Source organism: Vombatus ursinus, unplaced genomic scaffold (genome assembly GCF_900497805.2).
Source record: "Vombatus ursinus unplaced genomic scaffold, bare-nosed wombat genome assembly UNPS02001419.1, whole genome shotgun sequence".
Classification (NCBI taxonomy): Eukaryota; Metazoa; Chordata; class Mammalia; order Diprotodontia; family Vombatidae; genus Vombatus; species Vombatus ursinus.
Window position 1 is genome coordinate 16,957,506 of NW_020941197.1, and position 144,179 is coordinate 17,101,684.

Below are 144,179 nucleotides of genomic sequence, written 5' to 3' on the forward strand. Positions count from 1 at the left end.
TGTACAGACTTTGCATTTCTAAACACCAAACACAAATAGCAATGCTTCTTTTAATGAACTCTGACATATGGATTTGCCATACATCTCTGACCAAGCACGGAGACTCAACACCTGTGATGCTAAGGATAGGAGAATGTTTCCATTTCACCTTTTATGGAAAAGCATATCAGATGCTAGGCATTAAAGGCATCTGGTCAAACTATGCCTTAGAAAAAATAGGGTATTCTTACTCCATCACCTTTCAAAATGGATTCATTATAAAATCAAATTTCCACACCCAGTTCAAGGGCTTTCTGCCAGTTAGTTCCTCTCTTCTTGCTAAACTAGACAGGACTTTACTTTATGTCAGAGATATCATACTCTCCTGGTTCTCCTATTTCTCTAACAACACTTTCTTTGAGTCCTCTTCTTTCTGATTTCATTATGTGAGTGCTCCTGAAATGACTTCTCTCTAAGCCCTTTCTCCTGTTCATCTCCTTTACTCTCACAGTTTCAACTACAATCTCTACATAAATAATTTAAAAATCTATAACTTCAGTCCTGACTGTCCTCCTGAGCTCCAGATCTGCATCTACAACTGCCCAACACATGTCTCTACCTGGGTGACCTGCAGGCATCTCAAACTCAATCTAATCAAAACTGGAGGGAACTTTGGTGCCTCGAGAAGAGTGCTACATTTGGAGTCAGAGGAACTGGGTTCAAATCCTGGTTCTACCACTAACTACCTATATGACCTTGGCCAATCACTTAACCTCTCCAGGCCTCAGAGGTCCATGGCAACCTCAAAGATCCCTCCCATTTCTAAGTCTATGATCCTATGTATTCATCTCTACTAAAAATTCATTTCTCCTGACTTCACTATTTTTGGTGGTTGTAACTCCCATTCTTAAATGCTTGAACTCTTGATGTTACCTGTCCTCTAGAAAGTGTACCCAACAGATAAGCTTTCTAGTGCAGCTGTCTTGCCTGGAGACCGCAAAAGCCCCTCAGCCATTGAGCAGGTAGCAATAGCAGCACATATGGGGGCAGAGCCTGCCCAGACATTATCCAAAACACCAGTGTTCCAAGTTCTCCTCTGACTTCTAGGGCAGATTAAATCTACACATCCTCTGTTGGTTAAATTCTGCCAGGAAAATATGTCCCAGCAAACTAACTTCTGTTGTTCTGATTCCCATATTCGAATCATGCAGTTTTATTGTGTTGGCTACTAGTGGCATGCCTGTGCTACTGCATTCCAACCTCACACCCCTCTTCCAATCAGTCCTCTTCTCCAAACCCACTTCTACCCAATTACTTTGTTTCCCAGACTATTGCTCAGTGTCATATAGCTCTAGTCTCTGTTAAAGCAGAGAATCACTTTTTCTAGGAGGCTTTTTCTGATCCCACCCCCTCTCTAGCTGCTAGTACCTTTCTCTCAAGTTTATCTTGTGTTTACTTATTTTTAAATATATTTCATATGAGCAGTGTGGTGTAGTGGATAGAGAACTGGCCTCAGAGTCAGGAAGACCTGGGTTTAAATCCCACCTCTGAGACATATGGCTGTTTGACCTTGGGTAAGTCAGTTAACCACTGAGTATTCTAGGCAACTCTTTAAGAAAGAAAGTAGCCACCTATATTGGTAGAGTTGCTGCTTCTGGAATTTCACTGTATTGATAAAATCACTGGTCTACCCTATTGTTTATCAATATTTTGTAGGGGGCCATCTCTAGTCACCCTGATCTATATCTTACCACTGGTCCCAGATGGCTCTGGAGGACAGAGTAAGGCTAGTGCTTTGCCCAGCCCTCTCTCACTTAAATTGAATTCACTTGTAAGTCATGACACCATCTTCCTGATATCATGGTCCTCTTATTTAAATTAAAAAAAAATTTTTTTTTTTAGGCAATTGGGGTTAAGTGATTTGCCCAGGGTCACACAGCTAGTAAATGTCAAGTGTTTGGTTTGAGGTCGGATTTGAACTCAGGTCCTCCTGACTCCAAGGCTGGTGCTCTATCCACTGTGCCACCTAGCTGCTCCCTATCATGGTCCTCTTTGAGAACAAAGGACAAACAACAACAACAATATTTTGTGTATATTTGTGTATGTACATGCTGCCCTCCTGATAGAATGTAATCCCCCTGAGGATAGGGATTTTCTTCTTCTTTTTTTGTCTTTGTATCCAAGTGCTTCACTCAGAGGCTCATACTTAATGAAAATTGTCAATTGAGTCTCAGAAAATTTTCCTGCATCCTCAAATATTCCTAATAGCATTCCTTCTACCTCCTTATTAACCTAAACTTGTCTCTCCCTTGAGGATCTCTTATCTCTTCCAAATTTCTCCACTAAAGGTTCTTAGTTCTCCTACTCCCCTTGAATCATGGGATCAGAGAACAATTAGGCATTCTTATCGTTACCCACTGCTTCTTTTGGACTATTTTGGACTATTCCTCTGCCACTCTCCCTTAATTATCTTTTCCACTTTGGATGAATCTGTTTTTACCACCTCTCCTTATCTTTGCTGATATCAGCTGATGACTTCCAGGTAATTCTCTTAAATGTTTAATTTACTTTAGTATCCACTGCTCTTTCTTTCTCTCTATCTTGTCCTCAGAGATAAATGTTGTCCTCAATACCCTAGCTGACACCTCTAACAACTTGAATACCCTGTAAGAAATATTTCTCTCTTGTATTAATAACTAATTATTGAATTAAGAACAAGGTTTGTCCCCTTTTCTACTTTCTCATGAAAAAAGCAAGCAGTATGAGAAATCTTTTTAAAACACTTGCCCAGCCACGATGGCTGAGATCTAATCAAAGACAGTAAAAGAAATTCTAAGTTTGGGCTAATAAGTGTATTCTTGCTCATTGTGTTTGCTCAGACAGGTCTGGGAAAATGTCAATCCTCCATTTCATCAGACAGGTGATATGGAAATTGATAAGTCTCTTGGATCAAGATCTGGATGATCCAAGTTACATACCCCAAGACCCTCATAGTAATATAGGCCACCCTCTCATTGTAATATTCTTTCTCTCATTAATTGTTAACCAATCAGAGTCGATTGTCACCCTCAGGGAAAACCCACTCTTCCAAAGGTATATAAACTGTGAGCCGATGTTCTAAAAGAGATGGCCAAATGACCATCCCTGTATTAATAAACATGCTAGTCTTATTAATAAAATGATTAAATTGCCTAGAAACCACATCTCTCAGATATTTAAATGCCACACCCATTTCCTTAACATCCTCTCTCTTGGGTTAGTACCACTTACAAGATTCAGAACTTTGAAACTTCATTCTCTGACCATAACCTCCTATCTTTTCACTTTTTCCCGTGTCTCATTTACAGTAAATATATCCTACTCTGTCGTTTACTTGTGTGATCTTGGACAAGTCATTTAACCTCTTGGGGCCTCAGTTTTCTCATCTATAAAATGACAGGATTCGATTAAATGGCTTCTCAGGTCTCTTCATTTCTAAATCTATGGTCCTCTCATCATCCCACTCTTTGCCCTTATTATGATCTCAGGTTACCTTGAATCACTTCAATTTTTCCAGCACATATCCCCAGTTTTGACCTCATGTCCATAACCAGACTTGAGTTAGTACTTTAATGGTTAAATAGCTACCATTTAAGAATCCTTTTCCCCTCTGACAATCCATTCCATTCCTGAATTGCCAGTCCTCAACCCTGGGCAATCTCTACCATTTGGTTTCTCTGTTCTGCTCCACAGCTACTGAACAGCCCTGAAGAAAATAATGAAATCAAATTGATTTTCACCCACTGCAAATTGACAATTGTCTTCAACTGAGCCCTTGCTGCTGCTTGATAATCCTTCTGTTCTTCCTTTATTGACTCCCTGTCTCATTCCCTACAACAAACAGTTCCAAACCTTTTATTCTCACCTTAATGACAGCGCCCCCACCCCCACCCTCCTATTCCATGTGCCTAACTCTGGATGGCCTAGCCTCCTACCTTACTGAAAAGACTGAGCCCAATCAATGTGAGCTCCTTCAATTCCTCTCCTCCATCCTTTTTCTCTCTCCTATTCAACAAACATTTATTGATCTGGATGCTATGTACCAGACACAGTGCCACATGAGTGTACAAAAATTGAGAAAGACACAATTCGGCCTTTAAGGAGCTTCCAATCAAGTAAGGAGAATAAAACCAACCCAAAGATGACTAGAACACAAGCCTGGGTGTGGTAAGTACCAAAAGAGAGACAGAAGGACGTTGTTCTGCAGAGAAGGTAGCAATCACAGCAGGCCTGGGGAGCAGGAAGGGAGAATCAATAAGTTTTCATGAAGAAGGTGGCAGTTGATCTGAAGCCGATGGTGGCAGCAAAGGGAGCTCTCTAGTTGGAGAGAATTTGGGCTGGACCAGAGGGCAAGGCCCAGCCACCCATATCTGAGTTTCCTGACCTTCTCTGTTCTTCAAAACTTCTCAGCATCATTACCCATTTCTACCTCCTTTCTTCTAGTTACTCAAGCAAAGGTATTCTTCACCTCATTAAAGCTAGTCCCTCTACTTATGCCCTTGACTCTCTTTCCACTCCAGAAGATGCTCTTTTGGCTCCAGAATTTTCAGTCTCTCCCTCTGCAGCAGATCTATCCCTTCTCCTTCTAGTAGTAACCAAGTCCCCTCTATCCTAAAAAAAAGTCTTCATTTATCCTTCTGCTCCCATCCAAGTACCATCCCATCTCTTTCCTCCTGGTATAAACTAAGCTTCTTAAGAATGTATCTATAACTGGAATCTTCTTTAGGGCAGCTAGGTGTCACAGTGCCCTGGAGTCAGAAGGACCTGAGTTATAAATCAACCCCAGCCACTTAAGGAGCAGTGTGATAGGGCATCTCAAAGAGTCTATCTACTGGGGAAGTCATTTAACCTTGTTTGCCTCAGTTTCCTCATCTGTAAAAAGAGCTGGAGAAGGAAATGACAAACCCTTCCAGTATCTTTGCCAAGAGAACCCCAGATGGGGTCATGAAGAGTTGGACGTGACTGAGACAACTCAGTAACAACAAACTGAAATCTTCACTTCCTCAACACCTGCTCTCTCCTCAACTCCTCGCAACTGGCAGAAGTATAGCCCCACCACTCTAGTTAAATTTTTCTCAAAGGTTATCTGTCACCCTAAAAAAAGGGGGGAAAAAAGGTTATCTGTCACCTTTTAGTCACCAAGTTCTTAGTCCTTATCTTCTCTGACTTTTCTGTAGCTTGTGCCATTGTTAATCACCCTTTCCTACTGGAGGCTCTCTCTTCATGTGGCTTTAGAGATGCTGCATTCTTACTTCCCTTGATATCTCCACAACTTCTCCTTCACTGACTCTTCCAATCCTTGAATGTTCATGTTCTCCAGAGTCTATCTATAGTCCTTCCCCTTCTCTCAGCATTCTCTCCTTTACCTATCTCATTCAAACCCATAGCTAATACTGCCACCTTTATTATGAGGATTTCCAAATTTCTATCAACAGCCCTGAACTCTTGAACTCTAGACCAGCCCTTTCAACTGCCTATAGGATATCACCAACTGAGTGCCTCCAACTCAACATGTCCAAAACTGAGCTTATTGTTATCTTTTCCCCCTAACCTGACTTTCCCTTTGACTTCACTATTTTTGTCCAGCATAACCGTCATTCACCATGCTCAAAACCTCAGGGTTCTGTTTGGTTCTTTGATCTTGGTGTTTTTATTACCTAATCAGGTATCAACCCCCATCAACTCTTACCTCCATGATGCCACCCTAGTATAAGCCCTCCCTACCACTTAACTAGACTGTTATAATAGCCTCCAAACCAGCCACAACCTGTGAGCACCTCAAAATCAATTCTCTCTTCTCTTTCTCAAATACATCCTGTATAAAACTATCAAAATAATCTTTTTTCTAATGCATGAATCTGATCACCTCACTCCTTTGCTAAAAAATCTTCAGTGACTCTCTATTGTTTACTGAGGAAAGTAAAAGAAAAGTCAGCTATATTTAGAGTCAGAAACCTGGCCTGGAATCCCAGCTTTGTTGATTCTTAGCTGTGTGGAAAACTCATTCTCTCTCTCTTATCCTCAGTTTCCCATCTATTAAGTGGGGTAAAGGATACTCACAATACTTACTTCACCAGTTGGTTATGAGGAAAGCACTCTGTAAACCTTTAAGCACTGAAATCTATGTACATATATGTATATGTATACATATATGTATCTATAGATACATAGATACATATATGTAGATATATAGATATATAGATATATACACACACACATATATTTGCTGTCTGTGTTCCAATCAAACTGGTCTATTGTCTCTGCCCCACACATTTTCTGCTCTCTCCTGTCTCCATGCTTTGCTAGTGCTATTCCCTCTTCTAGAGATTCTCTTTCCCCTTCAACTCAAAGGGCATTTCCTCTATGGAGTCAGAATCCTAACTAAGAATCCCATTGCCCTGGGGCACATTCAGTATTTTTTTTTTTGAGGGGGATAGTCAGGGGGTGGAGAGAGTGGTGCAGAAGTACCAGGAGAATGAGAGGCTCATCGCTCAGAAAGATGGCCAAGGACACTTTATCCCCAGGCCTCCTCCAAAAAAAAAAATGGTTCCAAGAGGAGATAGAAGGGGAGGAAGCAGCAAATGAGAATGCATCAGTCTGGGAAGTCAAGACCTTGGAGAGGTGAGAAGGTAGGACCCTTGGGAGGCAGAGGCCTAGGATCAGAGATGAAAGCTCAAGGGTGGTAGTGCTACATGGTACAAAGCTGGCAGATGGGAGGGAAGGTTGGGGACAGCAGGTCAGAGGACTCCCATGTGGAAGCAGTATGCCTATGAATATCAGAGCACTTTGTCAAAACCCTGGTTGCATCAACCTAATGATAGCTTGTATGAAGACTTTCTTCATTTTCCACATAGATAATGACTTTTCTATGGGGTAGCAATAGAACATATTGTTTTGGAACTCTCTGATGTGTTCATTGTATAAGGTTGTGTATTACAGTTATTTCTGTCTGTATATTCACTAGACTGTAATTTCTGTGAGGTCAAAAACCATGTATTTTTTAAATTTGTAACTCAAATTCAACATGTACTAAACATAATTCCAATTAACACTCAACCCTTCACTCTATTACCTTATGGACTGCCAAGAATTACAGATTCAATATCCAATATCTCTTGCATCTTTTGCAATTATACCCTTTTTTCTATTAATGTAGCTACCTTTCTAGTTCAGAACCTAAGAGCGTCTCTCCTGAGGGATTACAACACCCTCCTGAAATTCTCTCCTTCTAGTTTCTCTCCTCTCCAATCTCTCCTCCACCTAGTTGCCAAAAGCAATCTTCCTAAAGAATATCTCTGAATATATTCCTCTGCTGCTCAAGAAGCATCAGTAACTCTACTGCCACTAGGATAAATCATAAATTACAAACTCCTCAGCCAGGTGGTTAACTCCCTTAGAAATCTGTGCTTAGCTTTCCTTTCCAGATGTACCAGGGAGGACCAGCCCAGGATCGAGCCCTGGTTTCTCTCACCTCTCCCTGTCATGTAGACATTTCATACTATTTCATGTCTTCTCTCTTCTAGATCATCTAGTCTATTTGTAGGCCCCAATTCAGCATTCCTGTCTCCTAGGCCTTGCACAGGCCACACTCTGCATGTCTGGAATATGCTCCCTCCTTCTCACCTTCACTTCTTAGAATCCTCTGCTTCCTTCAGACATCAGTTCAAGGGGCATCTCCTTCAGGATGTCTTCCCTGATTCCTTATGGTCTCCACCCCCATCCCCAGTTGTTAGTATTCTCTTTCTCTTAAAATTATTTTGTATTTACTTATTACGGTTTTCATGTTATATAATCTAGTAGACTGCAAAAACTTTGAGGTAGAAGGCATCCTATTCTTCAGTTTTGTGCTGTGTATTCCCAACATTTGATAGGTAGCCTTCCATTGTGGTTAGAGCACTAGCCTTGAAGTTAGAATGACCTGGTTCAAGGCCCACCTCTGACACATACTGTGTGACCTTGGGTAAGCAGTTTAACTCCTCAGTGCTCCTAGTCAGTTCTTAAGTAGGGTTTCTTAACCTGCAGTCCAATAAATTTTTTTAATTGATAACTGTGTTTCAATAAAAGGGCAGGTAGGTGGTGCAGTAAATACAGTCCCGGGCCTGGAGTCAAGAAGACCTGAGTTCAAATTCCGACCTCAGACATTTACTAGCTATGTGACCCTGAGCAAGTCACTTAACCATGTTTACCTCAGCTTCCTCATGAGCTGGAGAAGGAAATGGCAAACACTCCAGCAACTTCACCAAGAAAACCCCAATTGGGTTCATGAAGAGTTGGGCATTACTGAAAAGACTGAACAACAATTTCGATAAAATCAGTTTCCTTTATAATCCTATCGATTTTCTTTTCTGCACTTAAAAACTTTATTTAGAGGAGTCCATGGGCTTCACCAGATTGCCTAAGGGGTCCATGACACCAAAAAAGCTCTACAGAACCAGGAGAGCATTGTATACAGGAACAGCAATATTATGTGGTGATCAACTTGGCTATTCTCAGCAATGCAATGATCCAAGACAATTCTGAAGGACTTACAATGAAAACTGCCATCCTTCTCTAGAGAAAGAACTGGTGGAGTCTGAATGCTGATCAAAGTATATTTTTTCCTTTATTTTTCTTGTGTTTTTTTTTTGTCTGTGTTTTCTTTCACAACATAGCTAACATGGAAATATGTTTTGCATGACTGCACATGTATAACCTATATCAAATCGCTTGTCTTCTCAATGAGGGGGGAAGGAAAGGAGGGAGGAAATCTGGAACTTTAATTTTTTAAAAAATGAATGTTAATTGTTTTTACATGTAATGGGGGGAAAATAAAATATTAAATTAAAAAAAAGAATCCTTGATCTAAGACAATAAATTTCAGAGAAGATGCAGATCTACTTAGGTTGAGGGAGTTTACCACTGGGATTTCTCTATTTCAATGAAATCACAGGTTGGATAAAATTCCCACTACCTAGTACTGAACCTTGCATTGTCCCTAGCTGATTGTTGATTGTTACTTGCTGATTTGACTTGAATGTTCGTGAACTCGACATGTTTTCCCTTTAGAGCTGAAGCTGAAGGAAGCAAGTGTTTTAGCTAAATTTTCCACCTCTCCCAGGGCTTGGTATAGTTCTCCGTGCACAAGAGACTCTTAATAACTCTTTGTTAAACAGTGCTGAGGCTGCCTGGTATGGTGGCAAGAGCACTGAATTTCAAATTCTGGCTGTGATGTCAGCTGTGTGACCTTGGGTAAATCACTTCACCCTTGTAAAATGAGTGAATTCAAGTAGATAGACCCCAAGATTCCTTTTGTATCTACACGTGTATGGCTTTGTTGTCTCCCCCAGTAGAACTTAATCTTCTTGTGAGTAGGGATTGTTTCATTCATCATATTTTTATCCCCAGGACCTAGTCCAGTGCCTGGCTCGTAGTAGATGCTAATAAACGTTTGTTCGTCATTCAATTCCTTCCAGTTCTAAATCCTATGAAGAGAACTTTCTTTACAATTCATAGCTTGTGTTTCTCCTGATTTTTTCAGTTTGTCCACCCAAAAGGATGTACAGAACAGGGCTTAATAAACTTTTTCCACTTGCAGCCCCTTTTCGTGGTATGATTCAGCTGGCATGGCATGGCATGGCCTGAGGGTATTTGCGCTGTGCAAAGCGTGCATGCTTTGTGTTCAGAACCAAGGCTTCAGTGAAGTTGTGTGATGCCACATGGGCAAGAAATACCTCTAATTGCATTTGATTTTAAATTAATTTTTGGTTGTTGTACTTTCAGAAACCTTTCACTGTTGCCAAATTTTTCATGACCCCACATAGGGTAGCAAGCCACAGTTTAAGAAGTGCTGATATAGAGCAAGGTCTCAGTATTTTGGAGTTGCCTCAGATGACTTCAGAAATAAATGTATGCCTCATTAATAACTTTGAGATTTTGCAAAGCTCTCACATGATCTTCACAACAGCCCTATGAGGCAAGTGATATTATTATTATCCCTCTTTTACAGATGAGGAAACTGAGGCTGAGAGGTTAAGCGACTTGCCCAGAGTCACACTGCTTGAGTGGGTCTGAGGCAGGATTTACACTCAAACGTTTAATCTCAAGTCTAGCACCTCTCATTCTGCCTAACACCCTTGAATATATAACTGAGAGGTGACAATATGCGAGTTCATATTGCTTGAGCTTCAGCATTTTTGCAGTATCTTGGCTCCTATATAGTTGGATCTAACAACGATGGTTTATCTAGATAATTAGTTTCCAACAGCCTAAGGAACTCATTTTTATCTTCCCTAGTGTGACTGGAGGGTTTGTTCTTTATGGGTCTTCAGACAGTCAAGGGATTATCAGTCACTGGGATAAATGAATGATTTGTCTCAGTCATATTGGCAGGGGGGAATTCCAAAGGCTCTCCAGTTTGGGGAAAGTGTTGTCATGTTTTCATTCTAGGGAAGGGTAAATGGGATTACTAACATTGCCTTTCTTTGATGCCATTTTATTCATGCCTATGGCTTTTTTTCCCCCCTGGCTTCTCTTCCTAATAAAGTGTTTGAGAAGGCCTTGGGAGAACAGACACTTAACAAAAATATTGTGAATGGAGAGGGTGTGATGAAATTTGACAGATTCCATTCCATGCTAATGTACTTTTTCTGGCTTTACCAACATTTTTCTGACAAGGGCCCAACAAAACTGCATTTCAAGTTGTTCCTGTGTACTTTTATACCTATCTCAGTCTGCATGCTCTTTTTCTTCCTTATCATCGACCACTGGTTCTTAAGTATATTGGCACTGCCCATAAATGCCAGTCTGGGACTCCAGGAGATATGGTCCTCATGTGATTTTGTGAAATAATCACTCACATTCACATTTTCAGGTTAAAAAATGCTTTATTTCTAATAACCTTGTAAAGTGGGCAGTACAAATATTATGCCCATTTTACAGATGAGGATGGAGGTATAGGTATTAAGTGACTTGCTTAGGGTGGGGATAAGGGGAAGGAGTAGCTAGTAAGATAATTCCATGACAGTATGGTTGAAAAAATGCAAGATTTGAAGCCAGACCAGGATTCCAATCCCAGCCATACTATTTAAGGCCTGTTCTGGGTTAGGCCTTCCTCAGGCCTGTCTACTGGTAGTTTAGGTTTGATATTAGGAAAAAAAATTAGACATTTATACACTGCTCTACAGTTAACAAAAGGAGCCATACTTAGCCACAGCAAGATGAGGATATTCAGCAAGGGTAGACACCTCAAATTGTCAGAGAAATTCAACCTTGAGTTAACCCATTGTGACCACTAAGCATCAAAAAGGATGCCAGGAGCTCCTCCAAGCTGTTTTATACTCAGTCGACTGGGAAGTGATGTCAACAGCCTGAGTCTTTAGTCCCCCTGAGTCAACCAACACTCAGTGATGGTCTTCCCTACATGTTGAGGAAAAGTTAACCTAACTCACACGGGAGCAAGGGTTAGGCTATTTACTGCTCTGTGATGCTACCTCTGTTCAAAGGATCATAGATTTAAGTAGGAAGAGACCATAGAAGTTATCTATGGAGTCCAATCTCATTTTACAGGAGAGGAAACTGAGACTCAGAGAAGTCAAGTGATTTACTCAGGGTCACACAGTAAGTGTGAGAGGTGGGGCTTGAATTCAAGTCTTCCTGACTTCATCTTTTTATCCATCATTATCCATTACAACAAGTTATAATCTTGGGTGAATCAATTAACCTGTGCGGGCTTCACTTTAGTCATCTGTGAAAGAAGTCTTTGGACGGAATGGTTCCTAAGGTTTCTCCCTGCTCTAAATCTGTGAACTATAAATGTAAGAAATAGTATTTGAGCCTAGGTGTTTAGATTCTAAATTCAAACCCAGAGTTGCTTTCTGGTAACAGGCCAAGTCTCTGTGCTATGGTGACGAGGTTAGAGGAGAAAACATTTGGAAGAAACCTGGGACTCGTTTAAAGACTCCTCTAAAACACCAACTATTATCAGAAAATGTTGTAACCTCTCTGGCCATCTTTCAAGGGCGAGAATAAATGCGCTGAACTATCCATTAAAGCCTAATGACTAGGCTGCTGGGCTTGGCTTGGGCTGTTATTGTTTTCCAGGGTGACACTTGCTTAGTTCTTTCTCTTCTTTACTCTCAGGCTAATAATTAGATTTAAATCCCTGACAGGACTTTAACCAGCACCCCAGGGCGTTCTTGATATCTTTATCATTGCTTGTAAAGATTTTTATTAAAAAAAAAAAGAAACCTTTTGAAAGCCTGAGTAAGTTATAGTTGGGAGATAGTTTTTTTTTTCTCTATGATATTGTTAATGCTTTTGAAGAATACAGACTCATGTTTTTCTTCCTCTTCACCTTTTGATATCAACCCTTATTCATCCCCATTAAAGAGTAAAGTACCTAGGAGGGAACTAGGAAAGGGAGTTATCATCAGCACTTGCATCCCTGGCAGATTAGGTTGGATGGGATCCAGGAATACTGACTGCCTTGTTACCCAGGTCCCCTTATGATACACAGTATAAGCACCGTTGCTGTTCAGTCATGTCTAACTCTCCGTGACCCAATTTTGGGGTTTTCTTGGCAGAGATACTGAAGTGGCTTGCCATTTCCTTCTCCAGCTCATTTTACAGATGAGGAAATTGAGATAAATGGGATTAAGTGACTTGCCCAGGGTCACACAGCTAATTAAGTGTCTGAAACCAGATTTGAACTCAGGAAGATGAATCTTCCTGACTCCAGGTCAATGCTCTATCCACTATTCCAGTGAGCTGCCCTAGCACCAAGCATGCTGGCCTGAATACAGTAATTGGTTCTGTTAAAATACCTGAGGCAAAACTGTGGAAAAGGGGGGCAATCTGTTTTGTAGGAATTACAATGGAGAGAAAACAGAAAGAAAAAACAAAAACAAAAACAAAAAACCTGGCTTTGCCTTTTGCTACCTGTGTGACCTTGTGTAAGGATCTCTTTCAGCCTCAGTTTCCATATCCCTTAAATGGGGGGGGGGAAGGTTCTTTCCCAGTTTTAAATCTGTTTTCACATAGTTTGGTATAGTAAGCTCCTTGAGGGCAGGGACTATCTTTTGACCTGTTTTGTATCCCCAGAGCTTAGCCCAGTGCCTAGCACATAATAGGTGATTAATAAACATTTATTGACTACTACTGACTACTGTAGAAAGCACTGGATTTGGAGTCAGAAGACCTGAGTTCAAATCCCAGCTCTGCCATTAATTACCTGTGTGACCTTGGGCAAGTCTCTTGACCATTCTAGTCCTCAGTTTCCTACATCTGTAAAATGAGGGAAAGTTGTTCTAGATAGTCCCTAAGGTCCCTTCCAGCTCCAAATTTATGATCAAACAAAAAGGAAAATTTCCAGTTCAACAGAATCACTTTTCTTCCCTTCTCTTCTGAATACTGCTTTCAGAGAGTGTCTAAACCACATCACCCGCAGGGTTTGATTATCATATATTTGCTGCATAACTGCTAAAGGAAGGTAGTGGTAGGATATGGGGTACGTGTATATCACTCTGTGTGGCAGTTGGCTGTACTGAAACTGTTGAAAAGAGGAATTGTATGTGAGAGAGAGTGTGTGTGTCTCTTCCCTGGAAGCAAAGATAACTATCCCAGGTGGGGAGTGAACCAGCAAGGCTGGCCTCATTAGCACATGCTACAACCAACTGAGTAATATCCCTCTGGGCCTAGCTGTTCAGGAAAAAATCTGTTCTGAGACTATTCAGTCACTTCTATATTATCAGCTGTTTTGGAGTGTCCCTGTTGTTTTGAAGTAGGAAGCAGAATGCCTGTGGTAGCTGTATTAAGTCTAGTCTGAATTTAGGCTAAGCAGAGAAATGTTTCCACAGAAAGGCAGATTCCAGGCCTAAAGATGCTCCTAGAAAGCACCCTGTATGAAATATGGGGGAGTGGCTTTTAGATTAGAGTACGGATTTTGTGTTGCTCATACCGTTCAACTGACTGCATTAGGATTTATAACCACGATAAAGTCAGAACTGAAAATTGAGTCAGTTTTTTCCTCAGATCTGTTTAAGTACAGGTCTCTTTAACATGTGTGTGTGTGTGTGTGTGTGTGTGTGTGTGTGTAATGGACCTCTTTCTGGTGAAGCCTATGGACTTCTTGTCAGAATAATGTTGTTATTTAAGACTGGGTCTCCCTATTTCTTCCAAACCAGAACTGAAGGGACTTCCTGGGGCCTGATCTCACTCTGAAATGTACAGGGGCTTTGATCTGGGTTAGCTCTTCCCCTCTCTAGGCAACCAAGTAGCCCTCCACTTGTGGGGGGTTGTGATATTAATGTCAAACTTAGTGCAGATAGCACATGTGCTTATTTCTATTGGCTTAGTCAGCTCAGAACTCCCAAGCTCAAGACTCAGACTCCCCAGAAGCAGGTATTACGGTTGTGTGCCCCCACAGAATAATGTTTGCTTTTTAGTACATAAAATAAAATATACAGGATTACAAAGAAAACCAATTACACTGAAACAGTTATCAAAATAGTAGAAGTTCCAAGAGCATAAACCCCCTTGAAATCTATTCATGAACTCTTGGGGTCCTGGGATGCCACGTTAAGCACTATTTAAGTGGAGCTTAAAAGAAAAATGTGGCATTTTAGCAGAACTTCCCCAGATAATTAAGGGATTATCCAACTTTTCCTAAAATTCATTTTATAGTTCATTAATGGGTTGGGTTTGTTACCATTAATTTGAGAATCCAACCTATTTTTTTTTTTTTTTGTGAGGCAATGGGGTGCAGTGACTTGCCCAGGATCCCATGGCTAGTAAGTGTCAAACTTCTGAGGCCAAATTTGAACTCAGGTCTTCCTGAATCCAGAGCTGGTGCTCTATCCACTGCGCCATCTAGCTGCTCCCAACCTAATTTTTTAAAAGATCATTTTATGCTGCCTATCTATGCTGCAACTTGAGTAATAGGTACAATCCACCTAAAAATATCATTAAAGAGACCTGGGCATCTCCTGACCCAAAGTTTTTCTTCAATTCAAACATCAAAAATATACATCACATAATTTGAACTAATCATAAAAAGAATCAAACACACGGCAAGATTGAATTGAAAAAAGAGTTAATACCTCTTCAGGAAACCAAATATAGGCACTCCCCAATCAAACACTCAACTTGTGAATATTCCATACTAAATGGCTAGCCTGGGTTTGGTTGTTTAGACAATGTGGTATAAAGGAAAGACAGGTTGACTAGGCATCAGGAGAACAAATCACAACCTCTCTTAGTTCCATCTATAAAACAAAAAGATTGGGAGAGTACATCTTTAAGACTCCCTTCAGTTTCAAAATTCTTTTTTTTTTCCTTGCTATTGTGAGATGGGGATGAGATAAGATATAGTCTCTCACACCTTCCTTCCTTCCTTCCTTGATGAGAGAGGGACAACTCCTTGCACAGTGAAAAGTTAGGAGTAGTTGCTAGTAACATTGTTCCATGATCAACTGTGATACACTTAGCTAAGTAATACAATGATCTAAGACAACTCCAAAAGACTTACAATGGAAAATGCTATCCACATCCAGAAATAGAACTATGGAGTCTGAATGCAGATTGAAGCATACTATTTTCACTTTTTTTGGTTTCTTTTTTTTGCTTTTGTTGTGTTTCTTCTTTCACAACACAACTAATGTGGAAATATGTTTAACATGATTGCACATGTACAACCTATATCAAATTGCTTGCTGTTTTAAGGAGGGGCAAAAGGGAGAAAGATTTGGAACTCAAAAATCTTTTAAAAATGCATGGTGAAAACTATCTTTACAAGTAATTGGAAAAAATAAAATACTATTTACAAAAAAAAAGTAGTTGCTAGTGACATTTTTATATTAATCTTGCTTGAGGGCCCTTATTCATCATTCATACAATCATCATTTATTAGGATCACAATTTTAGAGTTAGATGGTAGGTCCTCAGGTGTTATCTAATCCCACACTCCTTTATTTTACAGATGAGGAACGTGAAGCTCAGAGGTGAAGTGACTACCCTGGGTCACAAAGGTACAAAGAAACAGCTGGGCATGGTGCAATGGTACACATCTGCTATGACAGATGTTGAAGCTGGTGTATCTGTAAGAGATTGGGAGTTCTGAGCTGCATCAATTTAAGCTTATGGTCTCTAACTTCATCACTAACATGGTGAGCTACTAGGAGGGTGAACCATCAGGTTGCTGAATGAGAGTGAATCTCAAAGCAGTCCAAGTTGGACACAGAACAGGTCAAAGTTCTGAATGGAGTGGGACTGGGCCTATGAGTAGCCCTTGTAGTGGAAGAAAAAGGAAAAAAGGGAAAGGGAACAGGAAAGGGGAAGGAAAAGGGAAAGGACAGGAAAATGTGGGTTTGAATTTAGGTCTTCTTACTCAGTTCTACTGTTCTTTCTTCTATACTTCACCCATTGTAGGTGTTGCTAGAAGATGTAGTTTTCATAAAACAAGATCTCTACCCACATGGAACTTGCTTTAACAGGGGAGTAAGACACACATAGATTACTCTAATGCAATACTATTTAGTGATAAGCACACCAGAAAGTTGCAAAACAAAGAGCTCTGTGAGGTCCAAAAGGAAAAATTGTTACTGGTGTGGGTGATCAGGGAAAAGCTCTGTGGCAGAAAGTGACATCTGAATTGGGCTTTAAACAGTAGGAAGTAATACAACAGGCAGACAGATGCATGGAAGATTTCTCATACATAAAGGACAGGGTAAGCAAAGGCCTAAAGGTGGAAGAGCAGGAAGGATATTGATAAATTGAAGGTAGTTCATCTTTAATGCATAAGTATGCTGAGGCAGGGAAAAAATAAGGTTGGAAAGGTAGAGTGGTACTTGACTGAGGACCTGGAAAGTTGGATAAATTGGACTGTGAGCTCCAGGATAGCAGGGACTGTCTTTTCTATATTTTTAATACCCTTGGCTCTTAGGGATGTGCCTAGAATGCAGTAATTGTGCTTAATAGATCAACTGAATGACAAATGAGCCTGAACTTTAGATGGACACAAAAAGGAGCCATTTTTGAACAGGACTAATACCATAAAACTCAAATTGCTTCAACTATACCACTTCTACGTGGAAACAAACTCTTTCCAATCAACCCACTTTCAAATGTACTTTTCAAACACAACTACTTGTTACAATGAAGTTTGCTTTTTCCTGAAATTTTAGCAGCTTTGTTTAATAACCCAGCATCAGGTTACACCTTGAGAGGGTAGGCCAGGCTTTCCCAATTCTGAGATGAACTTCCATCTACTCTCTATCTTGCATGGTCCTAGTTATTTTTACATTGTCTCTCCCATTAGAATGTAAGCTTCTTGAGGGCAGGGACTCTGTTTTTTGCCTTTCCTTGAATCTGTGCTCAGCAAAGCGTCCCGTCCGGCAGAGTAAAGACTCGCTAAATGCTTGTTGACTAACAAAAGTGGGAGAACCTACCGTTTTTAATGACAAACAAGCCTTTTGATCATCACAAAGAAAACTTTCAACAGAAGACCCTGGGAAGTTTTTGTATTATCCCACAATGTCTGTCCAGAATGCCTAACTCTATTACAGTGTAACAGCACTTCAAAAAAAAAAACAGGCTACAATAAGGGCCAATTTGCAGGGTTTGGGATAAAAAGAGAGCCATCAGACTTCATTCAGGCCACCAATCATTTCTGGACAAATACTAAGGCAAAAAAGAGTTTTTTGTTTTATTACCTAACAAGGAGATCTAGGCAGCTCCAGAACTAAGACTAACTCAACTGAGTTAAGTTGCATCATTTTCAATGAGGCAATTGTTGACTGCCTTTTGATGTTGCTGAAAGTGAGTATTCAAAAGCTGTTGCCTTTAAGCCAAACAGCAGTAAAATGAGAGTTTCAATTATTAAGCAACGTGTTCTAATCATTAAGATGCCTTTCACTTCCATTCACTAGGTATAGTTTGGAATTAGTCTTGAAAAGTAATCCCAAGAGTTGCAGCTTGGTGTAGTGGAGAGAAAGCCAACCTTGGAGTCAGGAACACACGGAAGGCCTTTGCCTAATTAACAAAGTTCCTTAATCTCAGTACTCCCACCCCCAACACTCCCCTAAAACTACAGTTAGCAGAAGTTGCTAATCTGTATGAGTGGAAGGAGTTGACTCACCTGTGAGCTGACAAGACCAATGAAATTATAGGTCTGTCCCACTCCCCGCCCGCCCCCGCAAAATTAGAAACGATCAAAATAAACTTCTAAGTTGGAAATAATTTTTTTTTCTGGCAGTGAAAATGACAGGCTCTAAATGTTTTGCTGAGCAATGGGCTGATCAGCATGAGCCTTACTTAAAACAAAACCTAGAAGCCAGAGTCCTAAACCACCTTCTTCTGACACTCAATCCATTTCCAATTTTGCTTAAATCTGTGGTTGAGTAATTGGTGAAATCATGTCCTATGTGATCAGTATTATCACAATCTATTATTTTCTGAAGCTGTCATACTTGATACCTTGAGTCTGAAAGGTGCTGCCCAAAAATCCAATTCAGCTGCATTCAAAGAGACCTACAACCCAGTAGGTGTTCTAATCATGTTGAGTACAGTTCTGTGCTACACATAGCAACTTTCAGGGCAGGAGGTAGACTATTAAATTGCTTTCTGAGCTCCATTAGAGCCACCCCTGCTGATAGTGAAAAAGTCCTCAGACACATAAAAATTAAATCGCCTACTAGGTAAGGAATAAGACAGTAGTTTCTCTCCAAATATTTTTCTGTTGAAATAATCTAAAAAATGTACATATAGGACCAGGAATATAGTAAGTACATGATTTAGCAAGCTAAAATCAAGATTAAGAAATCACTGCCTTACACCTTCATGATGTCTCTGCTAATGGCCTATGGTCATTAGCAATTTACCTCACTTCTCCTTTAAGATGGAGACAATAATTGTTAGAACTGAACAGAATCTTAGAGGTCAGTTAGTCCAACCTCTGCCTCTTATAGAGGGGGGAATCTGAAGCCCATAGAATTTAAAAGACTTAGACAAGGACCGGAGCCCACACCTTCTGACTCCTCTCTGACTCCCAGTTTAAGGTGTTCCAAAGTTTAAAAAGCCAGCTTGGCTTTAATAGCTTAAAATGGCCCTAAGACTTCTGGGACACCCTGGAGAGTATTCCTTCCAATTCACCATAGAACAGAAAGAGTAATGAAACTAGTCTCAAAGAACACTTTTGGTAATTGGTTACTTGCTCCACCCCATGCCCATCTATTTTCCAGCTTATTTATGAGGGTGAGTCAATAACTAAGATGAATTTGATCTTCAAAATATTTTATTTTAGGAACATGATCAAAAACATTGCCATTTTTATAATGCAGCAAATATAAGCATCACACATTCAACTATAATGAGGTAATGTAGTAATACATATATTATGTTTATGAAAAATGGAGATTCACTTTTGCTATTAACTCTCCCTCATACATTTTGAAATGATATCTAGAAATCAATAATCACTCCTCCCCCCTCCAATCACTGTCTAGTTCTCAGCATTTAAACCTCTGAAAATTCACATCCCTTCAAATTACACGATTGTATTTTTGTAGTCTACTATAGCGGCAATATAGGCAGCTCACCAAAACAGCGTAAAATGTTTTATTAAGTATATATAATATTACAGGGTAATATTTACAAAGTTATGTTTTTTTTTAAATAAAAAAATACCTTGGCAAAGATTGCAGATTTTCAAAGCTTCAAACAGTGATAAATCAATTTAATACATTAAAAAAAAAAACCTCTGACAGTAACAACACAGCTGTAAAACAACTTTGGTTTTTAAATCACTGTAAGAATGGCTACTAACAAATAGCACACCTTTAATTGCTATCCAGAAAAGCCCCCAGAAGGGCCTTTGTACATAGCAAAACTGAAGTTTTCTTCGTTGAGAATGGTTAATGGATATTTACAACATGTAGGATCCAATTTTTGACAATGGCTTTTTGTAAATGATGCTCCATTTAATTAAAAATAAAAATCTGCTTCTCATCCTCATCAACCACTATCACAAGACTTTAAGGTTCCATTGCTGTTGCCTTACAAGGGAAGTCCACTAAAGGTGATTTTCTTTTGAAAAGTCTTAATTTGTGAGGAAAAAAAAACATTTTAAATGAAGTCAGAGTATGTAACCACTACAATCAAGAGCTCAGGCACATGCTCCCCCAAATAAGGTGGGTACTAACATTTTAGCATCAGGGAAACTTCCTGTTCACTGGTGTCCCCTTCCATAGATTAACTGGATTATACTCATTGGCATATGAGAACAGCCAAACTCAGGATCCATATAGGCTTGGGAGCAGTAGATGATTGCTATTTGTGATTTTTCCCCACAATATGCACATAAATACACAGCAGACATTTCAAAAACAACAACAACAAAAAAGCCCAAACACTGAACAAAACACAAATAAAAATCACACAGAGCTGCCTTACAAATATTTTATTTTTTTCTGTTTTTCACAAACAGATAAATGAATGGGTATATTATGTAGTATTTTTTTTTCCATAGAGACCACAAAAACTACCACTGCCTAACTCTTTTTTTAGTTAGAAATATGAAGAGATTTGGAAAGAATGACAGGGGACTCTACCACCACTCTCTCAGACCTCAAAGGGACTATTTAAGTGCTTTGAAATTGGCCACTTACTAACTGAAGAGTCATTTATTTTCTTCATACTGACAAGAAAGCTCCTACATTTTTTAAAGTTCTAACATTTTGAAATTTTTTTTTTGATTTGACCTAGACTTTCATGTTAAAAAAAAAAAAATCATCTTTTAAGTTTTCCTTAACACAAAATCTGTCAAAAGAGAAAACACTTATTCATCTTAATAAGAGTACTAGGGGGAAAAAAAACTAATTATAGGCAACTCTTGATTATCAACCCAAATTACCATGTACTGTGTGCAAAGCATTGAACTAGGCACTCTGTGGAGAAAGGGAGAAAAAGAGTGTTTATTCTCCTGAAATATCTAGTGGGAGATATAGGACAAATAACTAAACGTGTGTGTGTGTGTGTGTGTGTGTGTGTGTGTGTGTGATTTGACATGCAGCAGCTCTGCCTGTACCTAAAAGGTATGTCCACTGAATTATTCTCATTTCACCAAAAGGAACTTTTTATTTAAAGGAAACTTCTTTGAAGAGAGGAATAATTTCCATATTTACTTTATGAATTTTCATATACTGGATTTACTTAAAACAAGGTACACCTATAAAAAGTTGTATAGACATATACACGTAAGTACTAAGTAAATGGGGATTTTGTTAGTAAGGTAAAGAAAAGGGATGATCAGAGTAAATAATCTGATTGAAACTTGAATAGATCCGTCAATCTGAAGAAGAAAGGTGGTGTGCTGTGTGGGAGGGGAAGGATAGCAAAGCAGGAGGGTGCTTCATAGGTAAAGGCTTAAATGCTAGAGAGGTCAGAAAAGGCAGTGAAGGGATAGTACCCAGGGATATAGTAAATGGCTGTTCGAGGACAGGCTGGATACAGAATAAAAAAGAAAATGACTGACAGGTAAAGAGGGTGGGGGAAACCATTAGGTGCTCTGAAGCATTATGGTAATTGGGAATGGATTTCTATTAACAACAATTTGATCAAAATGATGACTGAGGAAGATGATTCCTGTTGAGGTATATAGATCAAATAAATGGAAAAAACTAAAAATAGCCAAGAAGACTGCCTGGGAAGGTGAGTAAAACTTAGCTGGAGCCAGTTAGACTATAAGAGCTGAAAGAAACCTAGAAATCATTTCATCTACACCCCACCCCCATTTTAGAGATGAGCAAATTGAGGCCCAGGGAAGTCACTTTCTTATAGTCACACAGTGGCAGGCTAAAACTGAGGTCTCTTCATTCCCAGGTTCAGTATTCTTTCCACTATATGACTCCTCTATGGGGTAATGAGCTTAATAAAAACAACAGATACATGGTAGGTGCTTAGGATATTTTAGTAGTTGAGATGTCATGTAGTTAAGAAATTAACCACATGGGAATGGAGAGACAGGAGAGGGAATCTGGAAAATATTATGGCAGCAGGAATAAAAAAGACTAAGTGATGAATGCAACATGGGAACTAAGGAAGACAATAGAAGTTAGTGTTTCTGTTTTTGTTTTTTTAATTAAATACAAGAATATAAAAAAAAAAAAAACCCTACTCTGGCTGGTGGTTTCAATACCCTACCCCCAGTCAATCCTTTTACAGAGCTGCTAGCAAATCAGTTAGCAAGCATTTATTAAGCACCAGTGTGCTAAACACTTTACCACGTGCTTGTGAAAATGACTGATTCATTGAGTTTCCTCTTCATAATCTTCCCCCGCCACTTTCTGATGGAGTTGCTTTGGTGGCAGTGAAAAGCCCCAAAGGCAGGCAGAAATAGGAAGAATATAAAAGTAAGGATACTTCCTGCATAACTGTTCCTGAATTATTGAGAGTTCACTATATATCTAAAAAAAGGGGGGGGGGGGGGACAATGGCAGTTCAGTGAGGAATTCATTGGAAAAATCCTCATACCTGGCTAATTTCCTAAAAAATAGAGATTTGGACTTTTGCAATTTCATCTGCTTTAACTTTTCCAATTTCATCGGTATGGGGGCAGAAGGGGATGGCAGGGGGAGAAGAGCAGCAGGAACTGATGGACTTGCTGTAATCCAGCTCCTCTATTTATGCCAATACTTTGAATAACACCACAAACGGTGGGAAGGAAAAAAGACAAAGCATAAAAGAAAAATAGAGCTGGCTTTGTAAAAAGTGTCTTGATTTTTTGTGAGGCATCAAAAGGTCATTAAATTGTGGTTTGCCAAGGACAAACCACTTGGTCCCAACATGAAATATGAAAATTAAGTTGAGTAGTACTGAACTAGCATACAAAAGAGGCACATGGGAACATTCGGTGGACTAAGAAATAACTATCACCAATGCAACCACAAATATACAAACAGGAAAAATGGCTGGTACTTAAGGGTACTGATGAGCACAAAGCTGGACAACTGACTTTTTTTTAATAACCAAATTACTTTAATGACCAATTCTACCTAAGAAACACGTTCGTTTTAAATAATTCTACTAAAAGTAGAAAAATCAGTATTTGCTCTGTTCACCCCAATTGTCCACATGAAACAAGCATGTGCCTATCACACACACGGACATACAGATACACACACTCACACGGACATACATACATATACACACACACTCACTCACAGACACATGAACAAGGTAAAAACGAGTGCTAATAATCTAAAAGTACAGGCAATCACAGCTGCCATAACGCTAAACTTCAAACCAGGGTAGGAAAGGTTTTGTGGTTTTTTTTTTAAAGTTTTTAGTTTTAGAGAAAGGAGAGGCTGAGGTGAGAATACAAGAAGATGGTGGCAATGAGTTCTTTTTCCATGCAACATAGATACAACAGTAGTTAAAAAAAAGGCCCTCTGGAGGAGCTGGCCCAATGGTGATGCACTATACTGTACTGCCATGCAGGGGATCAAAGCTCAAATCTCAATCTTGGTTTTTCATGCCCCAGACCAAAAATATGTGAAATAACACTGGATGATACCCTCAGTTTAGGGGAAGGGAATGCTGATGTTATTTTTGCCAAAAAATTAAGACTGGAAAGCAGTGCTCTGGGAACAAGACCCATCCCTTTCAGGAACTAGACTACAGTATGTCCCAGGACCTGGTTCAAGGAAGAGCAAAGACTCAACATCTTGTAAGACAGAAGCAATTAACAGGAGGACAAGACAGGATTTAAAAGGTTGTGGGGATAAAAAAAAAACAAAAACCTAACATCAAGAAAATCACAAGGTTAAGCTGCAAAGCCTCAGTTAACAACCAGAATCTAGAAGTTTCTGACTATTACATTTCAAGTTTGGCAAAGATGCAAGAGTGGTAACCCCTCCAGAATGAAGGCCTCTATCCACATAGGTAAGCATATGACAAGACACTAGGTGGCAACGCAAGATGCAAGGTACTTCGACCTGACTCTAAAAGATCTCTCTCTCTTGACCCAGAAGTAGCGGAGATATTCCGTGGCCCAATAAACACTGCCTGCCAAATGTGCTCCCTGGAATGCTATCCTTCAAAGTTAGATGGAAACCATTGATTTTTATGTCTCATAGACTTCTTGGAGCAGCCACCAAATGGTACAGGGTCAATTTCGCCTTTAATCAGTTTTTTAAAACCCAGAAAATTACAGGAAATAAAGACATGGGGTTTGATAAAGGTATCATTCTGGAAAGGTACAAACTCTACCTCTGTCTCTACTGAACAATAAACCAAAATGATTTCCCCCAAAACTGGTTCTCAATTGGGCAATACAATATACATCTTCATAAATTTTTAATTAACTAAATTACAGCTGTTTTGAATATAAACTTAACTGTAGCAATCATTTAAGGGTGGTGGTAGGTTCTCCCCCCACAAGATGCAAATCAGTGAATTTCCTCCTTTTCTTCTCTTCAGATAGTCAATCCAGGCCATGGTATCTGAGCACAAGTATATTCCATTCGCATCTACTATCCTCCAAATCAGAGTCCATCATTTCTTTTCAATTACTCTGCAGAATTAAAGAGCAAATATTCAAGTACCTTTTCATTCAGCAAGCTGATGTATCTATTTCACACTACTTAAATAGCAATTCAAGAGTCTTTACAATCAGGCACTACACGGTACATGAGGACCAGCACTCTGCTTACTCAGCAGCAACCTGCAGCCCCATTAGTTTCAACAGCAGAAGATTTAATGATATATACAATTTAAGAACCACTGAGCCATCAATCAAGATTTGTGGAAGATTCGTGCTGAAATTTTCTGAAGTATCAAAAATTCTAATCAGTTTTAAACTTAATTAAGAGGAATTATGTCCAGAAGAAATACCTAATTGTCATTGATTCCATTCATTACATTTCTCTAAAATTATTGGTTAAAAAGACAGTAAATCATTAAACAAAAGATGAAATACAGTATTGAGGACTCAAAGTTCTCATATACGTCTTAGTGTCTTTCCAAAACTGTAAGAAAATAAGATATAACAGGAAAAAAGATACAGATCACCAGAATGTAGGTACAGGTAAACAAGGGACTACCCATTACCACATTCCATAGAAATCAATTCTCTTTTAAATAGCTTTCTATTTATTCTTAAATTACAACTAAATAAAAATTAATGGAACCTTCTCCATTCTTCTCCAAACAAAAGTGAAGCATGTTTGCAAAAAGTCTGTGACACAAACCAATACTAGTAAAGAATTTTTTGTGATCTCTACTGCACTCAATCGTTATTTTCAAAAGGCTTCACCAACACATAAGAGATTTTAGAAAAGCTGCAAGTTGACAATACCAGTGAGAAATTAACTGAACAAGAATCCAGGCCCTCCTAGCTCAGTGTTGCTTTTTGTTTCTGGGACGATACAAAGAAAAAAAAAGTGATATTTACATAGCACTTAAAACTTTGCAAAGCACTTGGCATGCACGATCTATGTGAACCTCTTAACCCTATGAGACAGGTCCCAGACTTACTATCTCCATTTTATCGATGAGGAAAATGAGGCAAAGAGGGTAGTAAATGTCAAAAGCAGGATTCCAAAAACCAGATTCCCCTGAATCCAAGCCCACCACCCCTTCTTTTAAGTCACAGCCTTTAAGGCAACACAGGAAAGATCAATGATCTACAACATTAACAGAAGCTATCCACTCTATAATCTCATACTCTTTCATGCAGGACCAAGGAAACACTGTAAATATTTATCATGCAAATCTTTTTAAAAATATGGAAAATCATGAACACATAGGGAAAAAGTGAATTCATAGGACATTAATATTTCAGAATTTGTATTTTCAGAAAGGAAAAACCAATAACATGCTTATGAAAATTTAAATAACGAAAAGGTATACTTGTAAACAATCAGAAAGTATTAGGGCTTATTTTGTGCCAAGTACTGTGTTAACTGGCTGGGGATATAAAGGAATGTAAAAATAGTCTCTGCCCTTAAACAGCTCATGTTTTAACATGGGAGACATCAAACAAGATATGTACAGAACAGATGAGTGGTAATCACAGAGGAGAAGGCAGCCAGGAGGAACTTGGAAAAGCCTCCTGTAGAAGGAGGCATTTTAACTCAGATCTGAAGGAAGCCAGAAAAGCTAAGAGAGGTGGAGATGAGAAAGAAGGGAGAGTATTTCAGGTATCGGGACAGCCAGTACCCATGACCTTAAAAAAAAAAGGGGTGGGAGGGTGGGACAAGAAGATCATAATGGTAGGAAGGAGCCAAGTTAGGAAGGACTTTACCGGTCAAAGAGAGGACTTTATAGCTGAACCTGGAAGTAATAAGGCGTCACTAGAGTTTATTGAGTAAGGAAGTGACATAGGCAGACCTATACTTTACGAAAAGGTGTGGGAGGGAATTAAACATCATTATGTTGGGGATCTTTTTAAAAAATTCTCCTTCAAAAATTTCGAACAAAGTCTGCATGAAAGCATAGAGATATTAAGTCCTCGAAGCAGACACAAGGATAAAAGAGATTCTGTCAAGATAAAGATAGACTCTAGATCAGAGGTATCAAACCACCCAGATTGCATATGTAGCCCATAATACTTCTGAGTACAGCCTGAACCAAATTAAACTATAATTGGAAGAGATTTAATAAAATAAATACAAATACAACAAAACATGGATAATATCAGTTATATGGTTTTTAAAGACAATATGGGCTACAGGGATCCTTATGCATGGTTTGGTGGCCCCCATTTCTTTGTGAGTCTGACACTACTTGTCCAGATCATTTGTGTCTTACAAAAACAAGCAATATTTTTGACAAGTTGAAGGATTTTTTTTTTTTTTTTTGCAGGGGGTAAGATATGATCTGAAACCATGACTCCACAGAAAGGACGGTTTATAGCTTAAAAGATTTTGGCATGTTCATGACATGACAGCATCCCTTTCATCACAGCAGGGTTACTAACATCAATGCAAAAATATTAGTTTTTTTAATTCCTAGATTGACATAAGTCTAAAGTTGCAATTGAATTCAGTACTCACCATCATTCATCATTCCTTTTGACTCTTTAAATGCTAAGAATTAGTAACAAGCCAAGCAAGCAGTTAGAAATTTTACACAATTAGCAATTAGGGCCAAGTAAAAAATTAGAAATATCATGCCAACTATCTAAATTCTATAGAACCTAATTAATTTCTAGGGCTACTTTCAAAATACTGAAAAACTTCAACCAGGTATGGTTGGGTTCTTTGAATCCCATACTTACTCCCTCTTCCCTCTCCATCCCCCATCCCAGCAGGGTCAATCTAAAGAAGTTACAGTTTAGAACATAAGCCCAGGCCTGGTCTAAGTTTTAAGAAAGCCAAGCTCTGGCCTTGCCCCATGATGTAATAATCTTAAGGTTTTGCCACTAAAATCCAGAACCTGCAAAGTTCACTGTGAACCACTGTGGCAACAAGGAAGTGGGAAGGTTTTCTCTTGCCTCTTATAGAGGCAAGTATGGTAGTGACAGAAGACATTACATTATCTCAGAGTTGAGAGCATCACAATAGCAACACTCTGAACTCTTAATGACTTAAGAAAAGAAAGGTCAAGAAGAACCTCAGTTTTCCACAAAGTAAGGTGGAAGCACTCTCTATACTACTGAGCCAGTCCAAGTTTAGGAACTGGTTTTGGGAAAAATAAAAAATTAAAAAAGAACAAGCTGTTGTAAACACCTACCATTAAGGGGTTCCTCTACAGCTTTCTGGAAAATATTTAAAATAAATTTATATAAAATTTTATTTATTTCATGCCCTTTCATACTCAGGCTACTTTAAGCTAATATTTCATAATACAATGGATTCTAATATCTAAACAATGCAAGAAAATAAAGGTTATAAGCTAGTAATACTCAGTTCATTAACTTGAATAGTAAGTGCACTCTTATTACTTATTTCCTATCAAGAGTTATTCTTTCTGTGAAGGAAGTGATTTCTTATTTAAAAAAATTAAAGCCACAAATAATAATCAACAGACCACCAACAACAAAAAAAGCAGTTAAAATGTTATTTCTGCAAAGAATGGGGATGAATAGAATCACCTTAAAAATCAGTCAAACTGAACCATGAAATGTGGAAGGAAAGTTTTATGGGTCAACAGGTAACAGTCATCCCTAAATTACACGCTTTAAAAAAATGATTATTATAGATCACAGAATTAGAGGACTGTCAAAGTCATCTGGTCCAACCCATTCGTCTTATAGAAGAGTCCCCAAGAGGCTGAGTAACATTAGCTTAGCTGCTGATTCCAATACCTTGTGGGAATAAGGAAGTACACAAAAATGGATTTTTGTAGCTTTTCAGGCATATACATTTTAAATAGTTTGTCTTAGACAAAACATTTAAGAATGTGTCTTTAACCTACTGTCACCAGCAGGTCTTGACTTGGATCATTTCTGGTGACGTGAAAATGGTCAAGCACTGACTAAATCTCTATAATGAGCCGAATGAAATAGCTTTTTTTTCCACGCAATGTTTCTTGGGCTGAGCACTACTTTTGGAATACTTGACTCAAAGTTCTCCCTTTTCTTTTCTCTCCCCAGATCATCTCTGTGCTCTTGACCAGTATTCTTAGAATATCTAAGATGAGGTAAAATTTGATGCAGTGAGGTCAGGAAGAAAAAATTATTGAAATGGAAAAAGAGTAGAAACTAAATAATTCACAAGATATAGTTTAAAAATTAGTTTTATAACATCTTTTTAATTTTATTTTTAAACAAATTTTATATTTAAATTTTATTTTAACACCAAAAGAAGAAATGTTGCAAATAGTTTACGTAATAATGAAACATTGTTTTTTGAATGTTTGATAGACCTTCTGGCTAGCCCTAGTTGTTCTTTCCCTTTGCGAGTTTATTTACAACTTGATTAATCTATTTTTTTTTGTTCTGGTAACTTAGATTGTTTCATATTTATGTAAATATTTATCCATTTACACTGTCAGTTCTTTTGGCATATAATTAGGCAAAATATTTTCTAATAATTTCCTTCATCTTTATTAGCTGTGAATTTTTTTGATTTTGATGCTAGTGATTTGTTTTTTCTTTTTTAATCAAACTAGCTAATAGTTTATTTTATTTTTGTTGAAAAAACTAATTTTATTAATCAACTCAATTAAGATATTTTTGCTTTCTATTTTATTAGTTTCTTTGATTTTCAGAATTTCTATATTGATGGTTAGTTGGAATTTTTTGATTTGTTGCTTTTTTAGTTTTTTTTTTTTTCCTCATTGCATATCTAACCCTTTTTCTGTTCTTTCTCACTTCCACAATTAAAATGTTCAGAGATAGGAATTTTTCCCTAAGGACTGTTTTGATCACCTCCCAATTTTTTTTTTTTAACACAGTCTCGTTGTTATTTTCTCGAATGAAATTAGCTATTGTTTCTATAATGTGTTCCTTGACCTATCAATTATTTAGGATTAATTTAGTCCTCAATTAAATTTTTTTGGGGGGGTGGGGGGTGGACCTAGGCAATGCGGTTAAGTGACTTGCCCAGGGTCACACAGCTAGTATGTGTCAAGTGTCTGAGGCTGGATTTGAACTCAGGTCCTCCTGATTCCAGGGTTGGTGCTCTATTGTGCCACCCAGCTACCCCTCTTCAACTAATTTTTAATCCTTTCTTCAGACTCTTTATTGAGTATAATTATTATTGCACTGTGGTCAGTAAAGGATATATTTAATATTTCTGCTTTTCCATACTTGTTTATGAAATTTTTATATACAAAAAAGGGTCAATTTTCATAAAACTGCCGTAAGACAGTTGAAAAATATTCCTTTCTATTCTCATTATGTCATGGCCCAATATCTACCATATGTAACTTTTTCAAAATTCTTTAACTTCTTCCTTATTTATCTTTTTGTTAGGTTTGTCTGAAGCAAGTCCCACGATTATCACTGCCCTCAAGGTTTGAGCTTTTGCAGGCTTCCTGTATTTCTCTCACTCCTTAGCTGCTCTGTCACTTTTCTGCTCCAAAGCCTACAGATGAAGGTTATTGGTGTCCCTGGCTTGTTCTTGCCCTAGTGTCCACAGAAAAAGGCTCCTAGTTTTCCTGGAACATTCTTGTCCTGGGACCTATCGCCATAAGCTCACAAAGTCCCTGACTAGCCCCCGGTTTGCTCTCTTTCCTACCTTATCAAGATCTAAGAAAAAACTGAAATTATATTTCTGTTTCTACAATTGGTCATGGTAGGAATTGTATACTGGTCTTAGCTGCTGTCACGAGTATACAGTTAATAAGCAATATTTGTAAAAGTAGACTTCCTAGTCTGGGTAAGAAATATCAATATGATTTTTAACATCCATTCAATCCTTTGCTACTAAAACTACTAATACTAGGTTCATGTATAGAATTGTACCTAATCATTAAGAAATACAAAACTAGAAAAAACTCTTGGTAGAAAATAAAAGGCTCAATATACACCGTTAGCAATTCCTTCATTCATCAGAGGTTTGGAACTCATTATCTAAATAGAAACTTACCCTAGATGGTGGTATAGTCTTCTGATTGGAAGCTGAAATCATTAAAATATCAAAAAAGAGAGGATCAGAATTTCACAAAAGATACTTAAGACAAATGGTATTTAATTTTATTAAGTTCAAAGTAGTTCAGTTCCAAAACTAAAGACGTCAGATACTACCCAAAAAAGCATTCTAGCCTTGGTCATCTATTAAAAACTGAATGCATCATTCAGCATTTGTATTGATGGGAGAAAGAAGTGACAAAATAATCTACCAAAATAGGGAATATGTACACATATGTATATACCTAAATACATGTAGTCTGTCACTTATACCAGCTGAGCCATCAAATGCACGCACGCACACACGCGCGCACACACCCCCACACACGCCCTCTCTAATTTGGACAGTGTATGGTGGGAAGGCAGAGTACAGTCTGTTCTTCTTCATCCTATATGATTGAGTTTATTCCTTTACTTCTCTCGATCTACTTACAACCTCCCTAATCTTCCTGGTTTAGAGTGTTCCAGAATCCTAACAAACAAAAGAAAATACAGTGAACTGGAAAATGATTTTTAAAAGACTAACTATGCTAGGAGGCCCTGGAAATCCCCCAAAGGTGATGATTCAAAGAATTATTAGCCATTCCCAGCAGGTCCCATCCATAAATTTCTTTAGAGATCGCTCTTTTTAGTCTTCTGCTAAACTTTTCACTAGTTTAGTATCAGCTAGGTCTAATTGGTTACAGGAAGAGGAAAGACGGGTGTGAGCAGGACAGTGAAGTGCAGAAAGGAAGGGGAGTTGAATGGAAAGAGAAAGAACAACTTTGACCTAAAACACCAAGAGAGGAGGAAGACACCAGAGTGGTTGAAGCCATTTCTAGAGCAAGCAATCAGAAATGAAATCTTGAGAATAACCTGGCAGCAAACAGAATATTTAATATTATTACTACACTTTAGGTAATTCACAGTCAAATCAATTGGAAGTTAATTGAGAATAAACTATTGTAATTTTTGGACTGGAGTTGTTTCATTTCCGTAGAAATTTTGCTTCTGAACATATTCAAAGAAAAAATTCATCCTGAGCATGGTGGTCTGGTTTTTCTGGTTTGTTCTCCTTACACTAAGTAGCCTTTTGTCCTCCTCCTATACTTTGTACAATTGACTTCTGTGCAACAGCCATATGACAGCTCAGGAATGGAATCTACAGATACAGTTATGTCTCCTGGGGAAGCTACCACGTGCAGGGCCCTTTCTTGACAGCTAACACAGTTAAGACTATCTCAAGGGTATAGAGTCACTCATGTTGGGGAAATGTGACTTACTTGGAAAGCTGAACAAGGTAAGAACTCTGTCTAAAAAGGGGAGGAGAGTATTAGTGAGGTGGTAAGCTCAAATACTGTTTCCTTTCTTCTCGACAAGTGAGAACTACAGAAATTTATGAAACATTTACACTTCTATAAAAGTTTATGTTGACAGACAGCATGTACTTCAGTCAAATCCTCCTCTTGCAGGGCCCATTCTCAACATATGCATAATGTAATTTAGAAATGAAACGAGGATTCTATCTGAAATTTTTGATAGGGGTACAAAATTTATTCTTAAACCACTGAATTGCATTTCTTAGCAGGATTGTGTTTTTGTGTAGGCACAACACCTACTTTTTCCTCCAAAATAACATTTAAAGAGAGTATTTTCATTTGTGTTCCCATCTCCTAGGTATCTGATTCCTAATTATTTTTAGGGAGTTATTTGTAAGGCAATCTTGCTTGGGCACATTGAAGAAACACATCTACAAAGAATAGTAACCACAAAAAAAAAGAAATTTATGTGACACAACCATATCTGTTGACCAAATCAGATCCCTGACCAAACAAATGTAAGTACATAAAAGCCAGATGTTACTAGACATTGTTTCTACTTTAATCCCACTTAAAAAGGTTGTTGTAAGAAACACGTTTTGCAAACCTCAGTGCTCTATGTAAATGAAAATAATTATTAATTCTTCCTAATAGGATGTATCAGAATTAAAAAGCCAAGGCCATAATATCGAGTGGCAAGTTCTTCTTAACTATAAATTAAATCCTTATCCATATAGACAAAGCCATATTTCCAATGCATCTCTGTACAGTGACCCTAGAACTTCTCTTCTGCCCTTCAACACACCTTAACAATTTACTTTTTAGTTTCAAAATAATCAGTAAAACCTTTGCTTGGCTCAGCCAGTGTCCTCTCTTTCCTTCACAGTCCAGAAGTAAATCTGATGATAAAGTGGCTTATATCAACCTAGATTTCCTTATATAAGAATCTGATTATATTAGACAGTAGAAGTGGCTTTTTTTTAAAGTAGGGAGACTTTCCAAGTGATATATGGAAACCCTAAGAAAGAAGCAAGTCTTACCTCAGTGATTCTAATTATCTCCCTTTAATCTTCTTTCTTATTCTATCCCATTAAGTTTTTATTCTCATCTCTTTGTCTCCTTTTGTCAATATCAAAACACCTCCCATTTAAAAAAAAATGCATTCAGTAAAAAAAAAAGCAAAAAACAAAAAACAACCAAAACTCCAGGAAGTGAATGCCAAAATTCTATGATAATGTTACAATTAAGGCTACAAATATAAATACTTAATGAAGAAAAATGCACAATTTTAAATTCTCATAAGAACAATGACTCACCACACAGGAGACAGTACAGAGTTTGAGAATTAAGTAGTTTAATGCTTAGTATATGAACAAGGCTATTCTAAAGCAGAACATGGGTAACAGTGAAAAACGATGGAAACATTTAATTTTTAATTTCAGATGAGTACATTCAAATTTGCAACCTTAATGTTACATTATGTATATGAACAAGGAAGATACGTAAATGCTCAATTCTACAGCACCACCACCTAAATAAAACTCCTCTGTACCTTTTCTCTTCTTGCTCATCAATTGATCGAGGGTGTGCCTCTCAACTCTGGCATCAAACAAGTTTGTTTGAAAAGTTAATTTAATATATTCTCAATAAGATGTAAGACTATATTCTTAATACATTATAATAAGTCCAAAACTGTGTAAAGTTAAAAAAAATCACTGTAGGTGCTTGTCAGAAATTTGTTATCAGGAGAATGCAAGTTCCTTGAGGGAAGGGGTGTTTTGTTATAGTGCTTTCACACATGGTAATATATGTTAAATTGATAATATAAAAACTATGGCTTTTTTCCAAAGTTGAAATTTATAATTGCCCAGATCGTACTTTCTAGGTCACCTTATTCTCAGTGTGGGCAAACAAAGAAACATAGGGAAAAAGTTACTAAATTCATAATTACTGTAAGTGTCAGGTTCATACTATAGCATACAAAACTATAGTAATGGAGGCTAAAGAAATGCTCTCCTCACTAACGGAAGTATTTCTGAGCCCAGTGGCAATTATCTTATAAACCAGAGATATCAAACTCATTGGCAGCTTGCAAAACTCCCCAGTGCTACCCAGAACAAGATTAAAATATAATTGGGAAATATTTAACAAAATAAACAAAAATAAAACACAACAAAGATAATGTTAATCTGAGGTTTTCTAATATGCTGCTACAGGGATCTGTTTATAAACCAATGGCTATGACAGACAGAGGCTAGAAGCACAACGCCATCACCTTCTAGGGAGGAAAAAAAGGAGGAAGAGAAATCTAACTGGTAACACACCACACGGTAGGTTAGATAGGCTATCAGGGAAGAAAAGAAAAACGGCTCTTCCAGATAGAGACAGCTCATACTATTTGATCACAGCAGTATAGACATTCTAGGTTATGAAACTGATCTCAAGTACATTTGCTAAATCATCAGTGACACCTTTAAGTTTCATGATGATTATTCTCAATCCACATAAGATGGATTCATAAAAATAGAATCTGCATCAACCCTTTGTATATGTCTAAAGCTACCAAAAAAGTTGATATTGCTTTGAGATTATTAGTCATACTTTTCAGATATAAGAAAGAAAAGTTTAGAAAAACTTGACTGTGAAAATGCTTACTGAAATTACAAATCAGATGAATCAGAGTAAAATTAGTTATATAAGGGTTTCCTTTAAATAGTGAGCTAGCTGTGTGTGTGTGTGTGTGTGATTTGTACATCATTAATTACATGGGTGAAAACCCAGAATGGACAACATAGAAACTTGGTGGGATTCACTGACAGCTGCCAGTTCAGAAAGGAAGGTAACATTTTGAAATGATATCTCACTTAAAAACTGATCTGGCTTACAAAAAGATTCATCTATACAACTTTAAATGAAATAACAGCTACTGAATAAAGTGAATCTCAGTGTACTAAAACCTCATCAATTTTAACTCCACTAACTTGAAATCTAAAATAATCTAGAGAGAAGTTGGTTTTGGGTTGTTATTACTGGATTTTTCTCAATCTGCTTTCAACTATGAAAAAGATGCTGATTAAGCAAATAAGTAGTGTAAACCAGATGAGGGGCAGAGGGGATGTTATATTCATTTAAAAGGACAAATTCTTTCCAAACCCTTTTGAAAAGCTGTTACATGGGAAAGTAAATTTTTCTCCTTAGTTTGTGAGGGTATAACCAGGAGCAATTAATAAAGTGAAGGCAATTTTTAGTTTAATATAAGGAAAAGCCTCTTAACAATTAGAACAATGCAAAAATGAATTTAGATTGTGATACCAGACATCTTCAAGCAGAGACTACACGATCAATTGTTGACAATCTTATAAAGGAAAAGTTTATTTTGGGAAAAGGCTGGTATGCCTGGCACATAGCAGGTACTTAATAATTGTTTACTGACTAGCTGACTAACTAGATGCCTCTGAGGTGCTGTTCTTAAGGCTCTATCATTTTATCACTCGGAAGTACCCATATACAAGCTAAAAGTCATTTGCAGAAATCAGGTTTTCTACAAATTGGTAAATAAGATATGGCTCAAGTGCCAAGTTTAAAAGCAATAATTTAAAGACAAAAAAATTTTAAAACCCTACAAAGTTTGAATTCTAAAACATTTAAAATGAAAAAAAAAATAAGTATTTTAGAGCAGAATGTAATTTCATATTTAAATTAATTTTAAAAGTTTTTGAAACATGCTTTAGAATTCTTTTTAGAATTCACTTTTTAAAATGAATGAAAATAGATTTTGTTGTTAGTATTTTTAAAGAGTTTTAAAGTTCTGCATTATTTAAGTTATGTATTATTCTCTGCACATGAGAAGCCACCACATCTACTAGTTCATGGGTAGGCTGATTTGCAAATGGCTAGGATTCTGCAAGTTAACATACACAAATTAATATTCTGATTCAAAATTATTCTTTTCTGTTCATTAAAACAGGTATTGACCCATCTCTAACATGAATTTAACTAAGTGGACATTTCTTTAAAGGTAGACTATGATACCAGCCTCCTATTAATTCCAACTGTCTCCTCTCTCTAAATGGTCTGAAATAACTGAAATTAGTTGTTGTGAAAAGCACTCCAACCCCAAAGAATTATTATTCTCTTTAAAATCTTATTTTTAAACTCAAAGCTTCTCATAATCTTTTCTACCCTTCAAATGAATAGGCAAAATTTTTAAATTCTGTAATTCAAGTTTTCAGAATAAAGTGACAGAAAGTAAATTCTACTTACCTACAAATTTCATGTAAACTAGACCAAGCAATTCTGCAAGGGCAATGATACCCAAGCCTGAAATCATGAGAGGGCCCTGCGTAGGGGAACATTCTGCCAAAAAATAAATATTATTTTGCGTTAGAAACTTACATGTAACAATTTCACCTATTCCATATAGATACATAATAAAAGTAATAGCAAGGTACTACAGTGGATAGAGTGCTGGATTTGGAGTCAGGAAGATCTGAATTTAAAATCTTATGTGACCCTGAATAAATCATTTACCCTCTCTCAGCCTCAGGTTCCTAAAAATGGAGGTGATAGCACCTACCTTGAAAAATTTTGAGTATCAAATGAAATGATATAGATAAAGTGCTTTGCAAACCATAAAGCAGTATACAAATGCTAGCTGTTGTTACTATTACTGTTATTATTACTGGCAGAATGAACAGCAGCTCATTCTATGACTGTTCTCAGTTATCAAGAAAAAAGAATGACCTACTTGATCTCATTAAAGGGCAAGTGCTAAAAACGCCATGAAAACTTGGATAAATGTCAATTTTATCTTTATTTTATAACTTTAAAAAAGTTATACACAGCTGAATATTATGTTATAACATAATTGCCTGGGTTTCTGGAGTCAGTTATTTCAATAAAATCAGCTGCAATGATTAAATCTGTTATTTTAGATAGAAATTCAATATCAAATGTTCTTATTTCCTCTATATGTAATAGGCAAGTTTTTCAAGGCAACTATATTCTTGTCCTTAAATTTAATAGGATCCATTAGTGGGATGTTCAGTAGAATTCAATACACCAAGATCTTAGCAATAAAGTAAGAAGATTCAGACTATTGTGCTAGAAAACATTATTATTCATTATTGGTGCAACATCCATCTTCACCAATCATGGAAATAAGTACTTGCTTACTCTTGATATACCTATCTAAAAATAGGGCCCAGGCAAGTGCTAAGTGCCTGATAAGGCAGGGGTAGAAGGACTCTTGTAAGTTTCCTGTAACCACTTTTGACCTGTGAAGAAATTCCCAGAATAGGCACTGCACTTCTAACGATGGAAAATGTACTTGTTCTCATACACACATGGCATAACCATCAATTTTGAGGGAGAAGGTCATGCTTAAAGACCTCAAAGATGGCTCCAGCAGAACCAGGCTGACCTTAGAAAAGGCTGAGTAGAATCTGAGGAGGAATATTCAATTGATGTTTCAGCATCAGTTTCTCCACTTTTGGAAAAAAAAAAAAGATACCAGTCCTGCATTTTCTCTCAGAACTGGAGCTTTGGACTCTGAGCTCATGAGACCTCACCGAAGACCTACTACTAAGACAGTGGATGATTTTAAAATTATGAATTTGAGTAATTCTGGCATCTAATGAATTAGATTTAAGGGAAGTCAGATATGCAGTTATCTACAGTTGTCACCAGAAGTACCATAAAAGCCTAAGATTCTGAGAGATGATACAAACTGTATCAGGGTCAGAAAAGAACTGAAGACCTAAAAGATGATGGTCACATAAATAAAATGATCCTTGGGCTTTGCAATCTCTAAAAGTTTCACTGTTATAACATAAGACCAATCAATGGAAGTCATGCGTTTGAGCTTCTCATCCTAGAGCTACATATAAATGTCTCTGGGCCTTTGTCTGCAAAATGGATAGTCTTGTTTTTTAAAATGATGTTGAATTCCATCTCAGAAGACCATTATTATGAGGCATCTAAAATGGGTAACTTAAATGAGGAGCAGGTGAGCTCACTGATTATCCTGTTACAAATTCACTTTCAAAATCTGAGAGGACACTGCCATTTCACTTACCTATGATTATTAGCCTCTAAGTTCCATGAGGGCAGGAACTACCATATAAAAACCTGTGTTGTACATAAGACCCAGCACAATGCTCTGCTTATAGAAGCCTCTATTAAAATACCTGTCAAATGAATGAACTGAATAATGTGTTCTGTTTTGTCTATTTGCATTGGTCTGCCTTTTCATGCAAGAAGGAAAATTCCTGGAGGACAAGGGGCACCTGAATTTTTATAAGCTGCATGACAGGCCTAGCTAACTATGATAGCTTAAGCGCTAAATAACAGGAATACTGCTAAATGTTATACAGACTTTAAAAAATGAAAAGAATCTGCGTTTGATGGATTTATAATACTTATAAACTAGCATCCTAGGAATGGAGTAAAAATGTGAGACAACATTGTTATAACACTCTTAGCTCCTTTAATGAAATGGTGAGAAAATATTTTAAGAAAAAATACCTTGGCTAGATAACAAATGTCCTATTACACCAAGAAGAAAATAACACTGCTCCTATTTGGCTTCAACATAAACCACTGTTGGTTTTGTTTGTTTGTTTGTTTGTTTTAGCAGTCTTCCTAAATAGGTACTAACTACAACTTTGTGCACAAACCAATGATCAGGCAAGCCACTTACAGTAAATATTCAGATAGCAAAGGAGAAAGAAATTGTTTTTGTTGGACGGAAATGAGTTTTTAAAATTTTTTTTTTAAAAAGCCCACTTAGGACAAGAGAAATTGTTTCAATGTTATAGCACTATTAGTGCAAATGAAATGAAACTTAACTATTCCATATATAAAAATGTGTTTCTTACTTGTGATACACAGGCTTAGTCCAATTACAGCAAGTACGTAACCCAGTAACTGCAGAATCAATATACCAATGGCAAAGAGAGTCATCCCAAAAGCTGGAAAAAAAATATTATTACAAAGACTACTAAAGAAAAACCTTAAAAGCTCTTATTTCTCTTTGGGTGTTTAAGATCAAACAACTGAATGCTAATTCTTTGGTTCCTTATTTTGGGAAATTACAGGCAAGTGTCATTAGAAAAATAATAGGAAGTTTACATTTCCTGCAGAAATCTAATAGTCTGTAGAACTATTTAACCTAAGTACTAGTCCTCTGTTCTACATTCATTCCAAAGATCAACAATTTATTCCAACAGTCAGGAGTCTAAGCCCAACATTTTTAAAAACATGTAATATCTTAAAGTCAATGATACTTTTATAATTTCCACATATTTTATATATTTTTCTTTCCATATGGCTTTTTCATGCTCACACAAAACTGCTCTGGTGAAGAATTTCATTATGCAAATGTGTTCATTCTTACAATAATTGCAATGTCTACCAAATTACCTGGCTACCTAATGAGGTTTTTGAACTCATAACACACAAACCCCCTCTATTCTCAAAATGCTCTAGACTCCATTTACATGACCAAAAGACTAACAGATACCAGAAAGATTAGAATGTTTATTAATAAAAAATATTTTGGCAATTTATCACCAAGGGAAAATAAATCAGCTAAAATGACATTGTAATACAATGTTCTCATGGAGCACACATTTAAATAAAAAAATTGAAACAACAAAGATTGATGTACATACGGCCTATTCATCTCACTCCCTATTAAATTATAAAGTTCAAAGTTTACCAATAAAAGACCAAAGGGCATTTTCTGCTTTATTAATTAAAACACCATTTTGTAGAACTTTTTTTTTAAATAATGCAAATAATGAAGAAAGAAGTGGGAAAGGGATTAGCTTAGCATATCTATCATATTTTTTTTTTGAAAGAAGGCTGTTAGAAAGTGTGTGTTGACCACATTATTTTTATTTCTTATGAATCTAAGATGTAGAAATTCTTTGTGGAAAAGGTTTTACTTTGCTTTTTTCCTTTATGATGACAAAACTGTGATAAGAATAAAAAGAAACATCAAGCCATTACACAGCATGATTTCAAATCCACTGACTGACATCAAATATATATGAAAATAGTTCATGAAATAAAACTACCTTTTACAAAGTTCTGAATGCCTCCAAAACCTAAAGCAGCTTTAAAATTATATCATAGTTTAAAGGTTATAATGCCAAGAATAACTTGAAAAATATTTGAAGCTATTTCTGCTTAAAATTTTAAAAAATTTCCAGCAATGATGAAAAATAAATAAATACATGGCAGATGGGAGAATCCTATTATAAAAAGAAATTAATCCTTACCTGTCATAAATACACAATATTGGAGTAGCACTAATGTCACAGTAGGGATTACAATTAAACCAAGTCCAGAAGCATTCTTTACTGAATATTCACCTGTTAATAGCAAAAATACTTTTAATTTTTTGGTATATTAAATTATACCTACATTAAAGATAAAATATTTCATAGCTTTTTAAAATATGTAATACTTTCTAAACTATTTTAGTGAATAGATCAGATATTATTATTCACATGTGAAGAAAGTTAGGAAACTTAAGTGTTATAAAGTAGCAAGACCAGTAATTAAGCCTCAACAAAAACTCAATTCATTTCAGATTCAGTTCTTCGAAAACTGAACTCAACATCCTGCCTGCCTCTAAAACTAATTTTCTACTTCCAACTACTAAATTTCTACCTGTCACTTGAATTCTTCCATTATTCTTCTCTTAATTATCTCTGTTATCTATCCCTAAGTTCTGTCATGTTTTCATTCATAGTAGATTCAGTCTCTCATATTCACCCTTTAACATTCCCACTGTTACTATGCTAAATCCAAGTCCCTTATCACCTCATGCCTAGATCACTACAACAGATGCCCATCTGTTTTCTAAAATTCCAATCTCTCCACCATTTAATCCAATCTGCATGCTGCTAAAAGATTAATTTCTCCTAATATTTTCAAATATTCTTCAATTCAAGAGCCTGTGATGATTTCCTACTGCCCATCATGTCTCCAAAATTTTATGGCTAGTTTTCAAAGTTCTCCATGATTTATCCCCACACTAACTACCAATCTTATTTCTGAATATTTTCCAAACATGTAAAATGCTGCAGGTCTGTTTCTATGGCAAACATGCTCAGAATTTCACTTAAAAAACAAAACAAAAAACAGAATCACTGAACTTGATAGGACCTCCAAAATGGCCACTGAGAATAATCCACACACAAAAGGAATCCTTGATATAATACTCACCAAGTAATCATTCAGCCTCCACCTGAAAACCTCCCAGGAGGGAGAATGCACTACTCTCAAAGCAGTCCATTCCTCTTCTGGACTGCTCTGATTATTAGGAGATTTTCGTGACATCAAGTTGCCTGACAATTAAGTTACTGCCACTTTGCAACTTTTACCCATTGTCTTCAGGGGCCAAATAGAACAAATCTATCTCTCCTCCACATGACAGCCCTTCAAATACTTGAAGGCAATTGTCATACTTGCCCTAAGCCTTCTATTTTCCAAGCTAAACATGACCAATTCCTTCAACCAGTCTTCAAACACTCCAGCCTTCTTAAACCACTGCAGCAGAACTGAACACAACAATCCAGAAGAGGCAGAGTACAACAGAACTACGACTCTGTTATTCCTGGAAGTTATATCCCTCTTAATGCAGCCCAAGATCATGGCAGATTGGGGGGGGGGCGCTAATTAAAAAAATAATAATGACTTATATTGAGTTTACAATCCACTAAAACCTCTTTAATGCAAAGCCTTCCCTTGAACTGTCAACTCCTACCAGTTACCATTTCATAATTCTTCCTCAACAGCTTTCTCTTTAACCAATGTCTCACCGCTGTCGTTAATCTCTTGAAATCTGGCTTCTAGCACTCTACGAAAACTGCTTTCTCAAATGTCAATAACCTTCAATCGACAAACCTGAAAAGTTTCCCAGTTTTCATTCTCCTTACCTCCCTGCAGCACTGACATTACAGACTCAACCCCTTCCTTCTGCACTGCTCTATTCTCCCTTGGCTGTTTCCTTCCTTGGCTCATTGCCCTCTTCCCAACAATTTAAGGTTGTTCTCCAGTCTTCTCAGTCCTTGACCTCTTTCCTTTTTCTACACTCGATCCCTTGGCAATTTCATTTGCTCTTACCGTTTCACCTATTATTTTCTGCAGAGAAGGCTCCCAAATCTCTACCCAGCCTGTCTTTTCCCTTGAGACTTTCCCTTTTCCTTGACTTTAATCTACAGATTCTACCTGTAGATGCAAGTTCTAGATACTTCAAACTCAGTATGTCCCTAAACTGATCTTGCTGTCTTTCTCCAAAAACCTGATCCTCTTTCAGACTTCCCTATTTTTGTCTGTGGCACCACCATTTACCCAGCCTCTTACTTTTGAAACGTTATGGTGTTAGTTTAGCTCTCTCGTGTTTTTGTATCCAGTTACCAACTATAGATTCTAGCTCTGAAATGTGGTTATCAGCATTCTCTTCCTCTCCATTTGCCACCACCCTAGTACAGTCTTATTGCCACCTGCCAGGACTATTGCAGTAACCTCCTAAACAAATCTTTCCACCTCTCCCTTTCCAAACCACTCTTCACACTTTTGTCAGATTAATCATTATTAAGAAATGTGGTCATGTTACTCTTTTGCTCAAGACCCTGGAATGGCTTCCTAAACATGATTAAGTTAAGTTCAAACTCGGCCTTGCATTGAACGTCTGTTATAATCTGCTATCAAGTCTATTTTTCAAGCCTTATATCTCATAGTACTCCCCTCCATTCTTTACATTTCAGTAAAACTGAACTATACATCACTCCCCATCAAGTTCTGAATTTCCTATCACACAGCTACCTACCCATCCCTAGAATATCTTCCCAATGCCGTTTTACATGTTCAATTCTTACCAATACTTTGAATCTTGACTTACATACCACCTTATCCATGGAGCCTTCCCTTGGATTCCCTATTTAGTATGGACGTTTTCACCTCCAATCAATAAACATTTATTAAGCACAATCTCTCATGGCACTTTGCTTTCATCTCTGTGCATTTTTGTTTTATAATACTCACATATGTCATGTACCTGCCCCTCTAAAACATAAGTTTTCAAGAAGTTTACAATTTAGATAAGAGAGCATCTTATCTAAATTTTTTATTCCCCCCCCCCAAATTACTAATATAGCATTCTGCTGGCAGTATGTGTTTAGTATTGGGTTAAAGAGATGTCAACCTGCCCACTCCTTTGTTCAAGAAGTTTTCCCTACCTATCCAAATCTTATCCACCAAGTTCTTCAAAGTTCAAATCAAGCCCCACCTTTCCCCAGAAGCTACTAAACCATATCAGCTCTTAGTGATTTCTCCCTTCTGCTAATCTTTACAAAGATATCAGTTTATTTAGTCCTTTACAAGGACACACAATACAATTCTGTGTGTATATATGATAATTCTGTGCATAAAAATATATGCATTGTGTACACACACACATATATGCATGGTAAACATGTGTGTACATGTGTGTATTGTGTGTGCAGTGCAAGCACATATGCAAACATAGAGATGATTCGTGTGTAAATACACTTATGTATATACATATCCATAAATATACATGCGCATATATGTAAACAGCTAAAACTTATACAAACCTATGTATGTGCATATCCACATACATGCCCATGCCTTTTATTTATCTAAACCAAGGTTCTTATAATAAGAAAATAAGCAGGCAGTAGGTCTTACAATATTTTTTCTTCTCGCACAACACCCACCATACTGCTGGGAATATAGTAGGTGCTCAGTATTTACTGACAGACTAATTAACCTTAAAACTGAGCCTCACGTGGTCAGTATATCCCAGGGTCCAGAGCAGGTGCCACTTTAAAACAATATACTGTACTGAATTACTGCAATAAGGGTAACTAGTTGTAACTATACTCTGTGATGCTGCTCTTTGTTACTTGGGGTAACTTACCTGGTACAAAAAGAACGGCCCCAACAATAACCATCACGGTCAGGGCTAATCCAGCAATAATTAATCCAATAGTTTTCTCGCTGGTACAGTTGGATTTATATTTAAGCGCTTAAAAGAAAAAAAGAGAGAATTACTGCAACTCAATCTTAACAAAGGAGTGTTGTGCCTCCACAACTTCTTGTATCTAAATACAATGATAGCAACTAATTGTCCAATTGAACTACAATGTCTTATCACTGTAAGTAAAGCTATGCCACTTACTTGGGTAGCTTCATTCCCTCAGATTTTTAATTCAGATAGAAAATTATAGTTAAAAAGCTGACCCTTTGAGGCCATAAAGGATCTCTGATCTCTTTGGTGTGGCCATCCTGCCATACCTTCTAGGCTAGCTTATCCCAAGAATCCTCCACAGAACGTTGTTGGTGACTCCCAAACTAATAGAATTGACAATGAGTAAAAAAAAATGGAACCATACAAATTCTAGAAAAGCAGGCTCATATCAAATGAAATTATCAAGTAAACCACAAGTTTTTGTAAAAAAACAGGAGATAAAATGTACACAATTGGAGTTTTCATACTCAAAATTAAAGGAAACATTTTTTATATCCATTCTACATCATTTCTATAATAATAATAAAAAACCTATGGAAAGATAAGTTAGCATCAGTTTTTTTCTGACTGGCTAAACTGTCAACTGTACTGTCAAGATAGCAAGTGTTATGGATGATATTTTAAAAACTAAAGATTTATCTTTCTAATTATGTTTTGGTTTGGCTGTTACAATTACTTTATGAGAGGCAGCACAGAATAGCAGATGGAGGTTCACCCTAGTGTCCTGAAGACCTAGGTTCAAGCCCTGCCTCTGTCTGTACTGGTAATTCTGGGTCAAGTAATCCAGCTGATGGAGGATTAGACATTTTATTTTTTCAAACCTTTGTGAACTCTCAAAAACTTCCCAAAATAGGAATTATGTGCAAGAGGTAAAACAATTGCAATCGTCTCCACAGCCCAAGATACCAAGAGGCCAGCAAGATTAGGACCTGATGTACTGAGAGCAGAGACATCTAGGATCACTCAGCAGCCCTGCCCCCCCCAACCTACCTCACTCACTTATGCTCCAGGACCCTCTTGGCATTCCCTTCCTGCTGCTGCCATCTCTGCCAGCACACTATTTCCCTATTCTCACCCAACCATTCTCTGGCAAAAATCAGCAAACACCAAATTTCTGTCCACCCTCTTGGGGAGGAAAAGGAGACATAGAAAAGTGGAAACTGTTCACCCTGGGGCAGTAGAACACTGCAGCAGCGGTAAGTCAAAGAACTAAAGGACACAGTAAAATAGAGCAGGATGCCAGCATGTGGGGGAAGGGGAAAAGAAGAGAATTGCATGAGGCCTTAAGGAAAAGGGCCTGGAATCCAGCTAGGCCCAGTTTTGGAACCCCAACCCCAGAACATACTTGGGAATGAAACTGGTGAAAATTAAATTTCCCAATGTGGGAGGAAGCTGACAAAGCTTCGACACTCAATCTCAACAGGATCTGCCATCAAAGGGGGCAAGAGTCAGAAAGTATGCAACAAAGGAACACAAGGCGGGGCGGGGGGGAATGACTAAAATTACCAAAGATTTTAGGAGGAAGAAATTTGGCTAAAAACTTAGAGCACAAGAGAAAATAAGCAGGGAAAATTAAAACAGAAGGGAAAGTGACCACCAAGACATCTAAATGAGTTAAAACTTTCTAAATAAATATTGCAAGACAAAGGAAACTGAACCCATACCTGACGGGACAAAGGACCCTGTGCATTCCCTGTAGAACATATAACCACAGTGGAGGGTTGATGAATAGTTCAAGAGAGAAATAAAAATCTTAAAAGTAAAAGCTAAAAGGGAAAAAGTTTTATAGAATTTATGGCTTACACAGCAGAAAGCACACAGCACTGAATAGGAAAATTTGAATACATGGTGGTAAAGTTTTTTTACAGAAGCAAAAGAAAGAACAAGTGATTGGGAATAATAGCTACTAGAGCTAGTATTTATTTAACATTTTAAGGTTTGCAAAGTGCTATACATTTATTATCATTTAATCCTCACAACAACCCCGTGTGGTAGATACTGTTATCCCCATTTTACAGATGAGGAAATGAGGCTGAGAAAAGTCAGGTTACTTGCCTGAGATCACATTGCTAGCAAGTGTCAGAGGACAGGATTTGAACTCAGTTCTTCCTGACTCCAAGTCTAGGACTCTTAGCTACTGTACCATCAACCTACCTAAATATAAATGTATTTAAGTGAAGGATAATTGATAATAAGAGAAGAAAAATACAAAAAAGTTAAAAGAACATATTATATCTATATAATGCCAATCAAAAGAATCCATAGATTGTCTCCAGGTGAAAAAAAAAAAAAACAAAAAACTATGCTACAAACCCTGAGACCCATGGTGGTTAAATTTAACAATTGCAATGAAAAACAAGAAATTCTGCAGATGACCAGGAGAAAGATTTTCAAATATAAAATAAAGGAAACTTGAATGACACAAGACTATTCTGCATGAAGGAGGGTATGGGATGATATATTCCAAAAAACAAAGGCTCAAGATGAAACCCAAAATGACATACTCTGAAACCTGAACCTAATCATCAATGAAAAAAGATGGACATTATTTAATATAGGAGAGGGATCTGAAGTATTGTTAACTAAATGAAGACAAAAGTTGGCAGATTACTTGATTACAAATACCCTAGACAACACAAACATAAGTAGAGGTAAATACTACTAAGAAAAGTATAAGTAATGAAATAAATTACACCATCTTTAGAAATTTTATAAGAAGGGGGAAAAAACTAGAAAGATACTCAATGACAATTGAACCCAAATATCAATGACAACAAAACAAAAAGAGAGGTACCATTAAGAAATTTCTTTCTAACGATCAAACTGTAACTTTACAGTTTGATAACGATCAAACTGTAACTTAAATAGGAGCAATGTTGGTAGAGGAGAGGATGAGGATGCCTATGGACTAAACTTTACATGAACATCATCAAAATAAAAAAATCAAAGTTCTTTTTTTGTTTTGTTTTGGTGGAAGTAATGGCTGGCTGTTTGTTGTTGTTTTTCCTCTAGAAGAGGACCAATAACATCAGGAAGGTGATGTTCTGACTTGCAAGTGAATTTGATTTAAGTGAGGCAGAGCTGTGCAAAGTCACCAGCCTCAGTCTCTCCTCCAGAGCCATCCGGAAGTAAACTACAGAATGGGAGGCTAAATAAAAGGAAAAAAGAGAGGAAGAAGACAGAAGAACATGGGTAATATTTCCCAAACTAATCGAGTCAATAGAAACAAAAGGAAAAGAACTCCTTTGAAGAAAGGCCATAGGTGAGTTGTCAAATGGAAGGAACGAAACGGAGAAATCTGAATTAGAGGTAGAAAGGGGTTCCCCACTGAAAAACGTTCCCATGGTGCGTAGCTGGGGGAAATGGGTAGGGAGATATTATACAATGGAAGACAGAGACCTTAAAATGCTTATAATCTGAAGGGATTTGGGACTAAGAGACCACAACCTCAGAGGGAATATTATGCCTCCACAGACAACACCCTACCGCAGGAAAAAGGGAATAAAATCAGACCTCATGAGGGCAATCTGAATCCAGAAGACCCACAGATCATATGTGAAAGAAAATCACCACAGAGATAGCAAGGGGTAGAAATGAACTGCATGATCAAGGAAACAGGGCTGTTTCCCACAGGAATTGATACTTCTAAGAATGAAGCACAACTGAAAAAAAGGAGAAAGGGGAAATGAGGCAATTACATATAAACTGTTTAGAAGAGGGAACTCAAAATAGGTACTTGAGAAACTGAGAATAAGTAAGTATAAAGATGAAGATAAAATAAAAATGAAGAATAGAAAGAGAAGAGCATTAATGAAGATGTCAAAACAAAATTCTTTTTAGGAAAGGGTACAAAATTTAAAAAAAAAAATCCTAACCAACAAAAGAAGTTGAAAGGGAGAAGAGGATGGAGTAGATTTTATTTAAATATTTAAATACTTAACAGAGATTTTTTAAAAAGAGGAAAAGGAAAAAAAGGATAAAAGGAAGAAAGAAAAATGAATCAATATGAATAGAATTATAAAACTAGGGAAGAAGTGAGAAATGAAAGGAAGTAGGGCTTGAGGGTAACAGGAAGAGAGCCTAAAGGAAGAGGGTTGCATCAGGTAGATTAAGCAAAAATAACTGAAAGATGAAAGGAGAAGAGTAGGTCAAGGGGTTTAGGAAGTGTTCTCTTTCTGCTCTATAGCACTTTGGATTTTACCTTTGTCTCTATCACACTTTGGTCTTGGATACCAAGATCATGTTGTATCCTCTCTAGTCAACAAGTTTCTGGAAAGTAGGAGCTATTGTTTTTCATCATCTTCTTATTCCCAGTACTTAGTGGCATCTGGCACAAAGGACGCACTTAATAAATGTTCCTTGAATTGAACGTGGAAAATTTTAATAGTCCTTCTCCTTACTTCTCTGCCCACACTCCCTTGAAACTTGTATGGTTATTCCCCAAGAATTTTTATTTTTATTTTTTTTGCCAGTGAAGATACGCAAGAAGAAATCTCTCACAACTCCTATTTTCCTAGGATTGCCAACATCATCTGGAGGGGAACTAAGTGGAAGGGACCCAAAAGCAAAGAAAATAGTATACTTCCTTGTGTACAACGGAAGTAAACAGCATACTTCTAAAACAATTTTCTTTCTGAGTATATTATGTAAACAGTGCCTGTATAAATCAGAGCCTATCACTGATTCTCTTAACCTATGAATGAGCCATAAAACCTTTTTCAGACTTTAATTTAAAGACCAAACAAGGAAAAACATGCTAAAGACTATTTCAAGTGTTAAGTGGCCATTCTCAATGCAATAAAAAGTTTTTAATTTATTTGAAATTCAGCTTCTCTAGATTTAGAAAAAATGGGGGGGGGGGAAGCAGGGGAGGAGAATCAAACACCTATTATGTGCCAGGCATGATTATAAGTGCTTTAAAAATACTACCTTGTTAGGGGCAGCTAGGTGGTGCAGTGGGAACTCTGGTCTTGGAGTCAGGAGGACCTGAGTTCAAATGAGACCTCAGACACATGACACTTACTAGCTGTGTGACCCTTAACCCCAATTGCCTCACTGCCCCCCCCCCCAAATACAACCTTGTTTGATCTTTACAACAACCCTGTGAAGGTAGGTGCTATCCTTATCCCTATTTTACAGATGAGGAAAGTGAAGCATATAGAAGTTAAGTGATTTGGCAGGTCACACAACTAGGAAGTTTCTAAGGCTGGACTTGAACTCAGGTTTTCCTGATTCTAACCACTGTGCCATCTAGCTGCCTCTAAAAAACTAATCCATGGACTATAATTTTCCATATAATAGCATCCAACATGTTGGTCAGTAGCTATAGTTACAGCTACATTTCTAATACAAAATCTTTGCTTCTAAGACTAATTATCATACTCTTGCTCAAATTAAACAAAAATCTCTAACTTATACATCAGCACGATCTGCCTGATGCTATAGCAATCAGTATCTCTGAAACACAAGTTTAAATTTTTTTTTTGTCAGTTCACCTCACAGAAATTTCCTTGGTCAACCTTGCACAAAATTGCTGTACTTTTTAATATGTTCTATGGTAATTATGTGGTGTCCTATTAACTAGCCTGTTCATAAATTCTGACAGCAAATTCTGACAGTGTAGAAGGTGTAAAAAATGTAGTTTTGATAAACAGTAAAACCTCTAGGGCCTTTTTATCTGTGATTTCTTCCTATGTTAGATAAGTGAATCTAACAGATAAAAAGTGGCCTAGAGGTTAAAAGTGGCAAACTGTAACAAAAGTTAAGTAACCTCCAAACATCTAGGATCCAAGCAAAACTTAGAGCTTAAATATAAAGTTTAACGGACTAGACTGGCACACCAAACACTATCTAATTTGTTGGTGCTACAGTCTATCTGCTTGATGGCAGAATCTATTTCTCAATTTTAAAAACTGCTGCTTTTAAAAGATGACTTCAGAGTCAAAGTGCAAAAAAATCAGTATATTAAAGTAAGTCATTTTAGAAAACAATAGCTATAACTTGTTTTTAATTTTATATTGTTCCAGGTACTGTTTCATTTGAGAAGACAAAAAAACAGCCAATAAGCATTTGTTAAATATTTACTACGTGCTAGGCACTATGCTGAATATTGGCAGTACAAAGAAAGGCAAAAACACTGTCACCGCTATGCTGAAGAAGCCTGACATTCTGATGGAAAAGACAATATGCAAATCATTATATATATACAAAATATCTATTGAATAGATGGAAGGAAATCACAAAGAGGAAGATACTGGGGGAGGGGAAGGGAAGGAGGAAGAAAAAGGAAGTCTAGGAAAGAGATTGAGGGTCTTGAAGGAAGCCAAGGGAAGCTAAGAGGCAAAGATGAGGCTAGACACGTAGGACAAAGAATACAATGCAACAAAGTTGGAAGATGGAATGCTGTTTGAGAGGAAGAACAAGCAGGCTGCTGTTCATGGATTTCAGAGAGCATGGAGAAGAGTCAAGTGTAAGAGGTGAAGAACCACGGTTGCAAAGGGCTTTAAAGATCAAACAGGGTTTTAGATTTGATTCTAGAGTTAACAGAAAGGTATGGGAGTTTACTGAGTAGGGAGTGTAACATGGTCAACTGTACTTTAATGAAATAAATGTAAATAAAATATTTCATTTATATAAGTAAAATATAAATGAAATGTTACTTCACTTTATCACAACAATGCTTGGGAGGAAAGTGATTATTATTACCATTATTCGAAAGTGGCTTGCCCAGGTGAAGGAGGGTGAGGGTGGGGGGCACTTGAACTCAGGTCTTTCTGTCTCCAGGTCCAACACTCTACCAAGTGTACCACCCAACTGCTTTGTTGGACTGATTTCTAATTCTGTCTCAGACATTTAATACTAAGTGACTTTGGGCAAGTCACCTCTCTCAACCGTTTCTTCATCTATAAAATGGAGAAAATAACACTTACTTTACAAGGTTGTGGTGAGGATCAAATGAGTTAACACATGCCAAACGCTTTGTAAACCTTAAAGAGGTATATAAATTCTAACTATTAAATTCAGCAGCTGCCTGCACAGGAATGAAATGAGCAAATTATGGATTTCACCCTTTTGTCACTAAAGTTAATCACAAGGAGGGAGCACTTTTCTAATTTCTTCATTAAAAGAAGGCGGCGTAGAAAACCCTTCCATGAATAACTTATTTCCAGAATCACATAGTTTGAGTTAGAAGGGACCTCAAAGGATGTCCACTCTAATCTATACGAGACATGAATCTGCACCAGAACGTGTTTTACAAGTCTCTGCTGTAAGACATCCAAAGGGGAAGAACTCACCACTACTCGAGGCAACCCATTCCACTGCTGTACAGCTGTAATTGTTAGGAAGTTTTCCCTGATGTCAAGTTTACATCTGACTCTATGCAATCCCAGAATAATGGAAAAGAAAAGCAATGAAAAATTTAATCTCTGCCACTGACGAGAGAGAAAAGGAGACACAAAGACTGACTCCTAGAATAAAGAACAATGATTTTACTTGGATTTAGGAGGATGAAAGAGACACATAGGAGACTTGGGAAGGGAAAGTAGGAGAATAAAATATCATTGCTTCAGACAAGTTCTTGTTAACTTCTGAATGTCTTAATCACTATCTGTTCATTCAAAAATATACCTGAGGGCAGCTAGGTGGCACAGTGGATACAGCACTGGCCCTGGAGTCAGGAAGACCTGAGTTCAAATGCGGCCTCAGACACATAATACTTCCTAGCTGTGTGACTCTGGGCAAGTCACTTAACCCCAAATGCCTCACTTTAAAAAAAAAAAAAAAAAGGCATCTTACGGGGGCAGCTAGATGGCGCAATGGGTAGAGCACCAGTCCTAGAGTCAGAAGGACCTGAGTTCAAATTTGGCCTCAGACACATGATACCTCCTAGCCATGTGACCCTGGGCAAGTCACTTAACCCCAATTGCCTGGTCAAAAATAAATAAATAAAAACAAAGAAACAAAAGTGCACCTGGACCCACATTCATAGCATCATAAAGCTAGAGGTGGAAATGATCTCATAGGCCATCTAATTTAACTCCCCAATTTTAGTGATGAGGAAACAGAGCACAGGAAGGTTAAGTAACTTGCCCCAAGGTCACACAGGTAGTATCAGGATTGGGATTTAGGTCCTCTGACTTTAGTCACTGCTTTTTTTCCTCCTTCCACTATACTGTTTCCCTACTTTGGATTACTTAAACAGTAATAGTTACCAACCACCCACAGCTTTCTGCTCTATGTTATATAACCAGTGTATTAAGAAAAAACAAAAAACCACAACACCACAAAAAACCCCAAAACATTGTGATAGTACTGCGGAAACCCCATGGTCACAAACATATAAAACTGGGGGGAAGAAAACTGCAAGTTTTGCTCTGTCCAAACACGGGATCCAAGATTCTTCCACAGAAGTTATGATATTAAAAATAGCTATCAAATTCTATCATATTGATAGGACATGACTCACTTCTACATTAACTGATAACATTTGCCCTCAGTTTCTCTATCTATAAAAATGAGTAGGTAGGATTAGATAACCAATAAGATCTCCTCCAGCTCCAATATTTGATAATTCTAAAACGAGCGTACTATGGCTTTATAAGGATAGTAACTCAGACTCTAGAATGACAAAATTCAGAAAAGGATCTAATTCCATAAAAGCAATATGGTATTACAGAAAGAATTAGGAGTCCCAAGACCCTGATTCTAGACTTCACTGTCACTAACATTTAAAGTGACCTTGAGTAAGTCACTTCCATTTCCCTAGGCCTCAGCTTCCTTAACTCTAAAGTGAAGGGGTTGGATCAAACAACCCCCCTCTACGGTCTTTCTGGCTGTACAATTTTATGATTTTATGACTGGATAATTGAAAGCAATAATCCAGCTAAGGAAAAAAATAGACAGGTCAAACCTGAGGTGAGCAAATAGATTGGCAATAGTAATTACAATAATGACGATGTGGAGATGGTGTTCTTGGTAGATTATCAGTAGGGCATGCCCTTGGAGTAGTCCCTTGGGTGTTGCGATGGATGTGCATTACTCCAGCCATACACTGTCACCTCCCTGCAACTGTTAAATGTTTGGGAGACAACAGGCAAAGTCTGGGATGAAAACTAGGGGATGAATCAAATCTAAGTAGTCAGCAGGGAGATCAAACCTATGACCTTGGCCTAACATAGTTGTCTAAACAATTGAACTATGCAGCCACAGCATTATTTACATGACTACTTCAAAGTCTATACTTAGCAGGCTTAGAATCTAATTATGAACTGCAGTACATGCTAAAAAAAAAAGTAAGAAGTTAAAATAATTCAATGTTTGAAAAGAATGGAAGGTGGGTTCAAAGGAAAAACATACCTAGATGATTAGATGATCTTTAAGGTCCTTTCCATGACTAACGAATACACAGAGAAAGTTCTATGAACATGGTAAGGAGGAGTTTAATTTGGTGACAAAACTTAAGGGGGAAATATTATTTTATTTTTATTTAATGATACTGATTTCTGGTTTTAGAACTACTTTCTGATAGTTGAAAGGGAAGAGATGGTTAAGAAATATTCTGGTTTTCTGACTGATTACTTTTTTTGTATTCTGCTTTTATACAGAATAAATATAAACAAAATGGGTGAATACTTATAAAAATACAAATACCCAGATTAGCAGAACAATAGAGAATTTAAATACCCCAATCACAGAAAAAGAAACTGAACAAGTCATAAATGAACTCCTAAAAGGTTTAAAAATCTACATGACCAGAGGTTATTATAAGTGAATTCTATCAAACTTTCATAGAACAATTAATTCCAACATTGTACAAACTGTTTTCAAAAAGAGTAAAAGAAGGGAGCCTCTGCCAAATTCCTTCTATGACACAAATATGGTCTTAATAACAAAACCAGGGAGAGTCAAAACATAAAAAGAAAACAATATATCAATAACCCCAGTTATCACTGAGGCAAACATTTGAAACATTAGCAATGTGGCTATAATAACATATTGCAAAGATTATATAATATAACCAGATTAAATTTATGCCATGAATGCAGAGTTGGTTTAATATTGGGAAAATTATCAACATAACTGATCATATATTATGACAGGAACAACAAAAATCATTCTATCATATCAACAGATATAGACAAAACTTTCAAAAAATGTATTATATATTTATGTTAAAAACAAGACTAGAAAACACAAGAGTAAGACTACCTTTCTTAACAAAATAAATAGTACATATCTGAAACCAAGAGCCAGCATTACATGTAATGCCAATAAACTAGAGTATTCTTCAGTATGATCAGCAGAGATGTCTACTGTCAAAACTATCTGATACAGTGTTAGAAATGCCAGCTACAACAGTAAGAGAAGAAAAAGAAATTAAAGTAATAAGCATAAACAAAGAAGAAACCAAATTATCGCTTTTTGCTGATGATACGATGTATTCTTAGAAAATCTCATAGTCAACTAAGAATTGACACAATAACTTCAAAAGAGTTACATAATCCAAATAAAATCACATAGAAAACATAGAAAAGGAAATTCCATTTAAAATAACCATAGAAAGTATAAAATACTTAAGAGTTTACCTATCAAGATAAACATAAGAACTATGAATACAACTACAAAATACTGTTGAAGGGAAATAAAGACAGACTTAAATAACTGAAGAACATTAATTGCTCCTGGGTAGGCCAAGTCAATATAATAAAAATGACAAAACCATCTAAACTAACTAACTTACTTACTATGTGCCATACCAAGCTACCAAAGAATTACACTATAGAACTAGAAAAAAGAAGGAAATTTGCAAAAATAAAAGGTCAAGAATCTCAAGGAGAATGATAGGGGGGAAAAGTGGGAGAGAAGGAGGCCCAGTAATACCAAATCCTAAGCCATACTGCAAAGCAGTAATTATCAAAACAATCTGGCACTGGTTAAAAAACAGAAAAGTCAATCAGTGGAACAGATTAAGCATATGGCATACTGAAGCAAAGGAACCTAATAGCCTAGTATCTGACAAACCCAATCCAGCTACTTAAGTAAAAATTCACTATTTAACAAAAACTATGGAGAAAACTGGGCAAGAATTTAGCAGGAATCTAGACCAACACCTCCTATCATATGACTCCAAATGGATACATGACCAATACATAAAACATATACATATACATTTCATAAACAAATCAGAGAAACAAGGAAGAAATTACCTTTTAGACGTATGGATAGGGGAAGAGTTCATGATCAAACAAGGGACAGAGAGGCTCAAAGACGACAAAAATGGACAATTTTAATTACAAAAAAATTTAGAAGTTTGTACATAAACAAATCTGATGTAACTAAAATTAAAAGATAAGCAGTTTAATGGGGAAAAAACGTAGCAAGTATCTCCAACAAGTCTCATTTCTAAGACATAAAAAGAATTTGTTCAAACATGTAAGAACAAGAACCATTCCCCAATTAATAAATTTTCAAAGGACATGAACAAGCAAAGTTTTAATCAAAGAAATCCAAACTACCTACAGCCATATGAAAAATGCTAGAAATCATTTATAATTAGAGAAAATCAAATCAAAGCAACTCTGAGGTTCCATTTTACACACACAATATTGGCAAAATTGACAAAAAAGGAAAATGACATATTAGAAGGACTGCGGGAATGTGCCTATTGGCACACTGATGCATTATTGGTGGAGTTATGAATTGGTCTAACCATTCTAAAAAGCAATTTGGAACTATTCCCAAGAAGTTATTAAACTGTACATACCCTTTGAACCAAAAATACTACTATTAGAATTATAACCCAAGGAGAATAAAATAAAAAGGGACATGCCTTACGTGTACAAAAATATTTGTTATCTCTTTTTTGTCATGTCAAAGAACTGGTAGTTAAACAGGTACCTAGAGTTGGGGAGTTACTGAACAAATTATGATATATAAATGTCATATAATTAACAGACTCTGAATTTATCTATGTTCTTGTGAATACTATTATATAGGAAATGAAAAAAAGATAGTTTCAGAAAAACCTGGGAACACTTGTATGTAATGATGCAGAGTGAAATGAGCAGAACAGGAGAACTTATACTATCACATCAACATTGTAAAAATAAACAATTTTTAAAGGCCCTCAAGTGCTGAGGGATCCAAAGGAAGGCTATATTTGGGCAGCAGACTAATCATAAAGGAAATCAAGAAAGGAAAATTCAAGGACGTTAGGCTAGGAGAAAATACATTAGAAAAGTGCTGTGCTAAATCCTATTTTCCCCATTTTAAACAATTATGAAGTTTACAACCATCAACTAAAATGAGTACTTCCATATTATAGCAGAATAGAAAGGGGGAGTATATGAAACTGAGAATCTTCATTTACATACTAAGTCTTAAAGAACAAGTGTTACCCCTTCAGCTCCAACATCCTTAACAATATATTTGACAGCTCAAATGTTCTAGTCATCCCAACAAGGAGGGAACTGGCTCCAGTCAATAAATGAAAATTCCCCAAGGGACCACACATGAAGAAGACAACTTTCCATCATGAAAAGGTGGGATACCTTTGGGTTCTGAATTGTGGTCTCCAACTGATCATGTAGACTGGATTAAGGGAAGCAAATTTCTATGGATTAACTAGGTCAAAAATTTCATGTTCACAAGTGATTTCTTCCTCTCTGAACTTGCAATAGGAGGCTATGTTATCTTTGGAGTTGAGCTGAAGAGTGGCCATGGAGACATGACTGGGAATATATGATCTGATTTGACATAAAGCTTCAAGACATAAGTTTCTAATGCACTTTCTTCTTATTCCTTTCCGCTAGGCAACAAGAGAACAGTCCTCATGTCCTACAATGACATTTCCTTTTTTTTTCCCTTCTATGTTACCATGAAAAAGTAGTTAAAGTCTGACCTTCCTCTCTCTAACGGCCATATTCTGACCTGGAGTTGAGCCAAGGAGTGGAAGCTAGGTGTTATAATCATATTCTCTCCTTTTCTTTCTTTGCTAGGAACTGGGAACTGTGTGGTCTTGTGTTTAGGTACAGCACCTGGGCCTACAAGAAGTAATCTAGAGCCACCCTCTTTCCAGGATAATTGGGTACCTTAAGCTTTTGTGATTACTGTTAAAGATCCCATTTTTTAAAATAAAAAATCATTTTCAAATAGTCCACATAGTGATCAGAAGTTCCCATTAACTCTGCCTAAAGAAAAACTGTTGTTTCTTTTGTTCAGTTCTCCTTTGCTAGTGGTCTATGTCCAAAGCCTAAAAATTCCATTTTTAAAGACATTATCCCTAACAGATTTGGAGTACAGCAGACTAAGTAACATGTGTAAAAGTCAAAGGGCACACAGTAAGCACTTAATACTGGTTGACTAGTTGAAAAGGGATTTAAAATTGAAAAGAAGGGAGAGAAAACTACCTCTAGGGATGTTCAGATAAGAGATATACCCCAAACCAGATAGCACAGAGAAGAGCTACAATGAAAGAAGAATATATTAGTTAGACACTTAGAAGTAATAGAAAACAAAATCCAAGAAAGGAACCAAGAAAAACAAACAAACATAAAAACCCATCACCTCCAAGAGCTATAAAATGCACAAAGGAGGAAGCACAAGCAAGAAAGTGTAATGCAAGGAGTCATATTTGACCTCAAAATTATCACTGAGATCTATGGATGAGTTTGCACCTCCACATCTTCTAATTCATGGCTCCTGATTCTGACCTGTGGAGTCAAAGAGAATAAATCTAATCACTCTCCCATTTGATAGTACTTCACATACTGGAAGGGTTATCACTGAATCAAAGATATAATAAGTAGATTTTATGTAGCATTTAGATAGTGAGGAAGTTAAAGCTGAGAAAGGTTGTGACCTGCCCGGGGTCACACATCACCCTGTGGAGGTGAGATCTAAAATAAGTTCTTCATACTCCAAGTCCAGCACTCTGCCTATTCTGCCAAGTGATTTAGAGCTGAAAGGGACCTCAGAGACCATTTAATCCAACCTCCATATCTTATAGATGAGAAATCCAAGGCCCAGAGAGGTGAAGTCATTTGCCTCCAGTCACAGACAAGAAGCATCGGGATGGTGTATGAACCCACTGATCATACTCTCTTGAATCTTCTATTTTTTCAGGCTAAACACCACCAGCTCTTTCACACAATCCTTATGTGACATGGATTCAAGGATCCTTACCACCCCAAATGCTCTCTTCTGGATGCTCTCCAACATGCCAAAATCCTCCCTAAACTATGGCCACCAGAATTAAACTTATACTTTATGTCCTCTCTTAGTACAGCCTAAAATTGCATTAGCCTTTTTAGCTGCCACATCTCACTGCTGACTCACACAGAGCTAAAAGTTGACTAAAATTTCGAGGTCTTTTTCAAATAAGTTGCAGCCTAACCACGTCTCCTCCATCTTGTACTTATAAAGTTGAGTTTTTGAACCCAAAGGTAAAATGGTCCATTTATTCCTACTGAATGTCACTTATGAGATTCAGCCCGTCAATATCTTTTTGGATGCTATCATCCTGTACTAGTTTTCTACCCCAGCTCTGTGTCATCTGTAAAGTAGTGCCTTTATCCAAATGATTAATAAAAAATAAATAAACAACCAACTGCATGGAGCCAAAGACAAATTCCTGGGGCATTCCACTGAAGACAAATGCTCAAACTCTCTCTTTGCCAAAAGCAGAGTACCTGGTAATTTCCTGAGCTGCCATAATAATAATTTAATCCTTTTAAAGACAGATGAACCAACGAGGGAAAATTAAGATTCTGGACCTGACTCTCCCTACAGGTAGAATCTGGCTGATGGGGTTAAAATGATGCTGACCTGGGGTGAAATGACCACTCCACCTTGCACTTTGGGACAGAGATGAAAGCTGGCTACAATCTGACATGCATTTTTCACTTTGGGAGAGGGGAATTCAGAGGGTTCAATTGAAAAGACAGGTAGGTTCTGATAGATTAATATTGCACAGAAGAAGTGAGACAACAATGGATGGGTACCTCTGAAGAATGAAATTTTGAAGATAGGAAGAGAAATAATTCTGATGAAGAAGAATAAAAGGAATGCACAGAGAACTCACCAACCAACTTATATCTGAAAAAGTAGACATAAGCAGGGAATGGAACTGAAAGCAGGTCACTGAGAAACAATGCAAAATCTTGGCAAGAAGAGTGTCAGGATGTTTACCATGAGCTGAGAATCATGAGCTGGTGAACAAAACTAAAGAAAATAGAAAGTGATTTTTTAGAAGTCATACTGGGGAAAACACAAAGGTCAGAGAATGGAAAGGACCACTGTTTTGGATAAACAGGATAATAACCGACCTCAGAAAGAAGATAGAGCTGCTTGATTCATTCTTTTTTTTTTTTTTTGCTTCAGAAAAGCAGATGGATTAGAACAGCTGTACACAGCAAAGATCAGTGCCAGAGATGACACAAGTGTGAGGGCACTGAGGAATCATTTTACAAGGTATCTGAAGGAGGCAAAGATACCAAAGCTCTAAAATCTTTATTCATCTCAATGAATGGCAACTTAACATCTAATAAGTGCAAATACATATAGCATATATTTTTTTAAATCGACCCTATCAATACTTCCAGACATGTCTGCATAAAAGACTTGTTACTACAACTTCAGAAGTTCTCATTTCCATCACTAATATGTAAAAACTGAATTCACAGAATTATCTTAAAAAATAATTATGCGAGCATAAGGAAATTTTCCCTACACTCCAACAAAATTCAACAAAATATTCAACAAATAAGATCTCACTAAGTGCAAGGCACCAGGCCGGATGCTAGAGATAGAAAGACAAAAACAAAAATCATAGGAAGTTAACATGGAGAATACCTACTTTACCCACAGTAAAAATGACTAATAATAATCAGTGCTAAATGTGATGCAACTGAAGGTCAGTACTCAGTACTAATGGTCATATGACTGAATCTAATCAAATAATGAAAGAAAATTAGTATTTCCCCCTGTGGCTGCTAGGGATACAGCAAAAACAAATAGTATGTCACTAATCAATGACCTCTGATTTGGTCAGCATAGAAACTTCCCCTGGGGGAACTGCTTTCTCTAATATGCACCAAACCTCACCTATAAATAACAGTCTTTAGAGTGTTGTCTGATGCTCACAGCAATTAAATGACTTCTCTTATTACATAGCTTGCAAGTGTCAGAACTGGGACTTGAACCCAGGTCTTTCCTGCCTCCAAGTAAAGGTTCTATTCAGCACAATACACTGCTTCTCAGCAGTGAGAACAAGCATCCCTAATAGTGTATTTTCTGAAAGTTCATTTGTTTATGTTGGGAAGTTTAACTATGGGAAAATAGTTCATTAGACCCCAAAGTATAATTTTAGTATCAACATTATTGTGATCCAAGGACCTGCCATTAAAACTCATGGTGTTGTCTTTTTATTCTTAAAAAGATGGAGTAAAATACAGACCCTCACCCTTGGAACTTGAAAGTGAGCTAGGGCAGGAGTGGCCTACTGAAAAGATTAAGTAAAGCACAAACAACTGCATATAACTACAAAACACATTTTTAAGTATCATATTGGCACTGTTTCAGAACCACATATCATTAGCAAAATGGTTTCATGGAATATTTCTCTACCACTGTCTCAAAAGAACTAAGCAATTTTACTACTAAAATGTATACAAATAAAAAAAAGTATTAACTTATTTTGGTACTTACTTACAATACCGAATTGACCCCAGGAAAGCAGTATAGCCAAAATCGGGAAGATAACGATGAGAATGTTTTCTTTTGGGTAAAACCATGAAACTTTGAAGAAAAAAGAGAAATATACATTAAGTCTCATACTCAATTTAAGCACTTTTAATTAATTACATACAACCAAATTTTAGTGTGGTAAAGGAGAAATTACTGAAGACCCTTAATGTGAATATGCAAAACATGTAAGCTTAGAAAATTGTGGTACGGTTCATTTACAACTAGTTATGTAACTTTAGGTAAATTACTTATAGTTCGGGGTCTCATCTGTTTCCTTATCTATAAGATGATCTATAAAGTCTCTCACAGCTCTAACATTCTATGATTCTATAAAAATGTCTTAATTTCTAAAAACATTTCAGTATACTTTCTATAATTTGTGCTTAAAGAATTATTAGCTCTCAATCATTTGCATTAAAGAAAAATAAACAAAGTCAGACAAGAAAGCCATCTACGCTTGACTATGAAATGTGCTTATCTTTGCTCTTGTATATTTTATTTATAAAAATGTTTTCATATTTGCTTTTACAGAGCCATTACAGATATGGCTAATGTTGCAGGAAGTCACAAAGTAATCAAACTACATTATAAAAATCTGACCCAGGAAGAGCTAGGGAACAAGACAGTTTCCTCTTCTTCCACTAAACATAACTCCTTCCTGCAACTCACTCCATGCTAGGAATAGATTATTCTATCGCAAAATGATGCTAGGACTATGGATATAGAGATTTTCTACAACTAAAGTATATGGAGGAAGTAGGAACATCAAAGTTGAAATGAAGCACATTAGGTATATGAATGAATATTTTCTTCCATCTTTCTAAATGAAGCACAAATCAAAAATACAAATGGAAAAGTATTTCAACACACTAGAAATAACTTGTATAGAATTTTTTAAGACACTGAAAATTAACTTGATTGGTATAGAATTTTTTAAGACACTGAAAATTAACTTGAATGGCATCTCGGAAACTCTATACTTCATTAAATCTGCCTATCACAAAATGAATTCCTCTAGCAGAAGAGCACAATAATAATAATAATCACCACAACAAAAAACTGATTTTTACATGAGTTATAGTTTTACGGTAACATTACACGTTATCTCATTTGAGCTTCACAAGAGACGACAGAAGTAAGTGCTATTATCCCCATTTTATAAATGTAGACACCAAGGCTCAGAGGAGTTGTATCTTGCCTATGGTCAAGCAGCTGGTAAAAGTCTGAGAAGGTATTCAAACCCAGGTCTTCCTATTCCACATCCATACTAACACTATCCATGATGTTCTCCCAAACTCTAATATTTCCACTTGGAAGCATCTGGTACTTTCCAACATCGCCCCGAGAAAACACTAATACCTCACTGAAATTCACTCTGCTTCCTCTACCACCTCATCGTCCTCCATTATCAACCTGTGCCAGTAAAAATTCCAAACCTACAAGTAAGTGGAAAGTTAAACAAATAATCTCATGGCTTTTAAACAACATGATAAACCTTATCTTTTAACAATAAGGTTATAAAATTAAAAACCAGTGAAATGCTCACATTAATTGCTAAATAGTAAATATGCTACCATTAGAAATTCCAATTCAGAAATTGCTTGGTTATGTTTTTTTTAAGCCTACTAATATCTTTCTTAACCTAAGAAGGTGTCAAAGTGACTACTGTCCAGTAACAGTTTAATGACTAAAAAGAAAATAATGTTGCAAAATTATCTGACCTTACGCTGAATATCTGTACACTGAGAAAGATATTCTAGGATACTAGAACTGTTGAAGGCCTTTACTTTCTCTATTATTCCATTTTATATAACTGAGGTGAAAGCCGCACATTTTTTCCCCAGTTAAAGTCCTAGCTGGAAAGAATAATAAGGAAATCTAAGAATTATGCTTCTATTTATATTTGTCTTCCCATAGGTAAACTGATTTTTAAAAGCCGCCTTGATTATCACACTTAATATAAATATTAACTATTCCAGGGTGTTAAATTAAGAATGAAAGTGATTTGTTAAGCTCTAATACCAGCAATATATTTTCACTGACTCATAGACAAAACTGAGCTAGGAAGCGAAATAATAAAGCCTTGTCCCAAACTACTTCTTTTGAAAAGATTATAAATAATAAAATAAAAATAATGATAATTTTAAATTTTTGTATCTTGATGGGATAAGATACAGGACCAAAGAGCGTGAGGAGCAGACCCAGGCAAATAGGAAGGAAAGGTCAGGGAGTCAAGAACTCTGAGTTAGGGTCAGGGTCTCAATGGGGATGGGAAAGAAAAATGGTTCTAAAACTGAAAGATCCATTTGCAAAGAAAATAGGTAAAGAGATAGGGAAGTTTAGAAGCCCTGTCTTCTTTGGTTATCTTGTCCATAATTAGTCAGTGGGTAAGCATTATTAAGTGCCAAACATGCACTAGGCATTGTGCTAAGTGCTGGGGATATAAAGAAAGGAGAAAAAAAAAAAAAAACAGTCCGTGCTCTGAAGGAGCTCACAGTCTAATGGTAGAGACAACATTCAAACAATTATGTACAAACAAGCTATAAACTATAAATGAAAGACATTATCAGAGCAGACACTAACAAGGACTGAGAAAGCCTTCATGCAGAAGAGACTTCAGCTGAATTATGAAGTGAAAGTCAAGAAGTCGAGATGAAGAAGAAGATAGTTCTAGGCATGTAGACAGCATGTGGACATGTGAAAATGCTTAGAGTTGGGGCACCTAGGTGGCGCAGTAGATAAAGCACCAGCCCTGGAGTCAGGAGGACCTGAGTTCAAATCCAGCCTCAGACACATAACACTTACTAGCTGTGTGACTCTGGGCAAGTGTCACTTAACTCCAATTGCCTTGCCCCCCCCCCCCAAGTGCTCTGAGTTTTATTTTCTGAGACAGAATATAGCAGGCAAGGAAAAACAAAAAGGCCGTCTTCCCTAGATCAGAGAGTATTTAAGGGGAAGTAAGGTTTAAGAAGAGCCAGGTTATAAAAGGCTAACAGAAGATTTTATATTTTATCCTAGAGGTTAGGGAGCCACCTAAGGTTACTGAATAACCGTGGGGAGACATGCTTAGGGAAGATCACTTTTGACAGCTGAGTGGACAATTGACTGGAGAGAAGAAATATTTGATTCAGGGAAACCAATCAGCAGACTATTCTAATAGCCCAAGCATGAGGTGATAAGGGCCTAGACCAGGGTGGTATCAGTGTCAAAGGAGAGAGGAGGTTTTACGTGAGAGATGTTATGAAAGTAGGATTGACAGATCTTCATTACTAATTGGATGTGGTAGGTGGTAAGGTGAGAGAAAACAGTTGAGGGTAACATCTAGCATGTGAACCTGGGAGATGGGAAGATGGTGGTGCCCTCTACAATAACAGGAAAGTAAGGAGAGGAGAGAATTTGAGAGGGAAAGAAAATAAGTATGGTTTTGGTAATGTTGAGCTTAAGATGTCTACAAGACAGCCGATGTCTTGTCCAACAGGCAACTGGAGATGCAGGACTAGAAATCAAGATAAGAGTTTTGAGCTGGACAAACAGATCTGAGAATCATCTTCACAGAGAACTGAATTTGTGGAAGCTGATGAGATCATCAAGCACAGTATCATAGAGGGAAAAAAGACCCAAAACAGTGCTTTGGTGACACCCATAGTTAGTGACCATGACCTAGATGACAATTCAGCAAAAGAAACTAAGAAGGATCAAGTCAGCCAGGCAGGAGGAAAAACAGGAGAAAATAGTGTCACAAAAAGTTAGGAGAAGAATGGTGACAGTGTCAAAGGATGCAGAGGGGTCAAGAAGAAGGAGGACTGAGAAAAGGTCATAATATTTGGCAAATAAGTGATCACTGGTGACTTTGGGGAGAGTAGTTTCACTTACATAATGAGGTTGGAAGCTAGACTGCACAAAGTTTTAAGAGGTGAATGAAAAGAAAGGAAGTAGAAGCACCAGTTACAGACAGACTTCTCAAGGAGTTCAGCGACAAAAGGGAGGAGAAATGTGGGGCAATAGTTAGTGCGGAGAGGAAGGGGGAAATATGGAAATGTTTGTAGTCAGTAGTGAAGTATCCAGGTAAAGACTGAGGATTAGTCAGAGTAGGGATGACACATGGTTCACTCTGATGGAGAAGATGGGATGAAAGGAATCATTTGTGCTTGTAGAGGGGATTGCTTTAATAAGAAGGAAAACCTTTTCATGTGAGATGGGTAAAGGAGGAGAGAGTATCAGAAAGTATCTGAGTGACATGATGTGAGGAGGAAGGGGGAAGAGGGAGCACTCAGCAAACAGCCTTATTCTTTTCAGTGAAACATGACGCAAAGTTCTCAGTTGAGAGGATGGGGAGATGGAGGGTGATGGGAAGGTTAAGGAAGGACAAAAAGATCTGGAAAAAGTCACTATGATGAGTGGGATATTGAATAATTAGGGAAGTTTAAACATACGGCCTTGCTGCAGTGAGGGCCCAGTTGAGACTATGTAACAAATATTTGTAGTGAACCTAGTTAATGTGGTTTTGTGATTTTTCTCCAGCTTTCAACAGCATGAAGTAGGAGCAAAGGCACTGCAGGAATAATCCAAGGCTGAGGTTTGGCAATAGGATAAAATAAAATCAATAGGATTAAAAAGTCAAGGGACATGAGAAAAGAGGGCAGTGCAGAGTTGAACTGATTCACCAAGCAGCAAATATGGGAAAAGGAAGAGAGTGTAGACAGTGCAGGTGTGATGACCCAGGAAAAAACTCAGGGCTGGAGTGACTGGCAGTCTCAGTGAAGATGAAGTAGGTTTGGAGTTACCAGGCAGAAGGAGAGGTGGAATGATGACAGATTATGATCAAATAAAAGCATTTCAGAGTTCATGAACATGGAAGTGGGACATTCGTGGGTGATGGTAAGATCATAGGTATAACCATCTCAGTGTATAGTTGTAGTGGGGTGGGAAATTAGGACCTTAAGGAATTAGAAAGTTAGGGTATTTGAGGGAATATCATTATTTATGCTCAAGTCTGCTAATATCAGGGAAGGAGTTGGAGAGGTGAGAATAATTGTGAGCCAGGCACTGAACTCACTGAGAAAAGAAGGGGAGTGTCCTAGAGGTCCATAAGCAACAACTACCAGAATTTTTATGTGGGTGGGTGATAAATACTGATTGAATGACCCTCAAAGGAAAAGAGGTTACTGAGTGATAGTGTTAGGAGTGCCTGGAAATTGCAGTGGGTAGCAAGAAGGATTCCAATTTATCTACTAGCACCAGTGAGTTGAAGGGTATAAGCATTTCCAGCGCTGGAAAGGGTAGCTAAAGAAGCTGTGTCCTCATAAAGGAGCCAGGTCTCAGTGAGTATAAGAAGGAGGAGCAAGCAAGAAAGGAAATAGTTTAAGATGAAACCTAGTTGGTGACCTATGGAGCAGGCATTCTAGAGAGCACAGTGAAAAGGATGAGTAACTTCAGAATGGGGACATTATTGAGGGGAAGGACATGGTTTACAGGGGATAGGAATAAGGAAGGAATAAGTGAAGGATGGAGAACAGATTTTGAACAATGGCAGATGGGGTTCAGAATCACTGGGAAGGGGAGGGTCTGACAAGGTAGAAGTAAGTTCATCACTGAAGAATACCTTTAAGCATGTAATCGTTGTCCCTAAGGGTTCAGCCTCGGAGTACAGTTGTCCCACATGATAGGCAGTTGCATGTAGCAGGAAAGGGGACAAGGAGGGAGGTGTCCCAGAGATGTATGTAAGACTGCAGAGGGTATATGTATGTTTTACACACACACACACACACACACACACACAATGTATATATCTATAACTTGTCTACGATGATATACAGACACACATGTATTGTTCAGTTGTGTGACTCTTACTGACCCCTTTTGGTGTTTTCTTGGCAAAAATACTGGAATAGTTTGCCACTTCCTTCTCCAGCTCATTTTTCACACCTGCACACGGGCGTCCACATACACACACACACACACACACACACACACACACACAGAGTTCCTCAAGACAACATCTTTAAAGCAGCAAAGCAAAACCAGCCTGTGCAAGCACTCTGACTGGTCTGAATTTGAATATCACTGGAAACTAGAAAATGAAACAGGAAATGAGGCAAGCAATAAAGGAAACACCTCTATGAATCAATGTCAAATGAGCAAAGCAGAAAAAATGTGATGCACAGAAAAATGGCTACTGCCTATGTGTGTACATGTGTGTACAGATAAGTGCAATGTGTAACTGTGATGATGATAGTTAGAAGATAGTCTTCAACTAGAGATTAATTCAGCCTCATTACTTTAGTTACAGCATCAGAGTTTCAGAACTACAAGAGACCTTAGAGGCTATGAAGTCTAAACCCCTGGTTTTTAACTGTGAAGATGAGAAAACCGAGGTCCTGAGGCATGAAATACTGTGCACGAGGTCACACAGCCAATTAGTGGAAAAGCTAAAACTAGAAGCCAGGTCTCATGGCTCTTAATCCAGTATTCATTTTTCTTAACTGTACTGCCTCTCTTTATAATCTACCAAAGTGTGTTCAGATAGCTACAATGAATCAATGATAGTAATAACCTATGAAATTTACTAAACAGCTATCTTTTTGTCTCTTAAAAATTTTTAAGCTTGACCATGTAATAGCCACTTAAAAGGAATTTATTCCACACACCCCACCCAAAAAAACCCTACTGCATCACATTTGTGTGAGAAACATAAAAAACCGACGTTGGGCCACGATGGCGGAGTAAAAGCAGTGACTTGCCCGAGCTCTCCCCCAAACCCCTCCAAATACCTGTAAAAGATGGCTCTGGACAAATTCTAAAGCAGCAGAGCCCACACAAAGACAAAGTGAAACAAATTTCCAGCCCAAAACAACCTGGATGGTTGATCAGAAAGGTCTATTGCGCCAGGCTGGGAAAGGAACACAGTTCAGTGTGGGCAAGCAGGCAAAGACCAGGCCTCAGCAAACCTGGAGCAGGTCTCAGAGGACTGAATCATGGGCAGCTGTGGCAGTTTCCAGACTTCTCAACCCATGAATGCCAAAGACAATTTAGAAGGTCAGTAGGAAAAGTCTGTGACTGTAGTGAGAGAGACGCTCAGTCCCAGCCTCAGTCCTTGAGCTTCTGGCCCACAGGCTGAGGGGGAATCAAGTGGCTGATCAGAGGGGGACTGCAGGGATCTGTGTGCTGGTACTGAGGCAGGATTCTCTTGCTTTGCCCTGCTTGCATCTGGGTCACAGTACTGGGTGGCAGTCCTAGGGTGAGGAGGAGCGCTGGCATGGTGGAGCTTGTAATGGTGGTGGAGAGGGAGTCCTCCTCCCAGTTCCAAGACAGAAAAGAGTGCTTGTAGTCAATAACAGATCACAGCACAGGCCAGGAAAGAAGTAAACACCTTACCCTTGATCATACCACCTTGGAAGAACTGAAAATTTACAGGTCCCTAGAAGTATCTCTGAAAACAACTGCACAAAACCCTGAAGCTTGGAACAGTACATTCTCACACTGGAAGCAGACCCCTACATTAACAAAGAGTTTATAACTCAAGTAATTGGCTGGGATCATGAGCAAACTTTGCAAAAAGAGTCAGACCACAGAATATTTCTTTGGTGACAAAGAAGATCAAAACATGCAACCAGAAGAAGACAACAAAGTCGAAATTCCTACATTCAAAGCCTCGAAGAAAAATATGAATCAATCCCAGGCCATGGAAGAGCTCAAGAAGGATTTTGAGAAGAGAAGTAGAGGAAAAACTGGGAAGAGAAATGAGAGTGATGCAAGAAAATCATGAAAAACAAGTCAAGAGCTTAGTAAAGGAGACCCAAAAAAATACTTAAGAAAATAACACCTTGAAAAATAGACTAACTCAAATGGCAAAAGAGGTCCAAAGAGCCAAGGAGAATGCCTTCAAAAGCAAAATTGGCCAAATGGAAAAGGAAGTCCAAAAGCTTAGTGAAGAAAATATTTCCTTAAAAATTAGAATGGAGCAATTGAAAGCTAGTGACTTTTATGAGAAATCAAGACACTGTAAAACAAAACCAAAAGAATGAAAAAATAGAAAACAATGTGAAATATCTCACTGGAACAACTGACCTGGAAAATAGATCCAGGAGAGATAATTTAAAAATTAATGGAGAAACATAAAAAACCTTATTTATAAAGTACATGTTAAAATAATTTAATGTTAAAAACCAACCCAAAGTTGAATAGTTATATATTTTAGTATTAAGTTAAGTGATGCCATCCAATTCTGCCTATTCTGGGGGCATTAAGTCTGGGCGAAAATTCCACTGGAGCAAAAGTTGTATCTGAGGGCTTGGATGAATTCTCACTATGTTATCATTTCACTGAGGCCCATTTCAACTCACATTTTGCTCTATTTAACATCTTCATCTCTCTTCAAAAAATACTTTCCTCATGAAAAAAATCTACACACCTTTAAAATAGGTGCCACTTCCTCACCCAATTCTAACCATCTCTCATCCTCGAGACCTTTTAGCTGACCAAAACCGCTAGTTACTGTGTTTTGCACTGTGGAGAAAGAAGGGAAATCTACCCCAGGGAAAGGAAATTCCACTATGCTAACAGGTCGCAGAACAGTCTAGCAGTCTCTTGCTCCTCCCAATAAATTTCTAGGGGATGGGAGGGGAAAGAGGAGATCAAAATACTTTTGATCATTTGAAAGCATATTTAAGGGTAACTTATTGAACATATTTCACACCTAAAGTTTCAGTTAGCCACACAGATTCAAAACAAATTTGTCAAGACCTACAGTGGATTAATGTCAACCTGGGGGAAGGTCTCTGATATCCTGCTAGAGTTCTGCCCTTGGTCCTCTGTGTGTGTGTGTGTGTGTGTGTGTGTGTGTGTGTGTAGTATCATATATATTGTACATATATATAATACAATATATCATATGTGATATTATATCAATATATCATACAATACTATATATCATATATTGTATATATACATATGTATACATACCTTCATACACACACACTTTTTTTTAATATTTGACTTTTATGACTAGGAACAACACACTAAAGCTGTGCTTATTAAATCTGCAGACAGTATGAAGTAGGTTAGGCTGAATGACAGAGTGTGGATTGAAAGAGATCTAGGTAAACTAGAAAAAATGGTATGAAACCAGCTAAATAAAATACAACATAAATAAACATAAAGTCACGTAGTCGGGTTCAAAAAATCATTTGTATTTGTACAGGATAAAGGACAACATGACTTGGCAGCACTTCACGTGAAAATTCTTAAGGGATGAAGTGGAACATAAACACGATAAACCAAAATTTTCAATTAAAGGCTTCCAAAACAGCTAACTCAAGACTAGCCATATTATGCTTGAAGCATAACATCCATTTTTTTAATAGTCTCAATCCACTCGTGCTATATGTCTAAGTCATGGAATATCAGTCTCCAAAAAATTTAACGTGAAGGATTATCCAAAAGGCAGTGGAGAGGTGCATAGTGGATAGAAATAGTTTGCATCAGATCATCAATACAGAGGCATACAGGAAAAGTGACATCAAGGATATTATCCTGAGAGATGGATTTTTTTTTTTGTCATTGCCATTTGGTCCAAACATTGGTTTTTATCAGTGTAGGAACTCCAGATGTGGAAATTCTTTCCAACACCACAAACAGCAACCCATCTATACCTGATAGATCATCTTAGAGAGTTGCCTGGGGTTTTGAGAGGTTAAGAGTCTTGACCATGGTTACACTGGTAGTAACAGAGGCAGAAGCTGAATCCTGACTCCAAGGTTAGCCTTCTAGCCTCTATACCACACTTCCTTCTCCAGAGATGCATGACAGAAGGAAAAGGTGGACTGGTCAAGTAGTGAGGGTTAAACAACAAACACCTTGCATGAGTATTGGTATTCTTATAATTTCTTTAGAAAGAAAGCACACAGAGTAGATCCCCAGGGGAAGAATTATTTGAGGGCATGAATAAGAGACAAACAAAGTAAGCAAACATGGAAGAGTTGTGATGTGCTTCATTGGAGGGAATGTCCAGATAAATGCAATCACAGACCTCTCATAGTCTGTACTGGTCATGCAACATCTGGAATATTGTGTTTAATTAGACTACTGTATTTGCAGTAAATTTCTCTGATAAAGGCCTCATTTCTCAAATACAGAGAACAGAGCTAAATTTATTAAAATATGAGCCATTCCCTGATTGACAAATGGTTAAAGGCTATTAACAGGTGATTTTCAGAGAAGAAACCAAAGCTATCAGTAGTTATATGAAAAAAAAAACGCTCTAAATCATTATTTTGTTGTTTTTCAGTTGTGTCCAACTCTTCGTAATCCTGTGTACCATAGCACGCCAATATTGTCCATGGGTTTTTCTTGGCAAGGATTCTAGAGTGATTTGCCATGTCCTTCTACATCGGATCAAGGCAAACAGAGGTTAAGTGACTTGTCCAGGGTCACACTAGCTAGTAAATGTCTGAGATCAGATATGAACTCAGATCTTTCTGACTCCAGGCTCATAATTCTATATACTGAGCCACCTAGCTGCCTCCATTAATAATGAGAAAAAGGTAATTAAAATAATTCTGAGGTACCATCTCACAACCATCAGATTGGCAAAAATGACAGAAAATGAAAGTGACAAATGCTGGAGTGGATTATAAGAAAATAGGTACTCTGATGCACTATGAGCTGTGAACACATCCAACTACTCTGGAGAATAATTCAGAACTATGCTCAAAGGGCTATAAAATTGTGTATATCCTTTGAACCAGAAATACTGCCTAATAGATCTATAGCCCAAGGAGATCAAAGAAAAGGAAAAGGACATATATGTACAAAAATATTTATAGCAGTTCTTTCTGTGGTGGCAAAGAAATAGAAACTAAAGGGATGCCCATAAATTGGAGAAAGACTGGAAAGTTATGGTATATGGATCATATTGTAAAAAATGATGAGGGGATAGAATCAGAAAAACCTGGGAAGACTTATATGAACTAATGCAAAGTGAAGTGAGCAGAACCAGGAGAACAATGCACAAAATAACAGCAACACTGCAAAGATAATCAACTGGAAAAGACTTGGTAATTCTGATCAATAAAGTGATCCACCAAAACTCCAAAGGACTCATGAGGTACAATGCTATTCACCTTCAAAGAGAGAATTGATGGGCTGGAGTACAGACTGACGTATGATAGGTATTGTATTTCTTGCTTTCTCAATGGGTGAGAGAGGGGTGGAGAGAGGGGGTGAATTTGGAATGGAAAAGAAAACAAAAGAGAAAAAGAGAAAGAAAAAGAATATTATACTTTTTGAGGTATTTAACAAAACTATGGTGTTTCCAGGAGATGCTGACCAACATGGTGCAAAGTCTGGAATTCATCATATGAAGAATTACTGAATAAATTGATGATATCTAATTTCAAGAAAAAGACTTAAGAGAATAGCTAGCAAGTGGAAAATGAAAGAGATATTCTATATACCACATTTCCAGAAGATAGAGCTAGGAATAAGGGTTAAAGTTATATACTGGCCAGTTTGGATGCAACATAAAGAAATACTTTCTGGCAATTTTATCTGTGCACCAGGCAGATAATACACACACAATAACAAAACTGTCATTCTGGCAAGGCTATTAAGCTTTCAGTCTCCTCAGAAAATGACAGTTAAAGCATTACTGTCCAAGATTCCATTGTCATCTTGGCTACTGAAGCTGGTGTTACAAATGTAAACAGAAAGAACAATAAACCAAACTAAACACTATTTAATTATACAGAACAAGCTTGGCCCTGGAGAAGAGTTGAGAAAATGTACCTCCCCTCCATCTTTGCAGAGATGGTGGACTATGTATGTGGAATATTGTATATATTTTTAAACGAAGTCAAAGTATTAGTTGGTTTTATCAGACTGATTTTTTCTTCTCCTCTTTTAAAAAAATCTTCAGCATAGGTGTTCAATCACTGGGTAGGGCCGGGGAAAGGATATATTAGAAATAAAGGCAATGTAAATGAAATAAGACCAAAATTATATCTGTTCAATAAAACAAAGGGATACTCCATTGAGTAATGAGTTCTTCATTAAAAAAATTATTTCTTTAGAAGCTAGGTGAACATCTGTTAGGGAGGTAGAACTGCATGGAAGGTTGAACTAAATGATGTCTAGGTTTACTTCTAAAATTCTATAATTCTAGGTAGAGAAACAACTTAGAAGGCATTAGGTACATTTTAAGGAGTTTGGAAAATGTTATTTTGGGACAGATTACTACTCAAAGTAAATGCTGAATCAGTAATTTTTTTTTCTATTCCCAAGCTCATCTATTACATAAATAAACCATGTTCTAGTTAAGATTCTTATTGTTATCCATTTTTTCTGCCCCTTTCCAGTTCATCCCATAACCTCTAACCCTGGACACTTATCTTTCAACAACCCCAGAATAGCAACATGACAGGCATGACTAAAGTTGCTGATTCCAATCTAAAGGAAGAGTACCACTGTCATAATATTGGGGGAAATGCAAGGGGAAGCAGGTTGTCACTTTGTTTTACCAGCCTTAGTAGACTAATAAAGTTAAAGGAAGTTTAGAGGTCATTAACCTAATTCCCTCATTTCAGAGAAGGGGAAAATAAGACCCACCGAGACTAAATGCCCAGCACAACGTCATAATGACAATGACTAAAACTTAGGGTCACCAATTCTAGTAAAAATTTTCATTACACACTGGAGAGCCAGCCTATGCAGAAAGCTAGAGTGTATTCTGGGGAAACAATGAAGAGAGAAGGCTGGGGACCTTAGTATCCTGCTCCTATCCTCTGGTAAGAACATCCCAAACCTTTTGAGAGATGTTAAACTCTACAAAACAATAGAATGGGAAAAAAACACTAGATCTCTTGAAGAAAATTAGAGAAATCAAGGGAAAGTTTCATGCAAAACTAGGCATGATAAAAGACAAAAATGATAGGGATTTAACAGAAGCAGAAGAGATTAAGAAGAGCTGGCAAGAATACACAAAAGAACTGTACAAGAAAGATCTTAACATCGCCAATAACCATGATGGTATGGTTACTGACCCAGAGCCAGACATCATAGAGAATGAAGTCAACTGGCGCCATTGCTAACAATAAGGCTAACGGAGGTGATAGAATTCCAGCTGAGCTATTTAAAACCCTAAAAGATGATGCGGTTAAAGTGCTACACTCAATATGCCAGCAAATTTGGAAAACTGACCACTGGATTGGAAAAGATCAGTTTATGTCCCAATTCTAAAGTAGGGCAATGTCAAGAAATGTTTAAATTACCGAACAATTGTGGTAATTTCACATGCCAGCAAAGTTATGTTTAAGATTCTACAAGCAAGTCTCCAGCAACATGTGAACTGAGAATTACCAGAAGAGCAGGCTGGGTTTCAAAAAGGCAGAGGAACTTGAGACCAAATTGCCAACATTCACTGGAATATCAAGAAAGTAATGGAGCTCCAGAAAATCACCTATTTCTGCTTCACTGACTACACTAAAGCCTTTGACTGGGTGGATCACAACAAAATGTGGCAAGTCCTCAAAAGTAATCAAATCATCTTACTTATCTCCTAAGCAACCTGTATGTGAGCCAAGAAGCAACAATTAAACCTGACCATGGAACAACTGAATGGTTTAAGATTGGAAAAGGAGTACAAGAAGGCTGTACATTGTCACCTTATTTAACTTACATGCAGAGTACAACATATTAAATGACAGCATGGATGAATCAAAAGCTGGAATTAAGGTTGCTGGGAGAAATATCAACAATCTGAGATATATAGATGATACCACTTTGATGGCAGAAAGTTAAGAGGAATTAGGGAGCCACTTGATGAGGGTGAAAGAGGAAAGTATAAAAGCTGGCTTGAAACTTAACATAAAAAAAAAAAACTTCTTATGCTGGCAACTGGTCCCATCACTTCCTGGCAAATAGAGGGAGAAGAAATGGAAGCACCAGATTTTATATTCTTAGACTCAAAGATCAGTACAAATGGCAACTCCAGCTATGAAATTAAAAGATGCTTGCTCCTTGGAAGGAAAGCTATGGCAAATCCGGACAGCAGACTAAAAAGCAGAGACATCACCTTGCCGACAAAGGTTCATATAGTAAAAGTTATGGTTTTTCCAATAGCAATGTATGGCTGTGAGAGTTGGATTACAAAGAAAGCTGAGCACTGCAGAATCGATGCTTTCAAATGTTGGTGCTGTATAAGACTTCTGAGAGTCCTTTGGACAGCAAGTAGTTTTTAATACTGTGGCCACATAATGAGAAGCTTGGACTCACTAGAAAAGAACCTGATATTGGGAAAGACTGAAGGCAAAAGGAAAAGGGGATGGCAGAGGATGAGATGGATAGATAGTGTCATGGAAACAATGAACATGAACTAAGATATCAAGAGACAATGGAGGACAGAATGGCCTAGCTACAGGGTCACAAACAGTCAGATAATACTGAATAACAGCAACAAAACTCCCCAACTCTAATCAGCAAGTTCTCCAAAGGGCTGCTCAGCTGTTCATATCTAAGAACAGTTCATTCAGTGTCCAATCTCTTCAACCAATCTTTCTGTCTCCTCTTCTCTCTCTTACACCAAATAGGTAGGGATTCCCCAAGACTGTCATTCCTTTACTCTCTATCAACAATCTCTTCCACTTTATGACTGCAGCTATCATTTGAAATGTCTATCTCTAGCTATGATCTCTTTTCAGAGCTCCCTATCTTCATCTCCAGTTGCCTGTGGAGGAGTTCAAATGGATTTCTGTGTCCTCTAAAATACATTTTTGGATAATCAAGCTTAGCGCCAAAGAAGATATGAGAAAACATGATATCCCAGTACCTCCCTCCCTTTTTTACAGAGGCAGAAGGCTATGGTGTAGAACACTGTATAGCCTCTCTGACTTCAGTAATCTTTTGTTTAGTTTTTCTAAACTCCTTTTCTTTATTTCTTTACTTTTTTCCTTCTTTCTTTTGTTGCAAGAGACAATTCACCTGGATAAGGCAAGGGATATTTTTTTTTTAAATGATGGTTATATGAAAATGAAAACAAATTTTTTAAAGATAAAATTGCATTTTCAGAGACTGTTTCATGAGTCAGCATACCCCTATTTGTAGGAATCCACCCAGCCACTTCTTGGAATTGTTCTTTTCCAGTGCTTTTATTTCCTATCTAGTCCAGATAAGACTTGTCCTCCCCATCAACACCAAGTAGGTAGCACTTAATATAAGGTCTGCCTTAACTGTGAGTGACTATAATTCTGTAATTTACTTGACTAATAACTTTGTAAGATGATTAGCTTATCTGTAACAAAACTGCAAGCAGACACCCTTATTTAAGATCTCGCTAAAAAATTTTGCAGAATTTTTGTAGGATGACTATGCTCTACAATGCTAAAAGGCTTTATACTGTTATGCTAAAAGTTGATTGGTTCAAGACAGTGACTTAATGATTCTTGCTAGAAAAAAAACTTTATAAAAATCTGGTCATTCAGCTAGCCATTCCATCCCCTAAACTTGGACAGTGGGGCTCCTAAGTTATATAAGGTCAAAGAAAAAAGTCTGATAATGGTGACCAGACCAAGATACACCATCTATACCTCTTCCTAGAACTAGACCCTCACTATTACCAAGATCCAAGGGGCCAGAGGTGACAAAAAGGTGACACATCCTGTTGGGAGTATCCTTGCCAATAAACGGTCAATAATCTTGATCAAGCAAGTGGTGAGCCCAGACTCAAGCATGAACCTGGCATAAAAGTATGACTTGATAAACATAATTAGCACTTTGTGACCTGACTGGCTGGGATACACACCTCAATTTAAGATGTCCAAAGTTGACTTATCTTTCCAACAAAATCTGTCTTTTTCTTGATTTCCCTATTTACTATTAATTGAGAGAAACTTAAAGAGTTGATGTAAGGAAGATTTCTCAAATAATGTTCAAAAGTAAGATGTCTTGGAAAGCAGTGGGCCCCTTGAGCTCTCCAAACAAGAGCTGGCTATCCAATTGTAGGGTGTTTTCATTTTCATTTTCAGGTACAGGTTGAACTAGATGGCTTCTGAAGTTCTTACCAATGCTGAGGTGCTGTGACTCTGAGAAATGGTTTTTTGCTCCAGATACCTATGCTCAAATCTCAGGGTCATCTTTGACTTCTACCCATCCCCAAGGCCTGAATATAATCATATCAGTTCTCTAAAAGTCTCTAGTATCTTGTTCCTTTCCACTAATATTGTTACTACCCTCGTCCAAACCCTTATTATCTATCACCTGAAATACTTGTAAGAATCTCCCGACTTCATCTTTCTTCCCACAATTCAACACTTATTAAGTACCTACTCTGTGGAAGGCATTTGTAGGCCTTATATCCCATCCTATATTCAAAATTAATTTTTCTCATGTATAAATTTTACCACATAGCTAAACTACTTAAAAACGTTCTATGATAGTCACCAACAACAACAATAAAACCAAATTCCTCAAGGACTTCTATAATCTGGCTCCAAACTACCTTTCCTTGGCATTTCTTTTCTTCATGACTAGATATTCTACCAAAATTATACTTGGGACTATTCAAAGAAAGTCATTTGCCTTTTGTACACTCCTATTGCCATATTCTCTATACAAACTCCCTTAATCTCTTCTCTACTCCTGACCCTCAGCCAGAAGTCATGATCTCTCCTACCTCATTACTATAATAAGCAGTGTATCACTCTTATGTGTTTATATTCTATATTGAAGGATGTTATCTCAAAGTTTATCATAGACTTCTTGAACGGACTCTCTTGACAAGAATATATCTTCTTGTCTTTGTGTGTCCTTTGTGTCTGGCATGGTATTTTACATTTAGTAGGCACTTACATATCAAAATGATTCCTGATCCCACAGAGGAAGGCCTGTGTATCCCAATACCAAGACCTCACTCCAATTCAAGACATGTGTAAATATGACTACCACTATCTCTCTATTTCTGATAAATGGGGACTAGGTGTTAAGAAGAAAAAGTTATTTTAAGTAAGAAGGGCAAAGGGTTGGCTTTGAAGGGTACAGGCTGCAGAAGAGAGGTTTTATAAATTATTTCTGTGCCTAGGCATCAGTATAACTTGTCATAATAACTATCTACTACATCCTTAACCACTATCATCCCTCAGACTCTGATGGAAATAGCCCAGGATCCTGAATAAGAGCCTTGGGAATAGCAACATCTCCCTCCAGCCCCTTAGAAGCCATCATTAATGAGAGAAATCATCATGGCAAAAGGGCACACCTCCCTCCTCACCACCAACAATAATGGCTAACCAACTGCCACCAATAGGAAGATAAGAGCAGGAACTCTGGGAGTAGGAACCCAACTCAGATCACAAGTCCTGCTTCTAGCCTAGCCCTCATATGAATTATCTGGGATAATACCTGTAGAGAAGGGGCCAGCCATCCCCACCAACTGTGGCACATAGGGCAGGCAAGCTGGTCTAGCTGAAGCCATAAGGCACCATGAGTTAGGAGGCAAAATGTACTAGGCAATTCAAATTACTACCACCACTTTGACTACCATCTCCCTTCAGATCCTGATGGAGATAGCGCAGGACCATGGATTCAAGAGCCTTGAGAACAGCAATGCTCCCAGTGCAGAAACTCAGCCATTATCCTGGGATAGAACTTCTGAAGAATGTAGCCTGACAACCGCAGGTGCTGCCACCACATCGACTGAAGCCCTAGGGAAAAAAAATTCTTTTCACCCAAGTCTCTGACTCTGTCAAATGGTTCAGTGTAAGAACTGATAGGATTTTATCAGTGGAAATAACATTAAAGAAGAGGCATTACTACCTATTTTGCCCCTGGACCACGGGACATTTCTATCTCCCTTGTAGCTAAAAACTTCCATATGTGTTCTTTCACCTATTACAATGTGATCTCTTTGAAAACAGGGATTTTCTTAATTTTCTCTCTGTATCTCCAGCATTTACACAGTGCTTTGCATATAAGTGCTTAATAAATGTTTCATTCATTCATTCACATTAATTTTATCCAGAATAGATGAGGTATGGATTTATCTGATTAAATATTCTTATGACAAATGCTCAAATTATCAATTTCAAAAAGAGAATAAAAATATACATCATTAAAAATGATATTCAACATAATTTAGTTTGATGATTCAGAAAGCACCTCATACTACTTCAGAGTCATCGTAAATAACAATTATTACATAGTTATATATATATACACATATATGTACATACAGAAGGTATATCTTTCATGAAAGAAAGTAATATAAAAACAACTTTTTAAAAGCTACTTTAGATTTTTTTTTTTAGCTTTCCAAACGTTTGTATTTTAGAGAAAAACAATGCACAGTATATGCTCCATTTAGTCACTATATTAACATAAATAATAAAAATAACTAAATACAATGTATTATGTTTTCTACATTTCATGGAACTTTTCCATATATGGTATTTCTCTGCAAAATACAATAGAACTACAAACTCTATTATTCACAAGTTTATCAACTGTAATTCTCTTAACCATAACTTCTACTCTCATTTGTATCTTTAGTTACAGTTATGCAAGATGAAAAGTAATCTATTTATAGTATCCCAAAAGTCCACAATTGGGGTTATTTCCCCATCAAATAAGTTTTCCACACTTCAAAGTGAGATACAATCCTACTACATATTTAAGAGCAAAAAGTTGTATTTTTTCATGAAGTTATCTTAAGATCTTAAGGTGAGGGAGAATACAAATCCAATGGATTTCAGAAATAATTTAGGGCAACTTCTTTATTTTGTAAATAAGGAAAAAAGAACCAAAGTGAAATGATTTGAACCCAATTCCTATATTCCCTCTACTACATCATGATGTTTTAGCATCCCTGGCGGGAAGGGCCTAAAAAACACTAATCTTGCAATCAGAAGATCTGTATTCAGTGTTGTGAATAACTTACTAGCTATATCACTATAGAAAAGTGTTTCATCATTTTGAGCCTCAGTTTCTTCTTTCATATTATGTGCCTAACAGTCCTCCTAATACCTACCTAACCAAGTTATTGAAAATTTTTTATAAATCTTAAGGCAACATATAAATGTTACTATATATTCATTTAATGAGTTAGAAAGAAGTGTCTAGAAGTTATCCATTTTTATTATCTAGATCTTTTAAACTTCCTTTCAAATTACAATGAGAGCTGTTAAAATAGCATTTCACAGGTCATCCATAAATCATCAAAGAAATATTAAATTGTTAAAAAAACAGTTTAATGAATTCTAATTCTTGAAAAATAATCTGAAGTATGTGCACACACATATATTTGCATATTTTAGTTATAGTATAAATCACACAGATAATATAAAATTATATACATATTGGAAGGGGTGAGGGGGTGGGTGGGTGTGGGTGTGGGGGTGTGTATAATAACAACCTCTTTTCTGTCCCAAAATTCAGTACATTACCTACCTCAAAGAGCTGTGAGGAAATCTCTTTGGAAATGTTTATTAATGTGAACTACTCTGACTTTGCCTTGACTCCTAGACAAAACTGTATTCGGCCTTTGGTCCTCTTCTACTTCCTGTCTATAATTCCACCTCCACAAACAAGCAAGCAGTGACCTCATGCTTCTCACAGCCACCCCTACAACTTCACCGCCCTAGCCAAGTCTATATTCCCTGAAGTGACTCATGCTTCAAAACACCGCTTTCCTCTTCTCAGCAATCTTTGTCCCTTCCACATCAAACTCCCTAATCTCTAGGCACATAATTCAATATCAGATTTGGTTATTAAAGTAATTCACATTAAAATGTAGACAGCTTGTGGATTTTAGCTCTTGGGGTGTATTATTGTTGTTCAGTCATTTTAATCATGTCCAACTCTTCATGACCCTGTCTGGGGTCATGAAGTATCTTGCAAAGATACTGGAATGGCTTGCCATTTCCTTCTCCAGCTATTTTAGAGATGAGGAAACTTGAGGTAAACAGGGTTAAGTGACTCGCCCAGGGTCACATTTTAAAAGGTAAAAAGATTTTTTGAAAAAAGAAGCTCTCTAGGTACTCCTTACTGCCTGCCTCTTATCAGATCCTTCCTCCACCCCCACACCACACAAACATTGCTTATCTGATTAACTAGAATATTCCACGTCAGATGATAAAATTCACTATGATAAGGTAAAAACAGTTACTGTTACAGAATAATCTAATTCCTACGTCTAAAAATAATGGTTCTCAAAATTCATTCCAAGGACTTTTTGATCTAAAAGCTTGCTCAAAATACAATGATGACATGCAATGATCAAGTATGATTGCAGAGTACTGATGATGAAGCATGCTCCCCACCTCCTGACAGAGAATCAATGGGACTACGGTGTAGAGTCAGATACATTCCTTGACATGGCTAATGTGTGAATCTGCTTTGCTTAACTAAGCATAATTGTTAAAAGGGTTTTCCTTCTGTCTTTTATATATTTATTTTCTCAGTCGGGAGAGTTGAAGAGGGACAGTAGATTATAGATAAAGTAGTCAAGAAAAAGTTTTTAAAAGATAGAAAAAGAAAGGAAAACTCATTTGAATGTTTTTAAATGGATAGAAGAGAACAGAAAGAATCAGAGATAAGCAGTACACCTTTGAAAGTGAGTTGTTAGATTTATTACATATTTTAAAAGAAAAACAAGCTGCACATAATAGATGTGTAATTTCATGTACAATTCCTATTTTTTGTTCTACTACATATACAGAAATGTTAATTTTATTTGGCATTTAAGTTTGGAATTTAAAAAAAAAATCTTAAAAAAAAAAACAAAAACCCACCTCCCAAACAAAATGCAATGTCAGGATATTCTCATACCTGGTTAAGTTAGCCAGACAGTAAAGAAAGGAATTAGAAGGCATGAGGGTAGGGCCTTCTGCTTTTTTTTTTTATCCCTTCCACTTAGCATAGTGTCCAGTATGTAGTAGGTGCTTAATAAATGCTTGTTAAGTAAATGATTTAACTGCTAGAAAATCACTAATCACAGCAGACCCCTATAGTGACCATTAGCAGTGTAGGAGAGGGGACAAAAGCAGATGAAGTGTGGCTATAGTCAGTCTCAGCTCTGGATCATAGGAAGTAGGACACTTATCTTGGCTAACATTTATAAGAGCTAGCATGCAGGCAGCATGTGTGGAGAGAAAGCAGAAAGAAAGGAAGCGTATGGAGTGTTGACAAGGTTATCCTTCCCAACATTTGGTTCCTACGTTCAAATCCTACCCTCCACTGACGGTCCATAGCCTTGGCACTACCTTTCCTCCATCAAAATGCAAAATTTGAAAAAGGTCAGGTAACTGGAAGTAGAATGTGGGTCCATGGAGAACTATAATTTTTTGGGTTTTTGGTTTTTTTTTTGGTGGTGACAAACAGAATTAGGTAAAGCAGATGGACTTTTCTACCTTGATGAAGTAATTCTGACCAAAAAGTCTGAGGGTCATTTGTCCAAAGAACATAGCCCTCACAATTTAAATTTCATTTAAAAAGAACAAAAACTAAAACCATAGTCAGACACTAAGTGTACTTCAGTGTGAAATGTCTAACAGGAAATAAAGCAAAACTCCCAACCCTTAATGCTGTAAAACATTACATCAACATATATTATTAATAGCCTGCTGTGATTTCAAGGAGTTTTCTTTCAGATTCATTTAATACTTGTCCTTATTCTATGAGGCTGGATTTGCTGCAACATGAATAAAGAAGAAGCTTTTACACAACTTACCCACATGATATCTTAGCTCCACTGTTGTTTCTCCTTCTCTGCTCGATTCTGTGACTTCGCAAGTGTAATTCCCAGGGACAGCATCACTCTTTTTCATTAGCAAAGAGGCATTTCCTTCTACTAACAGTGAAAGTGCAATTGTTGCACTCTTAAAATTATCACTGGCATTGGGCTTATTTTGATCTCCATCAAATGTAAATATTTCTTTTCCTCTGTGTTTCCATTTTACATACATGACTTTAATGTTCTTTATCTCTAGATTATTAACAATGCAGGGAAGTATAACAGTTTCATTGCAAATAGTTTCTTCTACAAATCTGGTTGAATTAAATGTCAGCTGTGCAGAACCTAGAAAGGAAAAAAAAGCAATCATTTTATTTAACTTCTAGAACTGTGCAGTGTATAATGCTGAATATGCTAGGAATGCTTATGATTAATGTTTTAATTGTTGACAAAACTAAGCAACGAGATAATGCAGCATGAGGCAAGACAAGCATAAACCAATTATTTTTTTTTTTAACAGCAGCACACACTGTTGATATTTCAAAGCATCAATTTTTCCATATTCTCTCTCAGGAACAGAAAGTCTATCATAATACATTTGGGGTGGGGTGGGGTAGGAGTCACATTAGAGCATCAACTATTGTGCTAGGTCATGCACATTTAGCGTATGACTTTGAAAGCCATGGAGCAATGTGTGCTGCTGCGGGCTGATGACACATAAGTGTCATGTCCTCACTATGAACAAATTCTGAACAGAAAAGCAGGCCAAGTATTATATTCAGCCTCAACTTCTATACACGTTCTCTAAATAGAACCTGCTAAACTGACATGAAGTTTATCTCTACCCTTATGCTACATTTCCAGGAAAGTGGCTGATCCTACTTTAATATACAAAATAAATCGGATGAATCACATCACATCTTTCCACTAGGTTGGAAAGTCTTAGAATGCTAACAAGAAAAACTGATTCTATGTGGCTGTTTTTCACACTGCTAAATACAGACTGCAGTAGACATTTTGTATGCAAAGGGTTATATACAACTGAATGGCATTTTCCACCCCCACACTTCACTGAAAACTGTTCAGCAATGGATTTCCAAAAATCACTATTTTATAGGTATTCCTTCCTCCAAGACACAATTAAAAAAAAAAAAATTAGACCTAGAGCCATTCACTTTAATGAGTGAGATATATGGTATCCAAAATTCCATTCTGACAAATTGCCATTTGACTCCTCCCAATGGAAGTTGGGAAGGAAAGTAATAATCAGCCGGAAAGTAATAATCAGCCACTAGCTAGTCAAGTTATGCAACTATTGTGAACAGAGGTAGCAGGGGTCTGCCAAATTCCTCATGTTTTAAAAAGTCATTAGTCTAGACCAATATTTCTCAAACCTTTTGGTTTCAGAACCCCTTTATACTCTTAAAAATCACTGAAGACCTCAAAGAGAGAAGATTTAAGTAAGTAATGTTTACTGTATTAGAAATTAAAATGTCTTAGCATTATTATAACAATTCTGACCTCACAGATCCCCTGAAAGGATCTCCAAGAATCACAGGGGTCCTCAGATCACATTTTAAGAACCAACAGTCTAGATTATTTATAACAAATGAAGAACTATGTTCTGTTAAGCAAAAAACAAAGCCTCAATGTAATTATTCACACTAATAAAAAACATTTTTCTTATAGCTCCCTTGGAAAATAGTATCTCGTGGGAAAAAAAAAACCAACAACTGAGTTCCAGAGCAATTAAATGACTTGACTAAGGTTGCATAGCTAGTAGGCAGAACCTGAAGTTATGTCATCTGACTCAAAATCTGGTACTTTTTTTCTTGCTGAAAAAGTGGACCAGTTCTCAAGAGTATATAGTTGTTTCATTGCTAGTATCATAAAAAGTACTCAGTAAGTACTTGCTGAATTGCTGGATCATAGATTTAGAGCTGGAAATTACCTTAAAGGTGAACTTTTTTTTGAGGGGGGTGGAGCTGGTGAGGGACTTGAGGGGAGAGAGGGAGGAAGTGAGAGAGAGAGAGAGAGAGAGAGAGAAAGAAAGAGAGAGAGAGAGAGAGAGAGAGAGAGAGAGAGAGAGAGAGAGAGACTGGTTCTTGCCCAGCCTAGAAGGCAACAGGTACTACTGATTTGCAGTTTGACCTGCTCCATTTTGCTCCCTCTTACACAGCCTGACAGCACTACCTTTCCCTTCCTGGGGGCTCACCATACTGCTGGCAGACTTGGTGGACACCCAATATGACTGTGTCCACTGCAACTCAACTCCCAAGCTCAACTGATCCTCAGCGGATCTTCAGTCTCCTGAGGCAGCAGGGATGACACGCCTGTGACACCATATGTGGCTAACCTTTGCATTTTACAGATGAGGAACCTGAAGCCCAGACAGGTTAAGTAGTTTGGGAAAAAACACACAAGTAATAACAGAGCAGGGAGTCAAACCTGAGTCCTCTGGCTCCAAATCCAGTATTGTTTCCACTGCTATTTTCTGCTGCCCTTCTAGTGACCAATGAGCTATAAACTTGTTAGAGAAGCATGAAGGGACATGAGGCATAGATGATGCGACTGGCCCCTGCCACTGTGGGTAACTAACCACAATGATGCTAGACACAAGAGGACGTAGGGAAGGATGATTGAGGGAGCTGGCCACTACTTATCTTTCACTGGAAGGTCTGCCTTGTTCTAAAGAAAAAAAATGTTCTCTTATGTTGTCTCATGCTCCCTGTTTAATCTTTCTTTTGTAAGACTACTTATCCTATGTTCTTCTCTTATTTCTCCATTGCTAATGGTATCTGTGTGTTCAGATTTCTTCGTGCGTTACACATCTAAAGTCTAGATTGTCTCTGTATTTTTCTTAAACCTATATTAAGTTGGATTTCTTGGTCTCAATACTCACTTTGGAATCCTTTTTTTCTGGTTTTCTTATTAATTCAGAATTTTGTTTCCTAGTCAAGCATTTATAAAATTATAACAAGATCTGAGAGTCTTAAGACTTAGGTTCTATCCTCAACTTTACCAATTGCTAGCAATTTGACCTTGGCCAAGTTACTTAACGTAAGCCTCAGTTTGCTCTCCATGAAAAAATAGGGAAAGGCCTGCCTTGAATCCCTCACAGGATACTGGGAAAACCAAGAGAGAATGCATATAGAAGCTGTGAATCTTAATAATGAATTACTTTAAGGATTTTCTTTGGCTTAAAGGCGTAAGTTGTAGATCTGGGGCTTTTGGCCCCATAAGTCTCCATAGTTCACGTCTTTCTTAGCTCTGAATTACCAGGTGTTCCTTCAAGCGTATGTACATGTCTAAGGTCCTGCACCTCTACATCTCTAGTCCTTCTTTAATTTCAGCTTTCCTGGCCTGGCTACTTCCCCTGAGCAACAGGTTCTGACAGACAGGTTGCAATGGTTCATTCATTCAAAAAACACTTAAGTACCTACTATGTGACCTAAGCATAAGGCCAGACACTATGTATGAAACAATTACAAATCAGGCATGGTCCAGTACATGAGAAGACAAAAGAAAAGAAAGCAATTAGGATACTGGAGAAATGATGAGCACAACTTGTCCCTCAAAAGTTTAACTTTCCTGATGCATAACGAGGAAAGTCTGTCAGCACCACAGAATCTAGTGTTTTTTTCTTTAACTGATTTACAGGGGGTAAGAGAAAATTGTTTTAATTATATTGGATTATTTATTATAATCACATAATTTATTATAACTTAAGCAATTAAGCAGAACAAATGTCAATAAATTGAAAGCAAGACTGACCTGGGTAAATTGTTTGGATAATCCACCCACTAATAACCTGAATCTCACCATTAATAACTTTTAGTTTCTGCCTTCTCTACTGCCTAGCAATATGTCTCGAACATAGTAAGCACTTTATAAATTTGTTTGCTGTATTAATTACATCAGTGCTCTAGCTGAGTTATTAAGTAGTCAAAGGGCCTGATTTGGCTTTCCTCTCCTATGCCTTCTTTATTCCATTCCATCTTCAGATACAGAATCACTAAAAGAGAAAAAAGATAGACATCATGGGGGGAAGAAGTCAAAGGAGACATGGATAATCACCAAATTATTTAACTAGTTTCTGCATATTCAAGATTTGGCAGCAGCAGTCAAAATCAGCATCACCTAATCATGCAGAAGTATACAAATGTAAGTAACAATGATGTCAGAATGATACAGGAGTATTCAGATGAGCTAGGAAAAAATTGTTAGAGACAACTAATAAGCATATTGGGTCCTACAACCTCTGTGAAGGTCCAAGTATGCACCCTTGGAACTACTCAAACCTCTCCCTACTACTGAATACCAAAAATTTACCCTGGAGTGTCAAAGGAAGCTCAGTGAGCTAGGCTTACAATTGACAGACCTTGTTTATAGGTTTCCATTCCTTACTCCTTAACTTAAGATCAAATGTAGTAACATCTACAGAGTCATTACTATTATTATTGACAGAGATGACTGTTGGCTCTAGTCTCCTCAAACCTTATGGATTAAAATCCACTTGTCAGGAATCAATCAAAAAGGGTTTTTGGTAAGCCTTGATCAAGATGCCTTTTTCTACTACTCCTATCAAAGCCCTTAAATTAAAAACATCTCAGAGGAATTACATAACAAATGGACAAATCTTTACTGTTTGGAAATCCAAAGATGACTCAGTCATATTTAATTTCAATAGCACAAGTGCTCACCAAGGTCAGACTTCCACAGCACTGTAATTATGAGTTAAATGTTTACTGTAAAGGTATGGAGGGGTTCATAGAGGTTCCTGATTCCTACTCCACCTTAGTTCTCTCTCTGCCCTGTTCTGACAATTTAATGAACGGCAGTGATAGAGAACTCAGGAACTCATATAGTCCCCTAATTAGTTCTGATTTGGAATAGATTCATGTAGTTGGAAAGATTTTCTAGAGTGGACGAGCCCTGTGTTGATATGCCAGTAGTAGAATGTCAACTCCCACTTAAGAGAAACAGATGGAGAGCCAAAGGCAGATCAGAGATGAATTATAAGGTTAATAAGGCTTCTCCTAATAATTTTTAGCCACTGTCTTCTTGGGAATCAGGATAAAGAGGCCTGGGATTGGCAGAGAGTGACATCTTTCATTTCCTTTTTGTTTTGAACACTTAAGTGCCTCCTGTTCCCTTACGTCTAAAATCCCTCTTACCTTTTGAATTCCTACTCATTCTTTAAAAAGCCTAACTCAAACACCATCTTCTTCATGATGCATTTCCTTCCCTGCCCCCACCAGGAATTACTTTTTTTGGGGGGAGGGGAGGTGTCGAGGCAATTGAGGTTAAGTGACTTGCCCAGAGTCACACAGCTAGTTAAGTGTTATGTGTCTGAGGATGGATTTGAACTCAGGTCCTCCTGATTCCAGGGCTGGTGCTCTATCCACTACACCACCTAGGAATTGCATCTTCTGACTACTACAGCACTTTGAATGCACATCTCATCCATCATATATGATTCAGCATTATGATTAGTTGTATATGGGTCATAGCTTTTACTAGACTGTAAGCTCCATGAAGACAGGGATCTTTTCTTAATCTAAACATCTCTTCACACAGGCTTCAATGAACATTTTACAATTTTAATTTGTTGAATAAATCTAATCAAAAGTTAAGATGTACACAAATAATTGTAAGTTAGGATGTGATGAAGACATAGAAGACGCATCACCACCACCATCGCTAGTATTTACATAATGTTTTAAGGTTTGCAAAGCATTTTACAAGTATTATCTCATTTGATTCTCACAACAACTGTGGGAGGTAAGTGCTATTATTATAACCCATTTTACAGACGAGGAAACAGAAAGGAACTGAAGATTGAGATGGGAGGAATTATTTACAAAGGAGAGATGTTAAACAAAGAAGGCTTCAAAGGAGAATAGAAAGCACCTAACCAGAATTTAAATAAGTGGTTATTTTCATTAATGTTTCTATCAGATCGTTAAGATGTCTCCTTTCTATAAAACAATTATGATGTAAAGACCTGGATCAGAATCTCATCTCTGCTATACTCTATATGTGACCTTGGGCAAGTCATTTTCCAGCTATGGGTTTCAGTTTCTTCATCAGCAAAATAAGGTAGCTTGACTATATGATATTTAAAGTCCTTAACTCTACATCCTGTGACCTTAAGAACTTATAAATTAAAGTGACACAATAACATAGCTGTAGAATGAAATTATCAATATTTATCCAGCATCCAAAATAAACAGTACTATACTGAAAACAAGAATCCCAACATCTGTATTACTGTCTAAGTTTCTAGGTACTAATGACTTCAAATTATTCTCTGGCCCTCACTATGTCTTGCAATATGCTGAGTACACAGTAGGAACTCATTAAATAGTTGTTGATAGATGACTGAAATGGAAAAAAGAATGACACAATCAAAAACTTTGCTTTTCTTCCCTACCCCCACCATCCCCCCCAAAAAAGATATGACTATATTCAAGAGTGAACAATGGTCCCCTTTCCAAATAACTTTTGTGCTTACCCAAAATCTCTGAGATTCCTGATGGAGTTCTAAAGGTTCAAGTCATAACTGGAATTAGGCATTAATAATAGGTTTTGTTGCACTTTACATAAATCCTCATTTTACACAGATCCTCACAACTCTTTGAGTTAAACAGTATCCCCATTTTACCAACAAGGAAACAGAAGGTCAGGAAAGCTAAGTGACTTGTCCAAGGTCATATAGTTACTAAGTGCAATAGGAAGGACTTGAACCCAGGTCCCTTAATTCCATGTGCAATGCTTATTCCTCTACACCACGCTACCTTTCATTTCATCATGTTGCCAAGAAGCCAGAATGTTTCATTTTCTTTACTTCCCTAACACTAAAGTCCACTTAAAAGACGTAACATGAAATAAGGAATAGATTTTTTTTTTTAATCAGGAATACCTGGGTTTAAGACTTGTCCCTCATTTAATTCACCTCCCAGCCCCTACCTAAGACTCTAAGTTGAGGAGAAGTTGCACATATGGACTTAGTAGAGGGAGTTTCACGAGCACAAGGTGTCCAAGGCAATGAAAACACAATTTCAACCAAAACAAAATCCCACTTGCCATAAATCTATTAAAAAAAAAAATCCAGGTCATGTTATTATAGGGAATAGAATGTTTCTCTACATGAAATAAATTTTTTTTACTATTTTACAAGGTTATTATGAGGCTCAAATTAGATAATATATATAAAGCACTTTGCCAACTTTAAAAGATTACATATCAAGTCTAATTATAAACTTGTTTTTTGTAAAAATTAAATTGCTAAACCAGTCAGCTCTAACATTCTTCTTGTTTTTAACAACATAGAAGAAATGTCTTCAATAACGCATGAAGTGTTCAATATCCATTACATTACAACATGAAACATGCTTACATCGATATTCCAAGGAGCTGTGATTTCAGTGGCACGGGCAAAGTCTTCACCAACGATGGTCTTAGAGAGTTACTATGCCTGAAAAATTCATCACCCTGAGGCCAAGCTCAGAATTAACTAGGCTGGTCCTTGGAAGTCCATCACCAAGCTCATGGTACTCAAAACCTTTCCATTAAGAGTAGGTCTCGCCAGAACCTGTGCTCTGGCACAGCTTTCGAAAACTTAGAGTCAACTCCATGTCATGATTAAGACGTTACTGGAGGACAAGAGAAATGAACTGAAAATAATAGGGAAAATTTAGCTTTAGGTAATCTCAGTGGAAGGAAAATACTAAGACTTAGAACTATTATCACTGAAATAATTTATAATAAAGTCTTAGCACTGCAGTAGCAGCATTGACACTGAGGAACTAGAATTGATGCTTTGTTGTGTGAATGATTTTGAAGTCTATAGATTACTTATCAATTTGAGGGGAAATATCCATTTCTCATAACCTATCCTCTCAAATCTCCATTTCCAACTCGGTGGCAAAGATAAAACATCTGCCAAAACACAGGTGACAGCATGATTGAGTGTCCTAATGGCAAGCATGAACCATAATCCTTTAACACTACCTCCATACCACTAGGCCATCCTCAGAAATATACTTTTAAATAGGCATTTACTTCTTTAAAACAGCAACTCACATCTAAAAATAATATATTTCTTAGAGAAAAAAAGCCATTTGTTTTGAACAAACCAAATTACTATTTTGCCCAGATAGTAAAGATTTTTTGTCATATATAATCCTGATTTTAAAAGCTCACAACAAAGAAAACTCCCGAACATGGCAGTTTATATACGGGTCATCATCTATTTGAGGTTTGTTGGGTTTATTTATCAATTTTGCATTAAATAAATAAATGCTTGACAACAAGAGTAATGATGTCCTTTTAGAGGAAGTGCAATAGATCACGAGTAGGCACAGAAATAAGGAAGAATAAAAATACATTTGTTCAGAGAAAATAACTCAATATCAGAGGGGGTATCTTGTAATGAAATGCCACAAGGTATAAAGCAGCTCTATTGTACTTAGATTGAAGGAATTTTTAAGATCAAAATATGCCTTGCTATGGAAGACACTGATATTGTAGAAAACTTGCTACACTACAGGAAAAAAAAATACCTCCCCATAAGAAATAAAACTGAAAGCAATCATATCGAAGTGTTAAACATGGGATTTTACTCTGAATCAATGTATGTCCTGTCTGTTATACATTTGAACCAAATTTTACAGGCATATTATCTATAAAAACTCAACTTAAAACTTTGCATGATAATTGTTGCCCCTCCTCCACATATTCTCTTATTAAACTACATAATAAATGAAAACATATACATAATATGAATGTGGCCAATTACAAATAAGTCTTATCTATCATTAAAGCAGGTCCACAAGGATCTCTACCTGGGAGCTACTTTTATAGTACTTGTTTCTAACAACATGCTCAGAAGTAAGAACATTTTTAAAATGTTCTTTAATTCTACCCTTTTACTAACTCAGACTGGACTTGACTGAATTAAGTTTGAATTAACAATTAGTCTGAAATGTTGATACTTTATATCACATTATAATCACTTTCTTTTAAAAGAAAATTCAAAAGCACTGCTTTTTGAAATTATGCCAGTGTAGAATTATTACAGGTATGATGATTTTTAAAATCAGTATCTGTTGTGATATTTCTAAAATGAAGTATACGGCTTTTAGGACTCTGGATAACTTATCTACTTCACACTGCAGGATATTCATCAAAAAGAAAATGAAACATATCTACTGGAATCTTACTAACAGTCTATAAAGTCATATACACATTACCAACAAGACTTGAAGGGCAGTACTCAGGTAAGAGTCAAATTACTTTAGCCCTCCATAAATGAACTTCCTTGTTCCTATTATTGTATGCTACTCAGAGCAGAAATGTATTATTACACTGAGAGTTTACAAAAAGCTTAACATAAAGAAATAAAGCAGACCCTGGAAGTTAAACGTTCACAGGAACTACCTAACCGCTGACATGTTTTTTCCAAAGCGTGCCGAATCCCCAAAGCTCTGGGTCCAGAAAGTCTGAAAAAAACGGGCTGGTCTGGAACTGTATCCCCAACCCCACGCAACTAATTTTTTTTTTTTACTACTGGATATTATTTTTCATATTTGGAGCATAAGATGTGGGTAGTTCATGAAAGAATTTTCCAAATAAAGTAATGGAGCTTGGAGCTGAAGATGATAGTATAAAGTGGTTCATGGGGGGGGCGTTATCTGGGCCTCTTCATATGTCCAAAAGGCAGCCGGGGAAAGGTTTCTCCCCCAAGGTTGGCCAGGGGAAGCAAACTTGACCGTCCTTTCTGTCCTCTTCCCTCCTGAGCCCATGTGAGAGCAGCAACTCACGGTCCCTCACAGGGCTCCCCACTTCGCCAGAATGCGCACTCCTCGGGGAGGGCTCCAGAGGCCCATGTTTTCTACTCTTCCCCCCAAATACATCTAAAGCAGAGACCTGGGCGGGGGGAAGGGAGGGAGGGGGAGGGGAGAAGGGGGGGGAGAGCGGGGGGGGGGGGGGCGGTCACCCCGTTCCCCATTTCATTTTTGGGGGGGGGAGGTGTGGGGCACGAATGTTTTGACGTCTCTGGGGTGTCTGCATTTTAGAGGTGGAAGGGGGAGTTAAGACCTGCGTCTGCACTGGGGGAGGAGAAGGGAAACGGGGTAAGGGGATCCCTCACAAGACGTGGCGAAGCGGGGGGGGGGTGGAGGAGATGGTGGCTCCCACGTTCCCATCTTGGATGTGAAAGTGAAGGGGACGAGTGTGTGTGTGTGTTTGTGCAGGACACAGACGCCCGCCCGCCTGGCTCCCTCCCCCGGCCACGGCCACGGCCAGCCCGAGGCGGACACACCCGCCGCCCGGCAGCCGCCCTCGGGGGCGCAGCTCCCCGGGGGCCGCCGGCAAAGAAACAGGGGGTCGGGGAGGGGGGCTCGGCAGCTGCGGGGCGGGGGCGGGAGGACGCGGGGACCGGGGAGTCGGAGGGACACTTACCGCCGCACACGGTGCCAAGCAGCAGCGCTGCCACCAAGGACCACATCTCCTCGCACAGCCGCGACCACCGCCTCTCCTCCGCCGCCTCCTCAGGTGTCTGGACAAACCCGCCGCCGCCGCCCGTCCCGGCAGGACCCGCGCCGCCCCGCGCCCCGCCGCGCTGCCTCCGCCGGAGCTCCAGCCGCCGCGCGCGCTCCCTCGTTTCCTCGCTCCCTCGCTCGCTCTCCGCTTCCCTCCCGCAGCTGGAGCCCTAGCGGCGCGCACGCGCGCTGCCCCCCTCCCCCCGCCCCCGCCCCCTTCCTCAGCCCGGGCCGCGGCTGTCGCTGCTGACGCGGCGTACTCTGCTGCTCCCACCTCCTTCCCTCCCTGCTTCCTCTCCGCGGAGCCCCGCGCCGCCTCCTCGCGCCTTCCCAGGCCCCCGGGGGGCACGGAGTGCGCGCGGCTGCTGCGGCGGCGAGGCCGGCTGGAGGATGCAGACGCAGTGGCGTTGGGGGGCTCTGCTGAGCCGGCGGAGAGGCTCAAGTGTTCCACCTCCCGCCTCTCCCAACTCTGCCCGTAACCCCTGAATGAAACCAACTGGCAAAAAACAAAGCAAAACAAGCATGTCACACCACCCCACTCCACCGTAGTCTGCACTTTCCACCCCCTTGGGGTATTGTGCGTACGTATGTTCACGTGGCTGCTTTTGCACTTGTGTCTTATTTTCCTTAAGCTTATGAAACCTTTTGCTCTCTTGCTTTTCTTCACCGGTCTGCTCACCGTACCTCCCCCCCCCCCCTTGTCCCGTGACTCCACCCACGTTCACACACCCTACGTCTCCCCTCCTACCCCACGCCACCTCTCGCTCTTTCTTCCTCCTGACCCATGCTCCCACTGCACGCGTAACATTTACTGCCTGCGCTAGCTGCCGGTCCTTGCTTCTTTGTATTAAACCATCCGCTTCCTCACCTTGACCCTAGTTCCCTTTTGGTGTCCCCCACTCTGGATTCTTCCTTTCCCCCTTCCTGCACCCTCGCACACAGGTCTTCTCCCAGGTAACCCTTACAACACATACTCGCTTTCTCCTTCCAGCCTCCCCTGTCCTTTATTTTTTATTTTCCCCTACAAGAAGCCTTTTCCGATGCCGCTTAATGCTGTTGCCTTCCCTCTGCTAATTATCTCCCATCTATCTTGTATATATCACGTTTGTACGTAGTTATTTGCTTGTTGTCTCGCCTAAAATACTCTACTCTGAGATCAGGGATTGTCTTTTACCTTTCTCTGTAAGCAATTAATAAATGCATGTTGACTGACTGTCAGCCTTAGGATCCTCTCTCTATCCTCTTCTGGCTTTCTTTTTTTTTTGTTTTTCTTTATTCCATCCCTGCCCCTGTTCCCTTGGCTTTATCCACGTTTCCTAGACTGTTTCCTCAGCACCCCTGTTTTTCTGAAGAGGGTCCATCAAGAAAGTTCTTTCCACTAGGTTAACTGGATTTTTCCAGTGTGATTAAAACTGACAGTTCAGTGGAGACTAAACCTTGTCACAAACAAATGTGTTAGCAAAAGTATAGTGGAAACTCATTCCCTCAAGCACTATAATTGAACATAGTTTATGATGGTGCTGTATTTGGGGTTAGCCATGGTTGAAAAATGGGTTTAAATATGGCTCCAGGCTGTAGTGTGGACCAGGCCTTTGAATGTGTCATTGAATCATATGGTACAAAAATTAGTCGTCCTAAAGCAAATACCCTTTTAAAGGTACCTTTAAAGTTTACCCAAAAATGATCAACTCTCTTCTCAATGAAGTGAGGTTTGGTTGATTATTATAATAGCATCCATATGATTTGTTCACTGGCTTAATTATATTTCTCTTTCTCACTTACTTAGCAGAAAGAGACTTAATACCCCCTTTTGTTCACCTGTTTTCCCTCAACCCCGAGTTCACCATGATAAAAAATCCACACTACAAGACTTATCATAGTAGCTACTGTCACTTCATTTACTGTTGGTACTCCTGATACTTTTTACTATACTAAGAATGATTTAACAATTTATTATATATTATATGTGTAAGTCCATTTCATCACTGACTTCCCACCCCTGACACTATATTCTCTTTAAGGGCAGAGACAGTATCATACAGAATCATACCTAGACTTTTGGGATTGGTAGGGATGTGCCCTATCCCCCACCCCCAATCCCTACCAGTTTCAGATGAGAAAACTGGAGGCACAAAAGATAGACTTGCTCATAGTCAAAGAGTTAGTGACAAAGCCAGGACTAGACTTCAGGTCTTTTACTACTCTACTGCATTTCTGTAGCAGCCTTCACAGGCTAGCACAGTTTCAGGGACATAGTAGTGCTGAATAGGTCATTATTGACAACTCCAATGCATTGAAAAGAATGTTGGATCCGAAGTCAGAGGTCCTTGGTTTGAATCCTTGTTCTGCTGCTTAATGCCTATGTGACCTTGAGCTAATCTCATGTAAACTAAAGGAGGCTGTGGAGAGTGAGTTGATGGCATCTGAGGTCCCTTCTAGCTGTAATTATATGATCCTAATGAAGACTGATTTCAATCAATCAATACTCAATAAACATTTATTAAATGCCTTTAGCATTTTGCTAAGTGCTGGGATTACAAAAAAGGACAAAAAGACAGTCCCTGATTTCAAGGAACTCACAAACTAATGATCTAGTTTCTTGTAAAGAACAAAAAAGAGTTAGTGTTGTTTATAGTCTGTTGGAAATCACACACACACACAAATTAGTAAAACACAGTGTCACTGATTCAGTACTGTGCCCCCTTCCCCAACATACAGAGGCAGCTGTCACATGGGTTAAAATCAGTAAAGGGGGTTTCAAAAGACTTAGAGTAAGGTATTTGAGTCAACCACCAGGTGGCACTCTGATTGAGCTTTCTTCACCAAGACAACTAGTCATTTTGCCTTTTTTGGGGGGGGTGGGGGATGTTGAAAGGTAGGGGGATCATAGAGGGTTGAAAGGAACTTCTTTCTTACCCCCCCACTGTAGCTTCCCAAAATTGAGTCTAGTAATGATTATTAGTATTAATTAGCATTAAAATGGTAATTGCTTTAATTACATTGGCTCAGCCCCCAGTCCTTGGAATAATTCTCTCAATTTCTTTTCCTTGTACCCAACAAATTCTAGCAAGCAACATATAAGCTACTGTAGTTTAATAATAGTGAAAGTAAAATTGACACACTTTCTTGAACCCAACCAGCCACTTCCCCCACCACTCCCAATTTGTTCTGTGCCAGGGATTTCCACACCCTTCTAGGATTTCCACACACTCCTAGGGCTTCATGGCATATGGGGGAAGGGCAGGGTGGAGGCAGCTTTTCCTAGAAACACAAAAGGATGGAAGAGCAGAGCCCCAAGAGGATCCTAACATTGGTAGGCAGAATTTTTGCAGCTCTTCTGGGTTTCCAGCAAACTCTGGGCTATGGCTAATCAGCTTTTTTCTCGAGTCCAGCTTACCCTTTCCTAGTCCCACCAGTGTCACTTCTCCTCCCTACCATTCCGTTGTCAGCTTGCCCTGTTCAGGAGTATTGATAATTCAGATAGTCCCAATACGTGCAAATCACTTCCATCCTCTTTGCATAATGTTCTTTGGAAGATTGGGGGTGGGAAAGATATATTAGCATGATTTCCAGGGCAGTTCTTTAAAGTAGAAATATTCCAGAATCCATTCTGCTATTTTCCTCTCTGAATTTTCAGAGGTCCTTGGGAGGTCCAGAGAGACAGAAAATGAGACAAAACTGCCCCAGTTACAAAGTAACAGTGATAATATGAATGGTAACCATGACTCTAAAAAGCTACCAAGAAATTTCATTAATTCTATTCCAACTGTAGTTTATTTGCATACAACAGAGTGTTCCAGAGACTTTTGTGTACCTCCAACATTGGATAACTATACCAGTTGGTTGCCTTAAAAAAATCCTTTCCATAAGACCCACTCCAAAGTGGGAGTATGAAAGTCAAGAAGTGACCACATGATAGGACTAATATCTACTGCTTTCTCCACAACATAGATTAGGCACATCCTTCTTTCTTCCCACTTGTGACAAGAATTCTTTTGTTCCTACAAGGAGGCAGAGTAGTTCCAAGCAGGACCTGGTTGGCCCCTTTCCCTGATTCAGCTTTTTTCATTTTTGCCTCACCCACAATATGGATGAGCTCAAGCTCCTTCCCTTCCCTCTTTCAAGAGGAATTGGTTTTCTCTAAAAGAAGACAAAGGTGTCACAGGACCTGGTTGGTCCAGGGTGTAACTTCTTGGTCACCTAAAGAGATAGAAAGTTTCAGCCATGTTGGAGTTGGGGCCATTCCAACTTGGTGGATTTCTGAAGACCACATGAGTCACCATGCTTTTGCTACGTTCTTCCCTGATGACTAGACTGATTTCCATTTGGACATGATGGTAGCCCATTCAGAGAAATTAAGTACCATGATATATTTGCTGCATATTCTTTCTTTGTTAGAGCAAAGTAAACCCCCTTTTGTTTGATGACGTACAAGTTCCTCATTTTATCCCAACATTGAACCTAAACTAAGAGAGTACTGACATTAGGCCTGCCTGCAATAGCCCTAAAAGGAAGAGATTGGGATTGAGAGCAATAAAGGGCCTTCTGGGCCATTCTGTGGCTAATTTGAATATGTTCAATGGGGAGCAGGAAGGAGTACATCTGTTCTAATCCAGGCAATCTGCAATCCATCCTCTATTTCCATAATTTCCTCTGGCGCCCCCTTGGGCTGTGTTATTCCTGTTTCTAACAAAATAACAAAATTGGGCAAATAGGTGGCACAGTGGATGGAGCACCAGATTTGGAGTCAGAAAGACCTGAGTTCAAAAATCTGACCTCAGATACTTCCTAGCCATGTGGCCCTGGGCAAATCACTTAATCTTATTTGCCTCAGTTTCCCCATCTATAAAATGAGCTGGAGAAGGAAATTGCAAACCACTCCAGTATCTTTGCCAAGAAAACACCAAATGGGGTCACGGAGAGAGGGTTACAACTAAACAGTGACAAAAAATATTTTCCATTTGTAAGGTACTTTAAAAAAACAACTTCTTCAAGATTGTTTCATCTATATTTGTGAATTTATCCTCACAACAACTAGGTAAGGGAGGCAAGGTAGCGGCAAACGAATCAGCGACAAAGCTATTTTGAGACTCAGGTTTGCAAAATGATTCCCAGCAACAGGCTCTTTCCATTTCTGTATATTGCCTCCTATTACTCTATACTGTCTCTGATCACTAAAACTTTGCCATATGTTAGGAATGCCTGCCCCACTGTACTCATAGCTATTTCTCACTATTCAAGTTGATCTGAAAGTCTATCTTCCCTCAAAAGCCTTCCTGGCTTGATTAGATGAGAGCTAATGGCCTCTGGTTGAATTTAGAATTGCCATAGTTTATCCCTACCCCCATATTCTACCCCAATAATAGAATCATTGCTGACCAACTCAAATCGCTTCCACTCCTGATGTGTATTTGCAGTGAATATGTATTGTCTAGTCTACTTAAGTATTCAGTTATTGCTTTTGTTTTGTCATATTTACATTCTTATTTGCCTGGTATTCTGTTTTCTTAGATTGTAGGAAGACAGGTCATGCTGTGGCCCAACAAAACTGTGCCTATATAATTCCCTTTGTGCAATACCTAATATAACATCATGCACAATTAAGTGTCAATAGTTGAATTTTGATGACTGTTTTCATGAAAACTAAAATAAAACACTCTCATAGTGGAGCAGAATCCCCCAAAAGTAACTCTACAACCATCAGAAGTTTGAGGGACCATTAGGGCTTACCCTGTGAATGAATGAAATGAATGAATGAATGAAGGCATTTAAGCGCTTACTATGCACCAGGCACTATTCTAAATGCTGGAGATACAAATACAGAAATAAGACTTTCCCTTCTCTCAAGAGGCTTACATTCTAAATGGAAAAGACAACACATATAGGAGAATAGTGACTAGGATTAGTCTGAGAAGTTCCTGAGCTGGTAAGTAGAACAATAGGGTAGTTTGAAATGCACTGTCTAGAAGTAACAGGAGCATTGATTTGATTATAGTTCCTGCAGATGACTAAAATGAAGAACCATAATCCTACAATGGGTGTTGGAAAAAAGGAAGGAAGGAAGGAAAGAAAGAGGGAAGGAAGGGAGGGAGGGAGGGAAGAAGGGAGGAAGGAAAAGAAAAAAAGGAAAGAGAGAGAGGAAAAGGAAAAAGGAGAAATGAAGAAAGGAGGTATTTATTAAGTGCCTAATATGTGCCAGTTATCATACTAAGTACTTCACAAATATTTCATTTGATCATCACAACAACCCTGGGAGGTAAGCGCTACTATTACCCCCATTTTTTAGTTGAGGAAACTTAGGCAATTAAGAGGCAGCTTGATGACACAAGGGCCTAGAATCAGGAAGACTTGTCTTAATGGCTTCAAATCTGGCCTCAGATATTTACTAGCTGTGTGATTCTGGTCAAGTCATTTAACCCTGTTTGCCTCAGTTTCTCCATTTATAAAATGAGCTAGAAAAGAATATGGCAAACCACCTCAACCAAGAAAACCTCAAATGAGGTCACAAAGAGTCAGATACCACTAAAAGGACTGAACAACATAGGCAATTAGAGGTTCCAAGGGTCACATAGCTAATAAATGTCTGAGGTGAGATTTGAATTCAAGTCTTCCTGACTCCAGGTCCAGCAATCTACCCTATCTTTCTGCTATGTCATCTAGTTGAGTGACTTAGCTCTTCCAAAGCACAGTGTCTGGAAGCCTGTTTAGTGTGGCACAGTTAGGAAAAGATGAGCCTTGTAATCTGGAAGGCCTGGGTCCAGGTCTTTTCTTCTATTATGCAGCTAAGGGCAAGTCACTTAACCTCACAGTGCCTCTAAGTCACTTTTTAAGAGTATTTTAGAGAGGAGTCTGATCTGCTTTAGTGAAGGAAGTCTCAATACCAGAAGTTCCCTACCCAAGTGAAATTAGAGCTGTGTTCCCCCAAAACTTCCCAATATGTTCTAGGCTCAATGGTATTTTATTGATACAGCAGGTAAACCTGTTATAATTATGATCTTTTTAATTGTTATACAACTTTGGTTACTGTTTTAAGATAAGGAGAAGATAAGAATAATAATATAAGAAAAATAAGAAAAAAAAAGTCTTCTATTGGTTATCCTGGTAGCCATGAACACAGTAGTGATATACATATGCTGTGATATTATATACATATATGTTTATATATAATATTAGATGCTCCTCAATCTGCTTCCTGCCAAGCACATTTTTAGCCATTCTGAAAAGTGAATCTGTGTGATGTGACATTGGACAAGTCACTTTACCCCTTGTAAGTCTCAACATCTTCATCTGAAAAGTGAGGGGGTTGGCTGGATTAGGTGATTTCTAAAGTCCCTTATAGCCTTAATTTTTTTTATCATTTAATGAAGAACCCAGATCTCAGCCACTTGACTAGAGGATTAGGATACCTGAGGAAATTTCCCCCCAAGCCTCTGCAGCATGAGAGCCTTTGGTTTCAAATTTTATTTAGCAATGAGTGACAGATAATGCTGCCTAGGATGAAGGATGTGTCTGGGCTGTGATCAATGGAGAGATGGATTTGTGCAACAGAAATAAACAAAAAAGGAAGGCTTGGGTGAGAGAAGAGGTCTCCTATCCACCCAGCTTAAGTCAAGGCTGAGTTTAAGAACAGACAGTCTCAGGATCAGGCAGTTTGTGAGCCTGAGGAATTTACATGGTCAATATTCTTCTATGGAGAAGTGAATTCTGATTTATATTGGGAGCATAGAGGTAGAGCTAGAAGAAGAAACCTCAGAGATCAACTAGTCCAACCTGTTCATCTTTCCAACAAGGAAACTGAGAGCCAGAAAAGTTAAGTGATTTACCAATGTCTCATAGCATCGAAGTGTCAGATTAAAGATTCAAACCCAGGTCCTCATATTCCAGAGCCAGAATTCTTTCTACCAATCACATGAACTGCCTCTGATTCCTTTCCCAAGTGTTAATGCAAACACAAGTCTTGGTGTACAGCTGGGAGTCTTAGCACCCCGTTGTAGCCCAAGTGCCAAGGTGGCATTACTTCCTGCTGCTCCTGGGGGCTGTTTATATAGGACACCCACATCCTGTGATGCTTTGCTAGAGAGCATCAGAAAAAAAAAAAACCTTTTCTTTTGGATAGCAAGAAATTGCAGGAGGCTTATTTTCTGTAACAGCAAATAGTAAGCATGAGTCTCAGAGAGGCAGCTTGGTACCTGGCCTAACTCTCTGTTCTGTGGGAGAGAATAGTGCCAGCCAACATGGAATTTTTGTGTCACTTATGACTCTCGCTGCTACCACTGTGCTTGGAGCTGCTTCAGAATAATTTACAATGTCATAGCCAAGCCCTTCAGGGCCCCAAAAATCTCCAAAAAGAGGAGGTATAATAACTTATATTTACATAATGGCCTACCATTCCCATGAAGAGCACTAATTGCATGTAAGCACTAACTGGCATGTAAGCCCAAGAGCCCTGGAAATAGCAGAGCCCCCCCAGACCACACACTCTGCTTCACACCCACACCCACACACTACCACCCCCATACACACAGATCACTGCTACCATCACTACCCAGGCCATCATCCAGGACAGCAACTCTTGTGCAACGGGACCCAGCAACTGCCTCTGTTGGTACTGCGGCCCCCACTTCCCCAGCAGCTACAGCTGCTGAAGACCCAGAAAATAAGGTCTTTGCCTCTAAATTTGCCTTAGTTCTGTTAAAGTTTCAACATCAGAAACAGATTTGATTTTATTAATGGAAATGACAGCAAAAAGGAGGCATTACCACCTGTTTTGCCACAGTACTCCTGGGACAATGGTACCTTTTCATCTGACTCGAAGCTAAAACATCCTGTATGTGTTGTCATCTCTTATTAGAAGTATCTTGAGAATACGCACTGACTTGTTTTAAAATCTCTATCCCTAGTGTTTAGCCTAAATACTAATAAATACTTCTAAAATTATTTAAATCATCACTTTACAGTTTATAAGATGCTGTCTTCACAACAACTCTGAGAGATAAGTACAACAAGTGAATGGAAGGTCAGAGAAATTTAAGGGATTTGCCCATGCCTACACAGTGTCAGGGAGGCTAGGTGGCACAGTAGAAAGTATCAAGCCTAGAGTCAGGAAGACTCATCTTCCTGAGTTCAAACCTGGCCTCAGACACTTACTACCTGTGTGACTCTGGGCAAGTCACATAACCCTGTTGGCCTCACTTTCCTCATCTGTAAAATGCGTGGAGAAGGAAATGGCAAACCACCTCAATGTCTTTGTCAAGAAAACCCCAAATAGGGTCACGAAGAGTCAGACACGACTGAAAAACGACTGACCAACAACATAAGGACAGGGCTGAATCTAGGTCTTTCCAGAGTGCTTTCCACTAACACCACCCTGCCTTTCATTTGTAGCAGATGACTCCTTTCACTCTGGCCTTTAAAAATACTCTTGGATATTCATATTACTCAAATGCACATCTGGATAGCTTACATGGACAACTCCAAATGGAATGCTGACTCATGCATGGGAGTTGACGCATGGGGAGAGAGAGATATTTCAAAAAACTATGCCACTCCAGAAAAGAGGGACTTTGGGAGAAAAGTAAGTTAGAGCTCGTTGGCAATTCACCAGGGTGTTCATCAGGCAAAGTGGGCTCACTGACTTGAGCAGAGTACCTAGTCCGCCTCCTCTCAGTCCGGGTGTCCTGCCCTACTCACTAGACTCAGAAAAGCAGCCTTAGTTGCTTCTCCCACCCCAAGGAAGCAGCCACAGAGCTGTTAATTTCCTTTACTCTCTGTTATGATTAAGAATTCGGGTTCAGTATGGTTGTCCCTCTTCAGTAAGGACGCTGCAGGTAAATTAGAAGCATCTTGTCTATTGCCATGAGAACTCGGGATCTATGTGGGCGTCTCTAAAATTTACCTGATTCCAAGTGGTCTCCAAACTACCCTTAGAGACTGACTGGCTAGAGATTATTTTGCATTCCCATTTGGAAGGATAAAAAGGTGATTCACACCAGTCCTATTTCAATTTAACTGCGACTTCTCCTGGAGTAATAGTAGGGCCCAAACAAGACAATTCCTAACTCACCAACATTCAATTTACAAATGACTCAGGCAACTATACAATTATACAAGCAGTCAACACAACTACTCATTCCTGTTTCTCTCAGTTGGATTTCTCACCACTATTACTAATGGAGTCTTAGTAAAGTGGAGAAATGGATCTTTTAGGGAATCTGTGGGTATGGAAGTGGAGGAGGGGAACATGTGAAGGGCAATATCTGCTAAGCGCAGAGGAACCTACAAACACAATATTGCCTTTGACATGCTTCCTGACCAAACATTATCCTGTTCCACACTGAAATTTTTCTTGCTTTTTTTTTTCTTTGTTGTTGTTGTTGTTACATTGCCTAACATTCTACCAATCAGAGACTTATTTGAGCGGATAATTAACTCCTTGGAAAAAGCAAAAACCTCTGGGAGAATTAAGGGGTTATTAGTCACACACTGTTATAAATTGTTGCCCTAAAACCTGGATGATCTTACACTACCCTGAAGTAATGGGAGTTTTGATTGGGGCATATGGCAAATTTGGTTGGAATGCTGCAGTGGAAGGCTTAATGGGGGTAAATAATGCCCCTAGGAGGTGGAAGAGTGCAAAAGATAAACAGACTCTTTCAAAATGTTCTCTGGGTCTGATACCCCCCTCCACCTAGAACTCAGGTTAGTACCATATAGCCCACATTAATAAAAACCTTTAGAGTTTTCAAAGCACTTTGCATAAATTATTTCTTGATCGTCACAACAACCCTGGGAGATAGATATATTATTATCCACATTTTACTCATTAGGAAACTGAGGCTCAGAGAGATTAAGTGACTCACCTAGAATCACATAGCTAGTAAGTATTTTAGGAGAGATTAAAACCCAGCACATCCTAACTCCAAATATAGCACTCTCTCCACTAGGCCAGCTCAGTTCCATCATAAATTTAAAAGTTTTGTGATCTAGTTTGGAAGCCCATACAAATTACAACATTGATTCCAAGAAAAAAATATATTTCAAGTTGCAAAACAGCTAGCTAGCAAATGTAGATAGGGAGGGTAAGAAACTGTATTGGGAAACTCCCATGGTTGTCTCACTGACTGCAGAGAATTTGTTTATTTAGTAACTGAGTTGTGAGGTTTAACCCTAAGTCATCATATCAAATCAACAAGCATTTATTTTTTTTTTAAATAATGTTTTATTTTCCAATTACACATAAAAACAAATTTTAACATTTGGGTTTTTTTTTAAGTTTTGAGTTCCAAATTCTATTCTTCCCTCACCCGTTGCTGAGATGGTAAACAATCTGATGTAGGTTATATATGTACAATCATGTAAAATATTTCCATATGAGTCATTTTCAACAAGCATTTATTAAACACCTACTATGTATCAGTACGGTACTAAGATCTGGAGTCTTTGAAGGCTGATAAACCATTTTCTCTATAGTAGAAAGCCAAAATGATTTTTGCTTTTGTTTTTAGCTTTTTTTTTTTCTTAAGTTTAGAGGAAATCTTTCTTAACACCTTCTTCCTCTTGCTGTACCACTCTCTTATTGCCCTTTTGGAATCATCATTTTTAGTGAGTTTAGAGGTGGTGTAAGGAACTAGTTGAATATAGTTTGCTGCTATCAAAATTTCATGCTTGAAATATGTTTTTAAATATGTTTTGAGATTCCATATTTAGAGGGACCTTCTGATGAGCTCGGCTTCTTTGTTGAGAAACTAAATTAAATGAAAATTATGAGAATTCCCCTCTTTTTTTTCTCCTTGGAAGTGTGACTATACAAAAATTGAACATCAATTTTAGTAGGCTGAAAATTTTGGGGAGCCTATGTTGTAATATTCTACATACAGGCTACATGCTAGCATCGCCCAAAACAAATTGAATTATTCCAGTCTATGAAGGACTAAGGCATAGTGAATTGTTTTTGTTTTGTTTTGTTTTCCTGAGCTAATCTTCCTCGCACTGCTTCTTATTTCTGTGCAATGTTGAATAATCTCCTTGAGACAAAACAAGGACCCTTGTCAACAATTTAGAGGCATGGATCCATTCTAGAAGAATCACAAAAAGCAATGGTTGAAATCAGTTGGCCTGGCCGATGACTGTGTTGTTTTCTGAATTGATCAGATGGCTTTTCTATGACAGTATGTCCTTTACCTGGAAGATGACAGCGATTTCCAAGAGAAAAACAAGATCTTTCAGGGCTCCCGGACAAGGAATGCTCATCTCCTTTGTCAGTGATGAGCAGAACGGTAGTTCAGCCTTCTTTCTCTTCTCCACTCTCAGAACTGCCACACATTAAAATAACTCTGCCCTCCACAGTGACATTGGCAGTTAGACACTCACTGCCTTGTGATGATATGCGCAACTCTGGGAGTCTGTGGCACACAGACCCTGAGTTTCGTCATTAGTTTCTTCAGTTAATTTTCTCTTCCTTTCATCTTCCTAGACTAGACTATGAACCCTTTTTGTATTTGGCTTTTCTCCTCCACCCAATAAGTAGCTTTGTGCCAGGGAGATCGGCATGCTATGTGATGAGCTTTCAGAGCACTGAGGGAATGAATTGATAGTGGAATGCATAAGATGGGAATGTTTATTGTAATCAGCTGCTTCATTTTCATGGAAGAAGAACTTTCCAAACCCAGCACCTCCTTTCCAGACATCTGCACGTATGCATTTCTACACCTACTCCCACTCTAGCTGTTTGGGTGTAGCGCTGGCCTTACCCAGAGTCAGAGCAGGCAGATGCCTATGTATGATTTGAGGGGTACAAGAAACTCCTCTTCTTCCTCCTCATCCCCTCTCCCTCCCTCAATGGCCTAGATACAATGCCTAGAAATTCCCCATTACTCATTTATTTTGCTGAATCATTGAAGGCTGCTATTAAAATACAGATGTTTTCTGAGAGGAGTAATACCCTTAAGTCCCTTGCCTCTTCGACTTCTTGCCATTTTTCTTCTGCTGATCCTCACACTGGGTAATTTCCGGTATCTACTCCTATTCCCCTAATAAATAATTAGCCAAATGCTACTGGAAGAAAACAAGAAACTAGGATAAGTGAGTCCCCAAGTCATAATTAGGGCTTTACCTTAGGGCACCAATATTTTAGGGGTACAAAATTTTTAAATAATTATTGTTTAAAGATTTTTCAGATTAAAATATGATGCATATATATTTTGACAGCACTTTTATTCATTTTGTAATGTGGGAACTAGTTAGTAAGAATAAATAGTTTAACTAAGAAGCAGGCTTCCTTCTGGCCATGGGCCAAATGCTAATTGAGTCTCTCCCAGAATAACAGCCTCCTCATAAGGGGCCTAGAGGTGTCCAGAGGTGTTCCTTATTGCGCTCACATCAATCTATTCCTATCTCCTATTCCACATAGTTGATTTAAAGAATCTTTCCATGATCGATGTCATGGGTGCCAAAATTGCTGATTATGACTTTCCTGGGTCCATTACAAAGTTATCTAATTTCAACTGAGCTCTCTCTAATAATTTTTTTTATTCCTCTCCTGTTGACTCTTATGTGCCCCATGGCATTCCTTATGATATCTGTCCCACACCTTCTCTTCTTTCGGCAAGCCCCTAATTCTATCTCCTATACTTTCGCTTTAAACTGATGAATTGGCCTCCTCTTTCACTGAGGTTAGCATTTTACTTAAAAAGTCAAACCTTAACCCCTCCTCAGTGCTCCTAAACCAAACCTCTTTCCTCTTCATTGCCAAAATTCTTAAAAGAAAGTCATTCTTTGCTTTCACTTCATCCCTCTCACTTACTTCTTATCTTCTTGCAATTTGGCTTTCATCCTCACCACTGTACTGAAACTAACTGTTATTCCCATGGTTGCTAATGACTTCCTTGTCACCAAATTCGACAGCCTCATTCTCCTTAGCCTTTCAGCAGCACCTGATACCAATGGCCATCTGCTCTTTCCTAAAAAAAAAAAAAAAAAAAAAAAAAAAGTATTATTTATTTATTTTTAACATTCTTTTCTTTTTAAATTTGGAGTTCCAAATTCTCTCCCTCCCACCCTTCCCCCACTCACTGAGAAGGCAAGCAATATGATATCAATTATACCTATGAAACCATGCAAAACATACATCTGCTCTTTCTTGATAAACTATCCTCTGTTGGATCATTTTACTTGGTTTTTTTTACCCTCTTCTTGTCCCTTAAATATGGGTGTTTCTCAAGGATCTAACCTCGATATTTTTCTCTTCTCTGTATATATTAATATCATCCACTCCCATTAAACTCCCAGTTTAATTATCATCAAACTACTCAAATGTATATCTTCCTTCCCTCTCTCTCCCTCAAGATCCAATTTCTCTTTCCTGATTACCTGGTGAATAATTCCTCCTAGAGGGTGTTCAGACTTCTCACAGTCAACATGCCCAGAACTAACCCACCATATTTCCTATCCCCACCCTCAATTCTATCTCCATTGATTTCTTTATTCCTTTTGATGGCTTCACCATCTTGCCGGTCCCCAAACCTCAATCTCTGAAGTACTCTCTCTTACATTACCCATCTATTCAATTTTATCTTAGTGATTCCACAACTGTAATATCTATCTCATCCATTCTCTCCTTTCCAAACCCTAATTATAACAGGCCTATAAAAGGCCTAACTGAGGCCTTTATCACAGCTTGCCTGGGTTATTTGTAATAACCTCCTAACCAGCCTTCTTGCCTCCAGTGTTTTGATTCTCTAATCCATGAGCCTTACTGCTGGCCAAGGAAACTTACTAAAGCAATGTCCTAATTATGCACATTTTTGTTAAAGTCACTTTTAGTTTTTTGGTGTGTTGTTCTTTTACTTAAATTGTTGTGATTACTGTCTATATTTTTTTTTAGGTCTGCTTACTTCATATGTATCAGTTTATATAGCTCGTTCCATGATTCTCTGTATCCATCACATATTTTATGTCTTATAGCACTGTAATATTCAATGTACATTCATGTACCACAATTTGCTTAGCCATTCCCCAGTTGACAGCTAATGGAAAAGCACCTTAACCAAGATTTGATCTTGGTACTCTCTATACACACTCACGAATTACCTACTTCAATAACAGCTGACATCTGTATCACATTTTAGAGTTTCAAAATGCTTCACATAAATTATCTCCTTTGGTCCTCAGAACCCTGGAAAGTTGATGCCATTATTATCCAAATCTGAAGCTCATAGAGGTTAAGAAAGTAACCCAGTATCAAATAGTTAATAAGTATTAGAGGCAGATTGTAACCCAGGTTTTCCTAACTCCAAGTTTAGCATTCTATCCACTATATCATACTGCCTCTTTGTAATCAATATATAATCCTTTCCACCCTCACATCATACAAACAGATGGATTTCATGTAGCTTATCCTATAGAATGTTAGACCACCATTAAAAATATCACCCCCATCAAATCCGGCATCACACACTTGACACTTACTAGCTGTGTGACCTGGGCAAGTCACTTAACCCCGATTGCCTCACCAAAATGAAAAGAAAAAAAAAAAGAAAGAAAAAATACCACCCCCAGAGTTGAAAAAGACTCTATTTCTTCACATAATCACAGGGTAGAATGTGAGCTTTGGGTATGCAAAGACAGGACACCCCCCACCTTTGCTGAGTTAGCCAGTCAGGATGCTTGTCTGTAACACAACCATACTAGCTTATCTCCCAACACACACTTGCTCAGCTCCCTTTCTCTGCTGCATAAGCTCCTACCTAGACTTATCCCTTTATATTGGTCTCTCAGGGCAGTTATTCTTGTTCAGTCCTATCTAACTCTTTGTGACCCCATTTGGGATTTTCCTGGCAAAGATACTTTGCCATTTTCTTCTCCAGTTCATTTTACAGATGAGGAAGTGAGGTAAACAGGGTTAAGTGACTTGCCCAGGGTCACACAGCTCGTAAGTGTCTGAGGCCAAATTTGAACTCATAAGATGAGTCTTCCTCATTCCAAGCCCAGTGCTCTGCCCACTCCACCACCTAGATACCCCAGGGCAGTTACAGTCTAAAGCTATAAACTACCACTGTAGCTGGGAAAGTGTCAGTGGAAAAATTCCATCTCCAACCTCTGCTTCCCAGGCAGAGGCCCTTGGCAGAAGGGCTTTGTGAATGGGGTCAAAGAGCAAGAGCCCTGCTTTCCCCTTTTCATTTTGAGTAGAATAGACTGAATCACACCAGATGAGCATTCATGGATTGGTCCTGACGGTATCATTGATCTCATTACATTATATTTCTCCTCGAACACACCAGACTCCCCTATTAGTGTCAAGGGTGCCAGGATCCTTCTACTCATCAGGTTTTCACAACTGTGGTGTCATCTTTGACACATCACCCCATATCCATATATCCAGGCTGTTGACAAATCTTGTTGGTTCTTACCTCCGTTGCCTCTCACATCTGTCCCCTTTTTAATCACACAGCCACTACCCTAATTAAAGCCTTCATCTACCTCTTTCTGGACTATTGCAATTAGTCTCTCTGCCTTAAATCTTTTGCTACTCTAACCCATCCACATAGCAACGAAGAGATTAAAATTTTTTTTCTTTTTTTTAAGGAAAGATCTATTACTCTCTCTTACTCAATAAACTTCCTACTGACTCTAGAATAAAGTAGTATTTTACCTTTATCTCATCCCTTTAAAATTAATTTTTTTATATAAATAATAATGTAATTGTTAGTTCAGTAATATAAGTATATAATTTACAAGTGAGTAAATAATATACACATATAAATGAGTAAACAATATACACAGAATGTAAGATCAGTTTTTTTTCTTACTGTTTAAAGTACATTATCAAAAAAGTATAGAGTATTTTAGAGGTCATCTAGCCCATCCCCTTCATTTTACAGATAAGGAAACAGACCCAGAGAATTTGAATAAATACTATCCGGGTAGTGACAGAGTTAGAATCTGAAACCCAGTCCTGCAATTCGAAGGTCAGCCTTCCTTCCACTGCACCATAACGCCTCCCATATGTTGAGGAAGTGAGTTGGGGAAGCACTGAAGATGAATGTTGCCTATTTAACCGTTTTATCTAGTAGCAGATGCTAATATGTGAATTCATAGGTCAGTTCTACTAGGGGTGCTCGATGTTCCCCATTATTTGCTAATTTAATGACACTCTTCATCATCGGCTGTTGCCTCTAACCCCTCAGTATTGAATTTCCCAAGGAGAAAGGGATTGGACAAGAATGATTTCTAAGGTCCTTTCATTTCGGATTTAATGTTCTATGTCACTGTGACTGTGAAAGAATAGCCATGCATGGGAACACACCAGTTATTTTGGCTTATGCTGTGATGGTGTTTGGTAGGGAGACTTCTCTCAGAGCATTGATCTATCTTTCCCAAATGCAATTGGTGATGATGCTGGAAAGGAGCACTGAAAGGGAAGCCAGCTGCCAGCTGAACCTAGCAGGGAAACTGGGAGGAGTGGCATAGATAGCATGTGTGCCTGAAGGGCCTTTCAGGGCTAGAGGCAAATTCCTATGTATTTCAGTTTCCTGGAGGTTCCTCATTATAGACCGTTGTCAGGCTACTAGGTTTGGAATGCTCATCTCCTTTTTCAATGAAAGCAAAGCAACATCTCAGCCTTCTCCTCTTCCCCTCAAAAATGCCATATATTAAATTAGCTCTGGCCTCTATAGTAATACACACAGTGTTACACTACCTTGTGATGTGTACAGCCCCAGGAGGCCTATGGCACACAGTTCACGATTTTTGCCATTAGCTCCTTCAGGCAATTTTCTCTTCCTTCCCTTCCCACTGGGCTCTGAGTCCTTTATACGTCTGGCTTCCATCCTCTACCCAAGGACTGGCTCTGTGCCAGCGGGGCTGCATGCTGTGTGAAGAGCCATCAAAGCACCAGGGGGATGAATCGATAGTAATATACGTAAAACGTGAATGTTTATCATAAGTGGCAGATGGAGGCAGCAGAGTTGAGCTCACAGCACTGTGGGCTGTGAATGTTTCAGTCAAGTGTAAAGCATGCACCATCCAGACCCAGCTGATGCCTGTGCATCAAGCCAAGGAAGAATAAGAAGTGACCTTTACCCAGCAGGTGAAAATATTTCCTCTGAGTCCTATCTACTTTGTAGGAAAGAGGAAGGCTGGAGAGGAGAGGCAGAAAAGGGAGAATCAAACGTGCATTAGGAAGTTAGAGCGGCATAATGGAGAGAGTCCAAGTGAATTTGACTTCAGAGGACCTGAGTTTGAATCTTAACTTTGCCACAACTCGTATGGTCTTGATAAGTCTCTAAGCCTCAGCTTTACTTCCTGTGGCCTCTTTTCCCAACACTTTAACTCTCTGACTGAGGTGAGAATTGTGAAACCTGGGTTCCTGTCCTACTTCATATGCTTACTAGCTGTGTGACTTGGCAAGTCACATGACCTTTCTTTGTCTCATTTTCTTCATCTGTAAAGTGAGGGATTTGGACCATGTGACCTTAAAGATCCCAACCAGCTTTTGATCTGACTCTATGAATGGAAAGACGGAAGGACCAAGTTACTTAAGAAAAGTTCTATTGGTTTAAAAGCACATCTATCAAAGCTCTGGTTTTGCTTTAGTTATTCTACTCCTCAAGTACAAACGAACTGAAGATTTCCGGGGGCGGAGCCCACCTGGTGGAATAGAGAAGCACTCAGCTAAGCTCTCCCAACATTCCCCTCAAAGCAACTTTAAAATAACACCTCCAATCGAATTGGAGTGGCAGTGTGAACAAAAGGTCAGAGTGAGACATTCGTCCAGCCCAAGACACCTTAGGAGGTCAGAAAGAGAGATCTGTGACATAGGGGTAGAGACTGGCCCAGAGTCCACATGAATGATGAACACTAATGATTGAACTAGGTGGTGGTGGTGACAGAAGCAGCAGCAGGTTCAGGAGCTCTCAAGCCAGAGACAACAAGGGGACTTGGCAACTGATCAGAAATACTTTATAGGGAACTCCTGTGTTAGCACATAGGACCAGACTGCTATTTGGCACCTCCATTGCCTATACCCACTTCTGGGTCACAGTTCAAGGGCAGAGAAAAACGTTTTCAATCAAGAGGGAGTGGGAGTTCTAAAGGGCAGTATCATTTAATTATCATCAGGGACCCTAAGGAACAGTATCATTTCTGATCCCAAGGGTAGAGGGGCCCTGAGAAGCAGTTTCCATTGCAATCCCAAAGGATCAGGAGCCATAGCTGGGTAAAGACCCTAGTGAAAACCAAGAGGGCAGTAACCACACCTCTCCCCAGATCACCTTGTGTGGGTAGCATTGAAAACTTTCAAACCCCCAGACCTAGCTCTGATAACATCAGTACAAAAAAAGCCTGAATCTTGAGACAGTGCCCCGCGCCTCCCTACACCAGGAACAGAGCCCAACATTAACATAAAGTGCTAAATCAAGAAATAGGGTAGAAAAACAAGTAAACAACAACAACAAAAAGAACCTGATCATAAGAAACTACTATGGTGACAGGGAAGATCAAGACATAAACTCAGAAGAAGACAATAAAGTCAAAGCAGCTACAAGCAAAACCTCAAAGAAAAAAAGGTGAATTGGACACAAGCCCAACAAAAATTCCTAGAACTAAAAAATTATTTTTACTATTGTGCTATAAGAAATCATGAGCAGGCAGACTTCAGAAAAACCTGGAAAGACTTACATGAACTGATGCTGAGTGAAGTGAGCAGAGCCAGGAGACCATTGTGCACAGTGACAGCCACAATGTACAATGTCTGACTTTGATGGACTTAGCTCTTCTCAGCAATGCAAGGATCTGATACAACTCCAAAAGGCTCATGATGGGAAAAGGTATCCACATCCAGAGAAAGAACTTTGGAATCTGAATGCAGATGCAAGCATACTATTTGCTCTCCTTTTCTCTTGTTGTTTTGTTTTGATTCTTCTTTCTCATAGTTCTTCCCATTGATTCTAATTCTTCTTTACATCATGATAAGGGTGAAAATATGCCTAATATGAACATACAAGTAGAGCCTATGTCAGATTGCACGCTGTCTTGAGGAGGGGGTAAGAGAAGGAGGGGGAGAAAATTTGAAACTCAAAATCTTATGGAAGTGAATGTTGAAAACTAAAAATTAATAAATAAATTGCTTAATAAAAATTATTTTTCAAAATCAAATAGGAGTGGTAGAGGAAAAATTAGGTAAAGAAATGAAAGCAAAGAAAGAAAATTATAAAGACAATTGTTATTTGTCCTTCATTCTTGAAGAGGACCATGATATCAGGAAGGTGATGCCATGACTGCAAGTGAATTGGATTTAAGTGAGGGAAGGCCATGCAAAGTCACCAGCCTCACTTTCTCCTCCAGAGCCATCTGGGTGCAACTATAAATCAGGATGACTGGAGATGGCCCCGGATTCAGTGGGAGAGCTTGGCCTTCTTAAGCTAAGGTCTTTTCCAGGTCTCCACCTTGGTAAAAGAGGTATATGAAAAAAGAAAGAAAGAAGGAAAGAAGAAGAAAGAAAAAAAGAAAAAAAGAAAGAAAACAACACTTCAAAAAACAGAATTGGCCAAATGGAAAAAAGAAAATAATTAAAGAAAATAATTCCTTAAAAATTAGAATTGGGCATGTGGGATTTAATGACTCCATGAGACATCAAGAAATAATAAAACAAAGTCAAAATAATGAAAAAAAATAGAAGAAAATGTGAAATATCTCATTGGAACAACAACTGACCTGGAAAAAAATTTGAGGAGAGATAATTTAAGAATTATTGGATTGTCTGAAAGCTATGATTGAAGAAAGAGCCTAGACATTATATTTCAAGAAACTATCAAGAAAAACCCCCTGCTATTCTAGAATCAGAGGATAAAACAAAAATTGAAAGATTCCACCTATCACCACCTGAAAGAGATCCCAAAATGAAAAGTCCTAGGAATATTATGGTAAATTCCAGAGCTTCCAAATTGCAAAGAGAAAATACTTCAAGCACCAAGGAAAAAACATTTAAATAACATGGAGCCATAGCCAGGATCACACAAGATTTAGCAGCTACCACACAAAAGGAGCAGAAGGCTTAGAATATCATGTTCTGCAAGGCAAAAGAACTGGGATTACAACCAAGAATAACCTACCCAAAAAAACAGAGTATAATCCTTCAAATTTTCAATGAATATTCAATGAAATAGAGGACTTTCTAGCATTTCTGATGAAAAGACCAGAGCTGAATAGAAATTTTGACTTTAAAATACAAGATTCAAGAGAAGCATAAAAGGTAAACATCAAAGAGAAATCATAAGGGACTAAAGGTTAAACTGCTTACCTTTCTATATAGGAAGATGATACATGTATCTTCTAAGAACTTTATCATTATTAGGGAAGTTAGAAATATTCTACATAAAAGAGGACATAGGAGTGAATTGATTATGTTGGAATGATGTAAAAAATGAATAAATGAGAAAGAGGAATGCCCTGGGAAAGGGGGGAAGGGAGAGGAAGAATGGGGAAAACTATCTCACATGAAAGAAGTGCAGAAGAAAGAACTTTTACAGCAAAGAGGAAAATGTTGGAGGTGGGTTGGGCAACACTTGAACCTCACTCACATTTAAATGGTTCCAAAAAGGAAATATATACATACTCTATTGGAAATAGAAACCTATCTTATTCAATAGGGAAGTAGGAGGTGAAGGGAATAACAGAAAAGGTGGCATTGTAATAGATATAGGGAGAATAGATAGAAGAAGGCAGTGGTCACAAGCAAAACAGACTTTAGAGGAAGGACAGGATAAAAAGAGAGAAGAATTAACAAGAAAGTAGGATGGAGGGAAATGAACAGTTAGTAATCATAACTGTGAATGTGAATGAGATGAACTCACCCATAAAACAGAAGTAGATAGCAGAATGGATCAGAAACCCAAATCCAGCAATATCTTGTTTGCAAAAAACACACTTGAAACATAGAGACACACATGAAGTTAAAATGAGGGACTGGAGCAGAATCTATTATGCTTCAATCGATATAAAAAAGGCAGAGGTAGCAATCATGATCTCAGACAAAGCAAAAGTAAAAATAGACCTAATTAAAAGGGATAAGTAGGGAAACTATACCTTGCTCAAAGGAACCACAGACAATGATGTTAATATCAATACTAAACACATAAGCACCAAATGGCACAGCAACCAAATTCTTAAAGGAAAAGTTAAATGAATTACAGGAGGAAATAGTAAAACTATTCTGGTAGGGGACCTCAACTTTCTCCTCTCAGAGCTAGATAAATGGAACCACAAAATAAATAAAAAAGAAGTCAGGAGATGACTAAAATCTTGGGAAAATTAGATATGATAGACCTTTGGAGGAAACTGAATGAGAATAGAAAGGACTATGTCTTTTTTTCTCAGCTGTACATGGCACCTTCACAAAAGTTGACCATGCATTAGAACATAAAAACCTCACAACCAAATATAGAAAAGCAGTGACCCTGGGCAAGTCACTTAACCCCAATTGCCTCACATGAAAAAAAAAAACATAGAAAAGCAGAAATATTAAATGCACCCCTTTCAGACCATAATGCAATAAAAGTTCCATTTAATAAAGGGTCTTGGAAACATAAATTAAAAGTGAATTGAAAACTACATAAGCTAATCCTAAAGAATGAGTGGATCAAAGAACCAATTATAAAAACAATCAATAATTTTATTAGACAGAATGACAACAATAAGACAACATTCCAAAATTTGTGGTATTTAGCCAAAGCAGGAATTAGGGGAAATTTTCTCTGTCTAAAAGAGAAGAAGAGAAAATCAATAAATTGGACTGCAACTAAAAAAATTAGAAAAGGAGCAAATAAAAAAATTCAAATTAAACACCAAAATGGAAATTCTGAAAATAAAAGGACAGATGAATAAAATTGAAAATTAAAAAAAAAAAACATTGAACTAGGAACTTGTTTTATGGGGAAAAACACAATAAAATAGATAAACCATATGCTAATTTTATTAAAAAAAGAAAACCAAATTATCAGTATCAAAAAAGGGTGAATTAATTGCCAATGAAGATGGAATTAAAGCAATGAGTTATTTTGCCAATTATATGCCAATAAAACTGACAATCTAAGTGAAATGGACGAATATTTACAAAAATATAAACTGCCCAGGTTAACAGAAGAGGAAGTAGAATATTTAAATAACTTCATCTTAGAAAAAGAAATTGAGTAAGCCATTAATGAGTTCCCCAAGAAAAAATCTCTAGGACCAGGTGGATTTAATACAAATGAATTCCAACAAACCTTTAAAAAAAAAATTCTAATACTATATAAACTATTTGGGAAAATAGGCAAAGAAGCAGTCCTGCCTACTACAAATATAGTTTTGATACCTAAACTGCAAAGAGCAACAGCAAGGAAAGAACTCTCTAGACCAATATCCTTAGTGAATATTAATGCAAAAATTTTAAATAAAACACTTGCAAGGAGATTACAGCAACATGTCACAAAGATCATACACTATGACTAAATGGAATTCATACTAGCAATTCAGGGATGGTTCAATATTAGGAAAGCTATCAGCATAATTGACCATATCAACTACAACACCAACACAAATCATATGATTATCACAATACATGCAGAAAAAGCTTTTGACAAAATATAGCACTCATTCCTTGTGGCTGTTTTTTTTAAAAAACAACAACAACAACAACCAGAAAGCATAGGAACTGATGGAGCCTTTCTTAAAATGAAAAGTGGCATCTACCTAAAACCATTAGCAAACATTATCTGAAATGGGCACAAACTTGAAGCTTTTCCAATAAGATCAGGAGTGAAGCAAGGATATCCATTATTAGTACTATTGTTCAACACTATACTAGAAATGCTAGTTATAATAATAAGACAAGAAAAAGAAATCAAAGGAATTAGAATAGGCGATGAGGATACAAAACTATCACTCATTGCAGATAATAAAGAATCAACTAAAAAACTAGTTGAAGCAATTAATTTCAACAAAGTTGCAGGATACAAAATAAGCCCACATAAATCAGCAGTATTTCTATATACTACCAACAAACCGGCAGGAAGAGATAGAAAGAGAATTTCTATTTAAAATTACTGCATATAATATAAAATACTTGGGAGTCTAGCTGCCAAGACAAATCCAGGAATTACATGAACACAATTAAAAAAAGAAAACACTTCACACAAATACAGACCTAAACAATTAGAGAAATAGTAATTGTGCATGAATTAGACTAAGCCAATATAGTAAAAATGACAATTCTACCTAAGTTAATTTATTTATTCGGTGCCATGCCAATCAAACTACCAAAGAATTATTTTATAAATCTAGATAAAATAGTAACAATTCATCTGAAAGAGCAAAAGATCAAGAATATCAAAGGAATCAATGACAAAAATGTTTTTAAAAAAGGCAGCCCAGCAGTTTCAGATTTCATATTATTTTACAAAGCAGTAATCATCAAAATAATCTGGGACTGGCTAAAAAATAGAGTGGTAGATCAGTGGAATAGATTAGATGCACAATACATAGTAGTAAAAGACTATTGCAATCTAGTGTTTGATAAACCCAAAGATCCAAGCTTTTAGGTTAAAAACTCCACAATTAGCAAAAAGTGCTGGAAAAACTGGAAAACAGCTTGGTAGAAACTAGGCCTAGACCAACATCTCATGCCATGTACCAAGATAAAGTCAAAATAGATAAATGGTTTAAACTTAAACGGTGATATCTTTAGTAAAATTAGGGTAGCATGGAAAATTTTGCCTGTCAGATCTATGAATAAAGGAAGAGCTTATGATCAAACAAGAGATAGAAGGGATTGCAGGGAGTAAAATAGATAATTTTGATTACATGAAAATAAAAAGCTTTTGCACAAACAAAACTAGTACAGTCAAAATTAGAAGGAAAACAGGAAACTGGGAAAGAAAATAATTTGCAGCAAGTTTCTCTGATAAAGATCTTATTTCTCAAATAAGTCAAATTCATAAAAATAAGAGCCATTCCTCAATTGATAAATGGTCAAAGGATATAACTATACAGTTTTTCAGAAGAAATTTAAACTATCAATAATCACATGAAAAAATGCTGTAAATCACTATAATAAGAGAAATTAAAATTAAAACAACACTGGGATACCATCTCATACCTAACAGATTGGCTAACATGACAGAAAAGGAAAATGACAAATGCTAGAAGGGATGTGGAAAAAATAGGATACTAATGCACTTTTGGTGGAGTCCCACAATTCTGGAGAAAGATTTGCAACTGTGCCCAAAGGGCTATAAAACTGTGCATACCCTTTGACCCAGCAATATCATTGTTAGGTTGGCATCCCAAGGAGATCAAAGAAAAGAGGAAAAGACCCATTTGTACAAAAATATTTATAGTGCTTCTTTTTGTGGTGGCAACAAATTGGAAATTGAATGGATGTCCTTAATTGGAGAATAGCTAAACAAGTTGTAATATATGATTGTTGTGGAATACCATCTGTTATACAGCTATACTAATATCTATATAAGAAATGCTTACAGAAATAAGAAATGACAAGTGGAATGGATTTAGAAAAATCTGGGAAGACATATCAACTGATGCAAAATGAAGTGAGCAGAAACAGGAGAACACTGCACACAATAATAGCAATAGTGTAAGGATGATTAACTGTGAAAGACTCAGCTACTCTTAGACAATGATTGAAGACAATTCCAAAGGACCCATGATGAAAAAATGCCATCCATCATCAGACAGAGAACTGATGAACTCTGAATGCAGATTGAAGCTTACTTTTTTTCAACTTTAATGTTATTTTGTTTCTGTTTTCTTTTGCAACATGACTAATATAAAAATATGTTTTACATGACCTCATATCTATAATCAAAATCAAATTGCTTGGCTTCTCAAGGAGAGTGAAAGGATGGGAGAGAGGGAGAATTTTTTTAAAAAATGATTATTAAAAAATATTTCCATAAAAAAAGTTTACATGTAATTGGGAAATATTTAATAAATTAAATAAAAATAATTTTTCAAACTTTAAAAAAGTTAAAAATTTAAAAAGGAAAAAAACAAATACAAGCAAGTCATCTCATTTTGAATTCAAGATATGAATGTGTATTCTACATGGGTCATTTTGCTCAAGGCACATATAACAAATTCAAATTAAAAACCTTCGTTTTAATATATAAAGCAATTGTCAGAGCCTCAAATTGCCTCTCTGAAAAAGCAACAAACTAAAAATTCCTTTGCTTTAGAAAAAAGTCAGTTTTAACAAATCCTCTGAAGGTCAGTGTCGAAGTAGTTGGGAGAGTGGGGCAGTAGGTAATGTCCATAACAAGGATCTGTTTTGCAAAATACCTCTCCTCTAGTTTCTTTAATACAGACTTTGGGAACTAGTGACAGTGAGTAAGTTCACTAATTTGGATGTCTGCTTTTTAAGGAAAGCAGGGCTTCATCCATTTCAACATTTCAAACACATATTTCTGAAGTATACAGGAAAGGCAGCTTATAAAGACTAGATTTGGGCTAACATGATAGACACTGCAGTGGTTTTAGGTTTGTGAAGCACTTTACAAATATTATCTTGTTTTATCCTCACAACAACCCTGGGCCCTATGTAAATGGTAGCTATTGTTATTTTTGCTCACTTGCAGTGTGTGTCATGTTATCCCAAACATACATTCTTTATAGGCTGCCTTTTCTGTGCAGTTAGTTCAAAAGTATAGTTTGAAAGATCTAAATGGATGGAGCATTACTCTCCTTAAAGACAGAGATTAAAGGACTTCTCCAGGATCATATAGCTAGTATCTGAGACTAGATTTGAATGCAAGTATTCTTAACTCCAGGTCCAGCACGGTGTTCACTCTGCCACTTAGATGTCTTTGCCTAAATGCTAGCTATTATGTAAAAATGTACCCTAATTTATTAATGTTATATATTAATTTAGCTAATAGTAAAAAAAAAAAAAAGGTGGGGAGAGAGAGAGAAATTTAGCTCTGGTTTGTCAATATCTTTAATATGTATTTTAGACTAATGATTAATGTTATTATACTCTCTTGGGGAAGGAGGTTCAATTTTGAAATATCCTACTCCCTAAAACAGTATTGTGAGGGCTCTGTTTGTTTTTCAAATAAAAATGAATTGAAATTTTGTTTTGAGAATTTGTTTTCAAATCAAATGCCAGGGAAACCAGGCACAGCAATGGTTTCCTAATATTATGTCATGTCAAGGGGAAGTGGCACACGGGACATGGATAGGATAGATGTGGTACCCAGCTTACCTAGATTAAGAAATGAATTGGGAATAGTGTGGAAAGGATTCATATACTTACCGTAACTACTGAGAAATATGTAAAATGCTATCCATGCTGTTATATTGGGATCGGTAACTTTTTGATTCTAGGAAGTTTGACTTCATAATTGGCTTCATGGATTAGAGATGAGGCGCAATGTCTTATACCACCCTATTCACAGATGTAGACATAAGAAGGTTTTCCCCACTGCCCCTCTCAGTCATTTCTCTATATGGCAGTGAACCAGGAGTAATCAAAGCCAAGCTGTAGTCTGGTAGGCTACTCTCTCACATATGTAAAGATTTTTGATTCCTCAATTCCATAAATTCCATGAAAATAGAAACCATATCTAATTTTTTTTTGTAACCACGCACCCAATGGACTGAGTAAATATTTCTGATGGCAATAGAATCCAAAAAGTATAAGCCTGTTTATATAGGTGATTGGATATTAGTAGACTTTGACTTCAGACCCAACCTGACAAGTTCTGCCCTTCTTAAGATGAACAAGTAAGTATTTGAGACCAACCCAAATTCTTAAGAAGACTTTAAATGGTGAAGTGGGTCGAGGATGAATACACATGTCCTATAGCCATAAAAGGACAGGAGATCCAAACAGCCATTAGATTGCATGGGTGGAATTCAAAAACAGAAATAATATCAGGGCAGTTTTCCTTAATAATTTCTTGAAAAATGATGTCTAGGCTCTTTTTTTGATCATGGCTTTCAGGTAGTCCAATAATTTTTAAGTTATTTCTCCTGGATCTATTTTCCAGGTCAGTTGTTTTTCCAATGAGATATTTCATATTGTTTTCTATTTTTTCCTTCTTTTGATTTTGTTTTATAATTTCTTGATTTCTCAGAGTCATTATCTTCCATTTGCTCTATTTTAATTTTTAAGGAATTGTTTTCCTCGTTGACCTTTTGGACCTCCTTTTCCATTTGGCCAATTCTATTTTTTAGGGCATCCTTCTCCTCATTGGCTTTTTGGACCTCTTTGCCATTTGGGTTAGTCTATTTTTTAAGGTGTTATTTTCTTCAATATTTTTTGGGGTCTCCTTTAGCAAGCTGTTGACTTATTTTTCATGATTTTCTTGCATCACTCTCATTTCTCTTCCCAGATTTTCCTCTACTTCTCTTACTTGCTTCTCAAAATCCTTTTTGAGCTCTTCCATGGCCTGAGATCAGTTCATATTTTTCTTGGAGGCTTTGGATGTAGGAGCTTTGACTTTGCTGTCTTCTTTTGGTTATATGTTTCGATCTTCTTTGTCACCAAAGTAAGATTCTATAGTCAGATTTTTTTTTCACTGTTTGCTCATGTTCCTAGCTAATTACTTAACTTTTAAACTCTGTTAAGGCAGGGCTCTGCTTCTAGTGTGGCGAGTGTACTGTCCCAAGTTTCAGGGTTTTGTGCAGCTGTTTTCAGAGATACTTTTAGGGACCTGTAAATTTTCAGTTCTTCCAAGGTGATATGATCAAGGGTAAGGTGTTGACTCCTTTCCTGGCCTGTGTTCTGGTCTATGAGTGACCACAAGAACCCTTTTCTGCCTTGGCAATATGAGGAGGATTCCCTCTCCACCACCACCACAAGCTCTATCACGCCAGTGCTCCTCCTCTCCCAGGACGGCCACCCAGGACTGTAACCTGTATCCAAGCAGGGGCAAAGCAAAAGAATCCTGCCTTAGTGCCAGCAAAGAGATCCCTGCAACCCCCCTCTAATCAGCCACTTGATCCCCTCACCATCTGGGGGCTGAGAGCTCCAGAAACAGCTGCTGCCATGGGGCTGTGCCAGGACTAGGGCCCGACCATGCTCTTCTCTCACTGTGGTCCAACAGATCTGCCCTGCTGACCTTCTAAGTTGCCTGGAAAACTCCCAGGAATATTATAGCCAAATTCCAGAGTTCCCAAGTCAAGGAGAAAGTATTGCAAGCAACCAGAAAGAAACAATTCAAGAACTGTGGAAACACAATCAGGATAACACAAGATTTAGCAGCTTCTACATTAAGGGATCAGAGGGATTGGAATATGATATTCCAGAGGTCAAAGGAGCTAGAATTAAAACCAAGAATCACCTACCCAGCAAAACTGAGTGTAATCAATGAGGGGAAAAAAATTGATATTCAATGACGTAGAGGAATTTAATGCATTCTTGAGAAGTCAGAGCTAAATAGAAAAATTGACTTTCAAATACAAGACTCAAGAGAAGCATGAAAAGGTAAACAGGAAAGAGAAATCATAAAGGACTTATTAAAGTTGAACTGTTTATATTCCTACATGGAAAGATGATATTTGTAACTCATGAGATCTTTCTCATTATTAGGGTAGTAGGAGGGAATATACATACATACATACATATATACATATATATATAGAGAGAGACAGAGGGCACAGGGTGAGTTGAATATGAAAGGATGATATCTAAAAATCAAAATTAAGGAGTGAGAGAGGAATGTACTGGGAGAAGGAGAAAGGGAGAGGTAGAATAAGGTAAATTATCTCACATAAAACAGACAAGAAAAAAGAGTTTACAGTGTAGGGAAAGAGGGGGAGGTGAGAGGGAATGAGTGAATTTTACTCTCATCAGATTTGGCTTAAGGAGGGAATAATATACACAGTCAACTGGGTATGGAAATCTATCTTACCCTACAGGAAAATAGGGGAGAAGGGGATAAGAGACAGATCTATCAAAGGGAGGGCAGATTGCAGGAGGGGGTAATCAGAAGCAAACACTTCTGAAGAGGGACAGGATCAAAGGAGAAAATAGAATAAATGGGGAGCAGGATAGGATAAAGGGAAATATAGTTAGTTTTTCACATGACTATTAAGGAAGTGTTTTGCATGGCTACACATGTACAACGTATATTGAGTTGCTTGCCTTCTCAATGAGGATGGGTGTGGAGGGAGGGAGGGAGAGAATTTGGAACCCAAAGTTTTAAAAACAAATGTTAAAAATTGTTTTTACATGAAACTAGGAAATAAGATACAGACAATGGGGTATAGAAATCTATCCTGCCCTATAGGAAAATAGAAGGGTAAGAGGATAAGTCGGGAGAGATAGAAGGGAGGGCAGATTAGGGGAAGGGGTATTCAGAATGCATGCCATCTTGGGGTGGGAGGAGGGGAGAGATGGGGAGAAAATTTGGAACTCAAAATCTTGTGGAAGTGAATGTTGAAAACTAAAAATAAATTAATTTTTTAAAATACAGTACTAAAAAATAACATAGAAGTAAGATGGAGCCGCATGAGGCAGGAACTCCTGCATCCTCTGCTCCTAATCATCTGGGTTCCTACTTCTTCATGTTTCTAGTCCTAATACCCCTGATGGGCCTATGTGTATTGATATCTTTAAGTTAATGTTGGGACAAGCAAAGGAATAGCACTAGTATACCTAGGATTATGTACTTTTATGTTGCTAGGTTCTTTTCAAAGTCAAAATATAGAAAAACTCTATGAGGGAGGGAAGGTGACTGAGTGAAAAGAGTGCTGGACTTGGAGCAGAACAACATGGGTTACACCTCTGACCCTAACTTTGTAACCTTGAGCCAGTCTCTTAATTCAGATTCTCCATCTGTCAAATGAGAATGATAGTATTTGTACTCTCCATTCCAAACTGAATGTCCCACAGGCATCTCAAAATCAACATATCCAAAACAAAATTCATTATCTTCCCCCCAAAAAACCGTTCTCTTCTTCTAGATTTTCCTGTTACTATCAGTACTGCTTTCTTTGCAGTCACACAGGCTTATAACCTCAATACCACACTTGTTCCACACATCCAATCTATTGTCAAGTCATGTTAGATAGTCTACTAGCATGTATTAAGCACCTACTATGTGTTGGGTTCAAACCAGAGGATGTTGTTGAGTTCAAATGAATTAATGTATGGCAAGTGCTTTGTGACGTATAATTTGTGAATTATTATTATTAAGATGCCAAGTAGGTGTGTGTGTGTGTGTGTGTGTGTGTGTGTGTGTGTGTGTGTGTGTCTGTTTAATATTCAACATTGTTTGAGAGGTTGCCATTGGGCCTTACCAGAAATTTATCATGAACAGTGCTACAACCCAGACATGAAAATAATCCCTCATACTAAGTGAAACAACTCTGAGAATTAACCTCACCCCTATAAAATCAACAGAAATGATAGAAGATAAAAATTGTCAGTATTAGAGAGACTGGGGAAAACAAGTCCAATAATACACTTGGTAGAGCGATGAACCATTACACAGCTCTGAGAAACAAAACACATTTGTACTCATTTGCAAAAGGTCACTTCTTTCTATACCCTTTTAACCAGTAATATCAATGAGATACTGAGTATATGCCTCAAGGAGGTAAAAAATAGAAAGAGTCCATACATAACAAAATATTCATAGTGACACTTTTTGTGGTAGCAAAAAACTAGAAACCAGTAGGCACTCATGGACTAGAGAATGCGTGTTATTTGCATGTAATGGAATATGATTGTAACGTAATAAATGACAAATACAAAGAATTCATAGAAGCATGGGAAGACTTGGGCAAACTCATAAAATATTTATTAAGCTCTTACAATGTACCAGGCACTCTGCTACACTCTGAGCCTACAAAGAAAGGCAAACACAGGACCCCTGGCCTGAAGGAGTTCACATTCTAATGGGGGAGACCACATATAAATGACTATGTGTATGTGAGCTATAGAGAGAATCAATAGAAAGTAATCTCAGAGAGAAAGCACCAATACAGGCACATATAGTTTAAGATATCCAAAAGACAGTTGATGATGGGAGACTAGAACTCAAGAGAAAGGTTAGGGTTAAATATATAGATCTAGGTTAAATAAATAGATCTAGGTATGATTTAGGTAGAAATAATATTTGAACCCATGAGAGCTGATAGGATCACCAGATAAAATCATATAGAGGGAGAAGAGAGCCCTGTACAAACTTTTTGAGGACCCATGTTGGTGTGTCCTGAAATAAGATTCAACAAAAGAGATTGAGAAGGAGCAGTCACACAGGTAAGAGGAGAACTAGTGTAGGAGAGTCTCACTTGAAACTAGTGAGAAGAGAGTTTCCAGGAGAAAAGAATGATGTACAATGTGAAAGGCTGTGGAAGGGGTCAGGAAAATGAAGATGGAGAAAAGGCCACTCAAGGAGTGATCAAGGGATCGTTTGGAGAGCAAGAGAGCAGTTTCAATTCTAGTCATTCAATGACTAGATCAGAAGCCAGATTGACAAGTGTCTAGAATTGAGTGAAAGAAGTAGGGACATTGATACAGAATGAGGTAAACAGAACCAGGAGAAAAACATACACAATGACTATAATAAGTAAACAAAAAGGACATTAAAAGGAAGTTGGACTCAGATTATTTGCAATGGGTAATCTTGGTTCCAAAGAAGAGGTGATGAAACATACTTTCCTTCTACTAATAAAGAGGAGGGAAATTACTGGGAAAAAAAAATGGACAAGGTTGAATGTACAGTTAAGTAAACTTACTTAGTTTTGCTTAACTACTTCTCTTCATTATAAGGGAAAATTCAGTGATGGGGATGGGGTGGAGGGGAAGTATATTAGGAAATGACTGTAATATTGCCTTTAAAGAATCAATGAAAACAGAAGAAAAAAAGCAATCACACTTTCTAGGTTGTATTTCCTAGGGCCTATTTTTTTTTTCTTTAGTGACATGATAACAGGCTTTATAGCTGGAAGGGACCTTGAAGATCATCTAGTTCAATGAGGGTCAACCTTCCACTTCCAATCCAACAAAATGGAACACTGGGTTTTAAATCTGAGAGAAAAAGGAAATACCTTTTGTTTTTCTTTCCTGCATAGTGAAACAGACAAATTTGGAGAAGTTTAGAGCATAGTACAATGTCAAATAATAATATTTAACCTATATGCAATTTGTTATATTTTCAGCCTGCTCTTTTAACTATTATGAAATTAAAATCTTCATGAGTTTCCTAGATCAAGATAACCATCTCCATAGAGGAACTGAGTGACTCATCAAAAATATTCATAGAAAAAACAGGCAAAAGAAGTTTGAGGATTTCTTTCCTTCCATTTAATAACCAAACTTTAGGTCACACAGTCATTTATTAGCTGGTGTTTTCATTGGCAGGATGAGATATCCTTTCCATTTCTGATGTTCCTTTATAGCCCAGCAGAAAAAAAGGGCAAGAGATTCCTTTTGCATTCTCATCGCCTTTCTTGTAGTTCATTTATACCATTTTTGGGTTAAAGTTTATACTAGAAAGGACTTTAAAAAAACAAACAAACAAAAAGATAGTTTTCAAAGGCTAAACCAGTGTTTCACTTGAGCTTCTGATTTCTCCTCCTGATCAAACACTCTGGATGCAGTGGCTTTTCTGTCAAATATCTAACAAGCTGCTAATTAGCATGCTACACTGGCTTTACTATGCTATCCTTCGAAGGAAGATGGCTGCAGCAGGGGCCTGGTCAAGATTCCAACAAATATGGAATCAGGAAACCTGGATCTCTGCCACTGAAGCATCATAGGGTGCAACTAAGCCACTTCAACTCTTTGTCCCATCTGCTAAGCAGGTATAATAGAACTGATCCTCCCCTTCCCTTTCCAGCAAGAATGAATTCCTCTTTATGAAGCCCTTTGAAACCATTGGATAAAAGGCATTGTAAAAGTAAGTGCCAAGGATGATTATGACCAGTGCCAACAACATGTCATGTAGCAACAGCTTAAAAATCAGAAGCAAAGGAAATTTTCTCTTACACAAATGGCAATGAGAAAATCATCTGGCCAGAAGGCCACACCTTCTGTTGAACTCATAAAAACTTCTGCTTTTATGAAAGAGATTTGACTTTTACATCTTTGCCAACCCCAAACACCTTTATTATTATCATTGTTCCTTTACCTTCCTGGGCAAGGCACTGATTTAGAACAAAGATGGATACTGTTGAGAAAAATATTTGAAAAGATTACTTGTAATCATGGTAACCACCTCTTTCTCTGACTTTCAATGGTACTATAAAGCTGACCAGTGTTACAGAGTGAAACTTAGTGAATGACTTGGTGTGGAGCTCCATGTCTTGAACATTGGTGGGTCTGGGTGGAAGGGGGTGGGGTGGGGACAGGGTCTAGATCTGCAATTTCAACAGGGTAAGGAACTCCTGGTGTGAAAATTTCCTCTACTGTTCTAGGTAGACAACCCATTTGTAACTCAGATAATTGCTTGGGGACACTGAAAGTTTGGGTGACTGTGCCTTGGCAACATAGCTAGTGTGCATCAGTCAGGACTTGAACCCAACGTTCTTGAGCTCAAGGTCATTCCTTGAACCCAACGTTCTTGAGCTCAAGGTCTATCCTCCATACCATGTTGCTTCTCTCTCCGAATGTAGCTAGTGCTTAATAGATATTTATTGAAATGAATACTCAAAATAGTTCTGCCTCAGTGGAAAAAGAAAGGTTGGTCTTCTGAACCAGGCCACTGCTAGACCCTTATCAATCCTAAGCTCCTACCATCAAGAATGGATAAATTAAAAGGCAAAGATTTAAAACTCACAGAGCATCTATGGAATCACCTTTAATATATTCAGAACCAGAAATAAGATAAGTCATACTTATTAACATTAAGGTTGATTTTTAAAAATGACCTGATCATAATTTAGGTATCATACTTTGTTCCCATCTCCAGTACAATGGTCTCACAGTTCTTAAGCAGAATCATGATGGAATGTAATCACCTTTACTTACAAATTAGATGGGCTATAGAGACACTTCCAAACCAGAAACAAGATATTTCTAACATAAGCTTGCCTCCTGAAACTACACTTGCAGAATTTAGAGGAAGAGATTTGAGTTATTTTGCAACATTTTACCTACCTCCTGCATTTTAATTTCATGGTTTTTAAAAAGTCAATACCCTACAAGGTGCTTTGGTCTTTGCACCCCACTGAGAAAGAGAAAAAGTAAAAGGTTAAAGGTGTAGCCATGGGCGTAAAGGGGGAAGTGAGTGACATAAGTCCACCCACACCAACTGCTTCATAAGGTTATGAATCATGTACTCAACTCCTAATTTCCACCCGTCAAGAGAAGGAGACAAAGCCACTGCTAAAAATCTTTACTTGGAAGTTTCTAAGAGTCAATGTATAATGTATAATGGGGTGATTCAAATGGTGGTTGGTGCAGAATAAATGATTACTATGTAAGGGTCATGATATAATTCATAATGGCAAAGCAATTTCCCATAAGGAAATATTTTCTATTTTTAAATGTTACTTCTAACACCCAATCACATGACAATAAACTCCAGTGGTTTCCTATTTCATCTAGAACAAATATAAAATTTTCTTTTTGGCATTCAAAACCCTCCATAACCTGCCCCTCTGCTTCCCTTTTAGTCTCATTATACATTACTCCCCTCCACACACATTAAAGTCTAGCTACATTGGTCTCCTTACCGTTTCTCATACAACTTGTGTGCTGTACTCCATGCCTGAAATGTGCTCCCTCCTGCCCTATATCTCTTAGAATTTCTCGTTTCCTTGAAGGCTCATCTCAAATGCCACCTTCCACCCCAGCCACTATAGTGCTTTTCTCCTGAAATCACTTTGTATCTATTTTTGTATGCCTATATATAAACATTTTATATCTCCAAACAGAGTGTAAGTTCCTTGAAGGCAGGGACTGTCTCACACTGAATTTAGAGCCAAAAGACCCTAGTTTCAATTAGTATGTGACAATTTCTTGGAGTTTCAGCTTCTTTATCTGTAAAATGGAATAATTCTACTTATATTTCTGACCACACTTTGTTGTTTTAAAGTTCAAATAAGATAATGTATACAAAGTACTTTGCAATTATAATGCCCTATATAAATTTGAATTATTTTTATTCCCTATTCTATTCTCTCCACTATTTAACCAGAACAATTAAATGATAAGTGAAGAATTCAGCCCAGCAACAATTTCTTTGTCTGTTGACATTACATATAACAACTGGCTGGGTTGTTTTTTATTTGTTTGTTTTGTTTTGTTTTTGTATTTTGTTTTCCCCTTCTTCAGTGAATAGGTTTTCTGACTCAATGTCTGGACATTGCAATGCTATTAAACAGCAGGCATATCCTCTTTAGAATCAGAACTGTCCACAGACAAGAATATGATAGAAGTTTTAAAATATTGTTGGTAGACTGAATTTGGAATTTGAAACCAGGTGTTGAAATCCATCTTTGATTTGACCAAGACTGTCTATGAACTTTGGGACTACTCAAAAGTTGGAAAAACCAAATGATATACATTGATGTTACATCTCCTCTCCCTTTTCCCCTGACACAGACTCCCATTATTTCTTCCCTGTTTCTACCACTAGTGAAGAACTCTCAATTATTAACTCTGTGTGTTGGATGACCTGAAGTGCAAAATGTTAATTTCACTTGGAAGAAGTCACTGAAAATGAAGGATTAGCCTGGTTCTGTTTGGGCTCATGGGGTAGAACTAGGAACGGTGGCTGGGAGCTGAAAAGAGGCCACTTTAGACTTGATTTAAGCAGAGAAAAATCCTAAGAATTAGAGATGTCAAAAAGTTGAATGTCCTGCTTGAGGAGGTAGTGGGTTCCCTTCATCCTCTGCCCTATCTCCCAGTAAAGGTGTTCAGGTAGGTGACAGATAAACACTTATTGGGTATGTTGCATGAGGTTGCCTTTTGGGATATGGGTTACACTAGAGAACCTATGAAATCGCTTCTAACTGATCATTTTGAGATTCTGATTTTGCTTTCAGAGATGCGAGTAGCTCAGGGAGAACTGTTCAAGTTATATGGGTGTGTAGCCAGGATCTTGGGTAAATAAGCTACATAGATAGCTTTGTGCCTTTAACTCTTTGTGATAATCATGGACATGTGATTTTTTTGTTTTTGTTCAGTTCTTCAGTCATGTTTGACTCTTCGTGACTCCATAGACCACAGCAGGCCAGGCCCATCCATCTTCTACTGTCTCTCCAAGTCTATCCAACTTCATGTTTGTTGTTTCCATGACATTATCTATACATCCATCTTGTCTTCTGCCATCCCCTTTTCCTTTTGCCTTCAATCTTTTCCAGCATCAGGGTCTTTCCCAATAAATCCCACCTTCTCATTACATGACCAACGTATTTTCAGCTTTAGTATTTGACCTTCCAATGAATAGCCTAAATTAATTTCTTTAAGTACTGACTGATTTGATCTTCTTGCTGTCCAAGGAACTCTCAAAAGTCTTCTCCAGAACCACAATTCAAAAGCATTGATTCTGCAACACTCAGCTTTCCTTATAGTCCAACTCTCATGACCATACATTGTTACTGGAAAAACCATAGCTTTGACTATATGGATCTTTGTCGGCCAGGTGATGTAACGTGATATATGATAAGTTTCTGCAGGTAGTTACCATATGGAAGAGTGGTAGTAATTCAGTCAACTGAGAACTTATCAATAAAAACATATGATATAAAGTGCATTGTTAAAGAATTTATGAATTTCTTGTGTTCTATTAGCAATAAATGTTCTCAGAATAAGATTGCACTTTCCCCCCTACCAGAATGTCAACCTGAGCCTGATACTCTAATAATATTCCACTGTCACCTCTCATTGTTGCTTTACTTTCTCCTCCCATTCGACTTACTGCAAAACTAATTGCCCAACTAATTGCCAAAACTAATTGCTATGACATTCATTGTTAATCTGCTCCCTTCTTTGGGTTCAGTTCAGGCAGGTGGCTCCATGGAATCAGCGATGCAATTATTCCTGAGTCTCTGCAGGGACAGGGCATTCTAGTCAGTCATTCTTCAAGCCAAGGTGGGCTGTTACTGCCTTCCTCATTACAAGGAAGGCAGCAGCCCCCTGCTAGGGATTTTCTTCTCTTAACCTGAGATGTGATTTGATTGAATGATTTTAAATCAGATCAATTGCACATTTCAGAGGGACTAGACCTTTAATATTGAATTAGACTGCCATTTTTGTAGGAAAACAGACTTAGAAGACACAAGGCAGATGAGGTTAACTTGAGCCACAAGCATGTGAGGCTAACTCATGGGCGGGCACTGATGAAGAAATGGTCAGCTCCTTCCTGCTGTCCACCACGCTCAGTGTAGGAATGCTGGCCTACCAAGAGACAAAAAGCACAGGAACTTGTTTGTGGACTACAGCATATGGTTAAAAGGACAACAATCTCCCAGCATGATCCCATGGAAAAAGAACTCTACAGGAGGCAAAAAATGACAGAGGAACAAATAGATGGCCCATTCAACTGAGATTGGCTCTCAGGGGCTCCTGATAACCCTTCTGGAGGCCAAAAATCTTAGTAGGATGAGTGGGTGGTCTGATTGTTGAGACAGAAATAGAAACCAAGAGCATAGAAATATCTGTTTTAGTGTCTAGTGTCCAGTGGATCTGTGCTCTTCTCATAGGAAACAACAAAAAATCTGATTGAATTAAGGGATTATTTTACATCTCTGAAGTTAAAAGGATAGATAGCTCCAGGTGCGAACAAATTATATGGAAATTTGTGGTTTTTTTGAGTCAGGAACGTCAAGCATACTTTTTAGAGTACCACAGCATGGATCTGGGAAGGACTGTGGTAATTTATGAATTAAATTAGGACTCAGTGCCATCTAATGATAAAAGCAATGGCTTTAATCCTGGATGGAGCTTAATTTCTGTCTGGAAAACTCTTATAGAATCAAGTACCCTAAAGTAGTTCAGAGAGAAACTCCAAAGTCTCTTCAAGGCTGGGTTTAGTCAAACACTTAAGTTTCAGGAAATGAATATTGAAGGTAGGCTCAGGGTTGCTGAGGCAGATAGACAAGTGTTGTTTGGTTGTTTCAGTTACGTCTGACTCATCATGACCCCATTTAGAGTTTTCTTGACAAAGATAGTAGATTAGTTTGCCATTTCTTTCTCCAGGTCATTTTACAGATAAGGAAACTGAAGCGAACAGAGTTAAGTGACTTTCCCAGGGTTGCAAAGGTAGTGCTACTTTGGATTTGAACTCATCTTCTTGACTCTAGATCTGACACTCTATCCACTGTGAAATCCAGCAGATACATGTAGAGGTCATTTACAGAGCAGAGATTGAGCTGGTGCTTGAGTAGTGGGGCAAGAACCCAGGCTGAGAAACCTAGGCAGGATCTCCTAGCCATCTTTGCAGAGAGGGCAGCTAAGGCCGTGGAATAGTGCATATGCTGTCATGCGTGAGTGACACTTCACTTGTTTGATGGTCTCTTTTTGTTCTAAGAGATGGCTTATAGAAGAGAAAAATATGTCTAAAAAGGAATATGATGTAAAAAACAAAAGATATACAAAATAATGATTAAAAATAATCAGGAGGTGAAAAGAGAAAAAGAAAACCCCATGCAGTAGAGTAGGGCTAATATTAGAGGAGTCTGGAGCACAAGCACTGACATGAGCTCTTTATTCCTTTGAGCCGTAGAGTTAGGGAAAGGGTTGGGGCAAACATGTCTAGAAAGAGTAATCAATGCTTGGTGCCTCCACTTCCCCACCCACTCACTATACAACCCTATACAACATTATACAACCCTACACAAAACTGCACAACCAGATTGAAGAATCTGGTTAAATCTCCACCAATCTACTGAATACTCTTCTTTCCAAAGATCTCCAAGGTTACCAACGACCTTTTAATTGCTAGATCAGCGGCCTTTTCTTGGCCCTCATCCTTCTTCACCTTTGTGAAAGATTCAGCAATGCCAACCATCCCTTCATCATTATACACTTTCTTCCCTTGGTTTCTAAAACATTTCTTTCTTTGACTTTTCTTTTCTCTGATCATTGCTTGTCAGGGAAGAGTCTCTTTCCTTGGGTGATTTTTATCTCCGGCTCCTCTAGTATGTATCAAGCAAAGCTTAATCTTTAACCTTTTTTCCTCTCTCCATAGGGAATCTCATCCACTTGTGAGGTTTTGATGATCACTCCATGCACAAGGTTCCCAAATTGATAAAAGCAGAGCAAGGGAATAAAAGAGAAGGAAAAGAGAGAGTGAGCAAAAGGGAGAGAAAGACACAGAGACAGAGAAACAGAAGGAGAGACAAAGACAGAGAGAGCTTTAATATAAGCTTGCAGTTAAGTCTAGGGCTATTGGCCCATGGCTTCTCCTTCTCCCCATGGCATGTTCTATTTAACTTATCTGGAGACATACCCCATTATAGAGTACAAAGAGCCAGTAAGCAAGATTTAAATAAAGTAGGAAATTCCAATTTACCAGGAGAGAGCTGGTGAAAAATGGATAAATTTGTGACAGGGAAACAGCTAATTCTGACCAAGGCCATCACTCTATAAGCAGGTCATTCATTTCAGAGTAGCAGCACACTTTACTTGTAATTGGCTGACTGACAGTGTTGGTGCCGACCCAAGTTTGTACCCCAAGGTCCCTCTACCCTCTTTGGTGCTCTAAAATTCTTGGACTTCCTCTGCCTGTCCTGTGTGCAGAGGTGTATGGAAGCCTGACTGAAGGGTTCAAGAAATCTGACTGTTAAGTTTACAGTGTGAGCATTGACAACTCAAAAATTGTCAAATGCCACAAATCAGGGCTTCATTTATTGTTTTGTGGATTGTCTAAACTTAAGAAAGTTATGGAGAAAGTGTGTGTGTACCCCAATCTCCCCAATTCTCCCCTGAGCTCCAGTCTTATATTCCAACTGGGGACATCTTCAGTCATCCTGATTTATATCTTGCCACTGGACCTACATGACTCCAGAGGAGAAAGATAGGCTGGTGACATTGCACAGTCCTTCACTTAAATGCAATTCACTTCCAAGTCACAGCATCATCTTCCTGATGTCATGGTCCTCTTCAAGAATGAAGGACAAACGACAACAACCACAACAACAAAAACATATATTCCAACTATCAACTGACATATCTGTCTAGCTGCTGTACCTTCACCTTAAAAGAAGCTTGGGTTTTCAAACTATAGTTGAGTGATTTGTGCTTTAATTTCTGATAGGATTCTAGAACTGATTAAAAGGATGTTTTGTGGGCATTTAGAAAAGAAAGCAGTAATTACTAAAGGCCAACATAGTTTTGTCAGGAACAGATCATGATTTCTGGTTAAGGTGGCAATGGGGAAGTTCATAGAGGAGTCCAGCTGTCCTACATATACTCCAACAAAGATATATAAAAAAAGTACCAGACTGAGCAATGACCAAGAAATCCAAAGAGGGACAATTCTATGCGCCCTCATCCAGCCCATGACTGCACAATAAAAGAACAAGAGTCCTATATATATTCTCAGAGGGATCCCACCAGAGTAGCCAGTGTAAGCACAAGCAAACAGGCCAGAACCTGCTAGAATTCTAACTAGGAACTCTCGAGGAACACCTGAAGCCTGGGGGGGGGCCAGAAGACCAGAGTTCTATGGCATAGTGAGGAGGGTTAGAAATTAACAGTGCTCTGCTCCTGGAGGACCAGAAGCCAGAAGCCCTCTGACGGGGACTCTTCAGGTGGTAATGGAGGATATCTTAAGTCTACGATGGCCTAGGCAAAAATATTTTTGTAGTTATGGGCTCTTTCCTTCCTTTATCTCGTTTATTTATCTCATTTATATCTACATATACATACAAACACACACACATATGTGAATAAAAGACATAGAGAGAGGAATATGTCATTTTCAAAAGCAGAAAAGTTTTACCAAAGACAATATGAAAAATCAGAATAACTTTGTTGTTCCACTTCTTACCTTTTACTTTGGAAGGGATGACCAAAAAAAAAAAAAAAAAAAAAAAGGAAAATGATAATTGTTAGAGGGGATGTGGGAGAATAGGCATAATGCACTGTCTTTGGAACTGTGAATTGGTCTAGCCATTCTGAATAGTGATTTAGGACTAATCTCCCAAATTTGTTAGATTGTATATATTCTTTAGCCCAATGATACCGCTAGGAGGCATATACCCCAAGGAGATTTTTAAAAAGGAAAGAGCCCATATCTACAAAAATATTCATAGCAACACATTATGGTTTTTTTGTGTTGTTTTGTTTTTAGCAAAGAACAGGAAATTCAAGGGGTGCCAATCATTTGGAGAATGGCTGAACAAATTATTATGTATGAATGCAATTCAATATTATAACATCATAATTAATGACAAAAGGGATAGATTTATAGTAATGGGATAGAATTGATGCAAAATAAACAGAACCAAAAAAACCCAAAACCTTATACAATGACTACATTATTGTGAAGAAAAGCTACTTTGAAAGACCTAAAAATTTTCATTAAATCAATGACTTTCGAGACATTCGACCAATGATAAAGCATACTTCCTAGCTCTTGATGGAGAAGTAATGAATTGTAGTTGCCAAAGACATTCTTTTCTAGATATGATCAATATAGGTATTTGTTTTGTTTGACTTTGCTTATTTGTTACATGGGTAGTTTTTGTATTTATTTTTGGTGGGAGTTGGGTTATTGGTGGGGAGAGGAGATAGAGTAATAATGATGATGCACAGCTAGGTGGCGCAGTGGATAGAGCTCTGGCCTTGGAGTCAGGAGGATGTGAGTTCAAATCCAGTCTCAGACACATGACACTTACTAGCTGTGTGACCCTGGGCAAGTCACTTAACCCTGATTGCCTCACCAAAAAGGCGAAAAAAAAAAAAAAAAAAGCAAAAAGAAAGAAAAAAGGAGAATTAACAAACCATTTTTACAGATAGAAGCTCAGAGGGGCACATGGACAAAGGACAGCTTTGGAACTAATGTGTTGAATTTATTATACACAGTGGATCTTCATTATTCACAGATTTCATATTTGCAAATTCATCTACTCACTAAAATTTCTTTGTAAGCCCAAAATCAATATAGCTAAACTTTCAGTTTCATGTCTATTCATAGACATGTGCAGAGTGACAAAAAAAAAATTGAGTTGCTAGACCCACCTTCCGACCTGAGGTACAAGGTGATGCGCTGTCTTCTTGTTTCAACTTTCAAACTGTAAATAAGTATATGGGGTGCTCAGGGAGGAGTAGAACCTCTGATGTGAGGTTTTGCTGAGCCCTTTTCAGGGCTGCTCATCCACCCTTGGTGCCCACCTTTCATACAACTCTCACCTCCAAGAGATGGCTCCAAAAAGCTGTAGCATGTATAGCAGGCACACTCCGGTAAAACCGTCTTGGCGACAGGCATAACCAGGTTAAGATTGGCAAATCAGGGAGATTTCTACCCCAAGCATGTGAAGACTTCTCCTTGATGAGAATAATTTGTTCCAATGGCCACGAAAGCAGCTGAAGCAGGCATTGTGTAACACTTAGAGCTTGGTCAGACATTGAAGATGCCAAGGTTATCCGCTGCATCCTGGGCCATTGCCAGTTGTCCTGACTTTCATCTTGCCACTGGACTTACATAGCTCTGGAAGAGAGAGTGAGGCTGACTGATGACTTTGTGCAACTCTGCCTCATTTAAATCAATTTACACTCAAGTCAAGACATAACCCTGTGATATCATTGGTCCCCTTCAAAAGCAAAGGATGAACGAGAGTCCTTTTGCAATCTAAATATTTAGGGCCCTATTTTTCACTTTTTTGTGCTTTTTGTTGATGATTTTGTTATTTAAACTGGCCCCAGGTATAGAGCTGAAGTGCAACTTAAAATACAAGTTAGATAAGCTTCGTTCAGGCATGAGGTATAGTGTTGCTGGCTATGAGTTCAATGTTAATGAATCAACAATATGGTATATTCAAAAAAAGGAAGAGGAAATCTGAAAATCTGCATGGGATACCATTCTTGAAAGTACTAAAGTAAACATTGTGACCAGCAGCTCTCAGGAACCTAGCTCTGTATTTTCCCTGGGAGCAATGGTTCGGTATGTGCTAATTCAATGTTCACAGTGATTTTATAGAACATAACTACCACAAATGATGAAAATGGACTGTACTTTAAAAACTTCAAGCTGTGTTGAAGAGTTATTGAGGTTTCACATATAACCCTCTTTTTTTGTGGTTGTTGTTCTTTTTACATGGAAATATTCGTGTTTGTTGCTGTTTGTCAAGTTTAGAACTTTAAAAATCAATTAAAAAAAATTGAAGGACCATTCATGCTAGACTAACATAATTTCCCTAAAGGGCTTTTTGTTTGTTTGTTTGTTTGTTTGTTTGTTTTTGGTATAGTTACTAAACTGGTAGATCAAGGGAATTACTAGATATAGCATACATAGATTTCAGCAAAGTATTTGAGAGTCTTCCATGGTATCATTATGAACAAAATGGGGAAAATAGGCTAAATGATAATATAGTTAGATGAAACCAGAACTGTGGAATAAGTGCACTCAGAAGGAGGTATTCATTAATTGGTTGTGCCCACTTGAAGGAAGATCTTTAATGGAATGTCCTAGGGATTTATACTTGACCCTGGGCTATTCAAAAGTTTTATCAATGACTTATATGGAGGTATCCAGGGCATGCTTCTCAAGTGCTAAGATGGCACAAAGCTAAAAGAGATGGCTATGAAAGATGATAGATAGCCAGTATGAACAGAGGTCACAGTGATTCAAGAAGGGTGGTCTGAATCTAATGAGATAAAACTTAGTAGGCATCACTATAGAGTCCCTGGTTTAAAAAAAAATCAACTAACAACTATAGGATGGGGACATATGGCTACAAAAGTTTGTGTGAAAAAGACTTAAAAAATTTGAGTGTAATAGGATTGCAATATGAGCCAAGGGGGAAGGGAAGGAGAACCAGTATGTATTAAATGCCTACTATATGCCAGAGACTATGCCAAGAACTTTTCTCATTTGATCCTCACAGCAACCCTGGGAGGTAGGCACTATTATGATTCCCATTTTCAGTTTAGACAGATGGAGGTTAAGTGGCTTGCCCACTTAGACAGCTTAGACAGCTAGAAGTGTCTGAGTGTTTCCTGCTTCCAGGATTTCCTGCTTCCAGGCTGAAGCACCAAATCTACCTTGTTTCAGTTAACAGTATAATTGATACCTAGTTAACTGTATGAAGTAGCAGCCAGAAAGCTAATGTGCTTAAACTGCATTGAAGGAGGCACAGAACTCAGAAAAATGAGGGGGTGGTAGTCCTGCTACACTCTATGCATCAGCCAAACTGCATTACTTAGTTATTTTCTGACCTTATCCTTTTCTTTCACAAGGACCGCCCCTGATCGCTATGCTGGGAATGTACTTTTTCCATACCTCCACTTTTTGAAATTCTTTTCTTCCTTCATGCCTCAGCTCCAGTGCCATCTCCTATGAGAGGCTTTACCCTATTTCCCCTTCCCAGTCCCCCCAGTTAAAGGGAATTTTACTTTATAGCACTTTGTACGGCTATTTCTCTTGGCTCTCTCACAAGCACATTAGTAATCTTTAGATCAGAGATTCTAAACCTGGGGTCTATGAATTAAAAAAAAAATTGATTACTGCCATTTCAACATAATTAGTTTTCTTTGTAATGCTAGTTTTGTATTCATTTGAGGGCCATCTCCAGTCCTCCTGATCTATATCTGGCCATTGGACCCAGATGGCTCTGGAGGAGAAAATGAGGCTGGAGTCTTTGCACAGCCGTGTCTCACTTAAATCCAATTCACTTGCACGTCACCTCCCTGATGTCATAGTCCTCTTCCAGATGAAGAACAAACAACATTTTATTCATTTGAAAACTTTATTTTGAGAAGAGAAAGGTTCATTTGTGGTTGTTGAGTCATTTTCCAGTCACTATCGACTCTTCATGACCCCATTTCGGGTTTTCTTGGCAAAGATACTGGAGTGGTTTGACATTTTACTCTCCAGCTCATTGTACAAATGAGGAAACTGAGGCAAACAGGTTTAAGTGTCTTGTCTAGCATCACACAATTAGTAAATATCCTGATTCCAGGGCTGAGCTCTAACCTTTGCACCACTTAACTGCCCCAAACATAGATTGGATTACACTTTGTTTTGTATATCATGTTTTGTAAACAAATTTTATCCCATCTATATTACATTGCTTTACATTAGATTATAAATTCCCTGAGGGTAGAGAGTGCCATTTTTCCTCCTTATGTCCGTAGTGCCTAGCATACCAACCTGCACACAATAGATGCTTAAAGAGAGTTGGATTTAAACACCCCCCCCCCATGTCTACGATCCCTTCCAAGTTTTCTGATTGTATGTCTCTGGATGGTATCTCCAAGATGAAAGTACAATTCTTTCTGCATGTCTGGCACCTGGCGTTTATAGCTTATGTTGACAGAAGCTCATGAATGACCTTCAGTACAGTGAAGTGCTTCAGTACAGAAGTCTTATTGTTTGGTCATTGTTTCCTTCTCCTTCTTCCCCCTCCTCTCCCCTTCCCCACAAACCCCCAGGCCAGAAAGAACTGGAATAGCAATGACATCATTGTATAAAGAATGTTTTTATGGAGAAGAAACCTATGGCATGTACGCTAGCAAACCAATTTTTAAGAAAACATTAAATAAAAGCTCATCAGAATAGGATGGTAAATGTGACAGGAAGAGAAACTGAGATAAAAGTGGGGGAGTAATAGTCAAAAGGAAGAAAGGAAGCAAACATTTATTAAATGCCTAGTATGTGCCAGGCAAGGAATGGCTCCTTTAATTAAAAGAAAAAAGCCATCCCTTGACTCACTTCTTAAAGAAGCCTATTCACTGAATGGCCGTTGCCTCAGTCAAAGTGAGAACCCGAAAAGACCTTAGCTTAAAAGGGCCAGGGTCTCTCATTGCATCCTGGGCCATCTCCAGTCATCCTGATGAATATCAGGAGAAAGTGAGGCTGGTGACTTTGCACAACCCTCCCTCACTCAAATCAAAGTCAATGGCAAGTCATGTCATCATCTCCCTGATGCCATGGTCCCCTTCAAGAACAAAGGACAAAAAAACCACAACTATGTGCCAGGTACTGTGCTAAGCACTTTACAAATATTATGTCATTTGATCCTCACAACAACCCTGGAGGGAGATACTATTATTGTACCCATTTTACAAAGGAAGAAACTGAGGCAAACAGGGAATAAGTGATGTGCCCAGGGTTACCTCACCAGTAAGTACTCGAGGCTGCATTTGAGCTCAGGTCTTCTTGACTTTAGGCCCAATGCTCTATCTAGTGGGCCACTAGCTGCCTTTAAAAGAATGAATACAAATAGGATCAAGATTTATTTTATTGAAAAAATAAGGTAGAGTTGATCAGTGGAGTCTCTCATCAATTTGATGAACTCCCCAAGAAAGAGGGTGAAATTAAGGCATTTGGCCTATTGGACAGGGCACTACTGAACTTGGAGTCAGAAAAGCCTGGATTCAAATCCTACCTCAGATACAAGTCATTTAACTTACCTGTGCCTTAATTTCATTATCTGTAAACTGAGGGGCAGAGGTGAGCAGCTAGGTGATACAGTGGACCAAGTGTTGGCTCTGGAGTCAGGAAGACCTGAGTTTAAATAAGGCCTCAGACACTTATTAGCTATGTGACCCTGGGCAAGTCACTTAACCCTGTTTGCTTCAGTTTCCTCATCTGCAAAATGAGTTGGAGGAGGAAATGGCAAACCACTCCTGCATCTTCGCAAAGAAAACCCCAAATGGGGTCAGGAAGAGTCAGACATAGCTAATTAACTAAATTCGGAGGGAGCATGGGGTTAATGTACTTCTTCTAAGTTCCCTTTTATCTCTAATCTATGTCCCTATGAACCTTTGTTTGGAGCATACAACAGCTTCTCAGAGAAGGAAGAGGATTGTTAATGTGGTCTCTGCCACTGGAGGACCAGAGTCACATTATAGGATCCAGGAGTTCTGGAACTTGCCAACACTCCTTTTTATTGCCATGAATTTTGTGGACAGTGCAATTTGTTCAGCAGCCCCACAAAGTATGCTCACATTCTGGGGGATTCTAATGGATTATTTGAGCGCTTTACATTTCTCTCTCTGGCCTCCTGTGAATTCTTTGTATCTTCTGCATTTTCTGTGAAATCCAGTGAAGGTTGTCCTAAACCTGTTATGATTGTACTGCACTGAGTGCCTGCGTAGCAATAGTAGACCCTGTTATCCATCTCTGAGGAGACCTCACACGAGATATCCCTAAGCTTAAGAAAACCTAGACACAAACCATACCTACTTACTTTGGAGATTTTTCTGGAGCAAAACTTCAGGGTGTGGCAATGAACCAAAAGAAAGGAACCTGATCCTTTGAGGTCAGCCCCCAGAATTGAACTCAGTCCATGTGAGCTCAGAGATTTGTGTCTGTAGGTTACAGGTTATAAAAGAAAAAGGATCATAGATGTAGAGTTGGATGTGGTCTTAGAATGTAGAGGTGATACAGTCAAAAGAAGAGTTGTTTGGGGAGGTTATAAAAAAGAGCACCCTTGCTACGATTAAAGGATGAAGAAGAAATGAGAAAATTGTAATCATACCAAAGGAAGGATATCTGAAAATGGATCCTTGGATTCCAAGCGGGATGGGCCTGATAAAGCATTTAAATCCAACCTCCTTATTGTACAAATGATGAAACGGAAGCCTTAAGAATTGATGTGTCTGTTCTAAGATTACATAGCTAGCAAGTGAGCAAGCTGGGAATTAAACACAGGGTTTCTCACTCCAGATTGAGGGCTCTTTCCATCATACCACGCTGCTTCTCAATGCTGAACAGGAAAACTTGATGTTGAGAATCTTGAGCTGTTTTCTAAATTCTGCTGGGTGACTCCAGGAAGCTTGTTACTCAAGTAACAAATGGACCTTATTACCTTATTTGGGCAGCTAAGTGATGCAGTGGATGGGCGTAGAGTCAGGAAGACTCACCTTCCTGAGTTCAAATCTGGCTTCAGATACTTACTATTTATGTGACCCTGGGCAAGTCATTTAACCCAGTTTTTTCATCTGTAAAATGAGCTGGAGAAGGAGATGGCAAAACTCTCTAGTATCTTTGCCAAACAAACCCCAAAACTGGGTTACGAAGAGTCAGACAAGATACAACACCTGCTTACTTTCCAGAACTCTAAGTACATGGATAGAAGGTAGAAGTGAGGGGCAACTAGGTGGAGCAGTGGATAGAGCACCAACCCTAGAGTCAGGAGAACCTGAGTTCAAATCCGACCACAGATACATAACACTCACTAGCTGTATGATTCTGGATAAGTCACTTAACCCCAATTGCCTAGCCAAAAAAATAAAAAAAAAAAAGAAGGTAGAGGTGCAAAAGATTTTTAAAATGTGCTTATTTTATCTGATGGCGATTATCTGACACATAGTTGGGTGGGGTTTTTTTTTTGCTTTTGTTTTTGTCTTTTTGTGCGGCAGGACTCTGTCACTGTGGAGCATACCATCTCTTCTTTTATAAGCTGTGGAAGGTAGAGAGGGATTTTTTTTTCTTTTCTCCATTCACAAGTGGGTGTGGCCATCAGCATGCTCAGCAGAGGAGAAGACTAGGGCTGGTCAGATGGCCCAGATTTAGGAATTTTGGCAGGAACTCTTCAGCAGAGCAGGCAGAGCGCATCATGCCTGAGCTTCCAGAAAGAGTCCTGGTGGATGTGGGTTCAGATCAAGGCTAGCGCCACCGACTCTTCTGTCCAGTTACTATGATGCTGGGTATCTGGACACTAAGGAAAAGATACATATATTTCCAATCCAGAGCTCTACATCAGAGAGCCCAGATTTAAATATTACCTTTGATGTTTACCATCAGTGTGACCGTGGGCTTCAGTTTCCTCATCTGTAAAATAAGGGACTGGATGTTCGCTGAGGTCTTCTTCATTCCTACGTCCATGATCCTATGATGTTTGCCACATTGCCTAGACCTACCCTGCTACTGGATTAGTCAGATTTTTCTCCTCCCCAGTTAAACATGAACCTAGATAAAGGGAACAATCCAAGGGAATGAGATGGATCAATCTCCCCTCCATTCCCCGCAATGTGGTGTGTCAGCCATATTCTCTGAAAGGAAAAAGCAAATCCTTCGAGCATAAGAAACAACAATGGAAAGAGGAAACAAATTGAATCTGTAACTCTTTATTTTCAGGATCCATCAAGTCCCTTGCCAGCCTGCTCTTGGTAAGCAAAACCGACTTGAAGAAGGAGCCTTTTCTATCTTGAGCCAAGATAGAATTTCACCTGCAGGTGGATGCACCTGGGACAGATGCACACAAAGTAACTGTCTTGAGAGAGGAGACAGCGACAGGCCTATCAAAATGAAACACCTGTGATGAGATGTGTACGGGAGCCCAGAGGAAGAAAGGCAGGCTCTGTGGCTTCCTGCTTTTCCACCAACAGTTTCCTTCTATTATTCTGGGTGGAACGAACCTCTAGGCTCACAGCCCCATGGCAGAAATGAAGACTGTTCCAATGGTGAGCACTGTCCTGCTGAGATAATGAGCCCTTCAAACCGCTCTTTGCAGGGGTCTGAGAGAATCAGAGAGAGACAGCTGGAAAAGGGTGGCCTCAGGGGGGCAGGAACCTCTGGTCATGGTTATCTTTTCTACTCTTTTCTCATTCTTGTCCTGAGTGGGAAGCGGAGCCTCAGTGGAGGAGGTGGAAAGCAACAGAAGAAGACAGAGAAGGGAGGACCAGGAATATGGGGGCAGAGGAAGGTGTTGCACAAAACGGTCAGACAAGATTTAGAAATCTACCATGGGGGTTTTTGTCTATAGTTGTCCATATATCTGGATGAAAAGGGAAAAATTCAGTCTAAAAGCCAAATGCTTGGTGCTGGATAGACAAACACCAAGACTTTGGATTAAAATGTTCAACTCTATTCAATATATTTAGTTTTGGATATCTGTGCAAATAGCCTGGTTATATTTCAGAAAAGGAAATAATCTCTTCCTTCAATCCTTTATCATTTATTCAAAATTTACAGAATACCTATTGTATAAGTGACCATTAGTCTAGGGTACTAGGAGATTCAAACAGTGTACTCAGTTTCACAGTTCTTTGTCTTTGAGGCCTGTGCTGTGAATTGTCATGTTGGTTTCTACTGGAGTTGTGGTTTTGGGATTTGGACCTGTGGAAACTCCCTCCACTGATGCAAATTAGCAATTTGGCTGTAACTCAAAGTCTTAGAGTGTT

The 144,179-nt window shown here is 38.1% G+C and overlaps 1 protein-coding gene across 4 annotated transcripts; it reads right to left on the bottom strand.

Annotated features, from left to right (window-relative positions):
• Nucleotides 1-20,431: 20,431 nt before the first annotated feature.
• Nucleotides 20,432-92,961, bottom strand: CD47 (CD47 molecule). Of its 4 annotated transcripts, none has more exons than XR_003569518.1 (10): nucleotides 92,856-92,961; nucleotides 82,386-82,733; nucleotides 60,635-60,724; nucleotides 43,817-43,924; nucleotides 40,146-40,238; nucleotides 38,739-38,831; nucleotides 36,124-36,216; nucleotides 33,413-33,459; nucleotides 30,522-30,553; nucleotides 20,432-24,559 (listed from the first exon to the last, which is right to left on the bottom strand). XR_003569518.1 is itself a non-coding variant. In XM_027866852.1 (10 exons), exons 1-10 carry the CDS (start codon nucleotides 92,899-92,901, stop codon nucleotides 24,555-24,557), a joined length of 933 nt encoding a protein of 310 aa, XP_027722653.1. In that variant the 5' UTR covers nucleotides 92,902-92,961; the 3' UTR covers nucleotides 20,432-24,554. The 4 variants fall into 4 exon arrangements, 3 of the variants coding, with proteins under 3 accessions (XP_027722653.1, XP_027722660.1, XP_027722670.1); XM_027866852.1 differs by lacking the exon at nucleotides 33,413-33,459 and adding an exon at nucleotides 27,721-27,745; XM_027866859.1 differs by lacking the exon at nucleotides 33,413-33,459.
• Nucleotides 92,962-144,179: the final 51,218 nt, after the last annotated feature.

Excerpts from the sequence above, each read along its gene's own strand:
- CD47 (XM_027866852.1), bottom strand. The coding sequence starts at position 92,901 with ATGTGGTCCTTGGTGGCAGCGCTGCTGCTTGGCACCGTGTGCGGCG. Across the intron at positions 82,734-92,855 it reads GCTTGGCACCGTGTGCGGCG|GTTCTGCACAGCTGACATTT; the intron begins GTAAGTGTCCCT and ends TTTCCTTTCTAG. Across the intron at positions 36,217-38,738 it reads ACTAAGCCTGTGTATCACAA|AATGTTCCCCTACGCAGGGC; the intron begins GTAAGAAACACA and ends ATTTTTTGGCAG.